The 144179-nt window shown below is 44.7% G+C and overlaps 1 protein-coding gene across 1 annotated transcript; it reads right to left on the reverse strand.

Moving 5' to 3' along the window:
• Positions 1 to 49339: 49339 nt before the first annotated feature.
• Positions 49340 to 106388, reverse strand: LOC142591108 (uncharacterized). Its single transcript, XM_075703492.1, has 9 exons — positions 106245 to 106388; positions 99118 to 99167; positions 95440 to 95478; positions 91079 to 91114; positions 87095 to 87188; positions 60867 to 61036; positions 60188 to 60235; positions 54178 to 54213; positions 49340 to 49901 (listed from the first exon to the last, which is right to left on the reverse strand). Exons 1-9 carry the CDS (start codon positions 106309 to 106311, stop codon positions 49725 to 49727), a joined length of 717 nt encoding a protein of 238 aa, XP_075559607.1. The 5' UTR covers positions 106312 to 106388; the 3' UTR covers positions 49340 to 49724.
• Between the last annotated feature and the right edge of the window lie 37791 nt (positions 106389 to 144179).

The following is a 144179-nucleotide window of genomic DNA, read 5'->3' on the forward strand; positions in this document are numbered from 1 at the left end:
TGAGCGCTACGATAACCTGTTGCCGCAGCGCTTGACCCCTCCGCCTTGCGCCTCCGTGCGTGACGAGTGAACCCTTCTTGGTTTGTCGAAGGCGCTATACCCGCGGCAAACTTTCTGTGGCTATCAAGGGAAAGCTACAGAGGCAAAGTGCGCACAAGTGAGAGCGTCCTTGAAAAGAGTCGCGTGTTTTACTTTACGTTCGCTTAGGCTGGCGAAGAAAAAATATAAACACTTTATTAGCAACAGGCAAATAAGACGAAACGCACCGATGAATGTAAAAGTTACCTTTTTTTTTTCGGCTAATGTTGCTCATTGGGCTTGTTGGTATATCATGATGCACCAAGCGTATGTGCTGTCTGTGTTCTTCTTCTGTGCTCTTTATGTTGCGCTATGCCTTTTGCCTCCATTATTTTTCGGCTTTTCCCTTACGCGTCTGGACAAACGCCAAGCCATCGCACGTGGAAGCTGCGTCGATTGAGCGTCGGTTCCAAACAACCAAAAGCTCTGTAAAATGCTGGCGGACTACTTGGCGCGGTCACACATGTGCAGAAGCTCCGCCCACGTACCTTTCCCTTCATAGCCATAGAAAGTTGTCGGCGAGTATAATTAGCATTGAGTTCGTCGGTACTGTAGGCCACCCTGTTTCCGGCCCACCAAGCTAGCACTGAATGCACTCTGATGTGGCAGCTCCGGGATTACGTTGTGAGATAGGACAACTCTTTCCGCGCCAGACACGTGAAAGCGCACCGGATTCTGCCAGCCTCGCTAACTGTGCCACTTTATGCCGGCGTAGCTTAACTGCACCCTACGGGGAGCGCGTCTACCTAAAGCAACTTTTAATGTCACACCTGCTTCGTTAATCTTTAGGTGTTAAATTCATGATTTATTCAGGTCGCAGCGAATTTCGTTTTACCGTGGCGGCTCAACAACATTCCTTCTATAAGCTTTAGGTTTTAAGACATTCGTTTGAGCTCCAGGATATTACACTTCAGGCTTCATGTTTGAGTCAGTAATTCTCTTATGTTTTACAACAAAACTTGACGTCGACAATGGTTTGACGAGATTTCAGAGCAGAGTTTCTTTAACATCTCTTAGTACATAAAGCAGAGCCTGCGAAGCATTGAGGTGATGATTTGCAAAAACGCCTACACATTCATGCCTATGTCTTATAGGCAGTGTCACAGTGTTTCATGCCACTGAAATCGTTGCTGGCTTTGAGCCTGTGTTGTCATTTTCCTTATTTGATCTACTTGAATCTGTAACATGACCTGCAGTGTGAAATAAATAAAATAGGAGATTTTAGTTCTATGTTTAAAAAAACACAAATTGAATCGTACTCACGTCTAACGGTATGTTGTTCACGCAAATGACACGACTTGAATTCAAGCACTGTGAAAGGAAGACAACGCAAAACGCTATTATTAAGCTCGCAATGGTCCTTCAACTTCTTAACAGTCTCTGGGGATTATTATCTTTGGAAACTTGTGCTGCTGGGATAACAAAGCAATACACATAACTTCAGGTTCGCCTAAAGAGGAAAGGGTTTCGTGGGCGACGTGATTCTCAAGGCGTGTAGCATACAGTCGATAATGTTACATATTATTTTGGTTATCCTATAGTAGTAGTCAGTTTTCAGTTAACTAGAGGTTACTTAAGGTCGCCTAAAGACAACCCTTTGTGGGTGGAATGGGGTTCATGCGTCATATTTTTTTGTCTAGCCTAGATTTGTGTGCCCAGCAATTACAAGCCCATTTTTGGTCTGCAACCTTGAGCCTGGTATGCCTCGTACTAGCATCCACTATCCCAGTAAACGTAGCCAATATGTTCTTGCTGTAAAGACGTAGCACCATTGTTTTTTGCAAAGCGTTATCTGCTCTGAAATTGCGGCGGCAACAGTGTTTAAAGGCACATCTCTCTCCAGTGAAGGATATCAACTTAGACTCACGTAGAAAGACGGTACTTAGCTGAATTCATCGTAATGCTTCCCATTGCACGGCGTGAGGAAGAAAAACTCTCACCGTTGCGATAAAGGTGGTGGTTGGCAGGCTGATGGCGATTGGATCACTGCACACGGCATCTACATCGAATTGGAGCTCATCACAGGACAGGTTTACGATTCCACCAGTAAGTAGGCCAACGAGGCTGTTGATGCCTTTGCAGGCACCCGTAAGTAATGGTAACAAAACATCTGTTGGAATGCAGGAAAGTGTATTCGTTAGCCTTCTCACCTTGGAGTCACACGTAGGCTTGATCGAGATAACCAGAAGGATGCCTGGTGCAAAATAGAGTGCCCGGTATAAAAGAACCAATATCACCTAGTTTTGGTTCTTACCATGTTCAGTCGAATTATATGGCACTTACGCAGCGTCGCAAATATGACATCGATTAAATGAAAAAAGTAAAAGGAAAATCAACGACTCTTTGTATGGAAGTGGAGGAGGCTAGAGAATGTTTCTGAGGAAGAGGGTATAGGTGCAATTGTTCTGTAGCAGAATGTGGAGCCGGTGCTGTAGTAGCCAATAACTGTTTTTTCACATATGTATCAAATAGGGATGCTCTTTCTTTTTTTTTCCGGAAATCCCCGGCCTAGTGCAGCAGTATTTGGCAAATTGTCGGGGATAATAGAAAATGCTTCGTTATACTTGTACAACTTGTTCAAGATGAAGTAAGTACTCCTGTTTTAAACTTTCTAGAGTGACGAAAATATGTTGGGTTTGCCCGATAACTGCCACCCGCTCAGGAAATAGGAGCTCACATTTTTTTTTTACTATTGACGACGGGTGACAGCGCCAACCTGTAAGTATCGACATGCCTCCGGACAGAGCCGACAGAACGCGTTAGCGATGTCTCAGACTAAGTTTTAATTTGCTGGAAACGTGCCCCTGTTGGCATGTGCCGAGAGCTCGCAAACCCTGCCTCTGGTGATAATTACAGCGCATGGTATTTTAATAAGTGCTGCTGCCACTACAGAGCGGTCCCGCCCCCCCCCCCCCACACCGGACCTCCCTTTCTGTCGGATTTTCCTAGAGAGAAGGAAACTTTTGGGCAATACCACTTTTTGAACTTTTGCAAACTGCAATCTTTCAATTATAGTCTCGCATTAATCCTCAATAAATACAATAATATAGAGAATCCCACGCAAGCATTACTAAGTCAGCTCTTTTGTTAAAATCATACCTGCGACTATTGTCGTGCTGTTACATATATTAACAATTCCTATTTTGTCTACTTGTATTTCGCGTTGTAGTGTTTTCATTGAAAAATCTTTTCCCTGTGTATTATAAGTGTATGGGAGTTTGCATTTGTGAATTCATATATGGATGTATATATAAACATATGTTATTATCCACCTTTTTTCATTGTTTTTAATTTTTCTGTATATATACAATTTTTTCGACAGGTCAAGCCCTGCCGCGAATATGGTGTCCGGGCCTCTGTCAAGCTGCAGACCGCAACTTTTAGCCATGTCAACCACAAAACTTGTTTTGTAAATAAACAATTTGAATTTGAATTTGAATCCGACGAGCGATGCAGATTCCACGTGATGCGGGCTGTCTTGTGGACAACACGCATTGTTGTTATGGAGGAAAGCAGTGGAGTGCCGTAGCAGACTGGTGAAGTCGACGGCAAAGTTTCCCGAATGTCGGAGAGCTTGATACGTTCGAGTGCAGTTTTGTCATGTCGCCCGTTGACGCTCACGACGAAAGTAGTTGGGCGGCGATCGGGAACAGGATATGGGCTGGAGTTTTGTGGTTGCAGCGGCTTCCGCACAGCATATTTGTCCAAGAGGACATGGGTGGCAGCGCTGAGTGCTGGACAAAGGTGTGAAGCTATTTTGTTTTGCGAATGTGTAATCACCGGGTGAAGCTGTTTCAAGAAAGGCTCGTAGGTCCGAAACGATATGAACCGCTTATAGCATAGGAGATTTATTGCCGTTTGCGAAGAATTGCATGGAAGTCGAGCTGGATGCCATAAACTAAATCAGCAAGGGAGCAACCCGGTTTGCTCTTGGGTGCCGGTCTGCCGCCAAGAACAATGAGAGGAAGTTGGAACACTCACTTTTCAGTTGATCCCTACGTCATCAGCGAGGACTTGAGATGGTTGTAAAAACGCTCAAAAAGGTAATAAAAGGGCCAAATGCGTTCCGTAGCAATCCTTGAAGCGCAGCCGAACCGGTCAATCCGAGTGCACAACAAGGCAGGTGCGACTGTGGGTGCCGAGATGTCGAAGACAAGTGTAGCCTCTGGCCATCGCGTGTGGTGGTCAATGCACGTGAGTATGTAAGAGCAGCACTTCAAAAATGAAACAGGGCCAATGAAGTCAAAGTAATGAGTGTCTGACCGTTCACCTGGTAGAAGAAAATATGCGAATTACACGCACTGTTAGAATCAATGTAAGCGAAGCGTTCTATCCTGTTTGCTTTGATTGACGATAATTAGCGGTGATAATGGCGGCGAATGTGCAATTTCTTCGGCATTTATTCCAATACGAGAGTAGTGAGTTGATGCTAAACGTTACCTTGCGTGCACCACTGCTGTTCCGCGTAGTCCACATAGCACAAACGGAGACGTGTTTCCTTGAGGTGTTGTTGTGCTTCATAGTTCATGATCTCTGAGAGGGTTAAGCCTTATCACTGCCTGAAGTGGAACATCGCATCGTGGCAGAAGTGTTAAACTTTTATTGAATTATGGTGCTGTACGTAAACCAACTATTCATTGTAATTTTATGTATATATTGTGAATATAAATTCGCTGTCTGCGCCATGTTTTACTGAGTAGGGAAGACGCTCCTGTTTCTTGCGATGCTTCTGTCAGCCTGCTTGTCGTCGACGCTGATTGCACGCTCTAGAGCCTTTTTTCTGGCACGTGTTATCGTGCACCTTCTTCACACATGGCCCGCACGATGTTGAGACGCCAGCTCCAAGCGCTCTTTTCAGGCTATGGACGATTGTAACGTTTACACTATGAAATCCCACCACAGCACGTTTTATACGCACAAACTCTTAAGTTCTGCTGCGGCAGCACCAAGCCGAGGTGTGCGGAGGCTAGCGCCATCTTGTAGCATTGCAAGAAACCCAGCGTCGCGCGTGAGGTAGTCCACAGCAGCGATCGGAAAGTTGGGGAGAAGACGCGAAGAAAGATTCGTTTCTAAAGGGTTGGGAAGAGGTACGGCGCCCTGCGGAGTCTTGGAGCTTTGAACAGGCAAGCATCAGTGAAGCCAGTCCCGAACTTGCGTGTTTCGACAGGACCAAACAAAGTGACTGGAAAGGGGATTCTGCGTTGCATGGACATCCTTGGACCGCATTCCATGGACAGTCTTTTACAGGCACCGGCGTAGCGATTTACAGGCATCGGCGTTGCGATGCCGTAATTATTGGTCAGGGTGCACCGGTAGAAATGTCCTGTAGTCAAAACGACTGCCTCTAATGCGAGGGATGTTAACGAGCTTCGGAACGTACGAATGTTCGCGTTGTCTGCTGGTAACTGACAAGTAGGTCGACTACCATAAGAGAAAACTAGTCCCGTGGGTTGTAAGCTGCACCGACGTGATTAAGGGTATCGGCTGTGAGGTTTTTCGTGCCCTTAGTGGGACGGAATGTGGTTGCGAATTCCTAAATGTACAAAACGGGGCTGCCCTCAAGTGGTGCGTAACTGGACGCGGAGCTGCTCAAACCCTGCCTAAGGGGCTTGTGGTCTGTAATGACAGCAGATGGGCAGCCCCCCTCAATTGACAAAAGTAGTGACGCAGAGTGAGATAAACAACGAGTTACTCGTGGCCAAACACGCTGTAGTACGTCTGCGCAGTCCTCATCTTCTTGGAACACCAGTGGTGAACTGTTGCAGAACGGCACCGACAGCGATGTCGGAGGCGTCAGTCATGATTACAGTAGGTTCGTAAGGTTGTGAGTCTTTGGGCAGCGTGGTGGCGACGAGGGCGGATTGGACACGTGTGAAAGCTTGAGCAGCCTCATCTGTCTACTGAATCCCTTACTTACGCTTTGAGCGCGGCAGAGCATCTAGATGAACTACTATTCGGGCACAATAGGGACAAAAACGTCGGTAGATATTCATGAAACAGAAAAATCACCGAAGCTTGGTCACCGTAGTTGGCCGTGGAAAGTCCTCCATGAGGCGCAACCAGTATGGTAATGGATGAATGTCATTGACGTCGACCAGATGTCCAAGAAATTTGAAGTCCAGAGGACCAAATTGCCTCATAGCGGCGTTGATAACAACTCGTCGGCTAGGAAGACCGGAAAACAACAGCTGCAAGTGTTCGAGATGTTCTTAAACCGAATAACTTGTAATGCGGAAGTCCCCAATGTATGTCAAGCGAAAGGCACGCCACGGGTGACGGAATAAATGCATAGCTGGAATGATCGGCCAGCGTTCAGTAGCCCAAATGGCATCCGGATAAATTCAAAAAGAAGAAATGGTATGATGACGGCATCTTGGGGATGTGCTTCTCAGCGGGAGGTAGCTGACCACAGGCGCGAACAATATCACTCCTAGAAAATACCGTCGCGCCAAACAGCACTCCAGTGAAGTCTTGAAGGTCCGGGAGTCTTTAGGTATTGCGAACTGCAATGTTATGGCTATGCCCTATTATCACGAAGTGGGCACCAGCCCCCAATTTTTTAGGCACCATGTGTAGTGGTGATGTGCCACTACTAGAGGAAGGGTGGGTGATGCTGAGTGCCAGCATGTTGTCCAGGTCCGTGCGATCAACCTTCAGTTTTTCTTGGAACGAGCGACTGGGACAGAGATGGACCGGAGTGCCGGGGGTGACGATGTGGTTGCAGAGGTCATGTTGTACTCTCTGTGTCAAATCCGATAGTCACTTCAACCTGGGAGCCGCTCAGCAAACCGCGCTTCCACCATGGCAGAAGCGGGCGCGAGCAGTGATGCCATAGATGCGGGGAACGTTCAGCTGAATAAAAGAGTCGAGACGGCGGTTACTTAGATTGACAAGGAGGCCACAGTTGGGCAGGGAGTCTGCTTCAATAAATGTGCGTCGGACATCTGCAACCACGAGTATTCCACGGAACACTCGTCCAAGGCCAAGGCTCAGCGTCATGGAGCGTGACGGGAACACTGGAATTCTGGTATCGATGGCGCATTGTCAAAACTACACAGGTGCCGCTTTGAGGTCGGGGAGTCGAGCAGGAATTGCGCTTACATTTGGTCAGGTGTCGACGAGAAACCGCTGTCGCGTGGCTACGCCCATTACGTAGAAAGACGGCTAGAAGCTTGAGTTGTACTACTCTTCACCGCTAGATGTCGGCCGGTCTGTTTCCCGGCCACACAAAGGGGTGGAAACAGTGGCAAACGTCATTCTCCAAATGGCAGTGATAGAAGCAAACGCCAGACGTTGTTGGTGAGGTTGAACGGATCCTGTCTGGGTGTGGGTATCTGCAGGAACTACGGCTGCTTGGACGAAGAAATGATCTACGACGGCGTTTCACTACCCAGAGGATGTGCTCAGGGTGGCCACACAGGTAATCAAGAGGAGATTGTGCTGGCAAATGGACAGTATTACGGTAGTATGATAGAGAGGAAATGTGGGTGTTCAAAATGTACACTGCGTGGTGAAATTTTCACCTGAAGACAATGTGAAAATTGCGATGATTTAAGTGGCTACTTTTATGACTCTGCCTAGCAACGTGGCGAGCCCGGTCAAATATGCAATGGACGCTGTGGCCAGGACCATCCGCTCGTTAGCTGGCAGCCATTAAAAGTATTATTCGCGTAAGAGGGCGTCGTCAATGGATTTCCTGTGGCCTTCAAGCAGCTGTCTCATGCAGCGAAGAAGACGAGCGGCATTCCCCGAGTGCTGCAGCTGACAAAAGCTGCTCAATGAAAGAAAGCTGGGAAGCTGATGTGTGGTGCAAGAAGGTTGGCTTGAGGTCAACATAGGCGGTGGCAGGCTGAGGGAAGTTGGCAGCGTCGATGGCTGCGAATGAGACGACTTAATCAGCGAAGTGAAACTTTTTGGCGGGAGAACAGGTGCCAAGAACCTCAAATTGTTATACAATCTGTAGGAACCACGCTGAGGGTTTCTGGTACCAGTACTGCTGGAGCAGCATGGCGACGGTCGAACAGGCGTGCTCACAGCCTTGTTCCGGAGGGTTCTGGAAGACATCATGGTTTCCCCAAACGGTGACGCCAATCTGGACAGGTCAACAGCCTGGACAGGCTTCCGAAGAAAGCAGACAGGACACGTCCGCGATGTCTCAGACAAGATTTTAATCTTCCCAATTACAGCTGGTGCTAGCGCGAGCCGAGCACAGCACCCGACACTCATGAGAATGCGAGCGCCTTCTTTTTTTATTCATTGGCGTCTCGTGAATGCTACGCCTATGCTGGTGCCGCTACAGACGTTTTAGTAGTTCTGTTCAAATTCATGTAAATTCATGTCTGTTCATTCATGTAAAATAACATAATGACCCGCTACAGTGACATACTATGCTTTGAGTACAAGGGAAATCACAATAAAAGCACCGCACAGAGTGCATTTACTGGTGGTGGCTAATAAACCAGGAGATAAGTTGGTATTGAAAGAAACATTACTACACAATCAAAAAGGCAAATATAATGAAAAATCTAGAAACTATAGTGTCATAGGCAATATCCGCGGGTATATACTGAAATATTTCAGGCGGGATAAGGGCAAATGTGACACTCAGTGCAGGTGCATAAAACAGCCAGCGCTTTCTCTTTTAGCGTGCATGAAAGGAGTAATACTTGCTCTACAAGCTACTGTGTGTCGATCATCTCGAACGTATAACCACTTGTTTTATCCACTGCCTCAGCTGCATTTTGTAAAATTCATCTACTGCATGCGTGCAAGACACTTACTTTGATATAGAAAACATAATCTTATGCGCTGGCAGTATAATAAAGCACATTAAATCGATGAAGAACGAGTACTGCCCATTTCTGAATGCTTCATATTTCGATACACCATTAACGAAATATGCACTGCGCCTTTCTGTTTTCCATTCTCTGCACAAGTCAGGTCATTCACTTGCTGTGACCTCAATTTGAATCCTCTGCAGAAAGGTTCCAGAACGATATCGCTAGCACACGCGCGTTTCCTCCAGTGATCCGCCCTATCAGTTATTTAAAATTGTAGTGTCTTTAATGTTCATGCAACCAGTCATCAGTGTGGTTTCCAGAAATGAGTCTACTGCCAGAAAATAAGACGTATGCAAAGCGTTTTTACGAAATTATAAGTAATCGTGCTCACTACAATAAAAGTGCACATGAGTATGCAATATAACTAGTATGGAACTTACCGAAGTCATTCCTGTCCAGCAGATACTTCAGGAACTCACTTATCAGGTAAATTTGTGATGGTAAATTGAAATTCCCGAGACCTTGAAATGTGCACTGCAAAGGTCGACAGTAAAACGTTTGATTTTGGTCATACGCACCGCTCTGGCTAAGCGACTATGGTGTTGCGCAGCTAAGCACGAGGTCGGGGGATCAAATCCCGGTCCACGGCGGCCACATTTTGACAGGGGAGAAATGCAAAAGCGCCCTTGTTCAGCGTATTAGGGGCATGGTAAATATACCCTAGTGGTAAAAATTTATCCGGAGTCCTCCACTAGAGGGCGCCTCGTAATCAAATCATGGCTTTCTACCTAACGCCAGAGAATCCACATTCATTCAATTTTGCCCCAACAACGTATGCCTAAAATGAACACATCCAGGTAGTTAAACTCTGCTTACAGGAGAATGAAAACAGCAGCAACAACTTAATTCCAACTACCGTATTCTGACTCTCGCGCACCTGAGGCGCTTGCTCTTTTAGAAGAAACGGTTATCATGGCTGTGCCTGAAAATTGCAATTTATTCTTTGTATGCACACGTTAAAGATTCTGACGCAGTCGTTGTTCGAGAGTGCCTTCTTGAACGATGGCAGACGTGCTATTATCAGACGCTTTTTTTTAGCCAGCAGATGCCCAATCCGGCCGTTATTTTTATATATACTATCATACTGTAGCTCCGCTTCAACCAGTGGTAACTGTACTTTGTATAAATCATTGCTGTTAAAAAGGTGCATTTCAAACTAAGTGTGTTGTGATTTTCGGAATATTTCACAAAGTGCGGGAACATTTTACCAAGGCAAAGTGTGAGCGAGTTTTTACAGGGTGTCCGTGTTTCACTGCAGCAAAAAAAAAATGTGCTTACATTTGAGAGACAGAGAGACGCGGTCGGAACACTTACAACCGAACAATTACTAGGAAAGCGGGACCCGAAATAAAACCAAGAGACTCTTATCCTTTTTGCCAACGGTCATTTTTGATTATAGCTAAATATGGTCACCATTTGCTAGTGCAGCAATTTCCGCACCCTTGCAAACTGAAACACCTCACTTTAAGCAGTAATGCCAGCACAACGGCTTTATTTTCTGTTTTATACTGCCGCTCTTCAGCCATACACTGCAACCCTAGTCCTATCTATAGGGCACATGTTCAATCGCATCTACATCTTTTGTGTTGAAACTGCGTCATCATGCCTCAGACTACTTTAACGAAATACTTTATGTGCATTTTCAACACTGAAAAAAGAACAGTCGGTAAATGCATTTGATAATTAAAAATATGTTCAAAGTAGTTGCGGAATCAGAGCGCATAAGATTCATGCGAATGAGGTCGATCAAGGAATGTCACTGGAAAAAACAGAATGGTTGCAGCGACATTCACCGATCGACCGCATTTATTCACTTCAAGCCCTCAGCTTCCAGAAACATCGCTGCTGTTTGGACGTGCAAGTGAGAGCATGCGCAAAAGGGTTCTTTATCTGCTTATCTGAAGCAAGAAAGCTACAAAACAACTGGCGGCTGTATAAGCACAATAAGGAGTTTTACATGTGGAAATTTAACAGGCCAGGCCGAAAGAACACAATGTTACGCCACAAATATGCCCATGAGCCATTTCGCATACCTCTCTGTGGCTTTTGTGCTGCATACGTTGTCTTTACATAGATTTCTTTTGCTAGTGTGTCGTAGAAGCAATCAGATGTATTACTGTTTCCTATTTGTAGTGTTTTATCACCGGCATGCAGTTTGCCTTTGTCGCCTATTCGAAGCTTTCATCTACATCGGTGAGATATTTGTTGTACTGGATGCACATCTTTAGTGCAATGTCTTGAATTGTTGGTACGGTGCGTTAGGCATAATAGACAGCGCTTACTATGAACGATGTATTGAAAAAAGACTACGAAATTTCTAAAAGGTATCACACACGTTATAAGGACTGCGCTGCCGTCAGCCAGTCGGTGCTCTGTGATAGGGAGGTTACCTGCATTTTGAAATTGCGATACTTTAACGTGTAATGCAGCATTGTAGCTTGAGGATAATAGAGCACTGAGCTCCGTGTTTCAAGAGCGCGGCATTCTCCCCCCCCCCCCCTACAAGAGATCACCTGAAGTAAGTTTGCGCTGTCACTTGTGCCAAGTCGCGACTACGGCAATAAATGCATTGAACTTGTGATTGATATTTTCAGCAATCGTATAATATCTGTTTCGCAACACTAGTGAAATCACAACACTTTAGTAACACTAGTAAAATCTACAGCAGTGCGCAACTGCAACAATTTTACTTAAAAAAGATTGCACAGCGCTAGCGTTTTGCATATTTATACCTTTACAAATGTAGCATCAAAGGCATGTCAGAGATGTAACTATGTCATGAACCATTAAAAAAATTATAATGACCGTTCTGAATGACATCGCACTTTATGATGGGGAATAAAAGCGAATTACCTGCAGATAAGACAATAACGTCGCTGAGGTACCCTGAAAGGACGTGTTCCAAAGAACAATTTTCATACGCTGCAGGAGCTGCAGATAACCATTACCCAGCACATTTCGCGGACGACTCCAGGAATGCTTAGTGATTTCCAGCATGAACATCACTAAGACATGGTTTTATGCCGATTGCGGACATTTTCAGCGTCTGCCATCGTCATCACTCCTCTGTCGTAAGTGAAGCTTCACATTTTAGGACTACCGTCTGCACTGTGCAGTGTCTTTTTTGACACCTTGTATAAGGCTGTGTTCTTGTTGACTGCCTAACAGAGATGGCGTGGAGAAATAGAACTAGAATACTTAACTGCACTGGGCTAAGCCAGAATGCGTCCTTAGTGCAGAAAGATGTAAGTGCAATAAATGACTTACCCTAAGAAAACTGCCGAGGAAGTCTCCAATGCCTTTCTGGATGCAATATGTAAGGAAAGTAAAAAGATATATTTTAGTTTGCGGTATCTTGTCCCCAAGGCAACGTCAAGGCAGAAGGTTTGGCAGGGAAATAAGAGCCTCGTCTGTTACAACGACAGGAGCGGCGATCACGTAGATAATTGCAAGCGCTCCTAAGTAACCGAATCTGCATGGGTCAGCCAAAAACCGAAGATTGAGATGAAGGTGACCAGCTGTACCTAATACTTTGGGATGATAGTCTTTTAAGAAATACATGCCGTTGTTCCGTTGGCGTTTGTGGTTCCGTGGACATTTACTGCAACGTCACACTGCGAATCTGGAAAAAACATGGAGTTTCACATGTATAGACGATTTTATTTTAACCAATACTGCATCAACATTGTAAGGGAGTTGAAAATACACTACATATGGCAGCAACTGAATGCTTTTAATACGCACACTGAGTTTTACCGATGACAAGTGAGTGTACGAAGTGGCGGACAACATAGGAGCAGGCACCACCCTGAAAATGGATGTGTGATTCATACATATCGTACTGTGTTTGCTTCTGTTAGAGCGATAGCATCGTGTATTTTGGGCAGGCCATCGTGTACTCATATATCGTGTGTTCCATGCCAGCAGTAGTTTTTGCGCGAAAGTGCAGCGAAGCCTACAACATGAAATGCAGACTGAACGAGGAAGCTTTTAAGGAAGAAAAGTGCGAGGCAGTGCAAATACTTATGGGAGTTTCAGCTGGATACATTTATAAAACTCAGCTCGAAAAAGATGCTCAGAGTGGATGCAAGAAAAGCAATCGAAATAGCATGTTGCGTGCTTTGCGTGCTTGCATTGAGTGATAATATTTTAGTAGCATGTACCATATCTTAAACAGGTGTTCGGTATTTTTAGTACGCCGCTTTAGTAGCTTCGGAAATGGAAGGATGCGTAAACGAGATATGCCTGCATTTTTTCCCCTTTAGCTGCAGTGCCGAACAAAATGGATGTTTCAATTCCTTCCTAAACAATACAAATATTTAGCGCTGAAATCATTGGATTTAGACTCGGAACAACGTAGGACTTTAGAGATGAGGGAAATGCAGTGTTGGAGAATTGTACAAATGCTTGAATGACGATTGAGAATTACTCTACCGACATAAAGCCTTTTGATCACCTATGTGTACACGACCAACTATACGAATACATTATAAAGGATATCGGTTGTCGCCAAAATTTCATTTAAAAGAGTATGTTTCATGGATGCGCTTTATGATCAGCATTATTCACCTTTATTATTCGGTACACAAAACATAAAACTAGTTCATACTATCTAAATACGACGGCGACAGTGTCCACGACTGTACTGAATCCCTCAATGACAGGAACCTTGCTTGTTACTCGATTGTTTGCAAAAGATGCTGCGTAAAATGCTCCCTCTTTCTCAAGAGTGCCACTTATCAACATGTAAATTTGAAATATTTGAAATAATACACTGATAATGTCTTCATTCTTTCATTTTGGCTCAAAACCGATGTCATTGACATTTGTTAAGACAATACAATGGGCGCGAAACTAATGCGGGGTATAGCCATCTCCGCTGGTTTTACTTTGGCCCATACGATTTATCAAGAATTGCGACGTCTGTGGCATTACCTAACGACAAAATCAATCACGTTGAAAGACCATAGAGATGCTCTCTATTATTGTCTCTAATAATGTTTCGCAGTGTTGTCTTTCTTCTCAGACCGAATGTCTTGGCACCGGCATCACGCAAGCACCTTATTCAAACAGCTCTGTAGCTAAGGGATGGCACAAAATGTGCGCGCCGGCAATAAACCTCCGCTTCCCTCTCTCCCCCCCCCCCCTATTGCGGCAGAAATCCGGTGATGCTGCACCTATATCTTTTCGCAGTACACAACATAGCATAGCTCATCAATCATTTAACGCGTCAAGAAGCTGCTTCATTTAGCACGTGATAGTGTTTTAGGAGAACTCAAATTTTGCTTCGTAAGTATTATGAATACGAAACAGGCGGGAGCATTACACCGACCCTTGTGAAAATTTGTATATCCATGATTCCATCTAAAGGTGACGTCCGCATACATTTTGTGCAAGATGACGCCGAACGAAAAGAAGCATTTCGTTTCAGTTCGATGCCATTAGCTTCCCTCGAATCGTGAACATGTTTTCAGGCCACGCCTAGTTTGCCTGAGTGTCATACCACGTCACAAAACCGTAGAAACTCAGCACGTCGAAGTCACGCATACACAAGAAAGATACACCATTATGCCGAAAAAAAAAGCTTTGAGCTTTTTAATATTTTAAGTTGCCGGAGACTGGCCCTGTTCTTAAAGGAATATGACATGGCTGCCCAATCATCGCTCCGGCGAAGGCTCCTTGGAGGTGCGGGAGAGCTGATTTCTTTGCGTACAATAAAGATTTTTCTTGGCAGCATAACATTGCCGAGATCTTTCTGGAAGTATACGACATTGCTCCTCTAAATCTTTTTCACTGAGCATTTGTTTTCACGGCATCTTTAAATCCGCGTCACATGCCTCCGCAATTGTCGCTAAAATACTGCAAGTTAAGCCAGGAAAAGTGCATCAATCGCCGACACTGTACCACTCTCTTTGCCCAATGATCTATTTCACTGAACCCTTATCATTATTCGTTCATTACGGTCCATAAGTGTAAGGGACCGTAGGCAATGGGAATGGTTTTGAAACGAAAGAAAAGTCACCTCCTGAGCAGGATTACAGCGCTTGATTGGGTTTTTTGAAAGAATCTTGCGGGTCACTGCCGCGCTTGCGTCGGCGATTACGCAAGGTTGACCTCAGGAGATTATAATAAAGCCAAAATGTGATAACTTTATATTATAACACCCTCATAAAGCAAAGTAACAAAGCAACAGGGAAGTGTTGATAAAATATGCACGTTTCGATGTCGTACTTTTGTTTTGCCTTTTACCCTGATTGGCAAGAAAGAATAGGGCAGATTTGCGGCCATTAGGTTTGTGGTAATGAGTTACAAGATAATTTACGAAGTAGCACATCGTATTACAAGATATATTCAGGAACATTATTAATAGTGCAATGGTTTTGCAAAATGTGCACCTCTATCTATAGTTTAGTGCAGAATATCGCTGTGTAACATGCCTTTTGAATCGTTTCTTCTGAACTGCGTGATCTTAATGTTTACGCTATTTAACACTTCACACATAGCAACATAACAGAAATACTGTAGAAAAACTGATTCCGTCGAATGGCTTACAGTGTCAGCGCCGCATAGGTCCCCAGATCCGCATAGACACTAGAAAAAGATGTTGGAGAAAGAAGATATAAAAATAAATTTTAAACAATATGTGGGTTGTATGGTGAACGAGCATTTATTAAACGATCATTGTCATTTAGTAACGTATGTTCCTGTAAGATTATTTTTGACATACCTGGAAGGCGGCTTGCTCAGACTTTCGTTGTCTTCTATTTCAAAAGTATTATTTGGCAATAGTTACAAATGTAAATGTAATCAAAGGAAGGAATTGATGATCAGGTCACTCACTCCTGAAAACCGAAGTCACCTACTACTGCCAATCCTGAACGCTCTTTATTGTGGAAAAATAAAGGGCCTATCACATTTGTGCTAAAGTATGAAAAATACTCTATGCACGTAGCCCAAAAACAAGAAAGGGGCTGACAGATGGAATAGCACACTGTGGTATAAAGTTTGAAAACAGGGATAAGGTGCCTCAGAAAGGCTGGCCAACGTTTCGATAGGAGAACCTATCTTCGTCAAAGGTGGTCTCGTCATCCTCTGCATGTTAGTTTTAAAGGGTTAGTGCAGTGACGTCACGTGCGGGTGTTGTCAATGGCGGCTGGTTTTAAAGAGACACTTCAGAGGAAACGAGCGCTGTCGTCCGACGTCTGTGAGCTTTGTTCCCAAGACTGGCTGACAAGAACGGGAGAGTGGGAGCGCGGGGAGAACAGAAAGAAAGGAAGCGAACAAAAAAAGGGGGGGGGGAGCCAGGGCGACTCCAAGACAGCAAAAAAGGGGGAGACGGAAAGAACAAGAAAGAGAAAAAGAAAATTTTAAGAAAGACCGGGGCCTGAGAGCATGTTGGGGATGCGAGAGGTTAGGAAGCATTCAGGGGTGTCGCTGGCGGCATGCTCCCATGGCACTAGAAGAGCCGGCCAGGCCGTCAGTGCGCGAGTAACACAAAAGAAAAAAAATAATAAATAAATAAAAAATATGAGTCGAAAGGGTGACTTGAGCATAGCCGCAATGTGTGGAGTAATTTTGAAACTGGATGGCGACCACGAGCCTGCGGTGTAATGTATGGGGTGACTTAAAGGCAGCGGCATGGTCTTTCAAGCGGCGTTGCCAAAGTCGCTCAACGTAGGTGTCGTTACGGCGGCATCCAGAAATGGCGATACTCTGGGTTGAGGCGCCAAAAAAGGCATATTGACTTCGGAGTGTGTTGGTGAAGGGGTTTCAAAAATTATATAATAAAAAAAGAAGGGAAAAGAGAAGGGGGGCCCGAAACCGGTATAACAAACAGGAGGGTGACGTGCGCAGAAGTGGGAGGGGGCAAGTGTACATGGGAGAAGGGGATCGCACAGTTGATATAGGCGTAAAAACCTGGAAGAGTATATTAAATTGAGTAGTAGCCAGGAAAAGAAATTTGTTGGAATGGAAGAGTAGGTGAGGTTAAGAATTAAGGTTAGCTGGTGGCATAATGTGTTTTGTGTCTTGGTTGATGATATGAGAATTTCAGATTTAAGTTACCCCTTTTAAAGATTTTAATTTGCCGCGTGCCAAACTAATTCCCGTCGGGTGTAGGCAATTAAACTTGTGCATAAGGTATGATTCCGTATACTTCCTTTCGCGAGGGGAAAGGAAATTTGTTTGTAGTATCTAGAGCCTTGCTTTGTCAAATATATGACCATGTTCATTAAAGTGGCTGGCTACTGCTTAGGGTAAATTGTGTTTTGTGTCTGCGCGGTGACCATTGAGTCTTGTATGAATTTGTTGTCTAGTCTCACCTATGTATTGTTTGCTACAAGCGGCGCAATCTAGACAGTAGACTACGTTGCTTGATGTGCAGCTGAATGCCGTAGTTACCTTGTTTGCGTAATTCGACGCTGTACTTCTTACTGTAGTAGTAGATTGAATATGTTTGCATGTAGAGCACCTGGGGCGGCCACAGGTATTGGTTCCCAACTTCCTATTTTCTTTAGTTTGGCGTGCACAAGAACCTCTTTAAAATTAGGGTTGCTTCTGTAGGCTATTCTGATAGGGTCGGGAAAAATCTTATTAAGTTTCTGGTTGCTGGTGAGAATCGGGTAGTATTTACTGAAGTTGTTATTCACGTTTGGGAGTGCGTTTGAGAATTTAGTAGTAAGAAGAGGCGTTGTTGTCCTTGTGATCCTCGGGCGGGGCTTGAGGCCCTCGGCTCGATCAAGTTTGGTTGCAGCGGTGTAGGCTTTTTGAAGGTCACTGTTTGGGTGGTTTCTGTTTGATAGGATTTCTTTAAGGTGATCGAGTCTTGGTTTTCAACGCAAATGCGACGTAGTGATGTGGCTTGGCCTTTAAAGATGCCGTGTTTGCAATGTCTGCGATGGTGGCTGGTATATTCTAGGTACTGTTGTTTGTCGGAAGGTTTCCTACACAGCGTTGCCTTTAGCTCCCCATTGTCAATGTATATTGTTGTGTCCAGAAAGTTTATGCGTTCAGTTGAGTATTCTGATGTGAATTTTACTCTTGGGTGAACAGAGTTTAGAAAAGCTACATATTTATCTAGACTGTCTAGACCATGTCCCCATATTATGACTATGTCGTCTCTGTATCGTAGGTATGTGTGGGGCTTGGCAGTGCAGCGCGATACGAAATCTGCTTCTAGAATCCCCATAAATATGTTCGCGTAGGTTGGTTCAAAAGGCGTACCCATGCTTGTACCGTGTCTCTGTAGGTAGTAACTCTCCTCAAATTCTAAGTAGTTATGTGTTAGAACTAATTCAAGGAGAGACAAGTAGACTTCAGTAGAGTGTTGTGCATTGTGTTTAGACAGCGTTTGTTTTATCGAAGATAAACCATCAGGGATGGGAATGTTGGTGTACAGCGCCGTGACGTCTAGTGCTGCGAGAATTGTGTTGTGGGGCCGTGTGCCTTTAGTATTAATGTCCTCCATAATTTTGAGCAGGTGGGGCGTATCTTGTACAAATGACGGGAGTGCATTTGGCAAGTCACCAAGGCAGTGGTCAAGGAATGTGGAGATGCTCTCTCTCTGGGCGTTGTTGTTTGATACTGTCGGACGGCCTGGGATAATAGCAGTGTATAGTTCAGCGGATGGAATTTTATGAATTTTTGGAAGGAGGTAAAAACGCGCGGCAGTTTTGTTGCTTGGTTTAAGAAATTGGTATTCTGACGGTGTTATCAATTCATCAGCCAAAAGTGATTTCAGCCTGTTGGTAATTTTCACTGTGAAGGACAATGACGGATCGTTATCTAGCTTGCGGTAATGTTCTGGTTTGTTTAGTTGTCTGTAAGCCTCGTGCTTGTATTTTTTTTTCTGGCCAAATAACTATACTTCCACCCTTATCTGCTTCCTTAATAACAATGTCATTCCGGCAACTAAGATTTGAAATATCACTATCCGGTGCATTTATATTTTGAGGTCGCTTAGATGTCTTTCTCTTTCTTGTTCTTTCTGTACCCCCCCCCCTTTTTTTCTGTCTTGGTGTCGCCCTGGCTTCCCCCCCTTTCTTTTTTGTTCGCTGCCTTTCTTTCTTTTTTCTCCCCGCGCTCCCACTCTCCCGTTGTTGTCACCCCGTCTTGGGAACAAAGCTCAGAGACGTCGGACGACAGCGCTCGTTTCCTCTGAAGTCTCTCTTTAAAACCAGCCGCCAGCGACAAAAACCGCACGTGACGTCACTGCACTAATCCTTTAAAACCAACATGCCGAGGATGACGAGGCCGCCTTTGACGAAGATAGGTCCTCCTATCGAAACGTTGGCCAGCCTTTATGAGGCACCTTATCCCTGTTTTGAAACTTTATACCACAGTATGCACGTAGCAGGTACTTTAATTCGTATATTTTGGGTACTGATAAGTTGGTGTGCTGGCTGCCTCAACAATGATAATTAAGTGTGTTTCCGAGTACCCTCCATAGTTAGTGCAGATATCCCAGAGGAAATCCGTCATTTACACATTGTCTTCAGTTGAGGGACATAGCGTGTAAGAAATATCAGCGTCTTGAATTTGGAAATTCATTTTCTTATTTATACATCGTACAGATGACAGTGGCACAGACAAAACGCCACAAAATTGGCTTGTTTGGTAACATGTAACAACGCATGCATATGTACAATACTTGAACACATGCAATGTGTGCAGAAAGTTCGACAAGCTATACAAAGTTAGAATTGCACAGCATCAAAACGCCAACGTGAGTGCAGAAATCGTACATGTCATACAAGTTACAGAAACAACAGAAAAACAGCGAAATGAAGACAACATAAATCCCTTTTCATTAAAGGGAATATTCACAGAGTTGCAAAATTATGTAGTCACGGTGCAGTTGCAGCTTAGAGTGCATGCTGCTTGAAAGAAAGAACGCGCAAAAAAATCACTAAAGCATGCATGCGAATAACAGTATGTATGGCAAAATGCTTAGCACCTAATGGAGCTTGTACTAAGTACGCTGACTAATGAAAAGAGTTCAGTATAGATGGCAGCGCAACCCTCCCTGTAGTTAGTTCTTCAATGCGGTATACGCCAAGTTTCTCAATGACGTGTATTGGAACTATGTGTGCCTAATGTTAGTCTTTACAGCACTCCAAAAAATTAGTGCTGCTTTTTCTTTCTGATAAAAAAACATTTGAGTAAGATTGTGCTCAGAAATGATAATATTGGCATTATATCTAACTGACTAAAAAGAGGATCAGTATGTCCGTCGAATGAAGAGTTTTAAATTGCACGGATGGCTTACTTTCGCAATAAATATAGAATGTTCATGTTATCGCTACTCGTGTTGCCCCATACGAGGTGATGATAGGTAATGTGAAAAAAAAGAGAATTATACAATAGCAGCCGCACTCTCAATGGTAAAAGGAAGCGTAATTTTATTAGTAATACAACTCGTGCAACGTTGTTCGCAATATTGTTAACATGGTCAGTACATAGCATACTGTGATGAAAAATCACGCCTAAGCTTTTAAATCGTCAGAGTGTGTCGATCCTAATAGCATCTGTTTTTATATGTCCATCAATGCTCCACTTTTTGTCCTTTGTCTTAAATATCACGTGTTTTTGTTCGCTAGTATTAATAGTAATGAGTTTGATAAGATACACGTGTTTATGTGTGCTAATGTATCATTAGCAACACTTAGCTATAAATAAACTCACGTCGTAGGCGTATAAAACAAATTGTGGCTTGGTATCAATCTTAGTTATGTCATTAATGTACAGGTTAAGCAATAGTGGTCCTAGTATGCTTTCTTCAGGAACCCGAGTGAATATAGGCAAATTTTTTGAATACCGGTTACCTATAACGACGGTCTGACAACTATACTGCAAATACCTTCTAAATAAGTTCAAGAAATTTCCGAAAACCCATAAATTTCAGCTTTTGTTAGTAGGGTATTGTGAATATTAGCGTCAGAAGCCTTTGAAAAATCAATAAAGAGGCCTAGACGCGCTACACTGCCTTCTAAGCCTCGCAAAATTATTGTTTTGCAACAGCAAAGCTGTTCACATTGAACGACTTTTCGCAAAGCCAAGCTGGTATTCTGTAATTACATGTTTTGTACAAAAAGAGGTTATTCATGTATTATTCAGTTTCCCAAGACATTTAGAAAAACAGGCCGGATCTATATTGTCTGGTCATTTGTGCGGCCAGATTTGAAAAGTGGTGTTACTTTCGCGATTTGCGAGCACCGAGGAAATATTCAATGCGCCAACAAAAGATTGCACACGTGCTCCAAGACAAGACAGATTAGGTCTAGCACATGCTTTGCTGGGCCAATCTGCCCATCATCGATATCGCAAGTTTTGCTATCTAGAATGATAAGAAACGTGTTGTAGGTTTTACAAGTGTTAGTGACGCTTAGGAATGCACTTTCGACGACTTTTGATTTTACGTATTCTGTGCAACCAGGATCGTAGGAACTGTTATACTGAACGAGCGATCCTTGCTAAAAGCCAAATAGTGACGTAATTTCAGAAGTGTATTGGTCTTAAGAGTTTGAGATTTTCTCTTGTTTTTAATATTACACGAAAGTTCTCTAGGAACAGTAAGATATATATATGAATAAATTGTAATTCTGAATGGAAATAAATGTCGTCGAACTGTTTCTATTTATTATTGGATGGCGTCTTCCTCACGTCGTCAATAATTATGTCGTGAATTCTATGTTACTATTTATTAGTGTCGTTTCTGCACAGTTTATTGCTGTTCAGTTTTCCCATTTCATTTATCAGGTGGTTACAACCAGAGAATTCATAGGTGAGCTGAAATTTCGATTGGTTTTAAAATAAGAATCCCTCAATTATAAAAGCAACAACGGATTTGCTAGGTGAGTTATGACAACTGTCAATACTTTGCTGGGTTTTCAAGTTGTAATATGCACCGAATAAATAAAGAAACATAGACCATAGACCTCCTTACTTAACATGAGCAGTTCGCCATACTTGTAGCTTGGCGATGCGTGCAGAAATATTGAAGGTACGATGAATATGCCAACAATACTTCTTATTTATTAATAATTAATTTATATTATTTATTCATCCAATAGCCACAGCACCTTTAGAGACGTTACAGTTGGGGGAAATACAGAACATCAAGCGTATCCATGCAATACGACATAGAAATGAACACTACAGTACGAATGGTAAGCATAATTGTCAAAGAACTATAGACACCCGACGCATACAAAAAAAAACATAAGTAAAGTCGCATCAATCCAACAGGGAATAATATGCATCATTCAATATCACATCAACCTGTCATGATGGTAGTCGATTCCACTCCGGCGTTGTTCTAGGGAAGTAAAGACATCCTAAATAGTTCTGTGTGGCAAAACATTTGTCATGCTTTATGCGCGTGGTCACCTTGAGCAGGATGCATAATAAGGCTCATGTATGTACTGTTTCCTGTCAATATCAATGGCTGTATGACATATACTATGAAAAAGTTTTAAACGATGTTTTTCCTGCGATTTTCAAAAGACTCAAATTGTAAATTATTCTTTGCTTGTGCAGCGCCTAAAGGCAAAACCTTAATTCCCAGTAACAAACACTGAAGCTAAATTTTGTGCACTTTCAAGGCATTCCTTCTCAGCAACAATTGGTGGGTCCCATACCTCGCATACATGTTGGAACACAGACCTCACGAACGTCTTGAACAGTTGCTCTTTAGTATCCATACTGAAAATTTAGCACCCCACCGCAGAAACTAATGACTTGCCTGCACTCGCTATTTCACGATCAAGGTGATGATGCGATTTATAATCAGTGGTAAAATGAACTCCTAGGTATTCATATGCAGACCTCCGTGACAATGCAGTATTATCTACAGTATATTGAAACAGACGCGTTTTTTTCTGAAATAACATGAAAACTGGCTTAGCTGGATTCAAACTCCTGTGCCAATTACAACAGCACTGAACAAAGCCGCTGAGTCCACACTGTAAAATGAGGCAATCGTCTTCAGAACAAATAAGCTTGTACGGCAATTTAGAAGATGCGCTGGTTGCCGACGTGTTAAATCAACTCTTGGGCATAAAAGAAGTAAATCTTAAAACTGCGTAGTTTGTAGCCAAATGTAATCGCTTCATGACTGTCCGAGTATAGCTGAAACCTAATTTCGTCCACGACATAATAGAGCAAGGATAATTGAAAATTTTTACCGCGGATAATAGGACATTCAATATAGGCTTAAGCAGGTACATGTTCCTTAACTAAACATGGTGCCATTGTAGTGCCGTATTATTGACAACAGTGAGTTTCAATATGGTGGACACAAGGTACAGTGGCAGCCGAGCTTAGGTAAGGGTAAGCAGTAAGGAGCATGCTATGAAAGCGTAGATCCACTATTAAAACAATATAGCTCTCACTAATTGCGTAGAACTGCGATAAGCATAGAACTTTGAGCTGCTTCATGTCAAGACTGCGAATAATGTTTGAGATACATACCTCGCCTATGCCCAAAAAGTTTGGAAAGCTGACGTTGGTACATTGTGAGTCTGTAAGACGAAAAAAGGTAACAGTTTTTCTGAATATTACAGCATGGAACTACATAATATTGATATTATTGTGAGAAAGGTGCTGGCATACTCAATGTAGGTTATCTAACACGGTTCTCACTTGTTGAGTGAAGCGAGAGAGAGAAAATGTGGGGTGTAACAGCTTGGTTAGCCAAGCTGTTCAAATAAAAAGAAAATATGTGATAAAGGATACGAATTTCACACCTATGATTTTTTGTCGCCAGAAGCTTGGCGACTGAAGACAAAAGGTATAAAAATCCTATCTTGTGATTTGCTTTTCAATGTGTATGTAACAGTTTAACTAACGATAGCTCTGACACATGGTATAGTGGTCAATCATTCTGTTTCAAGTGCTGTGTCGCTCCTCCCTATGCTATGCACAGCACATTACTGAGTAGAGCGTGAACTGCTCAACACCATGGGATTTCCGGTGCTGCGAATGAATAACACTTTGTAGGCTGAGTGTGCGAAAGCTGGAAGGGACTATCCCTACATGCTATCGTTCTTTGTACACAGAGGCGTGTATGGTGAGTGTCGCTGAATAAATTACGTTTAACTTAGTTGTTTACAGTAGTTATAGTTCACAGCTGCCAGCTGCACCATTTCACTACAACAAAGGCCACCAGTTCTTCGACAGGAAGGGCATGTAGAAGGATAATTCGAGAGCGTTACAATAACCCAATTATTATTATTCTCGCTGATGTCGGAGCCTTTCTGGTAGAAGGGCATTAGTATAACCCACGGATCTTACTTTAGCAGCTGTAGGAAAAAGATAGCGGTCAGAATGACATTTAAGCGTGCCCCTGATCCTAGGTGTGCCATGCGCAGTGAACATGTGAATAAAATTAACAGAATATATGCATTTCACTGCAACAGCGGTAATGAACTCGATGGTGGATATGGCGTTTTCCACAAGAGAAAAATGCAGCAGCAACCACGTAGCGATGACTGTCCAAGTTAAGACGCTTAGCAATCAAGCAAAGTAGCGACACGCCGTATTGCCACAGCAGATACGCGTCTTATGTGAAGCGTACATGCATCCGGGCTTCTGACTCCTGCTCCGCTCTGGACACGCTGGGTCATTCAGCGGCAGCCCCAGTAAGTCCGCGCATGGCGCTCGTATGACTTGACATTCAGGGACGTTTGTCTAAATGTATGCATAAGACGCGGATCTGATATCGTCCTGCCAGCGAAGAAATCCTAAATGACTTTTTTTGTCATCGAAGAAATGCCCATAACTTGTGGCACACAGTAACCGAAGTTCACTTCAAAGAGCGACATTGAAGGGCGACACGTACACAGTGGCACATGCCCAGGAGCACATACTTAGTGACCCAGTGCCTTGGTCAAAGAGGTTCACGAGCGACGCATACCGAGTGGCCCATAAATAGTGACGCAAGTTGGTGCCAAGCAGGTTCGCTGATCAGCGGCACATAAACAGGGCCACTTACCTAGTCAAATAAGTTGGCGTCAAATGGTTTAACTGATGAGCAGCACACATTCAGTGCCACATACCCAGTGACTTAAGATGGTACGGCGGTAGGCCTTGAAGGTGGTTTTCCCAGAACGACGGTCCAATACTTTACCCATAATACCACGGAGTTCCCAGTGACTGCGCGCGTCCCATACATTGGCGATAGCGAAGTCCACGGATTTGTTTTGAAGGCGATGACAGGGAATGAGTTTAGGTCGGTGAGTCGGTACTTGATAGAGTAGCTGTTTCTAGCGCGCCTTTGAGCACATCAGTCGTTTCCCCCATCCCCCAGCATTCACCTCTCAATCGCATCTCTTCGCCATATACTTTAACTGTAGAACTTTTACCATGTCTGCATCACCGCTGCAGTAATACCATCGCATGGTGCAACAAATATTGAAATAAATATTCCTGCTGTAGATATTTGTGTCTCCGTTTGGTTATCTGTATTTGCACTGCATATTCAATACTTACTATTCTGTTCGTACAAAAAAGTTGATGTTCACTCATCTCTATCGCCTAAGTATTTCTGTCACGCTTATACGACAGTTAGGTTTCATTCGGCATCGCATAAAAGTTAGATTAGTTTACAAAGAATGCGAAAGTTAAATGCTGAAACATGAATGCAAAGTTGAACGTAAAATTTGGCGTGAGTCTTACCGTCTGCGCCCGAAACGACAGCGGGAAAGAAAAGGATTCCTGTCAGGAGCAAGACGGAAGAAATCATCTCGACTTTGTTGCTGCCTTTCAACAATGGTGTAACTACAGCTGTGCTGGGCACACCTCGCTCCGGCGTTTTATGTGTTACCGATGCACGCATGTGTATTCATAGCAAGTACGCGAGTACTTTTGCACTTCCCTGATGTGCCACGTGTCGAACGTGAAGCATATAAAACATCGAAAAACAATGCAAGGACCAGAACTGAATGAAAGCATTTCCCGACAATTGTGGTCCACTTCCGTCAAAACAATCACGTCCTGAACATGAAAGTAGTGCTAATATTATTTTCAAGTCCGTCTCCACAGACCGATTTTCTGATACGCATTCAAGATATAACAACACGGATGCTTGTTTGCGTTTCCTATTTCTTTTGTCTATTGGTGTGCGTACATTTTAGGACATACGAAATAACCTTCATCGATATCCTCCAAAACGCTTCATTGATGTAGCTATATATGTGCAACTTTCCATCGCCTGCGTGCATACAAGTAAAATGTTTTTGCAGCGTCGTTTCGGATGAGCTTGTTGAAAAATTTTTCCGGAAGGAACGATGCCACATGGCTTACATTATTCTCTTGTTTTTTTATTCTAATTGGCTCAGTTCACCTACGACCTTGATGAAATGGTTTTTTTATTCTCTTCGTATGGATTGCCACGGGGCCTAATGAGGAAGTAAAATTGTAAATAAGCCTGCGGCGTGTTTCGTGGAGACACTGCAGCAGTTACTTGTAAAATGCATTGCCCATGAGCTATCGCTCATGCGAGAGCTCGTTCTATTCTAAACTTAATTTCATTGAGGTTATGTTCATAAAACTTCTTTGTAATAGGAAACATCAGAAGTATATGAAGGGCATATTGCTCAGACTCAGAACGGCAGATCTTTGGAGATAGAACGTGGTATCTCGAGGGGAAATGCCAAGTGCATGTAAGGTCTCGTGTAAGAGCTGTTCCGGCCAGAAGTCTCCGTCGACATACTTCCTATACGCCAGAATGATTGTGGGGAAGAGACCAGGCACGCTGAGGGGTAAGGCAACGTGTTTCCCAGCGGATGACATTTTCACGCAATGAGAACAAAGCGGGGATCACAGGGGAATAAATTATGGATGGTTGCAAGTTTTTCCTGTAACATGCATTGCTTGTGGTTATGGGCAACACGAGAGCAATAAAATAGGAGAGCCAAGCCTTTGGTGCAGCGATCAACGACTGATTAGGTTTCCCAGGGCACCACGTCACTGGCGCCTTTTAACCTCAACGTCACTCACCCACACTTGTATGGCGGCTTACAGCTGCAACATAAATATGGAAATATAGCAGTCCAGAAATACTGCTTGGGGAACAATGCCCGAAATAATAAAGACGCACATTGGACACATCTTTCTTCTTTCAAACTCTAACTGAAAGCAAAAAAGCTGGCAATATGGCCGAAACTAGACTGATGCAATGCAATTGTCGTCACAAGCAAGGGCTATCCAGTGTAAGGTACACCTGACGAAATCTCACCTTAGGCCTACAAGCTTTTGCATCGAGATCTGATCTCTGAAAATGGGGCGACTTATCGCTCGATTTTTGCCCTTTCCGTGATTCGATAAAACGCGATAGCACACGTGATCATGTCTTTCTCACGACCGTTCCGCGTAACTCAGAAATCTGGTCAGGTCTGGTGCTAGGTGAAAGCTGCCGCTTTGACAAGTGCCGCCCAGTGTGCAATCATATACTTAGAGGTATCCACGCTACATATGAAAAATTAGGGCTAGGGGCGATTGCTAACGCAGATCCAGGGAAGCAGCCTGCGTAAAGCGCACGACGCTATTTCCTAACGATTCTAAAGAAACTGGCAGGACATTCGCAGCGCTAGGGGAGACCCACCCTCCACCGAGCTCGCAGGCCATCAGCCACTACTGCCCTCGCACATACGTCACCACTGCTAGGTGGCTGAAGTGCATGGTCGGTTCGGCAGGGCCTTATTTCTGGGGCTCTGAAACACTCTGTTTTAACCCTGGTAGTCATAGGACATTGCAGCGCGGCTACAATTCTTTAGAGTACTGTAATGTATATAAGTGATTTCCAAGTGACCGTTGCAAGCGGTCATTTCGAATAAGGGTAGGTCGCAGGAACCTTCTATTGTGCTAGTCCGATGTATAGCGTTTCAGAAAACGAGATTTCTAAATTAGTTCGTTCGAAGAAAAGTACGCTTTCATGTGCAGAAATTGGAATAAGTGAGGTACAGGAAGTCTCGCAACGTGAGCAGGCCTTAACACGAAGGCTCGCGAGTTAGCTCAGTTCGCTACTTGTCAGCAAGGCAACGAACAGCGCGGAAGCATTGCTGGCTGATTCTCAGGATCGATATAAATAAGGGGATCCGAGGAGTTCGAACTTCGTTTATTTCCAGCATATAAACTAAATCGGCAATGAAGCGAAAAATTTCATAGGGAGAACTTATTGTTGGCATTGAAATAAAATAGGGGAATCATAAGAAAAACGGAAAAGAAAGTGGACAAAAAGACAACTCGTCGTGGTTGAGAGGAGAATCAAGATCGTTTTGCATCATTCTTGCGGTGGTTTACCGTTAAGCTACCGCTGTGGCTCTCCTCGCATGTACTTTCTTCGGCATTGCTTTTATCTGTACAGCAATAACCTGGAGCGTCAGCCAGCTTCATTCACTAACACGGCCAGGCTGTGTAACATCTTTGCGGCCGCGGCCATCACGTCGAATATAAGTGTGTCACCTAGCACAAATCAATTTAGATGTGTTTTCGACGTCTATGTGTATCTCTCATCACCATCTTTATATAAGCATCACACGCTGCCTTCGTCCTCGTTGCATCAATGCGTAGGCATCGCCCACTTTGTATCGTTCTCAATTGGTGTTTCCATCTCGGCTTCGCGTGTCAACGCTGTAGGGAAAGTGCATGCATGATATTAAAATTTAGGCTATGTGGCGCATGAGCATAGAAATGTGTAGATTAAGTGGGAAATTGTCAGGGATTGATTGTCAGAGATTCATCGCAGACAATGCAGACAACCGAGCACACACTTAATCGCAATTACAACTTTCCTTGCGTGTACGCAATTTGCTTACGTCACGTCTTAAAGCAAGCATAACCGGACCATTTCCGCCTTCATCTTCATTGTGCACAAGGTTCCCCTGCGGTAGTCGAAACGTCTTACTTTATGAACTTTCGCGGTCGGTGTCCGTTTTTAAATGTTGTCCATCTCGTGAATATGCAAGTATCAAGTGATCCTTTTACATTTTCGACAAAAATGTTCCGTCCACCTGACGACTTATGTTATTACTACGCGATAAGGTACCGGAGACAAGGGAAGAAATTCGCAACACATGTGCAGACTTGCAACGGCTTTATTCTGATAGCTGGTGTAGATAAATTGATGGCCAAGGTACACGTATCATCATATCTAAGGCGAAACTAATTGGCAAACAGGAATTTCTATAGTTCACAAACCAATATTTCTGTTGTGCCGGTATTCAATATACCGCGCTTCACAGACACGAAAACACCTGATGTGTGAGGGTATTGAATTTGGCTTACGACATATTTTACTTCTGAAATCTAATATGCTTCCGAAATGTCACTGTTCACTTTTCTTTTACTTTTGAGGGTCTGTGCTCTCGAAAATGTAGGGGGGCATCGGCACTCTTTGCAAATGTAGGGCCGGGAAAGAGGCGCGTTTTTAAGGCACAGTTAATGTTCTTGCTGGCGTGATGTGACAGTTTATCTACTTTGCTCTACGAAAGATTTTTGGCGCGACAAGGGTATTAGGTGAACGATGCCTGCATTGCCAGGGGACGTCGGAACAGTTTCCATCCCTTGGCGTGCTCATTGACGAGCGGAAGAGAGAGTTTTGCTCTTTCTTACGGGTGCAGACTTTTGAAAGATTTTCCAGGATCTGGAATACAGTTTCCATTCTATACTGCCAGGCCATATTCTTAATGATAGGTGCCCATTAGAAATGAGAACGAGCTTTTTCTTGCTTGTTTCGATGGTTGGCGCCGCTCATTACCCTTCACAACTGCTGTTAGTCTGCAACGTGCGCTGATAATCACTGGCTAGGGAAGTTCTCTGAGAATATTATCAGGCTGAGGATAAACAACTTTTCAGGTGAGCACCCATTGTCGCTAGATCTAAGGAATGTAGCTTAGGGGGTGCGGAAGGTAAATTCTAATCTCGGTCGCAGAAAAACACTTTCATAAGTCTACACCTCAATAGAAAAAAGAAGCACGACTGCTGCTTCCGCGCGTGAAGGCGTATGCTAAATCAAGCGCACTTGTTCATTCGTTTTTTTTTGTAATGCAAGCATCGCTTACTATGTACATTTGACGTGCCAAAAATCTTACGCAGGTCAAAGTGAAAGGTGCGTAAGGACATGCCTTCGTGAACATGAACTGTCCCTGAAAAACAAAGCTCTGTCCCACCTGACTGTGCATTGCCAAAAGTGGAGATGCAGCGCAACGTTTTCCAGCGCACGTTCCCTCATAAAGCAACAGAACAAATTATCTGCTGATAACGGGAACGTTTTATAATATGTAACACAAAAGAAGAATGAATAGGCTAACAGTCAATATCCCTCACACATCGGTTATTCTATCTTTGTAGCAAGGTACAATAAGCGCCGATGTATAGAAAATATTCTGTCGTGGCGCATAGATACGTTTTGTTGCCCGTTCTTTCCACCTTAATTAATTATCATAGAACACTTAAGTAACACAACTAATTATTTGTGGCACCGTTCATATGGTATTTGCCTTTCAGCGCCTACTCGCCGGACTTCCAGTCTTTCTAATGCACTTGACTACATTTTGGGACTGAGCTACAATGAGTGTAGACACTAGAAGACTAGTGCTAGTGGCGCGCGGTCTCAATATGTAGTTCGCCAAGAAATAATGTTTTCTTGTTACCATGACTTTAGGTGTCTGTTTTCTGTTGTAATGGTGTTAATATTGTTGCGTATACTTTTATTACCCTCAATAGATTTTCGTGCAATTGTGATGTTTGTAGTTATATCAGGCGGCAAAATACCTTCTTCAAAATATTTTGTGTGAACGATCTCTATGTATATAGAAGAATCAGACACAACTAGAACTTTTCTTGAAGAAGAGAAAGGACGGAAGGGTGCAACTTTTGTTAATTACAACCAAATGGAGGCAGGAAATAATGGCGAAACAGAGCATACGAGAATTTATTTGTAGCTTTTGATTGGATGTGTATGATTGTATAGATGAAGGTAAATCAAATTGGACGAAAAACACAAGTAGGCCCGCCGTTGGGATTAGAAACCACAACTTCCGCCTTACCTGTGCATTGTTCTACTAATTATTCTATAGCGGCTGCTTTTCCTACGTCCACATTCAGGGGTAGTCTTGTATGTGTAAAGAATTTAGCCATTAAAGTACTAGCTAATACCACTGAGGACAATGGTGGTTGATGTAGAGCGCCATTTTGGCCGATGGCTGCACGTGAAACGAGAATATTTTGAGCAGACAATGGACAAATGAACCCTCGTACGCTACCTGAAGGCAGAAAATACGCCGGAGTCGCGACACTCGCTATGCAATCAACGAGAATTCTTGTAAAATGATGACGCGGCAACAGCCACCACCATAGTGGCAGTGATAATAAATCTCACGCTTAAGGCGGAAGTCTGTTCGGATTCCACCAGCAGGAAGTTGCTGTCACGTCCACTTTTATTTCCTTGTAGCTAATGATCTGCTGTGATTTCAGAACAACGCAAAACGACGGGAGACCGGACGTAGGAAGGCACGAACACAGCCCTCATTGGCAACATTTTCGTTGCAAGAAATACAAAAAAAAATTCCCTATTGTTTCTTTGGCTTCAGTTTGTTTTAAGTGGTTAGATAGTTACTTGTACGTGAAGAAACACAAATTATTTTCCTTTTATTCTCAGAGTAGGAGGGCAGTGCCTGGACCTCGTTTGTGTTTCTTTAAAATTTGTCTATTCGTCAAAAGTTCAGTTACTTTAAAGGATCCATCAATAAGTGAGAAGCTGTTTTTAAAAGTTTGTAATTCATTTTGTCTAGAAAGGTAACCTTCAAAATGTCTGCCTTCGTGTTTTGATGCTTATATATTTTTTTTTGTTTCTGATGCTTTAAGATAACCTCTGTTGTTGCCACTGATGACCGGAGATCTACTAGCACGGACAAATTCTATTGAAGAACAATCAAACGTCTTGCTCACTGTTAAACCTTTCAAGTGTTCTGTGAAAACATGGGTGGGTTTTTTTACTTGGCTGTAGCTAACCACTCCTATTACGATACGTTTCTGGTATTATGATTATTTTGGAGCCTTTTTACCTTGTTACACGTTACCCGCTGTGGTTTGCGGAGTGGATATAGTGTTGGACCGCGGAGAAGGAAGTAGTGTGATCCAATCCCGACTACGGCGGCCGCATTTCTAATTACATTGTAATTCTAATTATATTTCTAATTAGATTTCTAATTACATTGATGTGCATGTTAAAAGAAACGCAGGTAGTCGGAGTTTCCCTTAACGTCGTGCCTCATAATCAGCAATTGAATTTGCCCCCCCCAATATTTATTTTTTATTCTCATACATTTCCGTTCAGCTGTTGTCATGAACGGCTCTGCTTACTTTTACATTGTCGTTGGTAGAACATTTTTTATACTTGCTTGCCGCAAGTGTTGTAACCTTCAAATAAAATCATTTGTCAGCGGTGTCTGTTTGCGAAAGCATTTATTGCGATGCACGAGCTTCATTTCGCACGTGTTATGGGAGCGGTTAGCGAAGTGACGGGCGACCGGGGCACCGAAATTGCGATACCTGACGCTGTTGTGTAAGCGTATGCAAACAGGGAGAGTGCTTCACTCTTTCTCATGTTTGTTACGTGACGACGTGTGCATTTATCGGCAGCGGTGGCCGCACGATTATGGATCACTATCACGATCTGCGAAGCTAAGCTTCGTACGTTGACCAGCTGCCAAACCAAATACCTACATTCAAACCACGACTGGTAGATTGCACTACCCTCGAGTGGTATAATCGGAGGTGTCAGGCTTGTTGCAGGGCATGACGAGTCGCAGTGTGAAGAAAACATAATGCGCGGTGGTCGTCCTCTTCAACACACGCGAGCACCTAATGATCTACCTAAAGGTTGTTTCGTTGTTCCTTTCGCTCTTTTCCTTTCCGTCTTTTCACCACGGGCACTACGTCGAAGCTCATATTTCACTTGTCTGTATACGTATGTCAGCATTGTTGTCACAAAATCGCGGTATTTTCATCCTTAAGCGTCAAAATACACAGCCAATATATATGCCGCAGAGAAACTCATCCCAATATTTAAGTACTTTTCGATCTAACGCACATGTCCGCACGGCTCCATTTGTTAAAAAGTACCTAAAATTATTCAATGTTTTTCCCCAGGCAGCTCTTTTTATTTCTGATAACATCAGGAAACTATGCCTGATGCCGCCAACGCTCAGAAACGTAATCGGGAGCGCGCACAATATTCTTGCACGCCTGGTTTGATGTACAATAGTGCTGAAGTGATCCTTCTACAATGTAGCAGTGTACATTCGCTTCATTCATGAATATAATTGCTCAATGAAAACCAGTGCAAGCATTCGTACCTCCTTTATGAGAAGCGTACTGCACCGTGGACCTCCCGGCAGTATATTTTATTGGCACAACATTTTAACAAATAAACCGACGTAAACCTTGCTGAGATTATTATCATTCGAGTGTTAGAATTGGTCGTAGGTGGCTTATGCAGATGAGTAGTTCAGAGCCATTACTGGAAATCATCAAGCTGAGCGATGCAATTTTTAATAAACATGCTTCTTTAAGAGCCATGCAAACAAATCTATGGCAAATAGGCTCTTTAAAAGCATAACTGATGGAGAAATGGAACATCTGTTTGGGCGACCTGAGTGCCACCAGCATTTTGTGATGTTCTCATCAATGATATCTCTCCGTGAGCATGTTCCGTGCGGCCAGTCCGCTTTCGGTATATATTTGTGTTCTCTTTTCGAAGGCAAGCAGTTTAGTGTTGGATACCTTATTCACACGAAGACGAAAAAAGCACTTTTACCAAAGCGGTCTTTTATCAAGTTGAAAGGCGTTTCATTGAGGAGTTGTTGGGCAGCACACGCACGGCTTGGACGACCTTTTTTTAGTGCTTCCATCTGGTCACGCTACCGAAATCGTGGCGCCAGCGTTTGCAAGAAAATCGGACAAAATAAATTGAAGCATCTTGAAATATGAAAGTGTATTGCACGGCTTTCAAAAAAATTTACGAACTCCAGATTCAGAAAATTTATTGTAAGAATTCTAATCGTAGAAGTTAAAACAGCGTTCGGCATGCCTACGATAGTACAGACTAAAATGAGCATTACTGCGTTTACTGCACCTTCTGCGCGACATGAATTTATTGTTTGGGGATGAGCCTAGGCGACAGAAATACGCATTTTCTTAAGGCTCGCTCACACTAAGCCAACTCGACACCCATTTCTGTCCGCCGACCGTCGGTACATTGTCGGCGTCGGTACAGTGTGACAGAGGCGCCGACACCAAGGAAAAAGAAAACACTGTCACCGACATTCGGGAGACCGAAATCGGTGTCGGGCCGGCCTAGTGTGAGTGAGCCTTTAGTTGAAAGAAGTAATACAGGACTAATTGGTGGTGCAGATTTGGCGCGTCGTAGCCCTCAGGAAAATGCACTGCCATCGAGCTGAGGAAGCTAACGGAGGTGAACCGCTTAACAGCTCTTCACGGGGCCGTGCCAATGGTGATGGTGTGATCGAGACAATATCCGGGGCAGCAATACTGACGTCACAGGTGCTTTTGTAACGAAGATGCACACCTCTGCCGCGCAATGCATTTGCCATGTCCATGGACAAATATATGAGCCAATCCCGGAGGTAGCGCAGTACCGCGCCGTCCCGTGGCGAAGGTAAGGCAGGCTTCAAGCACTCTACCAATAATAATAATAATAATAATAATAATAATAATAATAATAATAATAATAATAATAATAATAATAATAATAATAATAATAATAATAATAATAATAATAACGTATACAGGGCAATGAAACGGGCCGGTCCAAGCCTTAGTTGGCTTGTAGGACCGTCCCAATGAATATGATAGACAAGGCAAAAAATATACAGAAATTGATGAGACATGAAGGAAAAAAATAAAAGGAACGGCAAGAAATTGAAAACAACGAGATAACATTTGGTTATCTACATATAACCAAAGTTGAAGAAGTAAATATTGCGATGCAATAAAATGTACAAGACTTTAATTTTAGTGTAGCTGCTTTAAGAAGTGTTTGAGCGTGCGTTTTGATGCCGCGTTAAAAATTTCTTCTGGTAATTTGTTAAATATGTCAGGCGCATAAGCACAGCGTCTGCCCGCGCCATATCCTGTAGCTGAACGCAGAACTACATAACGGACATGTTTTCTAAGCTCCCTTGCAGCGGCACTTTTTTTGTTTGAAAGCGGAATTCTAGAAATGTTTAACAACTGTTTCTATAAGTAATGAATGGAAGTTCGGTAGACCAAGTTCGCGGAAGATATTTGCAGTTGTTACTATTGGGGAATTGTATGAAACATTTTTAAGAATGTTTTTTTATAATCCGGCCTACCCTGCATCTCCAACGATCAGAAGAAAAGCCAAAGACTGTAATGCCATACCTCAACATACTGTAACCTAGTGCATGTGCTATAATCTTTTTTACAGACGAGGGTGCAATACATTTGATATTAAACAACGGCCACGCTACTCACCTCAGTTTAGAACAAATAAGTGATAAGTGATGTTGCCACAATAAATTACTATCGAAATAGGTTCCGAGATATTTCACACAATCCACGCATGGAATAGGCGCACACTTACAATGAACACAGTCCCACTCATGCAAGTAGAGAGGCATGTTAATAACTGTTGTCTTAAGTGGGGAGCGAAAACAAACAAGTTTTGTTTTTTGGGCATTTACAACAATTCCATTATTAGAGAACCATAGCATCGCTCTGTACACGTAATTTTCCAATATTTCAGTGGACGTTTTATAAGAAAGGCGTCTCGCTGATAATACAGTGTCGTCAGCATACTGGAATACTGAATATTTCGAACTTGCCAAAGGGAAGTCGTTAACGAACATATTAAACAACAATGGCGACAAAATGGACCCGTGAGGAACTCCAGCTTTTGCCGACAGCTTAGAACTAAATACGCCCTTATCATCGGTAGAGACCCCCTGAAATCTGTTGCTCAAGTAATTTTCGAGAACTTTCTAAAAAGGCCCATGAAATCCGCAAAAATGCAGTTTACTTGAGAATATTTGATGATTCAGGGTGTCAAACGCTTTCACTACATCTAAAAATAGCTAAAGATTATCTAAACACTCTGATCGAATGCCGAGAACAGTTCACCTGAAAATTCCTCAAGCAGTGCCACAGTACCACGCCCTGAAATAAAGCCAAACTGTCAATTGGTCAGGATAGCAAATTTGTTAAGCAAAGAGGACATAGTGTGGAAAAGAAATTTTTCTATGACCTGAGCAATAAGCGGCATATAGAAATTCGCCGATAGTTTTCAATACTATCTTTCTTCCCTGACTTGTGTAGTGTTACAACAACTGCAGTTTTAAACATTCTGGAATTTCGTCGCCTTCCAAAAAGCCATTCAGTATACGCAGAATAATATCTGAATTGAAATTCCATCTGATGGTGTGTAATAATAATAATAATAATAATAATAATAATGATAATAATAATAATAATAGAGTAAGACTATAAAAAAATTAAACCAATACATCAAGATTCATTGTTTCAAGTCGATGGCTATGGTAGAATCATTTGTGAACAGTAGAGTCTGTCTGTCTGACTGTCTGTCTGTCAGCTTGCTGCGACAAAATGGCTGAATAAGTCTAACTGCTTAGCCCACTAGCTATGTGCTCCTTTTTTTCCCTAATGACGCCATGAAACCAAGCCTGATGGAACCAATGCTCAGAAATCTAATCGGGAGCACAGACAATGTTCCCGCCCCCCTTTTGTGATGTGCCATGACGCTGAGTTGTTTCTTGTATCATGTAAGAAAGCCCACTGTAAACAAGAGGTGTACGTTAAGGCACATGCGTTCTGTTTAACCTGTCCAAGCATTCGCACCAGCTTCATCAGAAGCATACTGCAGCATGAATATACCGGCGGTAATTTATCTGCACAAAATTTTAAGAAATCAATCAATGTAAATTTTTCTGAAATTTTTTTTTATTATTCGAGTACTCAGATGGAACCTCCGGATACGGAGCAAGTTGAGCAGTTGTGTGCGTAATTCACCACGCTATGTTAATTCCCTTTTCAATAATTGATCTTGAATTTCTAAAGCAAATGAGCAGTTTTGAACCCGTCTTCGAGATTGTTTAACTGAGCCAGTATCACAATTCCAACACATACCTAGTGGCCTAAGTTATTAGACAACTTGTTAGACCACTGGGTCAGTGTGGAATGAGCGACGATGACAGCATGGCGGCAATCAATTCTCGCAGGTATAATGACGACAACTGAACGACCACAATGGCCTCACTATAGTGAAATTTAACCCAGATGTGGGACGAAGATGGTGACTGATGACGAAGCTGAAATGACGGTGATGCAACGACCACGAAGGCATCACGACTTCGAGCCCATACCTAGTTGCCTAAGTTATTAGGCAACTTGGGCCACTGGGTAGGGATAGAAGGCGTGATGATTAGGGCATGACGAGAGTAAGACATACCGAAGCTGGAATAGCAACAACGCAGCAATTACGACGCACCACGGCCATACCTACTGTCCCAAGCATGTAGACAACTCGGGCCAATTCTTCTTTTTCGTTGCATCCTTCCTCGAGAGCAGGACGGCGGCCATAAAGTTGAAGCAATCAGTCTCAAAAAATTTTACACTCGGAATAAGGGGTACTCCCCAAGGGGCAGTTATCTCATCCCTTCTGTTTAATATAGCAATGCGCAAATTGTTGGAAAGCCTTGCAGCAATTCCATATGTAGGTCATACCTTATATACTGACGATATTACAATGTTATGTCCTGGAGGATCGGAGGCAACGGTCGAACAAGCTCTACAGAAACCTCTGGATGTTACAGAGTCTTTCTTGGAAGGTACGCGTCTGGCACTCTCGCGTGCAAAGTCGGACAACCTGCTGTACAGACAGACTAGACGAGGTGCTAGGGGACTCACCCCACTCGATCAGGTGCCCATTAGCGTTCGTACCAGAGATGGGCTCATCATCCCGAGAGTAGACTCTATCAAAATCTTACGGCTTTCAATAGACTCAAACGGCTGCAACGCTAAGGCTATAGCCCATCTCACCACGAAAACTGGTAAAATTATTAAATTAATTATGACAGTTTATACCAAGAAAAGTGGCATAGGCGAGGATATACTCCTTAGGGCTCACAATGCTTTCCTCGTGAGCCATATTATTTAAATAGTCGGGGCCCTCAATCGGACGAAAACGGAAATACATAAATTAGACACGCTTATGCGCAGAAGTGTCAAAAGGGTGATCGGCGTTCCAATTATGGATAGCACAGACAAACTCATGACGTTGGGAGTATGCAACAAAGCTTAGGAGTTAATAGAAGCACAAAGATCAGCACAAAATATTAGATTATCAAACTCCAAGGCAGGAAGAAGACTGCTGGATGCAGCAGGCCACCGTCCTAGCTTTATGCGGGGAAAGACCACGCAACTTCATATTGAAACAAGGAACTCCTTTATTGTAGACCCCTTTCCAAGAAATGTCCACTCCCAACACAATAAAGTTCGAAAGATAGCTAGGGATAGAACTTTTTGAAGAGCATATTCGGAACGGAGAACTTTGTTGACGCGACGCGACACGCCAGTGCGAACATGTTGTCCGTAGCCATAGTCAATGACAGGGGAGAACTCTTCTCGGCAGCCTCGCCGAAGACCTCCTCGGTCGATGTGGCGGAACAGGCTGCTATAGCTCTTGCATTACTGGACTCAAAACGCACTACTATGTACATGGCCTCTCGAACAGCCGTCGGAGCATTCGAATAGGGATGGATAGCCAAAGAAGCAGCCAGGATTCTGAACAGCAAACACCCCTCGGACATTGTTCACCACATAGTCTGGTTCCCCGCTCACATGGGACAAGATGTATTAACCGGTCACCTGAACCCCAATGAGATAGCCCACGACCGTGCGCAAGGTTTCGTATGCCACGACGGGATGGTGTCTCGGGAGAGTTTGGGTGAGCTCGTGCACAGTGATCCTCTAGTTACTTTTCATGAGATCGCATCTCACTACAGAGGAAATAGGCAGAGTTTTCCTTTCCCCCTTCATAAGCTCAACAGGCCACAAGCTAGCACGCTCCGCATGCTCCAGACGGGGTCCTACCCCTTTAGGGAATTTCTGAACATGCTCCACCCGGACATTGAGCCTCTCTGCCCAGATTTTGGCACTGAATTTAGCTCATTCAGTCACAAGCTCTGATACTGCCCTGTGTTACAGTATTTTAACCGAGAAGAAGACGGGACACAGACACAGACCCGAAACAAGACGTCCAGCTCCTGGCTGTCCAGAGGGCCCGTGAACGAGCAGAGAGGCATGGCTGTGTAGGCAGGCAGAGGCTGGGTAGGGACCTACCTAGCAGGTCCCCGCCTAGCTCCTCAGGACCCCAATAAAGTCGTTTAGTACTACTACTGCTACTTAATTGAACGACTTGAGTAGCGCAGCAACATTGCCTCGGGCAATTTTGGAGGGGTTAAGATGGCGACAAGGAGTCTGCGGTGCAACGCATGGTGTAGCTGGAAGGCAGCGGCTTGGTCATTCATGGGACGTTAGCCTTCGTAGCTCAACGTGGGCGTAGTCATGGCGTTATAGAGAAGTGGCGACATCTTGTATGGCTGAGGCACCGAAAACGTATCCTCTAGTCTGGGACTTTGGAATGCGTTGATGAGGGTGTTTGAAAAAATAAACAGACAAAATGCGCCAATCGAAAATCGAATAACACATAAGAGTGTGTTATGAGTAAAATCAGGATGGGGGAGGTGTATATAGGAAAAAGTGTCATACAGCTGATGTATGCCAAAAAACCTGGAAGATTATAATAAACTGGGTAGTAGGCAGGAAAAATTGCCAATAGAGGAATAGGTGAGGTTAATAAATAAGGTTTGCTGGTGACATAAGTGTGTTTTGCGTCTTGGTTGATCATATGATAATTTCACATTCAAGTTACAGCTTTTAGCGATTCTACGTGGCCACGCGCCAAATAAATTCCCTTCAGGTGTAGGTATAGAAGCTTGCGTATGAGGTATGATTCCGTATGCGTTCTCTCGCAAGGTGAACGGAAATTTTTTTCTATGATAAAGAGCTTTCATTTGTCGAACATATGACCATGTTCATTGAATCGGATGGCTATTGCTTTGGGTAAATTGTGTGATGTATCTGCACGATTACGCTGAGCCTTGTATGAATTTTTTGTCCAGTCTCACTTATCTGTTGTTTGCTACAACCAGCACATTCTAGACAGTAGACTACATTTCTTGGTGTGAAGGTTAAACTCCAGTTGCCTTGTATGAGTAATTCGTCACTTTGCTTTGCATTGTAGAAGTAGATTGAATATGTGTGCACGTAGAGCACGAGGGGCGGCGACAGGGACGGGATGCAAACTTCATCTTTGTCCTTAGTTTGGCATGTAAAAGAATATCCTTCAAATTTTTGTTGCGTCTCTGGACTATCTTGGGCTGGTTGTGCAAAATCTTAAGTTTCTGGTTGCTCGTGAGAAGTGCGTAGTATTTAGCCAGGATGTTATTCATGTTTGGAATTGCGTTTGAAAATTTAGTTGGAAGAAGAGACCTTGTTTTCATATGACCCTAGGGCGGGCTTCAGGATCTCGGCTCGAACTAGTTTAGTTGCATCGATATAGTCTTCTCGAAGGGCACGGCTTGGGTGGTTCCGTTTGATAGGGTTCTTTAGTCCATTAGCGCACAGAGTACCTTTAAAAGTGCTATACCGTCCTCATTTATAAATAATGAAAGACAAAACACACAGTGTTTCTTGGTACGCCATTCTTCTAAGAAGGCTCCTGCGAAGATGACTGCATTGTAGGCTTTTGTGAGCTGCATGGTGTCTTTGATCTATTCATGGCGAAACTCTAAATATTGCTGAACATAGCGAGTGCTGCTCTACATGCAGCTTCTTTATATTTATCAAGCATAGCATACATTTCTCAAAGCTTTATTGTTTAGGTAAGTTCTAGCACTGAAGGGCGCAAACGATGAACGCATGATATTCTTTATACAATACGTATACCGTCGCAAAAAATGAATGCGGGCGTAATTTGTGAAGTAAACTGGGCCTATGTGTATGCTCGATGGGTGTGTTTGATCTAAAAGCACACAGGATAGCTTTTTACCTGTCTTCCGTCAAAATATTTTTCTGGTTACTAGAACAGCAGAGACTGTTGCAGGAAAGAAATGTATTTAGAATTGCATCAACATTGTTATTATTACTCCTCGTTCCTTTCTTGCTAGAGTGTTAAATTTAGATTAATAGAAAAGATTTAAATATCATGTGAAGAACCTTTAAAAATATCAATGATGCATTCTTTATTGCTAATTAGGAAATGAGAAGGAGGGAGCAGAAAAGAGCGAAGTCTATGTGTATTCCTATGGCAATAGATATGGGTTATGCAATAAAAGTAGTGCAACCCAGATTGGTGATACAAACGTAGACCCCCCCTCTTGAATTGACATAAAATTCTAAAGAAAATTCATCTAGCAATCATACAACAGGACTGTAACGCAAGAACCGACGGTCATTGGAGGATTTGTCACCAGTCTCTAGAACGTTTCAATTATCACGGAACCAAAATCTGAATGCTTTAGTTTTGGAGGCCTGTACTCATCGCCAATTACAGCGTCTAAATTTACGTCAATATTTCCGTCAATATTTGCGTTGAACACGTTTCTAAAAGCAACACCGATGCTCTTCCTTATTACTTGAAGAAGTCATGTTACACACTTGGTAAGTAAAAGCACCTCCATAACCAACAATATTCTCCCCTAAATTGCAAATTTTCCTACTAGAAGGTTATGCGACTCATTGCTGCTTGCTTTTTTGTTTTAGGGAGCTGGAAGATATTGTGTATGCATTTGGTAATGTACATCAGATGTTGCTACCGTAAAAGCCCAGCATACTTTACAAACTACACTATCGCAATGTTTCAAAGAATAAAGCGCCAATCCCAAATCTATTACAAGGTATTTAAAGTGTGAAAAGATCGTCTGACACGTAACATCAAAAAACTTTGCTAGTAGATTTTTCTGGGGCCTTAATGTGTAAAGGTGATCGACCCTATCTATGTAGTCGTGGTTTTCAATGCAAATACGACGTAGTTGTGTGTTTTGGCCTTTAAAGATGCCTTGTTTGCAATGTCTGGGATGGTGGCTCGTATATTCTACGTACTGTTGTTTGTCGAAAGGTCTCCTATACAGAGTTGTCATTAGTGTCCCATTGTCAATGTGTATTGTTGTGTCCAGAAAATTTATGTTCTCCATTGAAGATCCTGATTTGAATTTTATTGTTGGGAGAGAAGAATTTAGAAATTCTACACATTTATCTAGATTGTCTTGAGCATGTTACCATATCTTGAATATGTCGTATATATATCGCAGGTATCTCTAGCGCATGATTGTGCAGCGCGATAGAAAATCTGGGTTTACAGTTGCCATAAATATGTTCGTGTAGATTTGTGCAAAAGGCGTACCCACGTATTTGTAAGTAGTAACTCTCGTCAAACTCGAAGTAGTTATGTGTTAGAACTAATTCAAGGAGGGACAAGTGGACTTTGTTAGAGTGTTGTGCATTTTGTTTAGACAACGTTTCGTTTATCGTAGATATACCATCGGGATGGGAATGTTTGGATACAGGGCCGTGACGGCTAGTGTTGCGAGAATTAGGTTTTAGGGTAGTAAATTGTAGTAGTCAATGGTTGCCTTCAGTATTATTGTCCTCATAATTCTCCTCAGGTGCGGCATATCTTGTACAAATGACGGAAGTATTTTTGGAAAGTCAATAAGGAACTGTTTAAGGAATGTGGAGGAGCTCTGTGGGGTGGTGTCCTGGGATATTAGCTGTGTATAGTCCAGTCGTAATTTTATGCATTCTTGGAATAGGGCAGACGCTCCCAGCAGATTTTTTGCTTATTCGATGAAATGTGTTTTGTGACAGTATTATCAGTCCATCAGCCGAAAGGGATTGCAGCGTGTTGGTAATTGTCAGAGTAATTGTTAGTAATATTACAACGAAAATAATGTACAGAAATACCGAATGAACTTGAGAAGAAACAAGTTTGCGGTAATGAGTTTAGAACCTACGACTCCACTCAAACGCCAAGCGTCTCACCCACTGCGCTAAACCAGCAACTGCTACATAGCAGGTATGCTTTGGCCGAATAACGTAAAACTATTCCAATATGTTTTTATTCCAATCTCCTGACGTCAAATTTCCGTAACCGCCGACGCAAGCATCGGGCGGTCACCCGCAGGCTTTTCTGAACAAACCAATCAAATGCTCCACTTCTTCATAGGAGGTCACTTTTGTTTGCTTGAAGAACGAATAACATTGCCTGCACTGAGCGGCTTGTCTTATCTAATTGGCTCACAAGAGGCGAGGAGCTCGCTCAAGTGGAGAGGGATTTGATGGAGCCGAGCCACTGCACTGAATATCGATAACCGGATGAACAGGGTGGTGCTGGCGTCTGCGATTGGTCCGCTTTCCTTTACTTAGCTTGCGGTGGCTCGTCGACAATCGCACCGGCATGCAACGGAAGCTTAAGAATGACGCTAAAATGGATCATCAGCAAAGAAGAGTGGGCAGAACGAGCTCGTAAATGTGGCAAAAGTTCTCGAAAACGTTACACGGCCACGCAAAAAATTTTATTAGACGCAAATAAACCCATGCTCTCCGGCAGGGGCAAGTAGCCAGTGCCGGAGCGATCGATGGCAGCCATCTTTTATTCCTTTCGGAACGGGGAAGCCTGTGGCAGTTCAGAAGAAATTTCAGTTTTGTTCGGCATATTAATGCATCTTTAACGCGTACACGTCACTTTGACGTAGTGAGTTCTTGCGGTTTTGTGACGTGGCGTGAGAGGCAGGTGAAGTGGATGCAGCCCGAAAACTTTTGGCCAATAGCCGAGGGCTAATGGCAAAAAGGCGTCGAATCAGAAATAACCATTTCTTTGTTCGGTCAAATTATGCATAATCAGTGTGTACACATCATATCAGATGGGGGCCTATCGCGATTTTCGTGACGTCGCGTGACAGACAGGTGAAGTGGGGGTGGTCCAAGAAAGTTTTTGACCAATCGCGGTGGGCTGATTGCAGAATTGGAATAGAAAAGTTTGGAATAGTTTTACGTTATAGCGCCCCTTGTTTATTCTGCTCTCTGACATCATGCTACTTGGACCAAAATTTTAATTGCCAAATCAGTCTTAATGAAAGTGGTCACATCAGAATCACCGCAGTAATACTCGGGAGTGTCTCTATTGGATTATACGGCAGTCGGGCAAGGTAGCATGACGTCACGGATTGAAGTGAAAACTGACTTTTGCATTCTAGGAAGCGTTGGCCAAGCGTTTCAACGTGCTTCCTTTGCCGCGAGAAGTTCATCACTCGTAGAGCCCTGAGCTTGTGCTTCGATCTGTGCTACCTCGTTGGAGTTGATTACAAGAATGCCTGGGGTCCTATGTGCTTAGAACCAGAACAATTGCTTACCGTTCTTCACTTCGTTGGCGAATTTTCCTTAATTTATTCTGATGATGTGTCACGCCTCAGAGATCCTACCCTTAGCACAACTGCTAATGGCTGCCTGAGAATCGCCAATGATGTATTGAACATTCGTGGAGACCAACGCTAGTGCAATGGCTACCGCATTTGCTTTGTCGAAATATTTGCTAATAAAACATCCGCATGTAAGAGATTTTTGACTGTGGTCTTCAACTATTGCCACGTAGCTATTTCTGTGTGGATATTACGCCGCGTCTGCGAAGGTTGCTCTGGCGTCTGACCCATAGCTTCGGATTGTTTTCTATTCTCTACTCGTTCTTCTGCCCTTGTTGTTCAGTGGCTATGGTGCTAGGCTGCTGAGCACAAGGTCGCGGGATCGAATCTCGGCCACGGCTGCCGCATTACGATGGGGGCGAAATGCGAAAACATCCGTGTACTTAGATTTAGGTGGACGTCCAAGAACCCCAGGTGGTAGAAATTTCCGGAGTCTTCCACTACGGCGTGCCTCATAATCAGAAAGTGGTTTTGGCGTGTAAACCCCCATAATTTTTTTCCTTTGTTGTAACCTGGATGCACGTTCTTGGGTATATCCGGTAACAGAAGTTTGCCACGAATTTCTCTCGTTATCGTCCTCTTTTCTCAGTATAGACGGTGGCAATTTATTCCTAGCTTGCGTAGTTGATGTCGTCTCGTTTTGGGTTTGGTTAGTCGTTCCGCCTCAAATGTTTACTGTGCTTCAATGAGTTCTTCCAGTGTGTTCTGGTGTCGTGCTCTTACTAAAGGAAATTCCTAGTGCTAGTTTGGGAGCCTTTCTTATCATGTGTTTAATTTTGGTCTTTTCAGCTGCAAACCTATTGTGGAAGGCAGCTATGTATGTGATGTGACTGATTACGAATGATTGTATCAGCCGTATGATATTTTATTCCTTCATACCATGGTGCTTCTTCTGGTGCTTCTTCTTCTACCTTTTAGTCTAACTTCTTTGTGACCTGGGATTCTCTTTAACATGATATCATTACATTCCTATTTTTTGGCAGTGGTTTGTCTTCGCACAGTCAATTTTGTTACCTTTTGCGGGTTCTTGAGTCATGATTTTAAAGTAGAAAGTGTTTTAATACAAAACGTTGTTACACAAGCGGAATTTCTTGCTAACCTAACTTGATGTGCAGGTAAGAGACAGCTGAGCCCATGCGTGCTCTCGAGCAAATGCAGAACGCACTCCTTCTGCCAGTCCTTGTGGAACCACATCAAAGCCAGTGTTCGCACTAAATGAAATTAGGAGTGAGCATATAACGTTGAAAATTCGCCACTACAAGCTACGGTACTTTTAGAAGTAGTACATAGATCTTCCTACTCTGAACAAAGTTCCTACTCTGAACTACGGCTGTACGGCTGGTTTAAATAAACCATTGTAAAACAATTTTTTTTGCTAAGTTTGACAGCTTTCACCCTGCAACAAATATATCATTTGTACTAGAGGGCGTTTCAGCAAAGTCGGCCCAAACATTGAAAGATCGTCGCGTGAATAATAAGAATGCAACCAACTTATTATTGTTCGCGGACCCCCTGTGCAACTCAGCTCTTTGACTATGAATTCGGGCAACTCATTACCAAGAATTACACATCTTTGAAATCATGGATATAAGGGCAAATTATCCAGTGTGCAGTGTCGATCGCTAATTGAGTAATATTAATTTGGTCACGTGGTAATAGTGGCTGTGGTTTAAATTTTACCTAATACATATAATGCGCGCGGTATTCCACATGTATCGCGTGACTACGCGCTTCAGCGCAGTGATGTTAGTGCCTTAAAACATGCTACCAACGAAAATCTGGCATCGAATGCGTGCCGTAAGTACGAATAGGAACGCTATAATGTAAATCTATTCCAAATTTTCTATTCCGATTCTGCAACCAGCCCTCCGCGATTGCTCCAAAACTTTTTGGACCACCCCCGCTTCATCTGTCTGTCACGCGACGTCACGAAAACCACGATAGCTCGCCATCGGATATGACGTGTGCACACCGAATATGCATAACTTGACCGAAGAGAAAAAAATAGTTATTCCTCATTCGACGCCTTTTCGCCATTAGCCCTCGCCTATTGTTCAAAAGTTCTCGGTCTGGCCCGCTTCTCCTGCATGTCACGTGACGTCACAATACCGCAAAAACTCACGACGTCAAAGTCACGCGTACGCATTAAAGATACATTATTGTGCCGAACAAAACTGAATTTCTTCTGAAGAGCCGCAGGCTACCCCGTTCCGAAAGGAATAAAAGACGGCTGCCTGCCACCAATCGCTGAGGCACTGGCTACTCGCACCTGCCGGAGAGCATGTGTTTATTTCCGTGTAATAAAACTTCTTCTGTGGCCGTGTAACCTTTTGGAGAACTTTCGGCACGTTTACGACCTCGTTCTGCCAACTCATCTCTGCTGAGGACCCGTTTTAGCGTCATTCCTAAGCTTCCATTGCATGCCGCCGTGATTTTCGACGAGCCACCGCATGCTAAGCAAGAAAAAGCGAACCATTGGCAGAGGACGGCAGCAACCTCTTCATCCGGTTATCTATGTTCAGTGCACTGGCTCAGCCCCATCGAATCCCTCTCCACTTGAGCGTGCTCCTCGCCTTTTGTGAGCCTATTATATAAGACAAGCCGATCAATGTAGCCAACGTTATTCGTTTTTCAAGCAAACAAAAGTGACCTCCTATGAAAGAGGAGCGCGTTTGATTGGTTTGTCCGGACAACTCCGCGGGTGACTGCCCGGTTGTTGCGTCGATGGTTACGCAAATTTGACGTCACGAGTTCGGAATAAAAACATATTGGAATAGTTTTACGTTGTACGGCCCTAGGTTGCAAAAAAAAACAATGCTAGGCAATGGCCCCACCTCTCGTCTCTACTGTATCGCCATCCACCGCGCAAACCTTCTAGTCCTTATCGAAACTTTAAAAAAAAATGCCAGGCGTGATTTTTCGCGTATAACGTCATCTCGACCGATATCTAGGTAAAAGTGAAAGCGAAGACTATTGTATTCGATACCTTTTCATTGCTCAAGGCATGTTCCTGTCTTCGGTCTGCGTGCCACACCGATCATTCGCTCATGGCATATTTGAGGGCAGTAATTTTGCTGCGCGTGACCGCGTATTTACGTGGAACATTTTAAACATCGTGCGCTTTTTTTCCTTACTTGAAAGATGAAAACCCCAGCAGCTATCATCATGAAAATAAATTATTTGAAGATTTCTCAAAAGGCTGTACATCTGCATTGAAGATTTTGTGCTGCATTGAAAGCTTCAAAAGCTGGTTATATAATTGTCCTTAATTCATTACCTAAACTAATAATAATAAACTGAGTTGCTCAAGAGGATGGCGGCGACCATGATTAGGTTTGTTACATTTTTGCAACAAGCACGAGCATTTTCTACAGTTTGTCTCTTGCAAGAAACACTACATTCTAGCAGGCCACCAATTTTCATTGCCGAATATGACGCGTATGAAGCCAAGGGCCGCGTAATGCGTGGAGAAGCCGATGAAAGAGTAACAATGTATTTTCCCTTTAATAGTATCACACCCTCCGTAAGTACCTTGTCGTAAATACGTCAGCCCACGTTTTCATGACTGCATGCTGAGCGCATGGCGTCGAATTTTTTTCGCCCTTGATGACGATTACTGAAAGTTGAGAGCGTGTGGGGCTCAAATCAGGCCTCGGTGTGGAAGCTTTTGAGCGGATGAGAGGTGGGTGAAGAGGGCGCCCGGTGGTACACACAAGGAAACCAGTGAGGGCTCGTCCAGGTGAAGCGTGCTCGCGCATGGTTAGACGCCGGGAGAAATAACATGCTTTGCACAAGAAAGTAGTCTGCGCGCAGCCCATGTACGTCATGCAGGCACGGGGTCGGCGGTTGCAGGAGAATGGCCAGTGACCGTGACATGAACGAGCGCCGAGGAGGAGACGCGACACTGCACCTCGAATTCCACAAACTATATCTATTGCTGAAAATTAACTAAACGTTTGCTAAAAGATTACTAAAAGTCAAAGAATGTACTAAATGTGTTTTCATGAGACATCAAGTTCGTAAAATTTCAAGTTGTACTGTAAAAAACTGACTCTTAGAAATAAAAAAAGAACTGCGCTTTCGAATCACAGTTGCTGTAATAAACCAGTATATAAAAATTAAAACCAAAAATTTAAAAGGTTCTTTTGCTCATTTTAACAGAAATATGTTACAGTTATGGCATCTGCAGTCATGATTTAGACCGCCTATTTTTTGTTCTCATCTCCCTTGTGCAAGGCGCCACGTTAAGTCATGAGGCAATCAGCTTTGCATTGCTTCCGCGTATTCAAAAATTATCATTTCGATGAAGCAGCCAAAAATTTCAGAAAGCAAAGTGCATGGCACATGACAAACAGGAACGCAAGAAACGTAAGAAAAGCATGACTTTGCTTTAGTGCCACTTTATTGAACCTATTTTCTTTCCGTATGAACAGGTAAGAGGAAGGGAAATTCATGCGCTAGTTCATAGACCTTAAAATGAGTACTTCATTGGCAGATTTCAACGTTTATTAATAATACAGTACAAAATAATCCAAAATATTTTCTTTGAGCTAGAAATTAGCTAATTTAGGTGCAAGGAATGCAGCTAACCAAGATGCTTTGGCATTGATAGCTTAATTAATTTCGCATGCGAGCTCACGTGATTCGGTATTTAGGGCTCGTATTTTCGAATCGAAAACATGTATTTGTGCTCGTTAAAAGGGAAGAACGTTTATGACATAAACGCAAATTTGCGACAAGAATTCAAGGCATCAATATTTCATGGCATCTGGGAACGTGTGAATTCAAGATTTATATCGCTAGTTTAGTAGTTCAAGAGCGAAATAACGTTGCGAACAAGTTTTACTGTACCTTAAATGTAGGCTTTACTGCATAACTAGCTGGAGAGAGGATATTCTGCATTGATTTAAAAGTCTTGCCGCGGGTTAGTGCGCTTCCCTTGGCTCGAACAAATTAACGCAGAGGCATATTCACCTAATCTGTCGCCGATCTTCAATGACACCTCGTTCGAGAGAAAATAATGTATTTAGATTTAAAGGTTTAGCGAGGAAGGGCTGGGCTTCGCTTTCCTAGAAAGTATGGACGCAAAAGCTGAATAACAAAATGTTTCAACAATCTTCAATTTATGCCATCAAGTTGTTTCGTTATATAAACTGTAGATATGCCGAGGTTCAAATTTTATGTGCATGTAAAGGGTGGAGCCTTTATTCTAACACTGGACAACAGAGCACTCGATGTTTAGTATTCTTTCCAAGGCGCAGATCAACGGTGAAACAGCCGTCACACTGCCGCTGCCGCGGATCGAGTAAACAATGCCGACCAAATCACAGCCCAGTTGCTTTACAATTTCGCTCGGTGCGGTGTCGAGAACGTACCTCACCAGGCACTGAAAGGAACATGCGGGTGCAATTACACGAGCCAAAAATGAAAACCACGCACACACAATAAGGCCAGCGAGAAAAGCAGAAATATACACAGAGCTGAAAAGTGCACTGAAATTTGTTCATCATGAAATCTTGTGTAAAGCACTGACGACCTTTAGAACGAGTGCGACGGATACTCGCCATCTGACTTAGCATCTATCACAAAAAAAAATCGCTTCATGTGTACCTCTTATTATGTGCTCAGAGACCGTTAACCAGAAAGCTAGCACCTTTCTCTAGAACCGAAAACGCGTCTTCAGAGGGTGACAACAGGCTGGAGCCAGTAGCATTAAGCGGTTTGATTCACCTCTTTTGTGCGAAAATAATTGTGTTTGAAGTGAAGTTGACGCTAATTTTACTAGTGATGCTGAAAACAAAAGCATTTCTTTTAATGCCAACCACGCTGCAACTACTTAGATCAACGTCTTGCCAGAATAGAGGGTCCATAAAGATAGCCTATGTGCTTTAAATATGTGCCATCAGATTAATATTAAAAGCAAAGCTGTGGGTCATATCTTCCTAAGAAGTTCAATCGAAATTAAGCGAACCGATGTTTATCATAAATAGTGTTGAGCAGAATAGTTGTGACGCTCTCTTTGGTTAATCACCTGAATATTTCATGAACTCTAAACTGCTATTTCCAACAGAGCTATTGCCGCAGAAATAAAAACAAGCTACGCGTTAGTGTTTGTAAGAAAACACTCTGGTCCATTGCTTTAATACAAAAATAAATTTCTTCGCAGTCAACTAATTATTTCTCTAGTCATTCTCGGCATACAGTAATATACCAGGATATTGTTTTCTTACCACAGCGCTCAGGGTTAATTCATTCCCAAATGCTTTGCTTGCTTCACTAAATGTTTCTATTTGGTTCATTATTTTCACCACACTTCTTTCAAGTGGGTTTTCAACATGTTCTCAAGCACATTCTCGCTAGAGCTAGCAGAAGATCAAAAGTTGATAGTCACTTTACATACGCTAAAGAGTATGAATTTGAAAGTCTGCCCGCTCATGCGACATTGATAACATTCTCTGACAATTGCATTGTAAGGCATTGTTGCTTCATAGTGATTTCTCCCACCAAAGGTCGTGGGTTCATGGGTTTTAACTTTACCTTAATCTCTGTACATTAATTAACTCTCTCATATTTAACACTAATGATGGTGGGCACCACTACCACCAAGAGTAGCGGGTTTGAGTGCCTCAGTTACCTCTACCTTAATTACCTGTGCTTTACCTTCACCTTAATAACCACCGAATGTTCGACTCGCGTCCTTCACGATGGCAACTGGAATCTAACCTTGAGATATTGCCGGTTTGTTCATATCTCGATGTTGGCTCATGGGTTCGAGTGCCTCGTTAAAGTTCACCCTAATTAACACAAATGGTCGTGGGTTCGACTCCCACCAAAAGTCATCGGTGTGACTCTCGATCTTCATGATATCAACTAGAATCCAGCTTTGAGATATCGATGATTTATTTATATTTCCAAGTGCGTACGACTTCCACCAGAGATCGTGGTTACAATGTTATATATTAACTCTATCTTAATTAACTTTGCCTCAATTCACTTTGTATTAACACAAAATGTAGTGCGTTCCACTGCCACTAGAGGTCAAGGGTTCCACCAGATGTTCTTGGCTCGATTCTCGACCTTCACAATGTGAACTGAGATTGAACTTTGAGATATGGCCGTTTCACCCAATTCTTCAAGTGGGCTTAACTCCGACCAAAGGTCGTGGGTTCGACTCTCGACGTTCGCGATGGACCATCATCATCATCATCATCATCATAAGCAGCAGCAGCCTGGTTACGCCCACTGCCGGGCGAAGGCCTCTCCCACACTTCTCCAACTACCCCGGTCACGTACTAATTGTGGCCATGTTGTCGCTGCAAACTTCATAATCTCATATGCCCACCTAACTTTCTGTCGCCCTCTGCTGCGCTTCCTTTCCCTTGGAATCCATTCCGTAACCCTTAATGACCATCCCTTATCTTCCCTCCTCATCACGTGTCCTGCCCATGCCCATTTCTTTTTCTTTATTTCAACTAAGATATCATTAACTCGCATTTGTTCCTTCACCCAATCTGCTCTTTTCTTATCCCTTAACGTTACACCTATCATTCTTTTTTCCATACCTCGTTGCGTCGTCCTCAATTTAAGTAGAACCCTTTTCGTAAGCCTCCATGTTTCTGCCCTGTACGTGAGTACTGGTAAGACACAGCTGTTATAAACTTTTTTCTTGAGGGATAATGGCAACCTGCTGTTCATGATGTGAGAATGCCTGCCAAACGCACCCCAGCCCATTCTTATTCTTCTGATTATTTCACCTCCTACATGAACGCGATGGACATTGGAATCCAACTTGGAGATATGGCTGCTTAGTCCATATCTCGAAGTTCGTTCGACTCCCACCAAAAGTCGTGGGTTTGAGTGCCATAATTAACTCTTCCATAATTAACTGTGCATAATTAACTTTGCCTTACGAGCACTGGTTGTGCTGATACTTCTTCTTCACCTTGGCTTGCCACTTCTTTATAAACAAATTGAAGGGCGAATACGCCTTAATTAACGCGAAATGTCGTGGATTCGACTCCCACCAAAGGTCGAGTGGTCGACCCCTTATGAATTTGGGTGACATAACGCCGTACCACGTAACGCAGGACATAGGAGTTTTTGTCCCATGAGCCGTCTAAGGCTTTCACCTTAATAGCACGCTGTTAATTGTTTCATGTTGTAATTGACATTCTGTAGTAAGAATTTATTGCCCGGACCCTTATGACAATAACCTCACGCCTAACAAAGTCGAAAATTTTCTAGCATCTGCTAACCATCTCGAGATGTCAAATGCACATAAATTTTCAAAATGGTAACTATATGGTGATTCTTCTTTTACGGAGCACATTATAACGACAACTAGAATCTCCTCATTACCTAACGGAATATGCTGTTTACAAATAATCATTACCTAAAATATTTGTACATTGCGGATACAGTGATTGTAACCAATTGCAGGAATCGGCCTTGTGGTCATTTTAACTTTCATAATTATAGCATACAACTTAGTGCTCTTACGAAAAAACTGCGTCTAAAAGAACTTACGACTGTATGTTAATGTCGGAGATAACGCTTATTTCGCTACAAATATGCATATATACATTTCGTTGCATTTACATGGAGTATCTGTCACACGTTTTCCTAAATTTACATATATGCTGTAATATTTAGTATGAAATTATTACCGTTCGATGTCAAATATAAAATCATTCTAAGCAGTTTGTAGTTTGTTCTCGCACGTTTGCGTTTCTCTTGCAGACAAATTCTCTGATGTGATGCTTTACTCACAGATCTCCGCTCCAGGTGAGCGTGAACAAAACTGCACTGGCGATTCGCAGATAATAGCCTTCGTAAAACGTCTCTCTTTTGTACGTGACGCCATTGTGGCGCCACCTAATACGCACACGGCAATTAATGACTTACGTTTCCACCGTTTAGTTTCACATAACTACAGCGCTTCTCACTGTTGTTATAGTTTGGTTGCGCTAATTACAAAACAGAGGCTTCAGCAAACAGTCGTTACAAACTATGTATAATTTCTGTGACAATTTACATTAGATCGCGAAAATAACCCTATATTTATGACTGCTCAAGTGGTCATATATTCTTTGATGCCGGATGCAATGGAACGTCCGCGGTGATGCAACTATTGAACGCTCTTTCTTGAAGTGTGAATATAGGAATCACAATCAATATTCGTGCTACAGATTTAAATTGACCCAATGCACATCAAAGATAACGTTGACTGAAATAACTTCAATGCTGTTTTACGTATTCAGATCAATGATGAATTGCAAACTCTCTTTTCGAATTGCTTTTGCAAGTATTAGACGTTGTAGGTCAATTACTTAGGCATTCGGACATGAATTAGGAAGTTAGTGCAATTTTTTGTACCTTCCTGTAGTCTGTCGCACTGTATGCGTTGCCGGTAGCCTTTGCCATCTCTGTGAATGCAGTAACTGCTGGGTTAGACAGCATTATGGAAGAAAATTTAGTAAAAAATATGTAAACATATTTAGGGTTCTGGGATCTTGGGCTCGCCATATTTGTCCTAGAATTTACTGGTGATGTGAACATTGCGAAACCTACCGATAGATACGCGAAGTCACTTCTCTCGTAATTGTTACCCAATCTGTGTGAACCAGAAGCAGAAAGAAAATCGACGTGGTAATTGTACTCACCGCCAATACTCTCAAGAATCCAAGTATTGCCGGCTCCTAAAAGGGAAAAAAGGGTAGTAGAGATGTCACTGCCTCAATCACTTCAGGATTTGAGGGATGCAAGCATTCGCATGATTTGCATTAACATGACTGAGAGCAGAACAACTATCGCGACACTTAACTATGTTAAGCTTGCTTCCGAAGATGCATTGGTGGTTTGTCAAATGGGGTGTCCTTTTAAAGCGCAGCCTTTAGGAGCACATTCATTCGGCGAACGTCGACCTCAGCGTGAGCGAGCGAACAAGCAGAGTGAAAGACAACAGGGGGATGAAATACGCGAAGAGTAAATAGCAGAGGAAGGTGCAGCGAAAGCTGGAGGCGGAAAGCGGAGGAGGGCATGGCGAAAAATGTCAGGTGAGAACCAGAGTGCCGGCACGACCAGACGTGTGGCTAGTGGAGAACCGAAGTCCTGGCGTGTGCTTCGGACCCACTACGCATGCGCTACTTCGCCTGTGGTGCCGCCGCTGCTAGAGAACGCGCTCCGCGCGAGCCACACATTCACGTGTTCATGCTTACTTTCTGATCGATGAGTGGCGCAACCCATGCGAATACTGCGTCTGCTGCTGCTGTTAAACTAGCCGCCCGAGCGAAGGCTCAGTGCCGTAGCCGAGGGAACATTGCCGTTCAGAAACAATTTTCTTGCCATATTATTTTGCGAATTCAAAACACCTTAACAGCTGCGATCAAAATTCGTATTAGGAAGCGTCGTAACCTCCAGTGAAATTTCTATGTTATCCTCGAGTAGAGCATTTCTTAGGTTAATATTGGGCGAAATGGAAAGAATCATGAACAAAGTTGTTTATTCGAAAAAACAGTTATGCAACAAAGAGATATGACGCTGTTTCTCTTTGTACTTAAAATTAAAAATATATCAAGTAAGGACAAATAGTGTGTTGTACATATTGTGTATGTATCTTGGTAATGCCTGCAAGTTGTGTGGACAGTTCTTGAGATATACAAGCCACACAGGTGCAAGGTCTAATACTCAGAGCATGAATGTAAAGTTATTTGAATGCGTACTATGGTGGAGTATAAGGTTTTTGAAAAGGTCATTGACGTTTAAATAGAACGCGTGCTAATATTCACTTATAAATGAGCGGACGCATAAAAAGTACTTATAGTAAACGAAAATAGAATTTCCTAGTCTATCAAGCTCAAATACCTTCATTTTCGAGGTTGCTCTTTGAAATCTATTAGCTTCTATGTTGATTTGAAAGAACAGTTCTAAAATGTTACTAGATTTATTCACGCAAGTTTCTCGCCACATCTCTGGTTTCTTATGCGTTTAGCTAACCATGACGACGAAGAACTTTCCGTGGGTAAGTTCAGAAAGACAACACAATGGCTGAATATAAAACAGTGATCATAACCACCCTCAGAAAAGATCTGTCTTTATTTACTCTGCAGTCGCGCATAAATGCATATTTAGAAGGACCAGGGCAGGTGCACAACACAATTGCGTAGTGACACTCCGAATATGCATTTCGCTCTTGGTATGAACGTGTTCGTCTAAAGGAGGCAAGTGCGTACGGCGCATGAGGCACATATCGGCTTCTTACAGGGCTTCAGTCACGATCAGTATTTGTAAGTGTTGGACCCTCCATTGCGGCGTGACTGGAGTTGTAGCGCTGCTATGCTCGGGAGCGCCAGATTGAATCCCGGCCGCGGCGTCCGCACATCGATTGGGGTGAATTGCAAGAAGGCCACCGTGCACCGGTGCTCAATAAAGTCCAGGTTATTGAAATAATTCCGGAGTCGCCCAGTGTGGCCCGCCTCATAATCATATCGCGGTTGTGGCACGTAAAACCCTAACATTCCTTTTATATGTATGGCTTGTGAACGTTGGCTTTCTCATCAAAGCCTGTTCATTTTAAATGCTGCTTTCTTTTGGGATGACCTTAGCGGGGTCATAGGATACGTCTGATATTAAAGGTGCTGAGTTAGACCGCGTCACACGTGGGATGCGTGCCACGCTAGCCGTAGTTATGCTATGCCACGGAGAATTGGATGCTTTGTAGTGAAGCATCCAATGGAGTCAGCGTGACCGGCGGCGTTCACCTGTTTTGGCGATAGAAGATCTACTTTCTCACGCGAGAGCCGTTAGACCATGGAGATTGCATCGCACACTGGCGTGACACGATGGCGCAAAAAACCTTTTAGCCTTTACCAAACTGCATACTGGCCTAGAGTTCGGTTTCACTGAACCGAGCGTTTTCAGTTTGAGCCTACGACAAACAAAAAATTGGTACATTCGCCCGAGCGATGAAGCACTAATGGCTTGAATTTCTCAGACGGTGTTATAACCATACGGGGACGCGAGATACAGGGGTGCGACAAGTTTTCTGGCCCCCTTAAAAGCTTCAACGCTCCCTGTAAGGCCGGTAATTACATCACAGTAGTGCTACTACGCTGCCGTTAAAGTAGCAGTGTCAGCAAAATTGTGTAACATCGTTTTCAGCACTGACATTGCTGTGCACTTTTAATATTTAATAGCCTGCTTGCTTAGTTCTTAGTAATAATTTAGTCAGGAACGTCAATGCCGACGAGGACGTTCCCCATCTCCTCCTTAAATGCTCCAGACAGACGACGCAATGACGGTGGCTAGAACAAGGGTTACACACCATTGATCCTTACCGAATATTCTCACTCGAAAAATCGCAGGGCCCATGACCATCGAAAATAACCCAGTGGAAACCATTGAATGCACTCGAACATTTTTAAAAAGATTGAGACATTCTTAACAAGTGTTAGATTTTGTGCCGAATAGACGACGACGACGGCACGAAATCGCCAGGAGTGTCCATATAATTTGCATCGCACTAAATATTCGCTTGCTCCAGATCATCGCCGTGCTGCTGCGGGCCACATTCAACGGACCACACTACATGTGGGACCAACATTTGGCTCTCCTGGCTTCGGCAGCGTAATGTATCCTACTTCGCCAGCCGCTGCGTAGCACGCTGGGAACACCGGACTACATCTGTGCCTTGAAGACATCGTAAATAAATATGCTCAACGTGCGCAGAATGTCGCGACGTTCAGCTTTGGTGAACATAGCAATGCTAACTGACACACGGTAGGAAAAAGAAAAAAAGTCGCAGTTTTGTCCGAAAGATGAAGCTTCGTTTGCGATAGCACGTTAGTAGACAGCTATACAAACTAAGACCACTAATTTTATCAGCCATATAAAGTTTAAAATGTTCACTTACTAACTGAACTGACACGCATGGAGTCAGCGCGCACCGGCAAATATAAACACATCACAAGAGATGACCGCGGGCACTCGCTGTCAAAACGCTGGCATGAGGAAACGCAGCAGCAGCAGCGAACGAAGTGGCCTTTGTGCTGTCTATTGTTTCAACCCAAACTGAGTGGCGAGGAGACAGCACGCACGAAGGCACGAGCCGTCTGCAGATCGCATTAAAAATACAGCGCGCGCAACCGTGCGCGGCCCCCTAAGATATGCAGTTGCTACCCAAGTAGAAGACGCCCCCGTCCTTCCCGGGCTGCCTTCACACTGTACTCCCTTTCGCATGCAAGACTGAGCCGCAATGGTCACTTCCCTTGGTGCCCAATAGCGAAATACGCAGTTGCTGCCGGAACACAACGCCGCACCCCCTCCCTCCCATCCCCTACGGCCTTTTGCGTGACGGAAGACTGCTCTGCGCTTTCTTCCATCGCTCACGCCAGATTGAGCTGCCATTACCAGCTTCCCTATTGTGCTTTAGCTCATACCTACACCATACCGCGCGTCGCAACGGTGTTATCGCACTTCTACTTTATACAGAGCATTACGGCGACGATGACGGCAACAATAAAACGTGCCTTGAGTGCCCATATAACAGCTATCGCAATAAAAATAAGAAACACTGCTGCGCTTTTCGCCGAGCTTTTCCTCCGTAAAGACGCAGCCAGGTCTTGCGCGCGACTTCATTAGAGAGAAGGCATAAGCGAAGGCGAGGATATAGACTGGCGTTTCAAGCGTGCCAGGCTGTGGGCAACGAAGTTCAGCTACGTAACGCCGGCGATGCCAGGCTCGGCGAAAATATGACCGCTGCATAATTCGGCGCATTGAACGTAGCCCATACGAGCGTTACCATAACTTCCTGCCGCAACAATGCACCCCCTCCCTCCTCCGTGCGCCGAGAGTGAGCCTTTTTTTTTCGTTTGGCGAAGGCGCTATATTCACGGACAACTTTTTGTGCAGTAAAGCTTTGATTTGGGCGAATTGTTTCACGGCTATTCAAAAGGCGCAACGCGACTGGGATAGAAGCAAAGAAACACAAACCACATCACAAGTTCTTACGAACAACTGGTTTTATTTGCACCGAAACCGGCCTATTTATACGCATTGGGCTTGTGCTGTAACACCGCACTTAACACAGATATGGTCAAAAATGATCAACCGAATACAATATACCGCAAACGTCTAAGAACACATTGCTAAATCCTTAAAAACAGTAAGATATGTTCATCGAACATAGTTTACTGTTGCCACATATCTCAATGCTTAGGGCTAAGGCGAAGTCACTATGTAGAAAAAAATTATCATTAAAAGAAAGAACATCCGCATTATCATTGACGTTTTGTCCTCCCCATGTTGTTGAAGAGGAAACACAGACACCTTATCAGCAACAGTTAAATAAGACAAAACACACCACTGAATGTAAAAGATAACGTATTTTTCTGCTTTTCCCTTACGCGTCTGGGTAAACGCGAAACCGTCACACGTGCAAGTTGTGTCGATTCAGCGTCCGTTCCGAGTAGCCAATAGGTCCTTCAAACGCTGGCGGACTACTTGGCAAGGTAAGCCATGTACAGAAGCTCCGCCCCCATAGCTTTCCCTTCAGAGCCACAGGAAGTTGTCCGCGAGTATAATTCTGCAGGCACTCTCCACTTCATCAGTACTGTAGACCACCCTGTTGCCAGCCAGCCAAGCTAGGGCTGAATGCACTCTTATCTAGCGGCTGCGGAGTTCCCTTGTGAGATGGGACACATATTCCCGCGCCAGCCACGGGAAAGCGCACCGTATACTGCAGGCGTCGCTAACTGTGTCGTGAAGATGAACCGCAGGCTCCACTTTTTTTCCGGCATAGCTTAACTGCACCGTGCGTGGTGCGCGTTAGATTAAAATGCTCTCTTCTTGTCGATGAACGAGAGAACAGCGTCAATGTGATGAGATGCGGCTGCATGTTCACAGAATGGAGAAAGTGTGGTGCATTATAAGCCGCAATTGCTTTGTTGAAACTCCTATTCAAATGGCCTCACGTGGAGGGCAATGACAGGCGTACAATGGGGAGCTTGAGTGTTTTCCTTTACTGGTTGGTTCACGAGAGACGTAGATAGGGCAGCACTGCTATGAGTTGGTGACAAGAAGTATGTAGAAGGATGCGGTAAGAAATAGTGAGTGACAGTGAAGACGGTAGCGAAAGAGCCAGAAAGTGCGGCGGCTGCGTTGTCATTCATGAACCTACTTAACCTTGCTATTCCGGCTTTATTTGTAAACATTCTACAGGAAGTAAATTGGTTTTAGACTCGTAATTATGCTACTCCATAAGGAAGTTTTAAAGTCCGAGTTGTTAAGGCAGAAAATTCCTTATATATTCTAGTCGCCGCGAGGATCGCTTTTCCACGGCGGCTCATCAACATTGCTTACATAAGCTCTTAATTTTATGGCATTCGTTTGAGCTCCAGGGTATTACACATCACGCTTTACGTATGAGTCAGTAATATTGTCACATTTTACAACAAAACTAGACATCGACAAAGGTTTGGAGTGACCTCAGAGTTGAGTTTCTTTAACCTCTCTTTGAACATGAGGCAGAGGCTACGAAGCCTTGAGGTGATGATTTGCACACACGCCTAGACATCTATGCCTAGGTCATACAGGCAATGCCACAGTGTTTCCAGCCAAGGATAAATAAGATGATATTTCTGTGCTAAAGAAAACACGAAAGTAAATGGTACTCACGTCTACCGGTGTGTTGTTGACGCAAGTGAGACCAGTCGAATTCAAGCACTGTGAGAAGAAGACAACGCAAAACACTATTATTAAGCTCGCAATGTCGTTTATCTTCGGAACAGTCTCTGGAGATTAGTATCTTTGGAAACTAGTGCTGCTCGGATAAAAAAAAAACATAATTTCGGGTTCGCCTAAAGAGGAAAGGGTTTCGAGGGCGGTGCGATTATCAAGGTGCGTAGCATATGGTAGACAATCTTACATCTTATTCTTGTTATCCTACTGTAGCGATCAGTTTTCAATAAACTCGAGGTTATTTACAGTAATCTAAATGTAACCCTTCGTCTCTATAAATGGTGTTCATGCAACATTTTCTTTTTTTTCCAGCTTAAAGTTGTTCGCAACCAACCGCAAGCGCATTTACGATCGGCAACCTGCGGCCTAGTATGCCTCGTAGTAGCATCCACTATCCTATTACACGTCACCAATAAATTTCTATTGTACATAGGAGAACTTCGACGATAGGTTTCGCGGCATGGTGCTTTGCAAAGCGTTACCTCTGTCGTAACCTTTGCAAGGCGGATCTTTGTCCAATCAAGGACAGCAATTTATAATACTGTAGAAAGGAGGTACTTAGGTGAATTGATCGTACCACCTCCCATTGCACTGCTTGAGGAAGCAAACTTCTCACCTTTCTGAAAGACGTGGTGGTTGGCAAACTCATGGTGATGGGTTCACTGCACACAGCATCTATATCGAATTGGAGCTCATCACAGGAGAGGCTAACGATTCCACCAGTAAGAAGGCCAAGGAAGCTAGTGATTCCTTCGCAGACACCCGTCAGCAATGGCAGCAAAACATCTGTTGGAATGCAGGAATGTATGTTAGTTACTCTTGTCACTTTGTTGGCACACTCTAGCCCAGACAGACAAAACCGGAACGGTGTATGGTGCAAGATAGAGTGGGTGGCATAAAAGGAGCAATACTAATTAGTTTGGGCTCTTAACATTGTTCAGTGGAATTATGTGACACTTGTGTAGCGTCGTAAATATGCCTTCGATTAAACGAAAAAAAGGAGAAAATAATTTTTGGTATGGAAGGGGAGGAAGCTAGGGAATGTTTCCGAGCTAGAGAGCATAGGCGCAATTGTTCTGAAGTACAATATTGTCACGTGGTGGTGACGTTAAGAACACAGTAACAATACTGTGAAAGGCAAAACTAGATTTTTATTGGGCGAACCTGTGCCCACAAAACAAGCTACACTTATAGCACAACGAAAGCGGCGAACACAGTCGGCGATCGTCGAAAATCTGATCTGCGGGTCAAGCGCGTCGGCTTTTATAGAGCAGTCGTCGAATGTTCCAGACTAATCATTCGGACCCGCGTGCCTTCCACAAAGTTCTACACCATTCGCGTCAGTTGATGAAATCAGATAACATAAGTCTCGGCGACAACAGACAGCGGATAGAAGCATCGATAACTTTCCAGAACCTTCGGATACATGCAGGCGCGTCCCATGGTGTGCGATTACATTTGTTAGGCGGCGAAACGTGGTTGCCCCATAAAGATAAGTACAGGTGTCAATACCCCCCTCTTAAAAAGCATCGTCCCGATGCTACAAATAAACAAAAGGACACTTATTAAACATAAGTAACAACAAAAAGAAACAAAGTCCAAAGGTCAGTTACGCGAAGCCCGAAAGTTCATTAACGCTGGTAGTAGGGCTTTAGTCGCACAACGTGGACTATTTCAGGTCGTGAGCGGCGCCGCTGTGATAGCGAAATACCGTCTGGCACGACCTCATAGTCCAGTGCGCCAATACGTCGGATGATCTTGTACGGTCCGAAATAGCGACGCAAAAGCTTCTCGCTCAGTCCTCGTCGGCGTATAGGGGTCAAAACCCAAACACGGTCACCGGGCTGGTACTCCACGAAGCGTCGTCGGAGGTTGTAGTGTCGGCTGTCGGTCCTCTGCTGGTTCTTGATCCGCAGGCGGGCGAGCTGTCGGGCTTCTTCGGCGCGCTCGAGGTAGGTACGGACGTCAAGGTTCTCCTCGTCAGTTCGACGAACAGCAGAAGAACAGAAGAGGCTGCGCACGGTTGCACTGCACATGTGTTCCGCCTTTACATCGCTAAACCCTGGATAATTGACGTCAGCGCCGCCACAACCAGCCTCACTCGACTCCTTACGTCGAGAGGAACACGTGGACACCCAAAGCAATACTGTGAGTCGCTTGCTTCACGAATTACCGGACTCTGAACTTCGCAAGAGGCGCCCGCCCAGCTAAGCCTTACGACGGGTACGGTCTAGCCGACGACCTTGGCCCAGTTCGGCGCGCCAATGGCCACCAATGATGGCACCGAGATGAATCTCGAGCACGCACAAATCCCACTTCCTGATAAACCTGCCGGCGGAGACTGGCTCACGGTTAAGTACGGTCGGAAGAAAACATCGACTCCCACCAATCCACCTCTCCAACCCCGACACCCATCGGTTCCCCAACAAGCCCGACTCCCACCGCTACCCCGAAATGACCTCAAGGTAATCATCCGCCCCCGAGAAGGACTCAGCCTTGCCACCTGGACCACGCCACAGGTTGCTGAAGGCATCAAGCTGGCATGTCAGCACCCCACTACTGAGCACGTACGGACCCTTACTGTAAGAATTGACCCAGTACAAAACATCGCTATTGCTAGCACACCAAACGAAGAGCTAGCTATGAGCATCCGTCGCATCACTACAATTCACCTGGGCGGTCGAGAATTCGCAGTCACGGCATACGTGGCGGCCCCCGACAGCTCCGTCAAAGGGGTCATTCACGGCATTCCCACAGGAACTCCCACAGAAGTCCTCCTTAACGGACTCTATGCACCTGGCCGAGAAATCTTACATGCCCGTATGCTGGGACAAACCGCTACGGTAGTGATCACATTCACTGGCAAGGCTGTACCCTTCTACGTGCGATACTACAGCGGTGAAGTGCGATGCAAACCATACCGACCAACCACGCATTTCTGCCGCATCTGCCACCAAGTCGGCCACCGGACCGATGTATGCCCAACTCCAGAAGCAAACGTATGCCCCCAGTGTGGTACACGAAACCCAACTCAGGACCACCCCTGTCACCCCCGGTGCGCCTTATGCCAGGGGCCTCATCCTACGGCTTCCAAGGAGTGCCCTGATCGACTGAAGAAGGCATCTTCAGCATCCCAAAGGACCAGCCGCCGGGACTACTCACGGTCGAAGTCTCAGTCACGTACAGACCAGCAACGGCGGCGTTCCCGCTCCAGGTCTCGCTCCTGCTCGCGGAACCAACAAGGAGGGACCCGGAACCTCAACGGACCTGCTGTACCGGGATCACAAGCGGTGAGCTGGTCAGCACGTCTTTTCCCCTCTCACACAACCCACCAAGACAACACCCTGTCATCGCGTCTACACACAGCACCCACCCTACACAATTCTTCACCCATAAACAATACTGACGTTCAACGGCAAATTCTAGCTGAGCTAAAGGCCATCAGAGAAGAAAACAAACGCCTTCATGAAGAAAACAACAAACTTCGCACGCAGATTGCAGAACTATACGCCACTCGTACTGCCACTCAGCATTCCACACTAATGACCGCACCCTCAATGCCATCATCTTCGGAACGTTCTGAACCGATGATTCTCGCGGAATCAGCAAAACCGACAGAAATCACACAAGTCGAGGAGAAAGTTGATGTACTGCAACGGCAGCTCCTAGCAATGCAACAAAGCATCCAGCAACTGGCAAGTGTTATTGAAGAAACACGGCTCACAAAAGATCAGCGACGCAAGAAAGTTAGAACACTAGTACAACAGGAAGTAGAGCAGGGACACCTTGCCGATCCACCCGTCAGCCAGGACGGATAGCAAAACCAAGCACAGGAACGAAAACCCACTCATAATCTGGCAATGGAATTGTCGCAGCTACAAACGCAAGCAAGGGTCACTGAGACAGTACATAAGTAACGCCAAAACGAGACCAAGCGTAATCGCACTACAGGAAACAGGCACACACCCAACTCAAACTGGCTACAACACACATACCACCACGCCTGACAGCCGCGTGGCCACACTTACAGCTAAAACGCTCACAACCACACAACACACTATAGACGGCAGTGATGTCGATCATAACCTAATTGAGATCCTGCCGCTCCAACGAGGCCGAAAGAGCCTTTTCATACTGAATATATACAGCCCACCCAAGCAGAAGCAGGCCAAGTTCGACTACTTGATGACTAAAGCGATTGGCATGGCCAAAAATAATAGTCTGCTGATTGTAGGCCACTTCAACGCGGCTCACCAGGCATGGGGCTACACGACAGCCACATCAAAAGGCACTGCACTCCAGTACACGATACAACAGCACCGTCTCACCATCCTCACAGACCCCGCATACCCCACACGTCTAGGAAACAGCGTCACCCGAGATGCATGCCCTGACCTCACCCTCACTAAAGGGATACAGCAAGCTTCCTGGCACAACACGGAGGAAACTCTGGGCAGTGACCACTGCATACTTGCCACCACATTGAACGTTACGCATGCACGACACCCGATTAAAAAGACAACACTCACAGATTGGACAGCTTTTCGCAAAGAGCGAGCGGATGACTCCTCAACCAGTATTACGGATCTCGAGCAGTGGGTACGAGAGCTCCAACAAGACTTAGCCAGACATTCAAAACAGATCACACTCACCATAGACATACCGGCCGTAGACCCGCACCTTCTTCATCTCTGGGAAGCACGTCGAGGCCTTGTTAGGAGATGGAAGCACCAAAAACATAATCGTAAATTGAAACTACGTATAGCGAAACTCACGGCAACCGCGGAATGTTATGCTGAGGAGCTCACCCGTCACAACTGGCGACAACTATGCAACAAGTTGCAGGGCAATCTTAGCACGGCCAAAACATGGTCGCTGCTACGCCATCTTCTTGACCCCACACAAAGCAAGGCAATTAGCCAGCAAACAATTCAACGTATCCTGCACAACCATCCGGGTTCTGATGACGAAATCCTGGAGGAGTTGCGGGCGCGGTACATAGGCGATTTCGAACCCGCACAAGGACAACCTCCAACCTACAGCGGGAGCGATAATTACGACCTCGACAAGCCGATCACCATCACTGAGGTGCAACAAGCACTCCATGCACTCACACGAAACACCACCCCAGGCAAGGGCAAAATAAATAACAAGCTCCTGCGCAATCTGGATGATGGCACCATTCAATCTCTTACTGACCTCTTTAATCATCACTGGGCAGCGGGTACGCTACCAGCAGACTGGAAGTACGCGGACATCATACTCATTCCGAAGCCAGGCAAACTCTCCAGCTTAGAAAATATGAGACCAATCTCACTGACCTCATGCCTAGGCAAGCTTCTGGAACATGACATTCTGAACCGGCTTCAACCATACCTAGAATCCAGCGACCTCTTTCCCGAAACAATGTTCGGGTTCCGGCCCCACCTTTCTACCCACGACATCCTTCTTCAGCTGAAGGAACACGTCCTTGAACACATCTCACCGCACAACACCGGAGCGATTTTAGCACTCGATCTCAAAGGCGCTTTTGACAATGTGGCTCACCATACCATCCTTACAAACCTAAGCCTCACGAACTGTGGTCGTAATACTTACAATTATATACGCGCCTTTCTAAGCAACCGCATGGCCACAATAGGCATTGGCTCACTCAGAACCCCGACGTTACCTACTCGCAACAAAGGAACCCCACAAGGTGCCGTTCTATCACCCACCCTTTTCAATATTGCTATGATGAAATTACCTGAGAAACTCAACGCAATACCAGGAATCAGGCATGCAATATACGCCGATGACATCACTATCTGGACCACCACTGGTTCCGAAGGAGAGAAACAAGACGCCCTTCAACAAGCGACCGACGCCGTCCAGCAATATGCAAAAACAAGTGGTCTCCGGTGCTCCCCCGAGAAGTCAGAACTATTAGTCGTTCGACAGAAATCATGAAGAAAACTCACTGAACTACCCCAAATCACACTCACCCTCGACGACAAAGAAATACCCACAGTAAACCGCGTCCGCATTCTCGGACTCCACATACAACAGGACGGCGGAGGCGCATACACCATCCAACGTCTCAAGCAGACCACCTTCCAAATCATGCGAATGGTCAGCCGTATCACCACCAAACAATGCGGACTGAAAGAAGACGACATGATACAGCTCGTCCGGGCCCTGATAATCAGCCGCATTGCCTACGCTGCCCCGTACTTGCCCCTCACTCCCAAGGAACTTGATCAATTAGGCGTACTTCTTCGGAAAGCCTACAAGCAAGCGCTCGGCCTACCACCAGGAACAGCGACACTCAAGCTTGAAGCCCTAGGAGTCCATAATACTATAAGAGAAATTATAGACGCCCACCTCACAAGCCAACGAGAACGACTAGCCCTCACACCAACAGGAAGGACAGTCCTAGCGCGCCTAGGCTACCCCACACACGGCAAAGGCCACGAACAAGCAATTCATCTGGCCCCCAACTTCCGGGAACACATCAAGGTAGCCCCTATCCCCAGAAGCATGCACCCGGAACATCATGCCGATCGTCGCCAAGCTCGCGCAAAAACTCTACAGACAAAATATGGCAGTCTTCCCACCACACTATACACAGATGCCGCGCAGTACCCCCAAAAGGCAGCCATGACGGCCAGCGTTGTCGACTGTAACCTACAAGAGGTGGTCTCGATGACGGTCCGCACTGCCAGCGCCCTCGTAGCGGAGGAGACAGCCATCGCCTTGGCCATCACCTCTAGTCCGACCAACGAGTACGTCACAATCATTACTGACTCCCAGGCAGCTTGCCGTAGCTACGCGAGCGGCAGAATATCTTCAATCGCCCACCGACTCCTCAAACAAGCCTCCCAATTCCCGGACGTTGAAATAGTGTGGACTCCAGGACACGAGTCCCTCCGTGGAAATCAGCGTGCGCATGCAGTAGCCCAGCTCATGCCTCCCGGGCGCCACAAGAGAGGGATACGGCCGCCTCCATGGAGCCCGTACCTTTACAATGCAGCGCCATACTACAACACCACAGATTGAACAGACGACAATACCCGCCTCCACACAAGACCCTCTCACGTGAAGACGCCGTAACATGGCGACAACTACAAACCAACACATACACCCATCTAATCAGACTACACGCAATACACCCTACACTATATTCATACAAATGTTCCCTTTGTAATGATTACGCCTCCCTATATCACACCACATGGGCGTGCCCCAACGTGAAGGCGGCCCCGCAAATACCCAACCCCACACCCGAGCAGTGGGAGGCCGTGCTGACTAGTTCGGACCCTCGTAACCAGCAGCAACTGGTGCGGCGGGCCCGGGAGACAGCAAGAGCCGCAGGAGCCCTGGACTAAGGGCGCCTCCCGCACAAGCAGAAAGACACCTGCTTGTCCTTTCTTTTTAATAAATGTTTCTCCTCCTCCTCCATCGGTTGCTGCTTTTAGTTTTCCAGATATGGGCTCGCAGAGCGGCCCCGGGCTGGGCCGGTGTATGGTCGGCGCTGCGGCGACAGGTAGCGGCCTGGTGACGGCGAACGGGACGGTCGTCGAGGGTTCCACTGTGTGGCGGCGAGGTAGTCGGCGATATCGCGAGGTCGTTCGCCAATCTGTGGTCGCGGCGCGTTAACGGCGAACCCTCGGAGTCCCATCTCCCGGTATGGGCATCGGCGGTAGATGTGCCCGGCTTCTCCGCAGTGATAGCAAAGCGGGCGGTGGTCGGGGGTCCGCCAAACGTCAGTCTTCCTCGCGTAGGTGCGCTGGGCAACGGGTGGGCGTGCTGGCGGCGGCGGCGGTGGACGACGGAATTGCGGCGTTACAGGGCCCTGGCGTTGTCGCGGAGGGGGACCTTGACGGCGGGCGACGGCGGCGTATGTCATCGCTTGCGGCTGAGGCTGCGGCGATTCAGGGGCTACTCCGAGTTGTTCTTGGAGCTCTTCACGTACGACGTCGGCAATCGAAGCCACTTGAGGTTGTGATGACGGGAACAGCTTCTGTAGCTCCTCCCGCACGACCACTCGGATAGTCTCGCGCAGGTCGTCGGTGGCCAGTGACTGAACTCCGGCGTAGCTTGTTGAATTCGTGCGGCGGTCGAATTGCCGGTTCCGCATTTGCAGTGTCTTCTCGATGCTGGTGGCCTCGCGAAGAAACTCGTCGACAGTCTTCGGTGGGCTTCGTACCATACCGGCGAAAAGTTCCTCCTTTACACAACGCATCAGTAGCCGGACTTTCTTTTCCTCTGACATTTCCGGGTCGGCGTGGCGGAATAGGCGGCTCATTTCTTCTGTAAAAATTGCGGTCGTCTCATTAGGCAGCTGCACTCGGGTTTCTAGTAGTGCTTGTGCTCGTTCTCGGCGTACGACGCTTGTGAAGGTCTGCAGGAAGCCGCTTCGGAAAAGGTCCCACGTCGTCAAGGTGGCTTCTCGATTCTCGAACCACGTCCTGGCGGCGTCCTCAAAGGCGAAATAGACATGACGCAGTTTGTCATCGCTGTTCCAGCTGTTAAATGCGGCGACCCTCTCATACGTCTCGAGCCAGGTTTCCGGGTCCTCGAATGTTGAACCGCAGAGCGTTGGAGGCTCCCTGGGTGGCTGCAGCACGATGGGGGACGCTGGGGCTGCCATTTGGGTTTCCTTGGCCACAATCTTCTTGGTCTTCTCAGATAGGAGTCCGTGCTCCGGGGGCAGCTGTTGAAGACGGCGGCTTGCTCGAGGTTCCGGGACGGCGCTGGTGTTGTCTTTGCGGTCCGGGCTTGGATTACGGCTTGTCGCGGGCGTCCGGTACATGGACGTAAAGCACCTCCACCAGATGTCACGTGGTGGTGACGTTAAGAACACAGTAACAATACTGTGAAAGGCAAAACTAGATTTTTATTGGGCGAACCTGTGCCCACAAAACAAGCTACACTTATAGCACAACGAAAGCGGCGAACACAGTCGGCGATCGTCGAAAATCTGATCTGCGGGTCAAGCGCGTCGGCTTTTATAGAGCAGTCGTCGAATGTTCCAGACTAATCGTTCGGACCCGCGTGCCTTCCACAAAGTTCTACACCATTCGCGTCAGGTGATGAAATCAGATAACATAAGTCTCGGCGACAACAGACAGCGGATAGAAGCATCGATAACTTTCCAGAACCTTCGGATACATGCAGGCGCGTCCCATGCTGTGCGATTACATTTGTTAGACGGCGAAACGTGGTTGCCCCATAAAGATAAGTACACGTGTCAATATGTAGCCGGGGCGGTAGTAGCCAATAAGTGTTTTTTTTTAAATATTGGTACAGAAGGGTGAACGAAGAGAGGAAGAAAAAGATCGCGAGGCGCTGGCTGCTGCGTGTTTTGTGCTCAGCTATTTTACCTCCTCGGACTCATCTTGCACATATTTTGTAAATATAACCTTCTACACAACGAAAATCCCCGTAACATATTGGTGGAGGTGTGGGGTACCACGGGAGGAAACTGAGCTTCGCTGTCGACGTCGTGTCACCATCCGCACCATGAATGACGGTCAGCACTCGGGATCAACGTCGTTGCCTCATCCTACGTCGGTGTCACCTTCGGCTGTCGTTGTGCAACCCGAGGATCCTACAACGTCCTGCGGCAAGGATGGCGCCGACGTTGAAGAGTGGGCAGCAATGAACGAACCCGTGAGTGGAATCAACAGATGGGACCCTACGCTTATGCTAGCTATCCTGTTGTTCTACATAAGGCGCACGGCAATGGTGCGGCACGAAAACCACGAAGAGGAGCTAACCACCTGGGCAGAATGGAAAAAAATATTGACAGAGTTTTTTGGCAAACCAGCCGGCCGTAAAATTTCTGCAAAGCAGGAACTGGCTTCCCATGCCCACTCCCCCACGTATTCCCATGTCTAGTACATCCAGGCCGTGCTGGCACTTTGTCATAAGGCCGATCACTATATGACAGAAGCTGAGAAGGTGAGGAACGTGCTAACTGGCATTGCTGACGACGCGTTTATTCTGCTCATGTTCAAAAGCTGCTCTAAAGTCAATGCAATCACTTAAGAATGGCGACAATTCGAGCAGGCCAAAAACCGACGCGTCTTGAAACCATTCGCCAGACTTCCCAATACTGCCGCAACGTCCACGTGGGAAGACCAACCCGCACAGCAGCATGCATCGCCATCAGAAGGCGTGGTGCGAATGGTTATACGTGAACTGGATGCTATGGCGCCCGCACTTTCTCTTCTCCTAGCCCTGATGCTAACGCATTTTCAGTTCCTCTCATGCAAGCCGTCATCTGCCTGGAACTTGAAAACATTGGTTTACATTCTGTGTGGGCTGTCGCCCATCCCAGAGCTAACAAACGCCCTTCTACTATTTTCACGCGGCCCCGAGGCTTCTCTCCGCGTTATCGCAACCCGACTGAGTGGAAAACTGCGGACGACCAGCCTACATGTTTCACCTGTCCACCCATTGGTCATGTTGCCCAATACTGTCGAAATTCGTGGCCCTCAACCCCTCGCACGCCGACCAACCTGAGCCGCTTTGATGGAAATACCAACAATGTTTCGCCCACCGTCGAGTCTAACAGCGCCGACAACTGTGCTAGCAACACTGGTACAGCCGCTCACCATCGCCGCGCGGACACCAATCTCGTTCATCGCAAACATGTCGCCCATCTTCCTGTTCGCCGCAGCCACGTCGCCTTTCGTATCCTGTGGTTTTTGGTCACACCCTTCCTGAAAACTAAAGAATACAGCGCTCGGACGTGGTGCTGCATTGCCTAATACCACCGCAAATCCTCTGTCTGTGCCCACAAGGAGAAGTGTAATAGACGTTAAAATAGACGGCGTTCCTGTCCAAGCACTCCTCGACACTGAAGACCACGTATCTGTGATGAGTGCTAGCCTACGTTGACGTTTAAAAAAGGTCCTCGCCCCAGCAGTTGCCCGAGTGCTTCGTGTGGCCGTAGGCGGCATGCTGGTTGTTCTTGAAATGTGTACTTCGCGCTTAATTATAGCCGGCCGCCCTACTCCTGTTCTCTTTCCTGTAATCGACAACGGCCCTCCCGAGGTTATTTTTGGGTTGGACGTTTTATCCACTCATTTTACTATCGACTGCGCGACCGGCGTTCTTCTGTTGAAGCTGCCTCAACTCACCGATGTTCCGAGCACAACCCCTCCGCACTTGTGTTCGCTTCACAATGTGCGTCCGTCACCCGAGGCAATTACTTACGTCACTTTGACCGCCAAGCCACAGGCTTCTGACGGTGAATATGTGATTCGCCCCATCATCGACGTGTTTTCGAACTGGAACATTGCTGTTCCACATACGTTGGTCCCGGTTACTAACAACGACGTCTTTCTACCGCTTCTGAATTTCAGCCTGTGTTCTCAAGTGATTCCGGCCGGTATGTTCTTGGCCAGCGTTTCTAGTGATTCCGATTTTGAGATTGAGAGTCGGAATGCCTAGAGTGGCTTATTAGTGATAATTGCAGCTCACAGCTCTGGTTCCCTAACGGATGACATGCTGAAAATGATTGCACCTGCCCTCACCTCTGCACAGGCCACGAACAAAGGTCACCTGCTTGCAACGTACAGCGACATCTTCGATTTCAGCGACAGGCCTTTAGGACAAGCATCTATCGTTTACCACCGTATAGACACTGGAGACACGAATCCTATTCGTCGGCGTCCCTATTGGGTATCGCATACTGAACGTCAAGTCATCCAATTAGAAGTGGACCAACTGCTCCACAAAGGGGTCATCGAGCCAACAGCCAGCCCTTGGCCTTCGCCTGTCGTCCTTGTGAAAAAGAAAGATGGCTCATGGTGTTTTTTCGTCGATAATCGCTACTTAAACAAGATCGCGCAAAAATGGGTCTACCCACTGCCACGCATCGATGGCGCATTGGACTGATTTCACGGAGCTAAATACTTCTCATCCATCGACCTTCGATCCGGCTACTGGCAGATTTCAGGTGATAAAATGGACCGCGAGAATACGGCCTTCATCACGGTGAAAGACTTATATCAATTCAAAGTCACGCCCTTTGGCCTATGCAATGTTCCTGCGAGATTTGAACGTATGATAGACTCTCTTCTGCAAGGCTACAAATGAACCATCTGTCTGTGTTACCTTCACGACATTGTTGTTTTTTCTCCCACGTTCGCCAGCCACCTTACCCCACTCACTGCGATTCTTGCAGTCTTCGGACTGCAGGAATTCAACTACACTGAACTACACTTCAACTGAACTACACGAAGTGTCAGTTCGGGCGCCGTCAGATTACCGTGTTGGGACACCTCGTTGACGCCTCCGGTGTCCAACCAAATCCAGAAAAAGTTCGCGCTGTAAGCAGTTTCCCTGTACCACGTTCTGCTTCTGACGTGCGCTGCTTCGTCGGCCTGTGTTCTTACTTTCGCCGTTACTTTCGCCGAAAAACTTCGCCGACGTTGCTCGGCCGTTGACACATCTTTTAAAGAAGAACGCACTAGTCTCATGGGGCCCGAAGCAGGCTCACACGTTCGCCGCTCTTATCGGGTTTCTGACCACCACACCCAATTTCGCCCACCTTTATCCTTCTGTACCGACCGAAGTCCACACTGACGCAAGCGGCCACGGCATCGGCGCTGTTCTCACCCCACAGCAGAATGGTACCGAGTGCGTGAGAGCTTACGCCAGCCGCTTGCTGTCAGCTGCTGAGAGAAATAACTCCGTCACCAAGCGGGAGTGCTCGCCTTTAGTTTGGGCTATCGCCAAGTTCCGGCCATATTTGTACGGCCGCACGTTTTCCGTTGTTACAGATCACCACGCCCTCTGCTGGCTGTCTTTCCTCCGGGACGCGACAGGACGGCCTGGTCGCTGGGCTTTGCAGCTCCAGGAATTTTAATTTGTTGTCAATTATAAGTTTGGACGTCTGCACAAGTAGCAGACTCCCTCTCGCGTGCCCCCGTGGATCCCCCTGATCCTGTTGCGCATGATCCGGTGACCTGCGTAATGGCTTTCTCTGATATGACCGACATGCTCGCCGAACAACAACGCGACGCATCCTTACAGTCCATCATCGCCGCAGTGGAATCTGGTAGCACTGAGGGTACGTGCCGCATGTTCGTGCTGCATGACGGCATCCTCTACAGCTGCAATATCAACCCTGACGGCCCCGACTTGCTCCTTATCCTTACTTGTCCCCGTAACAATTTGCATAAAATAGGGCTTTCATAAAATATGCTTTCAGTTACGTTTTGGATCACACAGCCTAGTGCGGCAGGGGTACGATAACGTAAAACTAATTAAACTTTTCTATTCCAATTCAGCAATCAAGCCACGGCGATTGGTCAAAAACTTTTTTGAACCACCCCCACTTCACCTGTCCGTCAAGCGACGTCACGAAAACCGCGATAGCTTCCCATGTGATATGACGTGTGCACACAGATTATGCATAATTTGACTGAACAAAACAAAACTTGTTATTTCTGATTTAACGCCTTTTCGCCGTTAGCCCTCGGCTACTGGTCAAAAGTTTTCGGGCTGCATCCACTTCACCTGCCTCTCATACGACGTCACAAAACCGCAAAAACTTACCGCGTCAAAGTGACGTGTACGCATTGAAGATGCCTTATTATGCCGAACAAAAGGGAATTTTCTTCTGAGTACCCACAGGCTGCCCCTTTCCGAAAGGAATAAAAGACTGCTGTCGCCGATCGCTCCGACACTGGCTACTCGCCCCTTCCGGAGAGCATGGGTTTCTTTGCGTGTAATAAAACTTTCTGTGTGACTGTGTAGTGTTTTCGAGAACTTTCGACACGTTTACGACCTCGTTCTGCCAAATATTCTTTGCTGAGGATCCGTTTTAGCGTCATTCTTAAGCTTCCGTTGCATGCCGCCGCGATTGTCGATGAGCCACCGCAAGCGAAGTAAGAGAAAGCGGACCAATCACAGACGCCGGCACCACCGTCTTCATCCGGTTATCAATATTCACTGCAGTGGCTCGGCCCCATTGAATCCCTCTCCACTTGAGCAGGATCCTCGCCTCTTGTGAGCCAATTAGATAAGACAAGCCGCTCAGTGCAGGCGATATTATTTGTTTTCCGAGCAAACAAAAGTGACCTCCTATGAACGAGTGGAGCATTTGATTGGTTTGTTGCTTGCGTCGGCGGTTACGCAAATTTGACGTCACCAGATTGGAATAAAAACACATTGGAATAGTTTTACGTTATACGGCCCCTAATTAAGCTTTTCTATTCCAAATCTGGAATCAGACCTACGCGATTAATTAGAAACTTTTTGGACCAACCCCGCTTTGCCTGGCTGTCACGGGACGTCTCGAAAACCGCGATAGCTCCCCATCTGATATGAGATGTCCACACTGAATATGGATAATTTAACCGAACAAAAACCAAATGGTTATTTCTGATTCGACGCCTTTTCGCCAATAGTTTTCGGCTATTGGTCAAAGGCTTTCGGGCTGCACCCACTTCACCTGCCTGTCACGCGACGTCACAAAACCACAAAAACTCAACGCGTGAAAGTGACGTGTACGCGTTAAAGATAGCTTAATATGCCGAAGAAAACTGAGTTTGCTTCTTAAAAGCCGCCGGCTACCTCGTTCCGAAAGGAATGAAAGATGGCTGCCACCGATGGCGCAGGCGCTGGCTACTCGCACCGACCGGTAAACATGGGTTTGTTAGCATATAATAAAGCAGTTTACGTTGCCGCATAATGTTTTCGAGCACTATTGGCACGTTTACCAGCTCGTTCTGGCAACTCTTCTTTGGTGAGGATCCATTTTAGCGTTATTCTTATGCTTCCGTTGCACGCCGCAGCAATTTTCGACTAGTGACCGCGAGTTAAATAAGATAAACCGGACCGATCGCAGACGCCGCCACCACCCTCTTCGTCCGGTTATCGATTTTCAGTGCAGTGACTCGGCCCCATCAAACCCTTTCCACTTGAGCGTGCTCCTCACATCTTGTCAGCCAATTAGATAAGACAAGCGGCTCAGCGTAGGCAATGTTATTTGTTTTTGAAGCAAACAAAAGTGACCTCCTATGAACGAGGAGAGCGTTTGATTGGTCTGTTCAGACAACCCCGTGGGTGACCGTCCGACGCTTGCGTCGGCGGTTACGCAAATTTGACGTCAGGATATTAGAATAAAAACATTTTGGAATAATATTACGTTATATATTTAGGGTCCCAGTAGTAGGAAAATGGTCGGGATAAAAAATACTTCGCTTTACTTGTAAAATATTTGTAAGGTGGAGTAAGTACTCCTTTCCTAAACAATTCTAGTGTAAGACAGAAGTATAACTGCCACCTGCTCAGGAAATTGGTACACAATTTTTTGACGTGTGACGACGGGTGACAGTGCGAACCTTTACGTCTCTAAAGGCTTCCGAAGAGAGCAGTTAGAGCTCGTCAGCGATGTCCCGGACTAGGTTTAATTCTGCTGAACATTTGGCGGTGCTGGCTCGTGCCGAGCGCTCGCGCCACCTGACGCTCGTGAGACTGCAAGCGCCTGCTAGTTTATGAAATGCTGCTGCCGGTATAGAGCCCGCCCCCCTACACCCCCCCCCCCCCACGGGCATTTCCCTTGGTCGGAATTTTCTAGAAAGGAGGAGAATTTGACGAGCGACGCCGATTCCACGTGACACGGGTTGTCTTGTGGACAGCACGGGTTCGTGTTCTGGAGGAAGGCAGTCGAGTGACGCCTCACACTAGTAAAGTCGACGGCAAGCTTTCCCCAATGTAGGTGGGCTTGAGACGTTCGAGCGCAGTTTTGTTAAGTCACCCGTTCATGCTCACGACGAAGGTAGTTGGGTGGCGCTAGAGAACGGGATATAGGCTGGAGTGTGTGGTTTCAGCGGCTTCCGCACAACATTTTTGTGCACAAGGACATGAGTGGCATGGCTGAGTGCTGGAAAACGGTACGGAACTCTTTTGTTTTGCGAACGTGCGGGTACGGGGGAACCTGGTTCAAGAAATGCTTGTAGGTTAGCATAAATATGGACCGCTTATGGCATAGAAACTTTTCTGGCGATTGCGAAGAAATTGCATGGGAGTCGTAGCTGGGTGCCATAGACTAAGTCAGCAAAGAAGAAACCCAGTTTACTCTTAGGCGCGGTTTTGACGCCAAGCAAAACGAGAGGGAGCTTTTGCATCCCTTCTCAGTTGATTCATGTGCCATCAGCGAGGATTTGAGGTGGCGGTAAAAACGGGCAATCAGTTCATTGAACTGCGGATCGTAAGCCGTCATGCGGAGACGCATAGTTCCGGGAAGCTTTAGCAGCCCTTAGAAAACGGCAAAATCAAACTGCCTAAAGCGCTCCGTAGCAATCCTTGATGCGCAGCCGAACCAGTCAATGTTAGTGGACAGCGAGGCTGGTACAACTGTGGGCGCTGAGATGCCGAAAACGGGTATAGCCTCCGGCCATCGCGTGTGGTGGTCGATGCTTGTGAGTATGTCAAAGCGCCCTTTCAACAATGAAAGAGGGCTGAAGAAGTCTAAGTGCGCAATGCCTGACCGGGCCCATGGTAGAAGAAAACATGCAGATCCCACGCACTGTGGGAATCAGTGTGAGCGAAGCTTTCTACGTTGTTTTCTTCGATTGGCTATAATTAGCCGTGATGGTGGCGCCGAATGCACAATTTCTGCAGAGTTTAGTCCAATACAAGAATAGTGAGTTAATGTTAAACGTTACCTTGCGTGCACCACTGCTGTTCTTCTGCGCAGTCCACATAACACACAGGGAGACGTCTTTGGATGAGGCGTTGTTGTGCGTCATTGTTCACAATCTCTGAGAAGCTTGAGCATTATCATTCCCTGAAGTGGCACATCGCATAGTGGCAGAGGTGTTAAACTTTATTTTAAATGTGGGGCTATACGTGAACCAAATATTCATTATAATGACATTTATATAACGCGAACATTCATTTGCTGTCTGCCGCACGTTTTGCTGCGTAGCGAAGATGCTCCTGCTACGCGCGATGCTTCTTTCTGATCTGGGTGTCGCCGACGCTTAATGCACTCTTTGCAGCCATTTTTGTGGCACGTGTTTAAGTGCTCCTTCTGTATACGTGGCCAGCACGCTGTTGAGACGCCAGCTCCAAGCGTTCTCTTCACGCTATGGACGATTGTAATGTTTACACTATGAAAACCCAGCGCAACGCGTGACATACGCACAAACTGTGGAATGCTGCCGCGGCAGCACAAAGCGAAATGCGCGGATGCTAGCGCATTCTAGTGTTGTTGCAAGCAACTCTGCGGTGTGCCCGGGCGAAACAGCAGAAACGCTCAGAACGTTGGGAGAAGACGCAAAGAAAGCTTTTTTTAAGGCTTGGGAAGAGGTACGGCGCAGCATGGAATGCTGGAGCATTGAAACGGCCAGCATCAGTGAACCAATCATGAAATTGCGTGTTTAGCCGAGACCATACAAAGCGACTGGAAAGAGGATTCAGCGTTGCGCGGACATTGTTGCACTGCATATCACGAACAGTCTCGAACAGACATAGGAGTAGCGTTGCCGGAATTAGCGGTTGAGGTGCACTGATAGAAATGTTCTGGAGTCAGAAGGATGGCCTCTAATCAGATGGGCGTTGGCAAGCCCCAGAGAGTACGAACGTCCTTGTCATCTGCTGGTGGCTGGCAAGCACGTCGACTCCGATAAAAAAAAAGCACTCGTCCCGTGGATTGGAAGCTGCACTGACGTGATTAAGTCAATCACTGTGTGGTTTTCAGTGACGTTGGTGGGGCAGTATGTGGCTTTCAATTGCTAAATGTAGGAAACATGGCTGCTCTCAAGAGGTGTGTAGCAGGACGCGGAGCGGCTCAAAGCCTGCATAAGGTGCTTGCGGTCTGTAAAGAAAGCCAATGGGCAGCCCCCACTTGTTGACGAATATGGGGCAGATCAAGATAAACAGCGAGTAACTCGCAGCCAAACACGCTGTAGTTCGTCTGCGCAGTCTTCATCTTTTTCGAGCAGCAGTGATTAACTGCTGCATAAAGCGCTGACAGCGATGGCGGAGGCGTCAGTCATGATGACAGTAGGCTTCTAAGGTTGTGGGTGTTTGAGCATCGTGGGCGCAGCGAGGGCGGATTTGACACGGGAAAGCTTGAGCAGCCTCATCAGTCTACTGAAGCAATTAGGCTTCCAGCGAAGCAGAGCATCTAGAGGAGCTACAATTCCGTCACAATTGTGACTGAAACATTGGTAGAAATTGGTGAAAGAGAAAAATTACATAAGCTTGGTCACTGTGGTCGGCCGGGGAAAGTCTTCGATGACGCGAAACCAGTACGGAAGTGCTCCAATGCCGTTTACGTCAACCAGGTGTCCAAGATATTCGAAGTTCAGAGCACCGTATTAGCTCTTGGCGGCGTTGATGACAACTCATTGACTAGGAAGACCTCAAAACAACTGCCGCAAGTGTTTCAGATGTTCTTGGACGGAAGAACTTATAATGAGGAAGTCACCAAAGTGTGTAAAAATGAAAGGCAGGCCTCGGGTGACGGAATAAATGCATCGCTGGATTGATCGACCAGCGCTCCGTAGCCCAGAGCGCATCCGGATAAATAAAAAAAAAATAGTATGGTGACGATGGCGCGAACGAGATCAATCTTAGGAAGGATTGTCGTGCCCAACAGTGCTACAGTGAAGTCTTGAAAGCTTGGGAGTGTTTAGTGATTCGCAACCGCTGTTATATATGAGGCGCAATTATTGGAGGAAGGACCGGCGATGTTGAGTGCAAGTTTGTGTTGCAAATGCGTGCGAGCGACGGGGACAGAAATGGACCGTAGTGCTGGATGTGATGGTGTGAATGCATACGTCATGTTGCACCGGCTGTGTCAAACCCGAATGTGGCGTGAAGCTGGGAATCTCACGGAGCGTCTCAGCAAATGGCACTTCCACCATGGTAGACATGGGCGCGATCGGTGATGTAGTGGATGCGGGGAACGTTCAGCTCAGTAAAAGAGTCGAGACGGCGGCTACTTACGTCGACAAGGAGGCCGCAGTTGAGCAGGAAGTAAGCTTCAATAAGGGTGCGGCGGACATCCGCAACCACGAGTATTCCGCGGAACACCCATCGAAGGCCAAAGTTCACTCATCGGAACACTCATCGAAGGCCAGCGGTACCAATTCTGGTACCGTTGGCAACTTGCAAAAACGACACAGCTGATGCCTTGCGGTCGGGGCTTTGAGCACGAATTAAGGTTACATCTGCTCATGTATCGTCGTAAATTCGCTATCCTGTGACTGTGCGCGTTACATAAAAAAGAAGACCAGTAGGTTGGGTTGAACTTATCCTGTGCGCTAGAGGTCGGCGGGCCTGGTTCACGGCCATGCACAGCGGCGAAGGCAGTGGCGAACGTCGTTTTCAAAATGGCGATGATTGAAATAAGCGCCAGATGTTGTTGGTGAAGTTATACAAATCATGCCTGGGAGTGAAGATCGGCTGGAACTACGGCTGCTTGGACGAAGAGATGGTGTGCGACGGCGTCTCGCTGCACAGAGAATGTGCTCAGGGAGGTCACACAGGACTATCGAGAGGAGATTGTGCTGGCGAAAAAGAGAGAGAGATAGCAAGGATTGGAGAGGCAAGGAGGTCAACCAGACGACCACCTGGTTTGCTACCCTACACTTGGAGTGGGAGAAAGGGGAATAGAAAGAGGAAAAGAGGGAGAGTGAGCAATCAGTGCGTAGGGGAGGATGCACAGGCACACCATTAGTGGTCTCTTAAGGCGGTACACTTCTAGTATAGTGCTAATGAACGAATGGCTTTTCGTGCCAGTGACGGGTGGGGCCATGGTCCGAGTGTCTGACTCGGAGAATAATCTTGAGTCCAATTTGTTTAAAGTTGTTCTCAGAGAGAGGCGTTGCACGTCATAGAGAGGGCAGGTACACAATAGGTGCTCGATGGTTTCCTTACACCTACAGTAGTTGCACATCGGGCTCTCGGCCATTCCGATACGATGGAAGCAGGCGTTTGTGAACGCCATTCCCAGCCACAAGCGGCACAGCTAGGTTGTTTCGCCGCGGGAAAGGCTAGGTGTCCATCGTAGCCGTAGCGTGGGGTCTAGTTTATGCAATCGACAATTCAAGGCAGTTGAACTCCAGAGATCTTGCGACTATTTGCGTGCAAGCAGGCGCAGTTCCCTGGCAACGTTCGACCTCGCCAAAGAGTTTGGATGCGTCTGGGTGTCTTCGTGGACAGAGCGGGCAGCCCTGTCAACACAGTTGTCGCCGACGATGCCACAGTGAGCGGGAATCCATTGAAAGGGAATATTGTGCCCTGCTTCCAAAGCATCGGGGTGCACTTCCCTGATGTTGGATATCATCTGCTCGTAAGGTCTGTGATGTAATGCAGATTTGATTTTGCCAAGAGCCGCCTCAGGGTCACAAAATTCAACCCATTTCTCTTTCCGCTCTTCGGTGAAGAACGTCATAGCGGCATGGAGAGCTGCAAATTCTGCTGACGTAGATGTAGGCACGTGTGAGAATTTGAATTCAACTGTAACCTGCTTAGCTGGTGTGACGAATGTGGCAGTTGAGCTGGTAGGTGAGGTCAAACTGTCAGTACATATACAGGATGTTTCACCGAACACTTTCCAAATCCTTAAATGTTGCCGGTGGCAGATATCACAATTCTATTTCATGAGCTGGTCTACTAGAAGCGGCGGACAATAGTTGCACAAACAATTGAGATACAAAGATGATGAACTAATAAAAAGTAACTCATTAAGTTTCGAAATAAAGACATTATGGCCCTTATTGCGATTTACAAATTGTAGCGTGGAATTCGCAAGGCGGATCCACTTGGAACGACTATTCAAGACCCCAGTTTTGAAATATAAGTTCCCGAACTTTGCGGAGAAATGCATGGGCGTTCCAGTTTACTTGATGAAAAAACGTCATTTTATGCACTGAAACACACAAGTAATTTGAACGCACATGCATTTTTCCGCAAAGTTCGGAAATTTATATCTCGAAACTGTTGTGGTCCTGAGAATTCGTTCTAAGTGGATCGGCCTTGCAACTGAACCGCTGGAATTTGTAAACTGCAATATTGGTCATAAGATAATTAGCTAAAATCAATCAGTGAATTCTTGTTATTCAGTCAATTTTGCATTTCAATTTTTGTGCATGTAATCCCCGCCACTTCGAGTAGACCGGCTCCTAAATAGAGTTGAGCAATCTGCCACAGGCCACCTTTAAAAAATTTTGAAAGTGACGCTGAAAGACCCTGTATCTAAGGGGTCATCACATGTCTGGAGCAGTAAAAGGAGTGTCAGTTGCTGCATAGCCGGAGATGAATGAGTCACCTTCTTTGTAATTCCAGGAATAGCAACACTTACCTGAGGTTGTCGCAGGCACCATAGGGGAGCTACGATATTAAGGCACGGCATTAAGGTAGTATGGTAGTCAGGAAAGGTACGTAATCCAAAGGTATGCTGTGCGGTTCACCTGGATACAATGTGGCAGTTGCGATGGTTTGAATAGTACTGCTATGACTTTGGCAACGCGGTGAGCCCAGTCAAATTTACAATGGAAGATCTGGCCAGGGCCATCAGCCCTATTCGTCGGCAGTCATTACAAAACTAATTCGCTGCCGTTTTGAAAGAATTGGTGCATTGCCTAAAAATGTCATTGCTGTTACTTTGCGGTGACGTTGAGACCAATCCTGGACCAAATGTGGACGAAATGCTGTCGCAACTGCTGGATGGGCAGGCCCGCATCAGCCAAGATATAGCTAGCCTATCTGAAACGGTTGCATCCTTTGATAGTCGTCTAAAAAATGTTGAGCAAATGGCGGCGACTATGTCAAACATTGCACCACGTGTAAGCGAACTGGAGCACACCGTCGGTGCGCTTCAAAAACTAGTAGACAAGCTAGATCGTCAGAACGATGACTTAGAAAATCGACTCCGAAAAAACAATTTGGTTATTCATGGCTTGCGTGAGAAGCCTTCCGAGTCGGCTGATGATCTGCTTAAATCTGTATTGGAACTTGTATCAGTTAAACTCGGTGTAAAATGTGACGACATAGAGCGTTGCCACAGGCTTGGAGTTGAAAGAAAGGATAAACCTCGGCCAGTAATCATTAAATTACTGGATTTCAGAACAAAGGTTGCTATATTGAACAACGCCCGGAAACTTAAGGGGACTAATATATACATAAACGAGGACTACTCTGCACGTGTACGGATGGCACGTAGAGCGCTGTGGCAGAATTCGCAAGATATGCGCAAGAATGCTGGTAAATATAGACTTAAACATGACACACTCACGATTGATGGTGTTCGTTACATGTGGGACACTGATAAGAATGTCATTGTTCAGGCTTCAGCGCGCTCGCCTTCAACGGTGTCAGCCTCTGTGCCTTCGGCTCCCGTGAAATCGGCTTCTGCAAAAGCGACTGGCAGGAATAGAGCTTCGGCTAATACTGCTTCGGCTCGTGTTGACTGACGCTGCGAGCAGAATATAACTGTCCTCAATGTAAATGCGAGGAGTGTACTCAACAAAGTTGAAGCTCTCAATTGTTTGGTGGAAAGCCACAGCCCATCAATTGTCTGTCTTACAGAGACTTGGTTACATGAATCTGTTATTGATATCGAAATTTCGCCTCCCGGTTATTCACTACTTCGGAAGGACAGAGAAGTTGGCCGTGGTGGTGGTGTGGCAGTTCTCATTAAAACAAGCCTTAAATTTTCTTTATTACCTGAACTTCCTGGCATTGAGGCTATTTGGTGCAAAGTATACAGCAGAGGTATTGTAATAGTTGTTGGTGTTATTTATCGCCCTCCGAACTCCGACGATATTTTTCCTGCTATCAATGAGTACCTTATTAGTAACAAGCTGTGTGGTTGCAAACTATTGTTAGCAGGGGATTTCAATCTCCCATGCATTAACTGGAGCACACTTACCCCAACTGGCCGTGATAGGGCGCTTTGTGCTTCCCTGATCGACCTGGTTATTTCATTTGGGTTAACTCAACTTGTGGATTTCGTAACGCGCGAAAACTCAATATTAGACCTTGTATTTGTAAACCAACAACTCTTATCGCATGGAGTTAAATGTGAAGTCACCGAAGGCTTATCTGACCACAAAGCAGTTGAAATTGCCTTGAACTTAGTGTGCCCTCGACTAAGACCTGCATTCACAACCGTTTTGAACTTTTCTGCAGCTGATGATACTTCCGTACTTGACACTTTAGCCTCAACTTTTGATGACTTCCAACACTGTAGTGAACTGCACAATGTAGACACGTTGCTCCTTAAATTTTGTGACATTGTACATGAATGCCTGTCAAAGTACGTGCCCCAAAGATGTATTAAACGGAACCAAAGACACCCTTGGTATAATAGGGAGATAATTCAGCTCACTCGTCGCATTAAGCGGCTGCGTAAGCGAAGCCGTTCCGAGTGTAAGAACAATGCTTCTTTCTTCAACACGTTGAAGTCTAAATTAAGAGCGAAAATGCAAGAGGCTAAGAGCTTTTACTTTAATAATACATTGGCTACATTTATGAAAAAAAACCCATCTAGGTTCTGGAGATCGATTAGTCCTGCATCGTCTCTACCTTCTTCCTTTATTGTTAATGACCAATCCTGCTCCCAATCTGAAACTATAGCCAACGCCTTCAACAACTTCTTCGAATCTGTTTTTTCTACCGATAATGGCACCAATCCTCCATTTTCCGCGTGCCGCAATCTGCCCTCTCTTCCAAATCCTGATGTAACCTCCTCTGGAGTACATAACCTCATATTAAAACTTGATGTAACGAAAAGCCCAGGCCCAGACGGCATTCCAAATATGTTCCTAAAGAGGTACTCGGAATGGTGCGCAAGCTATCTGACTATAATATTTAAAAAATCAATAGACTCTACAACAGTGCCCCGGCTGTGGAAATTGGCTAATGTCGTGCCCGTATTAAAATCGGGAAACAAACAAATAATACCGAATTATAGGCCAATATCTTTACTTTCCACCAGCTCGAAACTCTTGGAGCACATTATTCACAAGCACATTGTGGAATACCTAAATGCCAACAATATTCTTTCCCAATCGCAGCACGGTTTTCGTGCTGGCTATTCCACTGTTACGCAGTTGCTTGAATTTACGCATGACATTGCATCTTCCCTTAACAGCCGAGGACAGCTTGATGCCATATTTATTGACTATTCTAAGGCCTTCGATTTAGTTTGCCATGCTAAGCTTTTAGTTAAACTTCGTACATATTTTGGTGACAGCAAGCTGGTTGATTGGATAGCTGATTACTTACGGTCGCGCTCTCAGTTTGTTACGTATAACCACGCGAAGTCGTCTGAGGTACAGATTACATCTGGGGTGCCGCAAGGCTCGGTGCTGGGGCCGCTTTTGTTCATTATTTTCATAAATGACGTGGCAGAAATCATTGGCGATACTCAAGTTAAACTTAGAATGTATGCAGACGACTGCGTAATCTACAACACAATCTCTGATGCTCATGATCAGGTTGCGCTAAATAACGTTTTTTCATTGTTTTGTAACTGGAGTGAAACCTGGCAAATGTCTATTAACTTAAAGAAGACTGTGGCCATGACCTTTTCAAACAAGAAACAACCCCTTTCTTTTACTTATACTAACGACGGAGTCGGTCTAGTACATGTTACGGAGTTTAAGTACCTCGGTGTAACTCTAGCGTCAAATTTAAAATGGCGCAAGCATGTTGAAATGATCTGCAATAAGGCTCGTCGAAAACTTTGGTATCTCCAGCGCACGTTAAGCAACTCAACAAGAGAATGCAAATTGACTGCGTACAAAACTTTGGTCAGGCCCATACTAGAATATGCATCGGTTGTTTGGTCACCTCACCTCAAGCACGACATAGCTATGTTAGAATCTGTCCAAAAAAGAGCAATTAGGTTCATTTTTTGTCGCTATGACCGGCAATTCTCGCCTACTTCGCATGCACACGTTTTAACGCTGCAATCTCTCGAACATCGGCGTAATTCTGATCGCGTTATCCTTCTTCATAAGATAGTTCACACCGGCTTGAGTGTTCTGGTGCCGATTTCTTTTGTTGCAGCTTCAGCACGCTGTACTCGACGATCTGATCCCCTGAACATTGTGCCCTTCAGGTCGAATATTGATTCTTTTAAGTTTTCCTTCTTTCCACGGACGGTGGATTTATGGAATAAACTTGATGGGTCTCTGCGCAGACTCGGTACTGAGGATTTTGAAAAAGAATTGTGTAATTATGCATTCTGGTAATGTTTTCTAGTATTCTGGTGAATTTTGTTAAAAGTACTTGAAATTGTATTTTTTTGTTACTCTGTACTCACTCCTGCTATGTCTCAGAACTGAGACAGCAGTATTTGTAAATAAAAAAAAAAAAAAATCTCATGTGGCCTCCAAGCAGGTGCCTCATGCAGCGAAGGCGAGCGGCATTGCCCGAGTAATTCACCTCACAAAATCTCCTAGATGAAAGAACGCTGGCTAACTGATATGTGCTCCAAATGGGTTGCCTTGAGGTTGTCATAGGCGGTGGCAGGCAGAGGGGAGTTGGCAGCGTCGATGTCAGTGGATGAGAGCACTGAATAAGCATAAGGAAACTTTTTCGGTTGAGAACGGCTGCCAGCAACGTGAAGTTGGGATACAGTCTTCAGTAACAACGCTGAGGGTTGATGGTACCAGTACTGCTGGAGGAGGATGGTCACGGCCGAACAGGAGTCCTCACCACGTTGCTCAGGAGGTTTCTGGATCACCTCATGGTTTCGCCAAACTGTGGCGCAAGAGCGACAGTCTGGACAGGCTACCGAAAAGAGCAGACAGGACACGTCCTTGATGTCTCAGACTAGGTTTTAATATTCCCAAGGACAGCTGGTTCTAGCGCGTGCCACGCACAGCGTCCGAAACTCGTCAGGATGCGAGCGTTTGCTCTTTATTTATTAGCGTCTCGTGAATACGATGTCAATGCTGCTGCCGCTACACCGGTTTAAGTATTTCAGTTAAAATATTTTTAAAGTGTTGATTCATTTAAAATATCATCATAATCCGCTACAGTGACATAGTGTGCTTTAAGAAGAAGGGGAAGCACATTAAAAACATCGCACAGAGTGCATTTACTGGTGGTGGCTAGTAAATCCGAAGATAAATTGGTATGGCAAGAAACATTACTACACATTGAAAAAGAAAATATAAAGGAAAATGCAGAAACTATAGCGTCACAGGCAATAATTGCGGATATATGCTCGAATGTTTCAGACGGAACTAGGATGCGACATCAGTGCAGGTTTGAGCAAGCGCTGTGCATTGTAGTGCGCAAGAAAGCAGTAATTGTTGCTCTGCTACCTAGTTCTTGTCGATCGTCTTTAGCGTATAAGTCTTGGTTTCCCCACTGCCTGAGCTCAATTTTATAAAATTCATATACTGCATGCGTGCGTGACGCTCACTTTTATAGTAAAGACATAATCTTATGTGCTCAAAGTTTAATACAGCATAATAAATCGATGAAGAACGACTAGAGCCGATTTCGGAATGCTTAATATATTGAAACACCATAGACGAAATGTGAGCTGCGCCTTTCTCTCTGCCAACCTCTCCACAAGTCAGGTTATTTGTTTGCTGTGACTTCAATTTTAATCCTCTGCAAATGGTTACCGAGCTATATCACAAGCGCAGTCACGTTTCTTCCAATGATCCAATTTATGAGTTATTTACAATTGTTGTTGCTTATTTTTTCTGCATGCCACAAGTCACCAGCGTAGTTTTAACAAATGAATCTACGGGCTGAATGGAAGACGTATGCAAAGCGGTTTTACGAAATTATCTATAAGTTTTCCTGCTGAATTATATAAAAGTGCCCATGAGTGTGCAAAGTACGTTGTATGAAGCTTACCAAAGTCATTCCTTGCCAGCAGATACTTGAGGAACTCAATTATCAAGTAAGTCTGTGATCGTAGATTCAGAGTCCCTAGGCCTTGAAAAGTGCACTGAAAAGTTCGACAACCAAATGTTTCATTTGGACAACAGCCACCGCGGTGCCTTAGCGCCTATGGTACTGCGCTGCTAAGCACCAGGTCGCCAAATGAAATCACGGACCACGGCGCGGCATTTTGATGGGGGCGGAACGCAAAAATGCCCTTGTCTTGCACATAAGGGCTATAGTAACAATCTACTGGTGGTCAAAATTATTCCGGAGTCCTCCATCACGGTGTGCCTCATAATGAAATCCTAATTTTAGCCAGTAAGGCCACTGAATTCAAATTCATTCACTTTTACCCGCAAGAACGTATGCCTAATATGAACACATCCGATGACCCTACAACTTAACAGTATTATACAGTTTTCTATTTCAATTCTGCAACGAGCTCTCCACGATTGGTCAAAAACGCTTTTGAACCACCCCCCCCCCCCGCCTGTCTGTTACCGGATGTCACGAAATCCGCTATAGCTCCCCATCTGATGTGATGCGTACGCACTGATTATGCATTATTGGACCGAACAAAAGAAAAATTTTTATTTCTGATTCCACGCCTATTCGCCATTAGCCCTCGGCTATTGCTCAAAAGTATTCGGGCTGCATCGACTTCAACAGCCTGTCACGCGACGTCACAAAACCGTGAAAACTCAGCGCGTTAAAATTACGTGCACGCGTTAAAGATGCATTAATGTGACGAACAAAACTGAATATATTTCTGAATAGCCGCCGGCTGCCTCGTTGCGAAAGGAATAAATGATGACTGCCGCCGATCACTCAGGCACTGGTTACTCGTACCTGCCGGAGAGCATGCGTTTATTTCCATGCAATAAAGCTTTTTGCGTGCCTGTGTAAAGTAATCGAGCACTTTCGGCACCTTTATGACCTCGCTCTGCCAACTCTTCTTTGCTGAGGGTCCATTTTAGTAGCATTCTTAACCTTCGTTGGATGCCACCACGATTTTCGACCAGCCACGTCAAGCAAAGTAAGGGAAAGAGGACCAACCGCGGATGCCGGCACAACCCTTTTCATACGGTTAACGATTTTGAGTGCACTGGCTCGGCCGCATCGGATGCCTCTTCACTTGGGTGGGCTTCTAGTCTCTTGTCAGCCAATTAGATAAGACAAGCCGCTCAGTGTAGGCAATGTCATTCGTTTATAAAGCAAACAGATGTGACCTCCTATAAACGAGGGGGGCATTTGATTGGGCTGTTCAAGCAACGTTGCTGATCACTGCTTGATGCCTGCGTCGCGGTTACTGAAATTTGACGTCAGAAGATTGGAATAAAAAACAGACAGCAATAGTTTTACGTTATAGGGCACCAGCTAGCTAAACTATGCGTACTGGAGAACAAAAACATCAGCAATATAACAACCTAAGTCCAACTACCATATCCTGACTCACGCGCACCTGACACGCTAGCTTTTTTCGAGGAAATGGTTGTTGTCATGACTGTGACTGAAAACTGCAATTTATTTTCTGTATGCACATTTAACAGATTCTAACGCAGTGGTCGTTCGAGAGTGCCTACTTAAACAGTGGTGTACATGCTATTATCAGGCGCTTTTTAGCCAGCAGATGCCAAATCCGGCGGTTAGTTTTTTTTTTCATAAATACCATCATACTGTAGCTGTTCTTCGACCAGCATCAATTGTACGTTGTGTAAATCATTGCTGTTAAAAGAGCGCATTTCAAACTAAGTGCTCTGTGATTTTCGAAATATTTAGCAAAGCGTGAGAACATTTTAGCAGGAGAAGATGTCAGCGAGTTCACATAGGGTACGTGTCTGCGTTTAACTGCTGCGCAAAAAAAAAGCTCGCGTTGAAGCGACCGACACACACGGTTGGTAACACTTAGAACTGAACCTTTAATACAAAAGCGGGACCTGCAATAAAACCAAGAGACTCTTACACTTGTTTCGCATGGCCTTTTGGATTATAGTTAAATATGGTCAGCATTTCTCAGTGCCGCACGTTCCACACCCTTGGAAAGACAAAGTTCTCACTTCATGCACTAATGGCAGGACAACGACTTTAGTTTGTTTTATACTGCTGCTCTTCTGCCATAAGTTGCAACCTCATTCCTCTCTTTAGGGTGCATGTGCAATCACCTCTGCCTCTTTTGTGTTAAAAGTGCGTCATAATGCCTCAAACTATGTTAACGAAATTCAGAAAGAGGTTTTGGCACGTTAAACCCCATAATTTTTATTCTTAACGAAATACTTCATGTGCATTTTCGACACTGACATAAATACAAGTAGGCATATGCATTTGATAATTCAAAATATACTCAAAATATTTGCTGGATCAGAGTGCATAAGATTCATGCGAATGTGGTTGATCAAGGAGTGTCACCGGACAAAAACTGGTTGGCTCCAGCGACATTCGTTGATCGATCACATTTATTCACTTCAAACATCCAGCTTCCTGTAAACATCGCTCCTGTTTGGACGTGTAAGTGAGAGTTTGCGCAAAGGGGTTCTTTATCTGCTTATCTCAAGCGAGAAAGCTACAAAACAATTGACGGCTGTATAAACAGAATAAACTGTTTTACATGTTCAAATTCAATGGACCAGGCTGAATGAACACAATGTTACGCCAAAATGATGCACATGAGCTACTTCGCATAACTTTCTGTGGCTTTTGTGCTGAATATGCTGTCTTTATATACGTTTGCAGATGTATTACTCTTTCTCATTTGTAGTGTTTCATCACCGGCATGCAGTTTGCCTTTGCCGACTCTACGAAGACGTAATATAAAAGGTCGGTGAAAGATTTTTTTGTGCTCGATGCACATCTTTAGTGCAATGTCTGAAAAGGTTCGTACGGTGCGTTGTCCATAATAGACATCAGTTGCTAGGTACAATACAATGAAAGAAGCCTAGGACATTTCTAAAAGGTTTCACACACGTTATAGAGAGTGCGCTGCCGTCAGCGAATCGGTGCTCTGTGACAGCGAGGTTACCTGCATTTTCAAATGGCGGAACTTCAACGTGTAATGCAGCATCGTAGCTTGAGGATAATAGAGCCCTGAGTTTAGTGCTTCAAGAGCCTGGCATTTTCCACAACGGATGAGCTGGAGTAAGTTTGTGCTGTCACTTCTGCTAGGTCTCGGCCACGCCACTAAATGCGTTGAATTTGTGAGTGATTCTCTAAGCTTAAGCGTAAAATATCTGTTTCTCCCCTTTCACAGCACTAGAAAAACCTATATCAATGGCCATTAGCAACAATTATAGGTAAAGAACCATGTACAACGCTAGCATTTTACATATTTTTCACTCCATAACTTTAGTATCAAATGAATGCCAGAGATGTAACTATGCCTTGAATGATTAAACAAAAATATGATGACAATTGTGAATGACATCGCAGTTTCAGATGGGATATGAAAGCACAATGCCTTTAGTTAAAGCGATAACGTCTCTGACACCTAGGATGTGTTGCCAAGAGAGGACATGTTGCCAAGAACAATTCTCATATGCTGCAGGAACTGCAGATAACTTTACCCAGCACGTGCATTTCACGGATGACTCAAACAATGCTTACCGATGTCCAGCATGTTGTGGAGACATGGTTTTATGCCGGTTGTGGACATTTTAGCATCTGCTGTAGTTATCACAGTTCTGTCGTTAATGAAGCTTCACATTTTATGACCACCAATAGCACTGCGCAGTGTCTTTTTCGACACCTAGTACCTAGTACTTTTCGACGATAGTCTTTTAAGAACTACATACGGCTGTTGCCTTGGCGGTTGTTGTTCCCTGGACGTTTACTGCAACTGTGCAGTTGTTAACTGCCAAACAGAGATGGCGTTTAGAAATTGAAATAGAATATTGAACCGGACTTGGCTGAGCCAGAATCATTTTTAGTGCATCAAAGATGTAAGCGCAATAAATGTCTTACCCGTAGAAAAGTGCCGAGGAAATCTCCAATGCCTTCCTGGATGCATATGTAAGGACAGTAAAACAATTTATTTTAATGTGCCATATCTTGCCCCAAAGACAAAGTCAAGGCCGAAGGTTTGACAGTGAAATAGCAGCCCCATCAATGACAACGGCAGGAGCGGCGATGACGTAGATAATTGTACGCCCTCCCACCTAGCTGAACCAATCTGCTTGCGTCAGCCAGAAACCGGCGAGCGAGATGAAGATTACCAGCTGTACATTGTACTTTTTGATTATGAGCTTTTAAAAACTGCATGCGGTTGTTGTGCTGGCCGTTGCCTTTCCGCGGACATTTACTGCTACTTCGCACTGTTGCCCGTGTTCGAAACATGGGGTTTCAACTTTTATAGACACTTTTATTTTGACCCATACTGCATCAACACTTTAGGTGAGTTGAAAATGCACTACATATGGCCGCGCCTAAATGCTTTCATTATGTACACTGAGTTTTACCTGTGACAAGTGCGTGCACGCAGTGGCGCCGAACAAAGGAGCAGACACCATACAGGCGATGCAGGGTGTCCCATATAATTTTCGCCAAGAATTTAAACATGAGAGGCGTGTCGGAAGCGAATGGAACTGAACGCACACTATTCGCAACAGCCTATAGTAGCTGAGACATTTTGTTTGCTCCATAACACACTAATTATTTCAATTTTTTTACCTACCCTTTTAATTATTGACTTAGGACCGCAAGTATTGTACGCACATTTGTAGATCACCTTCAGAAATCACCGATGGAATTGTTTCCTTTACGATACGTCTCGCGAAGTCCTTTTTTGCGGGTTGCAAGGAAAGCCCGCGAAATAGGAAAAAAGCCACGTGAAGGAGCCTTTGCGCAGTGGTATCCTGTAGCTCTCAAGCGTGCGTTAGGTGAAGCAGGTCGGCTGCATCAAGAAAAGCGACAAGAAAGCGGCAGGGTGTTTCTTATCTCATGAGCAGCATGGATTTTCGCCATTATCTGACGGGAGCCGACCTTGGTCACCGAACGCACGCTCGAGAACAGTACCATACCACTGCGCTAACGCTCCGTCACGTGGCTTTTGTCATAATTCGCGAACTTTCTTTACAACCCGGCAAAAGAGTGCTGCTTGAGACGTATCGTAAAGGAATCAACTCGATCGGTGGGTTCCGAAGGCGCTCTACAAATCAGCGTATGGTACTTGGGGCCTTCAGCCAGTAATGAAAAAGTTGGGTAATTAAACTTAAACAATTAGTGAGATATGGGGAAAACGACAAATTGCCGGAGTTACTATAGGCTATTGCGAATAGTCTACGTTTGGTTCATTTCGCTTCCGACGCGTCTTTCATTTTTAAGTTATTCGCTCAACTCATGCGGGACACCCTATATATGTGCGTGATTCATACATATCGTACTCTGTGTGCTTGTGTTAGAGCGAAAACATCGTGTATGTTTCCCAGGCCATCGTGTACTCATATATCGAGTGTTCCATGCCAGCTGTGCATTTTGCGCAAAAGTGTAGCGATGCCTGCAACCGGAAACGCAGACCCTCAATAACGAGGATGCTTTTACAGAAACACGTGCGACGCAGACAAAATGCTGTTGGGGAGCTTGAACTAGACATAATTATAAAATCCAGCTAGAAGATATGTTCCATGCCAGCTGTGCATTTTGCGCAAAAGTGTAGCGATGCCTGCAACAGGAAACGCAGACCTTCAATTTTATATATGTTCCATGCCAGCAGTACATTTTGCGCAAAAGTGTAGCGATGCCTGCAACAGGAAACGCATACCTTCAATAACGAGGATGCTTTTACAGAAACACGTGCGACGCAGACCAAATGCTGTTGGGGAGCTTGAACTAGATAGAATTATAAAATTCAGCTAGAAATGATATCCGGTGCGAAAAGCAATATAAATAACATTTTGAGCCAGTCATCGAGGCCACAACCAGCTTTTCGCGCTTGCTTTAAGTGTTAATACTTCATTAAAATATACCTTATTTTAAACAGATTTCGGGTATTTTCAGCAAACCGCCAAAGTAGCCCCGTAAACGGAAGGAGGTGTAAACAAGATACACCTGCATTTTCTTCCCTTTAGCTGTAGTACACTGGAAAATGTCTATTTGAAATGCTTCCTAAATACAAAAATGTTTAGCGCTGGAACCACTTGCTTTAGGCTCTCAGTGACGTAGGACTCTAAAGATGAGGTCAATATGGTGCGTGAGAATTGTACAAATACTTAAAAAACGAGTGAGAATTACTCTACTGACATACGGCCTTTTGATGCCCTACGTCATCACGAGTATAAAGGACGTCGGTTGCTGCCAACTTTCCACCTACATAATTATGTTTCACAGATGCGCTATATTATCAGTATGATTGACTATCGTTATTAGGTACGCAAGCATAAAGTTAGTTCATACTATCAGATATGAAGGCGACGGAGTCTTTGACTGTATTGGATCCCTCAATGACTTGTCGTTAGCCTATTGTCTGCAAAAGAAGCTCCGTAAAATGCTTGGTCTTTCTCAAATGTCTCTCATCAACATGTCAAATTGAAATATTTGAAATAATACTGTGCGGAGGCCTTTGATCATTGTTTTTCCGGAAAACCGGTGTTTATATTTGTCAGAACAATATAACGGGCGCGAATCTAACGCCGTGTATAGCTATCGCCGTTGGCTTTACTCTTGCCCATATCATTTATGGCTGTGGTATCACAGCTGTGATATTACCTGATGACAAAATCTACCAGGTTTAAAGACAATAGAGGTGCTCTCCATGATTCCATCTTTTTATGTTTCGTACTGTTGTCTTCATTCATAGACACAATGTTTTCGTACCGGCATATCGCAAACACACAGGCCAAGGAGGTGTGTCGCTAAGCAGTGGCACTAAAATGGTGTGCCGGCATTGACGCTCCACGTCCCCCCCCCCCACGCCTCCGGCTGGAGCAGAAATCCGATGATGCTGCACCTATACCTTTTCCTAAACCAACACACAGCATTGCACAGCTTACAAATAATTCAAAGCGTCAAAAAACTTCTTCATTGGGTAAATGTTGCTGTATTAAGAGAACTCGATTTTTTTCTTCGTAAGTATAGTGAACGTAAGACAGGCGGCAGCATTACACGCACAATGAAGAAAATTTGTAGTTACCATCTTTTTATCTAAAGATGACGCGCGGACACGTATTTTATGCAAAGTGAGGCCGAACAAAAAGAATATTTTTTTTTAATTAGATGTTATTGTGAGCAAAAACATTCCGCGAATTCTTAACGTGTTTTCAGGCCACGCCTAGTTCACATGTCGGTCATACCACGTCACAAAGCCTGAGAAACTTAGCACGTGGAAGTTACATATACGCCACAGGGATGCATTATTATGCCGGAAAAAATTGAGTTTGTTATTTCAAATAGCGAGAGGCTGTCCTTGTTCCGAAAGTAATGTGACGTGGCTGCACATTGACGGCCCCAGCGAAGGCTACTTGGAGTTGCCGGGGACTGGATTTCATTGCGTATAATAATTGTATTGGCAGTATAACATTGCCGAAGCCTTCCGGGAATTATACGACATCGCTCCTCCAAATCAACTTCACTGAGAATTTGTTTTCCCTGCATTTTCAAATCTCTGTCGCATGTTGGCGCAATCGGTGACAAAGCGCTTCATGTTAAGCAAGTTAAAGTAAATCAGTCGTAGACGCTGTACCTGTCTCCTTGCGAGATAATCTATTTCATAGGGCATTTTTATTTTGCGTCTATTATGATCCAATGTTTTAAGGGACCGTAGGCAATGGAATTCGTTGTCAAACGAAAGAAAAGTCAGTTCTTACGCCGGAGGAGAGCGTTTGACTTCGATTTTTTGAAACACACATGCCGGTCACTGCCACCGATTGCGTCAGCAATTACGCAAATCTGATATCAGCAGATTAAGCTAAAGTCAGAATGCGATGCGTTTCCATTTTAGCACCCTCATAAGAGAGGCAACAAAATATAGAGAAACACTGATAAATTTTCACGTTTCCATATCTTACTCATTTTTGTCTTGTACCCTGATTGGTTAAAAGGGTATAGCGCAGATGTCCGGTAATCAGGTTTAAGGTAATAAGTTACAAGAGAATTTGCGAAGTAGCATGTCGTATTACAAAATATATTCACAACCCTTTTTTAGTGAGAGCGCAATTGCTTGCGGAATAATATACCTGTTTCTATAGTTCACTGCAAACGTTCGTTTTGCAACATGGCTTTGAAATGATTTCTTCTTTGCGGCGTGATTTTCGCTTTTGGCTATTTGACTTTCCGCGCAGAGCAACGTAACAGAAGTATGGTAGAAAAATTGATTTGATCAAATGGCTTACAGTGTCAGCGCTGCATAGGTCCGCAGATCCGCCTAGACACTAGAAAAATATATAGGACATAGAAGCTATGGATAATAATTTCTAAATAATGTGATCACTGTATTGCAAAATTTTACTACACCGTCATTGTCATTTCTGAGCGTACAATATTACAAGGCGATTTTTCAAATTATTTGAAGCCAGCTTGTTCCAATTTCCATTGCTTTGTACTTCAAAAGTAATATTTTGAAATAATTACAACTGTAAGGGTAATCCACAAAAAGAATTCATGGTCAGATCAGTCACTCCTGAAAACCAAAGTCGCATGCTACTACAAATTATGAAATTTTCTTATTGTGAAAAGGAAATAAAGTGTCGTCCGCATTTCTGCCAAAGTACGAAAAATAGACTATGCAAGTAGCAGGCATATTAATTGCTATATTTTGGCTATAATTTAGTCGTTGTGCTGGATGTCTCAACAATGAAAATTAAGCGTGTTTCCGAGTATCTGCATTAGCGAGTGCAGGTGTCTTAGAGGCGATCAGTGATTTACACAATGTCTTCATTCAGGGACACAGTGCGTGAGAAATTTTAGCGTCTTCAACTCTGAGCTTCATTGTCGTGTCTATAAATCGTACAGATCGCAGAGACATACAAAAAGCTACAAGATGGGCTTGACTAGGTATGTGCCCCTTTATTGGTTTTTAGCAACATGTAACAATGCGTGCACAAAATCCATGAACACATGTAATAACACAACAATATAAGTACAAAAAATGTGTGGGAAAAAATGAGACAATTTTTAGAAGGTTACATTTTCACAGCAGCCAAAACGCAAACGTGGATGCAGACGTTACACGTTTCATAAAGTTACAGAATAAACAGAAAAAAATACAGATAATATAAATCACTTTTCATTTGAGGGGAACATTCAAACAAATACCAAATCAGTAGTGCAGTTGCAGCTTAAACTGCATGTGCGTTTGAAGAAAAAACACACAAAGAAAAGCACTAAAGTACACACGCGAATAAGTCTTAATGGCAAGGGGTTTAGCACCTAATTGAAATGGTAATAAGTTTGCCCATTAATGACGAGAGTTAAGTAAAGATGGCAGTGCATTGCGCAGGATTTGATTCTTGTGGTTGGTTATTCAACGCATTATATGCAAAGCTTCTCTATCACGTGTATTGCAACTAGTTGTGTTTAATGTTAGTCTTGACAAGTACTCCAAACAATTAGTGCTCCTTTTTCTTTCTGTGAAAACAAAGTTTCAGTATAATTGTATTAAAGAATTATTTTATAGGCATTAAATCTAATTGACAAAACAGAGGATGCATAGATGCGTCGAATAAAAAGTTTTAAATCGCTTGGACGCCTTACTGTTGTAAAAGATAGAGAATATTCATGTTATTCCAATCGTGTAGCCCCGTGCAAGGGGATAATAGTTAATGTGAGATAGGAGAATGATAAAGTAGGAGCTTAGCTCTTAACTGGAAGAGGAAGTGTAATTTTATTAGTATTCCAACAACTCGTTCATGTTTGTTAGCTATAATGCTAACACAGTCATTCTACAGCATATTCATTTCGAAAATCACACCTAAGCTTTTAACTGATCGTAGCATGTCCATCAAGGTGGTAGCTATTTTTTGATGTACAATGACGCTCTGTTTCTTTTGTGTTCTTTGACTGGAACAGCGCGCGTTTTGTTTCCTAGCATTATTAAATTATGAGTTTGACAAGCTCCACTTGTTTATTTGTGCTAGTGTATCATTAGCAACACTTAGCAATGCGTTTAAGTCTTTAGAAGTTATAAATTAACTAGAGTCTTCGACATATGTACCAAATTGTGTCGGGGTATTGATATTAGTTATATGCTTTATATACCCGTTAACAATAGTGGTCTTACTATGCTTCCCTCACTAATCACAGCTAATAATGGCAAACTGTTTGAACAGTGGTTGCCTACAACAACAGTCTCATACTTATACTTCAAATACCTTCTAATTAAGTTCAGGAACTAAAGCCATAAATATCAAGTTTTGTTAGTAGGCTATATTGATTAGCAGTGTCAGAAGCCTTGAAAAATCAATAAAGACGCTGCGAGTAACTAAACTCCCTTCAAAACCTCGCAAAATGATCACTATTTGCATCAGTAACGCTGTATCCGTTGAATGAACTTTTCTAAATTCAAACTAGTAATTTGTAATTACACAGTGTTTTGTAGAAAAAAAGAAGTTATTCATCTAATAATCAGTTTCGCGAGACATTTAAAGAAAATGGGAAAAATCGACGATGGCCCGCAATTTGAGAGCTAGTTTCTGTCGCCATGCATGGAAAGTACCTTCGTGATTCGCGAACACTTCGCAAAGTGTTACCTTTCCGATTTTCATGCGCTGAGAAAATATACCATTCGAGAACGAAAGATTGTACACATGCTCTAAGACAGGAGCAATTAGGTCTGGAACATGGTTTGCTGAATGAGCCTGCAAATGATCGATATCTGAAGTTTTGCTATCTATAAGACTAAGAAACGTTTTGTAGATTCCATAAGTGTTAGTGGGGCTTACGACTGCACTTTCGACGGCACTTCGATTTTACATATACTGTGCAACGAGGATTGTAGGAACTCTTCAACTAAATGAGTGATCTTGGCCTTAAGCGAAATGACGACGTAATTTTATAAGTGTAGTCTTAAAGGTTTGAGCCTTTTTTTTAAATATAACGTGAGCGTTAACAGGCGTCTATAATTTATAAATTTCAATAAACGGGAATTCTCAATAGAAATAAATATTGACCAGCTGTTTCTACTTGTTATTGTATAGCGTCTTCCTCACGTCGTCAATAATAAAGTGGGGAATTTTATGTTACTATTTATCAATGGCGTCACTGCAGAGTTTATTGGTGTCCACTATTCCCACTTCATTTATCAGGTGGTGACGTCCAGGGACACGAGGGCAGGCAAGCACAAATTCACTGGTCAGCTGAAATTGCGATTGGTTTACAAATAAGAAACGGTCAATTAGAAAAGCAACAACGGTTGTGCTGGGTGCGACATGACAGCGGTTAATAGTTTGTTAGGTTTTCAAATTGTATTACACACCGAATAAACAAAAACACGGCCATAGACTTCCTGACTAACCATAAGTAGTTTCGGGATACTTGTAGCTCGGCGATGCGTGCAGGAATATTGAAGGTAAGATGAACATGCGAACAATTTTTTTCGCGGCAATTAAAAGGATGCGCTGGTTTCCGACATGGTAAATGACCTCTTGTGCAGAAACAAAAGTAAACTTTAGGGTTTGCATATGTGCGTAAATTGTAGTCAAGTGTAATTGCTTCGTGACTGTCTGAGTATTGCTGAAACGTATCTTCGTCAACTACATAATAAAGCAAGAAAACTAGAAAATTCTTACCGCGAAAAGAAAGTATCCGCCATAGGTTTAAGCAGGTACATATTTCATAACTAAACATGGTACCATTGTTGAGCAGTATTTATGACAGCAGTGGGTTTCAAAATGGTGGGCACAAAATACAGTGGCAGCCAAGCTCAGGCAAGCGTAATCAGTAAAAAACCTGCTATGCCAGCGTAGATCCAATATTACAAAAATATAGCTCTGAATCATTGCGTAGAACTGCGATAACTATAGAACTTTGAGCTGCTTCATGTTATGACTGCGAGTGATGTTTCAGATACATACCTCGCCTATGCCCAAAAAGTTTGGAAGGCTGACCTTCGCACACTGTGAGACTGTAAGACAAAAAGGCAACATTTTTTCTGAATATTACACTGTGGAACAATATATTTTTGTGAGAAAGGTCTTAGCATTACTTATATTACGGATTAGGATTACGTATATAGTGTTGTCCGTACTATCGAACACGGTTCTTCACTTGCTGTCGCGGGAAGCAAGAGAGAGAATATGTAGGGTATCGCAGTTAGGTTATCCAAGCTGTTCAAATAAAAAGAAAATGTAACAAGAACACTGCATCAATTTCATACCTACGATGTTCCGTCGTCAGAAGATTGGTGATAAAACAGAGTAGGTTTTAAAATCTTATCTTTCACTGTGCCTATTGACGTTTCTTTAAAAGTTTAAATAACGCTAGCAGGGACACATGGTATAGCGGACAACCATTTGGTCGCAAGTGCTGTTCTGCTCTTCCCTCTCCAATGCAGGGTAAATTACTGCATACAACACCATGGTGTTTTTGGTACTGCGAATGAGTAATTCTCTGTAGGCAGGGTATGCAAACGCTGGAAGGAAATATCCGTACATTCTTTCACTCTCTGTAAACTGAAGCGTGTATCATAAGTTTAGCTTATTGCGTTACGTCTAAATTAGTTGTTAACAGTAGTTATAGTTCACAGTGGCAAGCTGCACTATTTCCGTACAACAAGGCAACCAGTTGTTCGTCAGGTATGGCGTATGGAAGGAAAATTTGAGAGCGTCACTACGACCCAGTTGTGGTCCTCGCAGACATCAGCGAGTTTCTTACAGAAGCGAATTGGTATAAAACGCAGACCTTACTTTACTGGCTGTAGAAAAAAATCATCATCATAATCATCATCGTCAGCAGCAGCAGCAGCCTGGTTACGCCCACTGCAGGGCAAAGGCCTCTCCCATACTTCTCCAACAACCCCGGTCATGTACTAATTGTGGCCATGCCGTCCCTGCAAACTTCTTAATCTCATCCGCCAACCTGACTTGCTGCCGCCCCCTGCTACGCTTCCCTTCCCTTGGGATCCAGTCCGTAACCCTTAATGACCATCGGTTATCTTCCCTCCTCATTACATGTCCTGCCCATGCCCATTTCTTTTTCTTGATTTCAACTAAGATGTCACTAACTCGCGTTTGTTCCCTCACCCAATCTGCTCTTTTCTTATCCCTTAACGTTACACCTATCATTCTTCTTTCCATAGCTCGTTGTGTCGTCCTCAATTTGAGTAGAACCCTTTTCGTAAGCCTCCAGGTTTCTGCCCCGTAGGTGAGTACTGGTAAGACACAGCTATTATATACTTTTCTCTTGAGGGATAACGGCAACCTGCTGTTCATGATTTGGGAATGCCTGCCAAACGCACTCCAGCCCATTCTTATTCTTCTGATTATTTTCGTCTCATGATCCGGATCCGCCGTCACTACCTGCCCTAAGTAGATGTATTCCCTTACGACTTCCAATGCCTCGCTGCCTATTGTAAATTGCTGTTCTCTCCCGAGGCTGTTAAGCATTACTTTAGTTTTCTGCATAATAATTTTTAGACCCACTCTTCTGCTTTGCCTCTCCAGGTCAGTGAGCATGCATTGCAATTGGTCCCCTGAGTTACTAAGCAAGGCAATATGATCAGCAATAGCAAGTTACTAAGGTATTCTCCATTAACTTTTATCCCCAATTCTTCCCAATCCAGGTCTCTGAATACCTCCTGTAAACACGCTGTGAATAGCATTGGAGATATCGTATCTCCCTGCCTGACGCCTTTCTTTATTGGGATTTTGTTGCTTGCTTTATGGAGGACTACAGTGGCAGTGGAGCCGCTATACATATCTTCCAGTATTTTTACATATGGCTCATCTACACCCTGATTCCGTAATACCTCCATGACTGCTGAGGTTTCGACTGAATCAAACGCTTTCTCGTAATCAATGAAAGCTATATACAACGGTTGCTTATATTCTGCACATTTCTCTATCACTAGATTGATAGTGTGAATATGGTCTATTGTGGAGTAGCCTTTACGGAATCCTGCCTGGTCCTTTGGTTGACAGAAATCTAAGGTGTTCCTGATTCTATTTGCAATTACCTTAGTAAATACTTTGTAGGCAACGGACAGTAAGGTGATCGGTCTAATTTTTCAAGTCTTTGGCGTCCCCTTTCTTATGGATTAGGATTATGTTAGCGTTCTTCCAAGATTCCGGTACGCTCGAGGTCATGAGGCATTGCGTACACAGGGTGGCCAGTTTCTCTAGAACAATCTGTCCACCATCCTTCAACAAATCTGCTGTTACCTGATCCTCCCCAGCTGCCTTCCCCCTTTGCATATCTCCTAAGGCTTTCTTTACTTCTTCCGGCGTTACCTTCGGGATTTCGAATTCCTCTAGACTATTTTTTCTTCCATTATCGTCGTGGGTGCCACTGGTAGTGTATAAATCTCTATAGAACTCCTCAGCCACTTGAACTATCTCATCCATATTAGTAATGATATTGCCGGCTTTGTCTCTTAACGCATACATCTGATTCTTGCCAATTCCTAGTTTCTTCTTTACCTTGCTGGTGAAGCAGCGCACAAACACGGACACAGTGGAGACAAGTAGGAATAGACGACACTCGCTGCACTCGCAACTATTTTATTTCAGAACACGTACTTCAAGTTTATATACCTGCGCACCCTCAGGCGTCAACGCAAATCATGGCAAGATTAGAGGCTTTTTTATATATATATATATATCGTTTGCCCGCTCATACTCGGGCGTCAAAGGCATTGCACTTATCTATCATGGTGTGCAATCCTATCGTAATTTGTTGCAACCCTACCAACGATTTTTATTACACATTTTCTTTTCTCTTCTTTTTGGTGTACTTCCAAAAACGCAACCTCACCATGGCTTAGATGGACAGATGGCTGACTGATACAACCCTCTCCCCTCCTGTGAATATGAAAGGCTTCGATTATTTCCCTGGTTAGTTGATCCTTATGGTGTGATAAAACTGTGGCATCATTGTAAAGCGGCCAGCACCCATGTTGGGAGCAGTGCCCCTTAATATGGGAATGAATGTTTCCCCCCAGTGACCTTTTGTGCTCTAAAAGTCTCGTGTTTACACAACGACCTGTTTGGCCGATGTATACTTTCCCACACGATATGGGCAAACAGCAGACTACAGAAGACCTGCACTCGACAAGTTTTTCTTTGTGCTTGACTGTGCACTTACGTCCATTTTCTTTTACTTTTGTTGACACTCTACGATCCAGTCCGGCACATATTTTTCCGAGTTTGTTAGGCGCTGAAAAAACTACTCGTAGACCGTATCTGCCACCTACGTTTTTTAAGTTATGCGCAATTTTGTGTGCATATGGTAGTGACACAATTTTTTTGCTGTCAATCTCTAGTCTGTTGCGCTTTTTCTGATAGCCATTGCGCACATAACGGATCAACTTATACGCTGATGTACAGAGTACATGTACAGAGTACAGAGTACTCTAAAATAGTAAAAAGTGGCATAGCTTTCTCGTGCCTGAGGGCTGCATTAACTAAGTCTTGCCCGGAAAAAATAAAAGAAACATTCAGCCAACAGGTTATCAGACTAAAGAATGCAGGGTATGAAAAACATGTACTCTGTACATCAGCGTATAAGTTGATCCGTTATGTGCGCAATGGCTATCAGAAAAAGCGCAACAGACTAGAGATTGACAGCAAAAAAATTGTGTCACTACCATATGCACACAAAATTGCGCATAACTTAAAAAACGTAGGTGGCAGATACGGTCTACGAGTAGTTTTTTCAGCGCCTAACAAACTCGGAAAAATATGTGCCGGACTGGATCGTAGAGTGTCAACAAAAGTAAAAGAAAATGGACGTAATTGCACAGTCAAGCACAAAGAAAAACTTGTCGAGTGCAGGTCTTCTGTAGTCTACTGTTTGCCCATATCGTGTGGGAAAGTATACATCGGCCAAACAGGTCGTTGTGTAAACACGAGACTTTTAGAGCACAAAAGGTCACTGGGGGGAAACATTCATTCCCATATTAAGGGGCACTGCTCCCAACATGGGTGCTGGCCGCTTTACAATGATGCCACAGTTTTATCACACCATAAGGATCAACTAACCAGGGAAATAATCGAAGCCTTTCATATTCACAAGAGGGGAGAGGGTTGTATCAGTCAGCCATCTGTCCATCTAAGCCATGGTGAGGTTGCGTTTTTGGAAGTACACTAAAAAGAAGAGAAAAGAAAATGTGTAATAAAAATCGTTGGTAGGGTTGCAACAAATTACGATAGGATTGCACACCATGATAGATAAGTGCAATGCCTTTGACGCCCGAGTATGAGCGGGCAAACGATATATATATATATATAAAAAAGCCTCTAATCTTGCCATGATTTGCGTTGACGCCTGAGGGTGCGCAGGTATATAAACTTGAAGTACGTGTTCTGAAATAAAATAGTTGCGAGTGCAGCGAGTGTCGTCTATTCCTACTTGTCTCCACTGTGTCCGTGTTTGTGCGCTGCTTCACCAGCAAGGTACTATGATCACTCACCAACTAGCCCAACTTTCCACGTTACTGTTCTTCTTTACTGTTTTTACGCTTCCTCCGCTCCTGAGAGCATGTTCAATCCTATCCATATTATACTTCCTTATGTCAGCTGTCTTACGCTTGTTGATTAACTTTGAAACTTCTGCCAGTTCTATTCTAGCTGTAGGGTTAGATGCTTTCATACATTGGCGTTTCTTGATCAGATCTTTCGTCTCCTGCGATAGTTTGCTGGTATCCTGCCTAACGGAGTTACTACCGACTTCCATTGCACACTCCTTAATGGTGCCCACAAGATTGTCGGTCATTGCTTCAACACTAAGGTCCGCTTCCTGAGTTAAAGCTGAATACCTGTTCTGTAGCTTGATCTGGAATTCCTCTATTTTCCCTCTTACCGCTAACTCATTGATCGGCTTCTTATGTACCAGTTTCTTCCGTTCCCTCCTCAGGTCTAGGCTAATTCGAGTTCTTACCATCCTGTGGTCACTGCAGCGCACCTTGCCGAGCACTTCCACATCTTGTATGATGTCAGGGTTAGCGCAGAGTATGAAGTCTATTTCATTTCTAGTCTCGCCGTTCGATCTGCTCCACGTCCACTTTCGGCTATCCCGCTTGCGGAAGAAGGTATTCATTATCCTCATATTATTCTGTTCCGCAAACTCTACTAATAACTCTCCCCTGCTATTCCTAGTGCCTATGCCATATTCCCCCACTGCCTTGTCTCCAGCCTGCTTCTTGCCTACTTTGGCATTAAAGTCGCCCATTAGTATAGTGTATTTAGTTTTCACTCTCCCCACCGCCGATTCCACGTCTTCATAGAAGCTTTCGACTTCCTGGTCATCATGACTGGATGTAGGGGCGTAGACCTGTACAATCTTCATTTTGTACCTCTTATTAAGTTTCACAACAAGACCTACCACCCTCTCGTTAATGCTGTAGAATTCCTGTATGTTACCGGCTATATTCTTATTAATCAGGAATCCGACTCCTAGTTCTCTTCTATCCGCTAAGCCCCGGTAGCACAGGACGTGCCCGCTATTTAGCACTGTATATGCTTCTTTCGGCCTCCTAACTTCACTGAGCCCTATTATATCCCATTTACTGCCCTCTAATTCCTCCACTAGCACTGCTAGACTCGCCTCACTAGATAACGTTCTAGCGTTAAACGTTGCCAGGTCCATATTCCGATGGCGGCCTGTCCGGCCTGTAGAAAAAAATATGGCGCTCAAAATGACGTTTAAGCGTGCTTCCGACCCTAGGCGTTTTGCGCACATTAAACACGTGAATAAAATTAACAGAATAGATGCCATTCACAGCGACAGCGGTAAGGAACTCGATTGTGGTTATGGCGTGTTCCACAAGAGCAAAACGCAGTCGGAGCTTTATCACGAAGAATGTCCAAGTTAATACGCTTCGCAATGAAGCAAAGTAGCGACGCACCGTATTGCCACCGCAGATACGCGTCATGTATGAGCTGTATGTGCAGCCGTGCTTCTGACTCCTGCTTCGCGCTGGACACGCTGGATCATTCAGCGGCGGCGCGAAGTCCACGCATGGCACTCGCACGAATGTACATTCAGAGAGCTATGTCTAAATATATGTATAAGACGCGGACCTAATATCGCCCTTGCAACAGGGAAATCCTAAATGTCTTTTTTGACCTTGTACAGTAGCCCATGCCATGTGACACACAGCAACAGAAGTTGGCTTGAAAGAGGAACATTGAAGAGCGACACGTACACAGTCGCGCAAGCCCTTTAGCACGTGCCTAGTGACCCCGTGCCTTGATCAGAGAGGTTCATTTAAGAGCGATGCATACCGTGTGGCAAATTAAGAGTGACGCAAGTTGGCGTCAAGCAGATTCCCTTATTAGCAGCACATAAACAGTGGCACATGCATGGTAAAATGAGTTGGAGAAAAATTGTTTAACTGATGAGCCACACACATTCACTGCCACACACCGAGTGACTTAATATGGTACGGCGGTAGGTTTTAAAGGTGGTTTTATCAGAACAACGGTTTAATGCTGCGCCCATAATACGAAGGAGTTCTCAGCGAATGTGCCCGTACCATATACTGGCGATAGCGGAGTCCACGTATTTATTTTTAAGGCAACAACAGGGAGTACCTTTATGTCGGTGAGTCGGTTCTTGACGCAGTAGCCGTTTTTAGCACGCCTTCGAGCACATCAGTCGTTTTTAGCGTTGGTATCTGAATCGCATCTCTTGGACGTATATTTAAGCTGTTCAACTTTCATCGTTATGTCTGCGTCACCGCCCCAGTGCTGCCGCCGCATGGTGCTACAAATATCGATATTATTATTCCACGTGCAAACATCTGTGTCTGCGTTTGGCTATTTGTTGTTGCAGTCCTTATTCAAAACTTACTATTCTATTCGCATTACAAAAAGCTGCTATTCGTTCACCTCTATCGCAAAGGTATTTTTTTTTCACACTTATACGGAAGTTAGACTCCGTTCTGCTTGGCATAAAAGAAAATATTTAGCTTACAAAGAACGCAAAAGTTAAAAGTTGTCATGTGAATGCGAAGTTGTACCGTGAAATATGGCGCGATTCTTACCGTCTGTGGCGGAAACGACGGCGGGAAAGAGAGGGATTCCTGCCAGGAGCAAGATGTACAGAATCATCTCGTCTTCGTTGCTGCTTTTCAAAAACGTGCGATTACAACTATGCCCGGCACACCTCGCTCCGGCAATTTATGTGTTACCCGATGGTACTGGACACGCGAGTACGTCTGCGCTTCCCTGATGTACCACGTGCCCAACGTGAAATATATAAAACACCGGAAAAAATACAAGGTGCGGCACTGTGTGAATCATTTTCCGACAATTGTGGCCTACTTCCGTTAAAACATTCGTGTACTAACCATGGAAAGTAGTGCTAATAATGTTTTCTGCGCTATGCCCATAGAATGCTTTTCTGATACACATCTAAGATACAGCAACATGCATGATTGTTGTCGTTTCCTATTTGTTTTCTCTATTGGCGTACGTACACGTCCATGCACAAGAAACTAACTCCATTGATGTCCTCTAAAAAGCGTCATTGATGTAGCCATATATGTGTCACTTTCTATCGCCGGCGTGCACAAATGTAAAATATAATTGCAACGTCGTTTTTGACACGCTTTCTGAAAAATTGCTCCCGGAAGGTACAATGGCGCAGGGTATACAGTATTATCGTGTTTTTTATTTTAATTGGCTCACTTCATCTACGACCTTTATGAAAGGTCTTTTTAGTGTTTTCCTATGGCTTGCCACGGGGTATAATGCGAAACTGAAATTATAAATGAGCCGCCGACGTGTTTTCTGGAGGCACTGCAACAGTGACTTGTAAAATGCAATGTCCATGAGCTATAGTTCGTACAAGAGGTAGTTTTATTCTGAACTTAATTTCACTAAACGTATGTTCATGGAACGTCTTTGTAATAAAACAAGTCAGAATTACGAGCAGAAGTTCATTGTGCAGTGTGGTATCTCTGTGGAAACATTTTTTGTAACTTCTCTCTGTCATCCACCTACGTTTCCTGGCGAAGACAGCTTTTCATTCACAAGTCGGGAGTCTGTATTGTCTCCAGATTAGCACCCGTCCTTATAGACATCTTTCAGTCGAAAGTTGATTGGGCCATCACTGACGACCTAGGTTTCGCGTTTTTCGCTATGTGGACAACTGTCTGCTAATTGTCGACAGGGGATGGCTGGAGAAGCGAGTTCTTGACGCTCAGGAAGTATTTAAAAAATGGGAGATAGAACTGACCTTCACGGCTGAATACCCTCACGAGTACGAGCTACAGTGTTGGGATATTCACCTGCGCTTTGAAGTGACTCATACTTGCTGGCTATTTTGTCCTAGGTCCATGAAAGCACCGTTAATATTGACCTAATGACACGAAGTTTTTCTTCAGGAAATTGTAGAACAGTAAAAAAAACGGCATTGTTGTGTCCAGCATTGGTGCTGCCCTGATGAAACCATGCGGCCACACATTAGCGGAGAGTGTTGAACACCGAGTGATTAGACTAAATACAGCTGGTTATCCGAGCTCTGTGGTAACAGCGGCTTGCAAAAAATTTATAAAGAAAGTCAAGTGTAACGTCACAGCTTCAACTCAAGCCAACAACCAGGAGCTTAAGACGCCTGCTGTGATCCCTTACCAACATAAGGTGTCACGCAATTTGAGGAACGTGGCGCAGCGTTATGGGGTGAATGTAGCGCTTTCTGTTCCACTCAATATCGCCCGTTGGTGCTCACAGGTCCAGAAATATATTTAACACATTCCTAGCCATAGCTCTTTTGTTTGTCACGTAAGCCGCACGGCACAGTTTGTTCCTTGCACGTGCGGTGGGGTTTACGAATTCCCTTTCTCTTCGGCTGTGTTTATGTCGGTTAGACCAGACGCTTTATTATTATCGGTCTAAACGAAGATCTTGAGATTAAGTCATCTGACGAGCCATCCCACGTAGCAAAACATTGCGCGGATTGTCAAAATGGGACAAAGAAGGTGTGCCTTCCGCTTCTACACAAAAAAGGTTTTATGTCGTCATAGGAATCGTCGTATACGGGAGCAGTTCGAGGCATATGTTATAAAGAAGAAAGCGTGTGTATGTGGTAGCGATCCCTCCATTCTGCTTGCTGATTGTGAGGTGCAATTTCTGGGCGCAGGATTGTGACGGCAGCAATTTTGAATGGCCTATCAGTATGCTGACGTCGTTTTTATCTTTATATATATATATATATATATATATATATATATATATATATATATATATATATATATATATATATATATATATATATATATATATATATATATATATATATATGTGTGTGTGTGTGTGTGTGTGTGTGTGTGTGTGTGTGTGTGTGTGTGTGTGTGTGTGTGTGTGTGTGTGTGTGTGTGTGTGTAGCTACCGCGGTAGCTGTCCTGGTGTCATCTGTACTAGATTAACATTCGAAATGGTAGCTAGCTTCATTCACTAGCATGGCCGGGCTGTGTAACATGTTTGCAGCCACGGACGTCACGGCGCATGCAAGTGTCACGTAACAAAAATCTATTTAGGTATCTTTTGTACATCTCTGTGCAAATCTCATCGCCATTTTTCTCTACATAAGCATCACACGATGCCTTCGTCCTCGTAACATGACTGCGTAGGCGTCGCACACTTTGTATCATTCTCACTTGGTGTTGCCATCTCTGCTTAGCCTGTAAACGCGTTAGTGAAAGAACATGCATGAGATTAAAATTTTGAGCTCTTTGGCACATAAACATAGAAATTTATAAATTAAGCCAAGGGTAGACAGGAATTAATTGTCAGGGATTCACTGCTAACAATCGAGACCACCAAGCAGGCACTTAATCTTAATGACGGCAACTTTCGGCCGTGTGTACGCACGTTGCTTGCGCCAGATATTAAACACATAACCGGACCATTTCCGCCTTTATCTTCATTGTGAACACGGCTCCAAGAGGGAGCCAAAATGTCTTACTTTTATGAACTTTTGCGGTTGGTGTTCGTTTTTAAAGGTTTTCAGTCTCGCGAATATGCAAGTAGGAAGAGAAACTTTTACATTATCAATAGAAATCACATGCGTATGCTCCCAGGAAGGTCAGGTTCCGTCCACTTCAAGATTCATGTTAATACTACGCGACAGGATAACCGAGACAAGCGAAGAAACTCCTAACGTATGTGTCGACTCTCAACGGCTTTATTCTGATAGCTCGTGCAGATCAATTGTTGACCAAGGTGCAGGTGTCATCATATCAAAGGCAGAACTAATGCTTAAACAGAGCTTGCTATACGTCACAAAATAATACTTCTATATATATACCATGCTTCTATTTCTACTCAATATACCATATATACCGTATATTTCTATTCAATATACCATGCTTCACAGACACTAAAACACCGAATCTGTGAGGGGTATTCAAATTTGGCTTATGCCTTCTTTTTAGTTGTCTAATCTAAAACGCTGCCGCAATCTCGCTGTTCATTTATTCTCTTAGCCTTGCGAGGGTCCGGGCTCTCGAAAATGTTAAGGGGCATCGGCACTTATGGCAAATGTAGCGCTGGGACAGAGGTGTGTTTTTAAGGCACAGTTGATGTTCTTGATGGCGTGAGGTGGCATTTCTTCTACTTTGCTCTACGGAGGATTTTCGGCACGACAAGGGTATTAGGTAAACGACGCCTGCATTGCCTGGGAACGTTGCAAGAAGTTTCCTTCACTTGGCATATACATTGACGAGCGGAACAGACAGCTTTTTCTTTTTTGCAGGTGCACACTTTTGAAAGATTTTCTGGGACCTCCACCACAGTTTCCACTTCGTACTGCCAGGCCACATACATGCGAAATGAGAGCGAGCTTTTCGTGCGTCTTTCGATGGTTTGCGCCACTCGCTACCTTTCACAACTGCTAGTAGTCTGTAACGTGCGCTGATAATCACACGGCTAGGGAAGTTCTCTGAGAATATTATCAGCCTGAGGATAAACAACTTTCCAGGTGAGCCTCCATTGTCGCTCGGTCTAAGGAATGCAGCTTAGCGGTACGAAAGGTAAATTGTAATCCCGGTCGCAGAAAAACACTTTCATAAGTCTACACCTAAAAAGAAAAAGAAGCAAGATTGCCACTTCCGCACGTGAAGGCGTATCGAGCATCCTTGTTTCTACGTTTTTTGTACTACATGCATCGCTTACCACGTACCTTTGACGGGCAAAAAAACCTTACGCAGGGCAAAGTGAAACTTGCGTAAACACATGCCTACGTGAACATAAACTGTCCCTGAAGAACACAGCTCCGTCTCACCTAGCTGTGCCTTTCCAAGAGTGCGGATGTACCCCAGCGTTTTCCAGCGCACGTTTCCTCATAAGGGAAACGAAACAATCGAACTGCGGATAGCGCGAACGCTTTATAACACATAAGACAAAAGAAAAATGCATAGGCTAACATCCAATAGGCCGCACACATCAGGTATTCTATCTTTGTAGCAGGATACAATAAATTCCGAGGGATTGAAAACATTGTTTCGTGGCACAAAGAATTTCTTTTGTTCCCCGTTCGTTCCACCTTCGATAAATATCATGACACGCCTACGTCACTCACCAAATCATTTGTAGCAGCCTTCACAAGGCATTTGCTAATCAGCGCTGACTCGCCACAAGTCCTTCTAATCCACTTGACTATGTTTTGTGACTGTGCTACATTCACGGCACCGCACTGCAAGACTAGTGCTAGTGACACACTGCCTCAGTCTGTACTTTCCCACTAATATTGTTTTTGGTTATATGGCGCTCAGCTTTACACAGACAATATTAAGGAAGGACAGGACGTGAACAGACGTAGCGCAAACTACCAACTGTTTAATACTGTTAAAGAACGCGCTTATATACAAGGAGATATGGTGCGGGGGGGAGTATAAAAGATATGACAAGTTGACGAAATGTGATCATAGTTCTGGTCAGGCATACATCGTTCACTTGCACCCGTTCGCCCTGGCAAACTCGACCTCAGCTTTGATAAGCGCGATGGACGGAGTGCTTACGCACTCCGACTTGGCAAACTTTGGGATTCGGTTTGTCTAACAATGGTCAAGGGGTTGACTCAATGCTTTTGAAACAATCCAATGGAGACTCTGGCCAATGACCACATCATTTTAGGCATAGAAGGCTAAGTGCGAGCCATACGCACCCAAGAACGTGCAAATAAATATGGTATGCCTTTCGGTGCAACAGAACAAAGCCTCACCAGCACACCCCGCCATGTCTACACCAGTGGGCACAACAGCTACAGGTAGATTTTAGAGCTGCCACCAAGCAGCGCCCTTCAACAACCGAGACACTGGACGTGAACATACATCTGCTCCATCTCTAGGATGCTCGAAGAGGCTTGACAAAACGATCGAAGAGGCGGCGGCGCAACCGTAGGCTGAAATAATCACCCGGATCGCATTATAAGCGGAAAAATACGTCACCAACCTCACTAATACCAATTGGCATAACCTCTGCGTTCGTCTTAATGGCACACTAAGTAGTTACAAAACGTGGTACCTCCTCAGAGCCCTACTCAACAGAAAGCACACAAAAACGCACATAACCAACACCACCCGCAGGATCACCCGCAAAGGACAAGTGGATCATGGCATTCTCCTTCAAACACTGCAAGAAAGATACAGTGCTACAGGTCACTTAGCGGAGTACAAAGGCTATCCACATGAGGAAAAAACTAATTGAATGGCGATATTAGAGGGGCAGAAGCGAGGGCTGGGCTGGGCTGGGCTCAAAGAAGTGTAGTCGGCCTTCAGCCTACTGACGAGCAAGACATGACTGGATACCAGAGTATCTACAACTGTAAGGAGCAATTTCTTATGTCACTAGCGTGACCTGGAGCAGCACGCGGCAGAACCCTGAGTATTGCGAAAGGCGCTTCTTTGAAAGTCCGACGTGATGAGAGGGTGATCACAGAAGCATGAGCGTTACAGAAGAAAACTGTGCGTCACAATGGCGGGCGTTGTACAGACGTTTCTGAGTGGTTTGCAAAGCCATCAGTCGAGTGTGGGCAAGCTGATGGGCAGGGTCGGCGAGGACGAATGCGTCGCGCGCACGCTTGCTGTTGAGGTTATAGTAGGAGGAAGTGCCGCATCAAGGGGCAAGGTCGGTCCGCGACCGTACAAAAAATAAAATGGAGAAAAGCCGGCGGTGTCGTGACGATAATAATTGTACACCAACGTGTCGGAAGGAAGGGACTGTGCATGTGTTAGGGTACAGTTTAAACACTCCGTCAGTCCATTGGTTTGAGGATACTATGAAATGGTCAGCTTGCGTTGAGTGGAATAGCCGCGCACAGTGTCTCCAATAACTTTAGACTAGAAGGTATGACCACGGTCAGTAAGCAGCTCTCTCGGGGCGCCATGAAGCAATGTAATATCATGCAAGGAAATCTGCGACATCAGCGGTGCAACTGGTCTGGAGAGCCCGCGTGATGGCATATGGGGTGGCGCAGTCAGTTGCAACGACTATTCATTTGTTCGCAGAGCATGACGTGGGAAAGGCGCTGAGCCTGTCTAATCCAACACGAAGGAACGATTGCACAGGCACAGAGATCAGCTAGAGATGGTAGCACTCGAGCCGTCTTTCGACGCTGGCAGGAATCGCAGACAGCAACATTGCATCGGATGGAGTGAGCGACTTCGGCCCAAAGAAGCGGCGCCGGACGCAGTCGTACGTCTGAGTTACCACAAGGTGCCCTGCAGTGGGTGCGTCAGGGAGCTTAAAGAGCACAGTCAGTCGCGTAGATGATTGGACACGGAAAGAAGAAGATCCGGCAGGGAGCAAGCTCCTTGGAGTGCACATCGGCAATTGTAGGCGTCGGTAGGTGTAGAGTACAGACGCTCGATGAGCGCTCGTTGCGATAGCTCCCGGTACTGCTCATCGGCGATGTCCGCACAGAAAATACCGTTGGCATTACTACTGGCGGCGTCTTCAGGCTCGTCGACCGGGTACGAATACAGGTCGCCTGAATACAAATATTATTGAAGGTGTCACGCCTCGCGACCAGGTCTTTCTATAGGGTCTTTCAGTCAACACAACGGAAAAGCTCGTGATTGTCCGTGACCACAGAAAAGAGTCGGCCATTTAAAGGGACACAGGATCTTACTACGAACTCACGTTAATGTGATAAAGCAATGCTCTAGAACGTCTAAGGCGTCAATATAATCACGAACAGAGCTTTAGTGACCTAGGAATTGAGCTATGTGCAGGACACGATTTGAGACCCCGCAGCGACATCCCGGTACTAGCCAGATGACGAAGGCACTCTTCATCCTAAATTAGGTCGCTAGTACTCAACTACTCGTATTAAAAAGATCATTTCATTAGGTTATAAGACGGAAGAAAATGTTACTTGGCAACTTCTGTTCAATTCTAAGAAAAAATAACATTTTGACGTTACCCTTCAGTAGTGTGGGTGGTCGAAATGTTTTGTTTTCGCTCGACTCTGCGCCCTCGACTCTGCGCCCTCGACTTTGCGCCGCACCCACTTTGAAGTTTCAGTTGTTTCGTTATCGCGTCGTGCTGCGCTGGTTCTGGTGGTTGGCGAAACTTGCATTTGGAACAAGCAGCGAGAATGCCGCGTCTATGTGATGTCGTTGGATGCGCGAACGGTCCGCGGAGCTTGGCCAAGGGCAGTTGCAGCGGCGAATGCAACCTTACTTATCACTGTGTGCCAACGATCGAGAAAACCTCTCTGTTCGAAGTGGTTAAGTGCCGTACCTCTGCCATAGCGCATTGGCAAAGCGCCGAAAATCGAATAGTGTGCTCGCTGCACTTTCGCCCAGAGGACTGCGAATTCAACGCCGACTTACTGAAGTCGTGTGGCGTGCTTTTCAAAGCAATGCTTTCCCATAGCGCTGTTCCGTCGGTCTTGCCTGCATTCCCCGAAGCGCAAGAACAACTGCAGGTCGAAGACGGGGTTGTTAGTGCGGCATTTGGTTTTCACGAAAAAAAAGGTGCAAATGTGCGAATATGTGCAGCCATTACATACAGTTGCCGTCGTAGTAGTACGCAACGACGCTGGCAGCGCGAGCCCTCAGCCGCAGGTCACGTTCATCAGTGCTTAAATCGCTTAAGTCTAGCCGAGCATCGCGAGCCAATGTGTCGTTGTCAGGGTCGTCCATTGCAACGAGCGTCGAAGTTGGCTTTATAAAATGAAGAACCAGCTTATGGTCAGGCGCTTTCCCTTCCGCTAGCCACCATAGTTCCGCTTTCGCGCTGCTGTCGGCTCTGCCTTGGCTGTGTTGCTGGTTGCGCGTTCACGTTTGGCGCAAAAAAGCCGTAGCGCCGTGTGTGGGCGCCGTTTTACTCAGGGACGGCGCAACGTCACTATGAGACCATGACGTCACCACTCCTCGATCGTAGGGCGGGTGATCTGAACCGCGATAGAGGTACGCGGACACTTCAGAACACATTTTCTCTTTAAATAAGTTTCTTCGCATGAAACAAGCGTTTAGAGGTTTCTGTGATGGTATTTCAGCAGTCCACCTTTACTTAATATTAACCTTTAGTGTCCTTTTAAGCATGGGCAGAATTGCGCAACCGCCCAAACTAGGGCCAGACACTCACGCTCAGTGATGGAATATTTGTGCTCAGAGAATGAGAGGATCCTGTTTGTGTAAGCGATAACGCGATCGTTGCTGCGCTAGTGTTGTGCTAGTACTGCACTGATTCCTTTGCCGCTGGCATCAGTACGGATTTCAGTAGGCGCAGAATGTTCGAAATGGGCCAGAACAGGTGGCTTTCTGGCCCATTTGCATTTCCCCTCAAAGTTCGGAAATGGATATCTCGAAACTGGGGCCATCCTGAGAATTATTAGTTCCAGGTGGATCGGCCTTGCAGTCTCTACAGCTGAAATTTCTAAATTGTAAAATTGGTATATATATATATATAAATATATATATATATATATATATATATATATATATATATATATATATATATATATACACATATATATATATATATATATATATAGACCAATTTCATTAGTCAATAGTATATATAATATACTATTTCAAGTAGTTCAATATACTATATACTACAATTTCAAGTCAAGATATATATATATATATATATATATATATATATATATACAGGCTGTTTCAGCGAAAGCTTTCAAAAATTCTCACAAGTGGCCTGTGGCAGATAGCAGCTCTAGTTCGTGAGGTGGTCCACCCGAAGCAGCGGACACCCGTTTCACAAAACACTTAAACAACTAATTGGCTATTGATACAACTTCACTAATTAGGTTTTTAGCTCATTACCTTGTGACCAATTTTGCAATTTAGAAATTTCAGCTGTAGAGACTGCAAGGCCGATCCACCTGGAACTAATTCTCAGGATGGCACCAGTTTCGAGATATCCATTTCCGAACAAGCATATATATATATATATATATATATATATATATATATATATATATATTTATATATATAGCTATGTCTGTGTGTGTGTGTCAAGTGAGCTACTGAACAACCCATTGTATTGTAGTTAACGTGGCTTTAACCATGAATCCGGGACCTCAACGAGGCACGACGATATGCCTGCCGCATTTCTCTCGAAATCCCCACTAAATTTCCATTAAATTGCTCCCCCCTCTATGTGTAGGGTGGCCAACCAGGCACGTCCATTGTTAAGTCCGTACCTTAGCTCTTCAATTGTCTCTCCTTTTCTCTAGGATGTTGTGCTTTCTCTTGTTGGTAACCTCCCTTGCCTCTCCTAGCGCAAAGTTCAAAGTGAAAATAAATAAGCTGGGTTTATCGCGGGCAGCTCTTTTCGGATTCGTGATGCGTCAGATTAAAATCGACATTTCCTATCTAACCCAAAATGGCAGCAATATAGGCGAGATGAGTTACGGTAGCTCGTGGGTTCAGACTAACGCCGCTCTTCACGCCGCAATTTCGTGTGTTGCGAGGTTGTGAACCGGAATGAAAAGCAGGATGGTAACATGCCTTCCAGAAATATAAAACATTCGTAATAGACATTTCTTCGATGGTTGAACATACGTCAAGGGCCCACGCTATTATTCCACGGTCAACGCGGTATAAGCTTGCGTTGAGCAATCCAGATGAAACGTTTTCAAACAGATAGAGAGAGAGAGAGAATAGAAGCGAGAAAACGCAAGGAGATTAACCAGACGCGCGTTCGGTTTCCTACACTGCACGGTGGGAAGCGATCGGGGTGAAAAATAGAGAGAGAGGAGATAAAGAGAGCCCCGTTTCGCGTACATTCGAACGATCGCACCGACTCTGCAATGGGTCGCCAAGACCTGCCAATGTTTTCGTGGCTTTATATACCATCGATGCGTATGTTCAATGCTCAAGAATCCTTATTTCCGAACATGGTCTACATTCCAGCCGCTTGAATGCTGTCCGAAGAGCTTCACGCTGGATGTCGCACTGGCGACATAGACATAACATGTGTTCAACCATTTCTATAGTCCCACAAGAATCTCGATAGGCTACAAATTATCATTATGGTATTTTGTTAAATGATCTTCCCTGTCGTCAGCTCAAAGCTGACTAATCAGTATTTCAGTTTGCTTTAGTCTTGACACCACTTGTTTATGTCCGGGTTGCTGTCTTTTACAACTTCCTTGATTAAAAGGTCAGTTGCTAATAGTAAATGATTTCGCTAGAAGTGTTAAGGCACAAGTAACAAAAGTCCTAGTTCATTTCCCAATATTGAATCAATGAAATATTAGCACGTCCTACTGTCACGTTGTAGTGATGTGAAGAAGAAGGAAGTTCTAAAAGGGCGAGTTTAGAAATTGACTCCTTATTAGGCGAGCTTGCTTGAAAAAAAAAACATGGGAAGGGAAACGATGGCTGCCTACAAGCCCATCCTTAGTCAAAATGTGGTCTAAGGATCAGGGCATCGGGTAATCTGAATTGAATGCTTGTACGTTGCAGCGCAATTGTGGCCACTCGAATGTGCTCAAGAATGTACGCGAGATTCGCTTCACCCGCAATTCGATTAGATAACACGTTTTCGCTATTGAATCAGTAACGACAGTCACGATACTTTTAAGAGATGCAGGTGCGTCTTGAGCCGAGCGATAATTTTAGACCAGTGGGTAGACGCTAAACAAAGCTCACATAAAATGAAAAAAATGAACAGTTGTTTTAAATATTAGTTCAATCGTGATGTTAACACACCAAAACTTTAAGAGGAAGCTTTAGTCCAACTGCTTTTACCTAAATACATGTTAAAGGAGAATTCGTTTTCTTCGGCAACCACTGCACCAAATTCGACGAGGTTTGTTACATTTAAAAGAAACGCTTAACACCTAGTGACTGGTGGTTTCGAATTTTTGAGTTAGCTCGCAAACGTTTTATTAAATATCGCCAAAAATCAAACATTTTCAAAACGAAACTATCAAGTTTACAACGATGTAACTAAACAACGAAAAAGGATAATAGAATACTGTGTATTTCATCTAATAGTACATCTAAAGCAGACAAAATTGATATGTTACACATGAATATAAAAAAATTGTGTAATGCGAAATACAGCTTTCGCACAACCCTTGTAGCCAACGTAACAAATTGACGTAAGATGTAAAATGACATACCGAATTTGTCCGCTTTGAATGATCTAATGGATGCCGTTTACAGAACCGCGATATCTGTTCTTCACGCAGAGCTATGAATTTGTAGACTTCATGCTTATAATTTTTTCAAACGTTCGAATATTTGAAAATTTCTCAAACAAAATTCAGGCCCTAAATTGAAATTCCGCTTGCAACAGTCACTATAATTTATCTTTCTCCCTCAAATGGAAGAAACTTCATTAAAATCGGTCCAGGGGTTATCTCAGAAAAACGTTTTTACATGTATCAATCAGGTGATAGAGAAATGTGCGGAATATAACCAACGCTTATACATAGCTTTCATTGATTACGAGAAAGCGTTTGATTCTGTTGAAACCTCAGCAGTCATGGAGGCATTACGGAATCAGGGTGTAAACGAGCCGTATGTAAAAATACTGAAAGATATCTATAGCGGCTCCACAGCCACCGTAGTCCTCCATAAAGAAAGCAACAAAATTCCAATAAAGACAGGCGTGAGGCAGGGAGATACGATCTCTCCAATGCTATTCACAGCGTGTTTACAGGAGGTATTCAGAGACCTGGATTGAGAAGAATTGGGGATAAAAGGTACTGGAGAATACCTTAGTAACTTGTGATTCGCTGATGATATTACCTTGCTTAGTAACTCAGGGGACCAATTACAGTGCATGCTCACTGACCTGGAGAGGCAAAGTAGAAGAGTGGGTCTAAGAATTAATCTGCACAAAACTAAAGTAATGTTTAACAGTCTCGGAAGAGAACAGCAATGTACAATAGATAGCGAGGCACTGGAAGTAGTAAGGGAATACATCTACTTAGGGCAGGTAGTGACGGCGGATCCGGACCATGAGACGGAAATAATCAGAAGAATAAGAATGGGCTGGGGTGCGTTTGGCAGGCATTCTCAGATCATGAACAGCAGGTTGCCGTTATCCCTCAAGAGAAAAGTGTATAAGAATTGTGTCTTGCCATTACTCACCTACGGGGCAGAAACCTAGAGGCTTACGAAAAGGGTTCTACTCAAATGGAAAGAAGAATGATAGGTGTAACGTTAAGGGATAAGAAAAGAGCAGATTGTGTGAGGTAACAAACTCGAGTTAATGGCATTTTAGTTGAAATCAAGAAAAGCAAATGGGGGGGGGGGCATGGGCAGGACATGTAATGTGGACGGAAGATAACGGATGGTCATTAAAGGTTACGGACTGGATTCCAAGGGAAGGGAAGCGTAGCAGGGGGCGGCAGAAAGTTAGGTGGGCGGATGAGATTAAGAAGATTGCAGGGACGACACGGCCACAATTAGTACATGACTGGGGTTGTTGGAGAAGTATGGGAGAGTCCTTTGCCCTGCAGTGGCCGTAACCAGGCTGATGATGATGATGATGATGATGATGATGATAACGACGACGACGACGACGACGACGACGACGACGACGACGACGATGATGATGATGATGATGATGATGATGATGATGATGATGATGATGATGATGATGATGATGATGATGATGATGATGATGATGATGATGATGATGATGATGATGATGATGATGATGATGATGATGATGATGATGATGAATAAGCAGCGTCGGAGTTGGGCCAGAGCTAAAGCTTCCTCTCAAGCGCTAAATACTTTCCGGTTACTGGTATTTATTGGCGCTGCATGTTAAGTGTCAATGTAGCCCTGTAGTCCAGGTGCCATTTCCACCAAGGCCAGCGTATCGGAGCTCATATTTAATGTGACTGTACGTATGACAGCATTATATGTCACAAGATGGGAGTATTTATTTCGTTGGTTTTTAACAAGAGAGAGTAAGAACGTATGCCGCAAAGCACTCTTCCTGAAACTACACTACATCTGTCACAAACTACTAAAACGTTATACAGGCAGTCGGCTTTATACATACCGACGCTAGGAGACCAAGCCTGATGCCACTGCCGCCCACAAATATATTCTGAAGCGCACACAATGTTCACCTCGTGCGTTGCATAGTAGCGCTGAGGAGCTTCTTGTATAATGTGGGAAATCCCATTGCTAAAGCAAAAGGGCACGGTTGGGCACATTCGCTTAAGCTCATGAACATTATTTGCACATAAAAGCCTGTCCTAGCTTTAACATTTGCTTCAGAAGAAGCCTACTGCAGCATCAATACGCCAGATGTTTTAAATGCATTGAATCAAAATATAAAATCAAAATTATTCTTGTCGCATCATGTTCTTGCGGCATAAGGTTATCATTAGAGTATTCGGATTGGTAACCTCTTGATTCGGAGTAAGTGTAGCTGTTGTGCGGGTAAATAACCAAGCAATGTTAATTAAATCTTCAATAATTGACCATAACAAAAGGCCGCTTTATGCATTTCGCCACAAAGTTCGGGATTTAACATTTTTGCTACATAGTTCGGAAATTATTCTCTCGAATCTGGTGCCATCCAGAGAAATCGTCCGAAGTGGATCCGCCATGCCAACTCCACGGTTAGAATTTGTGAATGGCAATATGAGCCGTAACGTAATTCGTTAAAAAGGTTATTATTAAATTTTCGGTAATTAGTCGATTACGCATTTCATTTTTTTGCGGAAGTAGGGTCCGCCGCTAATAGTAGACGATGCCATGAACAATAATTGCGCCATCTGTCACAGGCAAACCTTTCAAAATTTTTCAAAATGTTCTTGGAAAGAACCTATATAATACGCACAGCTATGTACATATTTGACTATAGGTATGACTGAATGTTGTATTGACACCACGTAAATACTATTTTCATTCAAGATCATAATTGTCCATTTCTGCATGCTAAACCCAAGGTTTAGATTGGTCGTTGCATTTGCACAAATATTCGCAAGTGTCTGTGAATTCCTTTCACTGCCCGCTAGTAGTAGAACGTCACCCGCATATATCAGACTGGGGACCACCCGTAGCGCCATTTCTCTATTACGCACTAAGATAAATCGCACCCTAATTCACTGTTTGCTAGTTGCCTAGCAATATCTATCTATCTATCTATCTATCTATCTATCTATCTATCTATCTATCTATCTATCTATCTATCTATCTATCTATCTATCTGTCCATCTATCTGTCTGTCTGTCTGTCTGTCTGTCTGTCTGTCTGTCTGTCTGTCTGTCTGTCTGTCTGTCTGTCTGTCTCAAATCTTTGGGTGATACAGTGGCATTAGTATTCTACCTGCTTGGGCTACTAGGTATGTGCTCCTTTCCTTCCTAGTGACGCCAGGAAACCAAGCCTGATGCCACCAATGCTCAGAAATCTAATCGGAAGCGCAGACCTTGTTCCCACACACCTTTTTTTTTATTTACCGTGGCGCTGAGCTGTTTCTTGTATAATGTGGGAGAGTACATTGTAAATGTAGAGGTGCTCGGTTTGGCATATGTGTTGCATTGAACCTGCCCATTGGATTGGATTGGATTGGAGAAACTTTATTCATGCCTGCAGTTGGGCGCTCGCGCGCCCCGACGAGGGCCTACGTCATCCTCGAAGGTGCCGTTACTCGGCGCGGGTCTCCGCTCGCCGTTGCCGGCTCGCTGGGTCCGTGCCTTTCGAGCGCCTCGAGGACCTGCTGGACGGCCCAGAGCTGATCGTCTCGGTCGTAGCTCTTCGCGGCTGCCTCGAGCCGCGGTGGGAGTGTGCTTGAGTTAGCGTCTTCTGGATATTTAATGCAGTCCCACAAGATGTGCGTGTAGTCTGCGGTCCCCCTCCGGCAGACTCTGCACATATCTGTCGGATATGTCTCGGGGTACATGCGATTTAACAGTTTCGGGCTCGGTAGCGATCCGGTCTGGAGCTGTCTCAGTACTACCGCCTCCGCTCGACTCAGTCTCGGGTGCGGGGGTGGAAGAGTCCTGCGAGCCAAGCGGTAGGCCTTCGTGATTTCATTGTAATCCGTCATGCGGTCCTTGGTTCCGAACCATGTCGGACGGTCTGTCGCCGGGGCGCGGTTGGTTAGCGCTCGCGCCGCGGCGTGTGCCGTCTCGTTATGGTTCTCATTGCGTTCCGACGCGTCGCCCGCGTGCGCCGGGAACCACTTGAGTCGTACTTTTTGTTCGTCTAGTTTTACCGCTCGCAGTACGCGCTCAGCCTCCCTGCAGATTCGCCCTTTGGCGAAGTTTCGCACCGCCTGTCTTGAGTCACTCAGCACCGTGTGGCAGTCTGCGTCGGCGATGGCCAGGGCGATGGCTACCTCCTCCGCTTGCTCCGCTTCGGTGCCTCTCACGCTCGCTGCCGTCCTCGTGGCGCCGGTTGACGCCTCTATGACGACCGCTGCGAAGGCGTTCCGTTGGTATTCGGCCGCGTCCACGTACCGCGCGTGTTCGTCGTTGGCATGCTGGTCGATGAGAGCCTTGGCCCTCGCCGCTCTTCTTCCCTTGTTGAACTCGGAATTCATGTTCCTCGGTATGGGGTCGATTCTGGTCTGGCGTCGGACCTCTTCGGGGACGGGGAGCTTCATCTCCACCTCGTTCGAGCGTCTTATTCCCAGATCGTCCAGTATCTTCCTCCCGGCTTTGGTCATGGACAGCCGCTCCAGTTGAGAGGTCCGTTGCGCTTCGGCTATTTCTTCGAGCGTATTGTGTAGCCCGAGTTGTAACAAGCGGGCCGTGCTTGTGGATTCGAACAGGCCCAGCGCTGTCTTGTACGCTCTTCTGATGAGCACGTTGATTTTGTTTCGTTCGTGTTGCAGCCATCTGTGGTAGGCTGCAACGTACGCGACGTGGCCGATGATGAAAGATTGGACGAGCCTAATTAGGCTCTCCTCTCTCATGCCAGCCTTTCTGGAAGTGACTCGTTTGAGGAGTCGAATCGCGTTGGCTGTTTTTGCCTTGAGACGGGTGATGGTTTCGCCGTTCCTTCCGTGCTTTTCGATGACCATGCCTAGGATCCTAATTTTGCCGACCTCGGGGATTACGTTGCCGGATTTGGTCACGATTCTGATTTTTTCGTTTTCGCGTTGTCTAGTCTTGCCTCTGCTGTATTTGGTAGGTGGGAGTATGAGAAGCTCCGATTTGCTCGGCGAACATCTCAGTCCGGTGCCTTCCAGCTGGTCTTCTATTGCGTCGACGGCGGCTTGCAGCGCGCCCTCGATGTGGGCGTCGCTGCCACCGGTCACCCATATCGTGATATCGTCCGCGTAGATGGTGTGCCTGACGTCTTCGATGCACCCGAGCTTTTCGGCCACTCCGATCATTACCAGGTTGAACAGCATTGGCGAAATGACCGATCCCTGTGGTGTTCCGGTGCTCCCAAGCTTCTTCTCTTGCGTCTGTAGGTCTGCCCAAGAATTCGCACCTGCTTCATCAGAAGCGTACTGCACCATGAATATACGGGCGGGATATTTTATCAGCCCCAAATTTTAAGAAATTGATCACTTTAATTAATAGGCTGCATCCATCGTTCAAGCCACAAGTTCCATCAAAAGTTTCCCGCTCTCAGGCGACAGTATTATGCCGCCTCTGGCTCGGGGTGGCATTTACGAAGGCCGACTCGTTCCGCATTCGAATGGGGGATATGCCGATGTGCGACTGAAGTGGAACCACAGCAACGATTAAACGCATCCTATGTATGTGTCCGCAATACGAAGTCGAGCTTGAAGCTCTCCAGACAGCATGGAAGCAGCTGGACTCTAGACCTTTCTCGGCAATGAACATCCTTGGACCATGGTCGTACGCGTCGATGGCTCAGAAAACCACGAAAGCGCTGTTGAGATACCTCAAGTGTACAGGTCTTGGCAACCGTGTGTAGGCTCGGTGCCAACCTTCAACTGTGCGCGAAACTGTGCTCTCCCTCCTCTCACTCTTCATCGAGATGTCCCTTCCCCCAGTTCAGAATAGCAAACCGTATGTGCGTCCGGTTAACCTCCCTGCCTTTCTGGTCTCCTATTTCTCTCTCCCTCTCTCCTTACATACAACGCTTTCATCGAACTTTCGCAACTGATATATGGTCGTCGACTTTTGAGGCAATGAGATGTGGCAACCATTTAGGCGGGTTAGTGCAGGCAAACGCGAATTAGTACACCTCTGCCCATGGCAGTTTCTAGGTATGTACAACTGGATATGTATGGGCCACTATTTAAGGAAGTAGTGGCCCAAGCTGGTAGACAGCTTGGGCCTCTGTGTCTGCGCAATTTGCTGGACATTTAGATAGCTAGGTAGTTAGGTATAGTGTAAAGGCTAAAGAGGTTGGAATTAGGCAAACAATACTAATCATTTTAAAACGCCACATCCCGACATTCCACGAACAGCATCACAACTGGCCGTTTCAGAAATGCATGGCTTAACTGGTAATATGCCACATGTAAATAAAATGATAATTTTATTCCATAACGCACTGGAATGTTTTTTTACATGCTGCAGCAATTTAAGCCTTGCTCATCGAAGGCTCGCCGCGAAGGAGTGATATATTCTCAATGTCCGCGTTCACCTCCGTGCCAGCATTTCAAAGGCAACCCTCGGACGTCGTTGGCACGCCGCCAGACGGTGAAGAGAGGAGCACGAGGGAAGAGACCCAGCTGCCGTACGTACACGCCTCATAAAACAGGTAAACGCCTCATAAACAGCAATGCAGTGCCTTCGATCCACTATCAACGAAATAGAGAAACAATAGTGGAATAATTATAGTAATTGAATAGCTTATCAGTACTTTCCTCTGCTTTCCTGATTTGCATAAAAATCAACAACACGTCGCTGATCAGATACCTTGATTACCAAGAACGCACGCATTTAGGAATCAGTTTTTCTAAGGTTGAAGAAATATTTGAAACTTTCGAAGAAAAAATCTTATATCGTGGTATTCGACGACTGAGTCGAATAATCAGTACTCAATTTTGGTCTGCTAATCAATGGTCACTATTCGAATTCCGAATATTTCTTTTTCGAATACTTTACGACGTCGGCTGCACGCGATCAGACATAACATTGAAGCAATATGAGGCTACTTTCAACCCGTTCAATGTCTACGTAACAGTACACAGCTTGTTGCGTTTGTCAGACAGTCAGACTTCTCCGTTTCACACGATCACTCACAATAAAAACTTTGGAGGACGCTTAAGCTTCGAACGCGATAGAATTCGAAGAGCCCTGACTGATCCTCACTCTTTCAGGACACTTCGGTTTATGTAACCGTAATGTTTACCGAAAAACGTCGGCGGCGACCCCTACACACGAATGCCAGCTTTCTCGTCGATAAGCGGCCTCTAGCGCTGGCCGATCCCAGAGGTGGTGCGCAGCCGCACCAAGAAAACTGCGTCGTTTTCACCTTACTGTTTCTGTTTCGCGCCTTCAGTATTTAAGTCTGAGAATATTTAACATAAGAGGCATGCGCTGTCGATGTTTTCTTTCATAACATTAGTTTGGGAGTTGTCAATCTCAAAATTCCGACGAATAACTTTGTCAACAATGCAAGGCAAGGCCTGAGCAACTTTAGTGGTAGAACAGTGTGCCAATATAACCCGCATATACCACATAATATATAGCAAGGCTGGCCTATACATGTACGGAAATATATGTGGCAATTTTTGCTCACGGACAACTCCACCGATGCCGACACCATATTTTCCGCGTCACGAGTCCCTTAGCACTCGCGTGTTGAAATTTTGGCAAGGATCGCGCTTAGGCAGTGAGTACTGTCTAATACTATATTTTAAAGGCAGATGCTATGGTATTTCGTCGCAATGTTTAACTGCAATATACTTTACACAATGGTACCACCATATGCCACTGCCACTTGAACTTTAAGGGCACTTTTTTTTTTTCACTTTGCCGGCGTAGGAGACCGCACGGAATTCTGATTTTTTCGAGTAACTATATACGTATGCTAGCTGAACAATAAGGGTGCCTTTATAAAATTTATACAATGCATGAACACGTATGCTATACAGAGGATGAGTTGTGTGTTATTAGGAACAACACATAGTGTTGTTCGTAATAATTGTTCCTAACGCTTTGTTTGTGGCTTTATTAATGTGTTCGTTGTAATCTACAATGTAATGACAAACTTTTTTAGAGTTTTGGATACCAGGATGTGAATATTATTTACTAACATCGCTCAGAAATGCTGTAGATAATTTGCAAGCTATGCGAAAAATATTTGACAATTGATTCAATTCACTTCTGGCACTATTCGACTTGTAATAGATTCGGTGCTAAAAAATTGCCATTCGCACAGCCATACTTCTTGCGGAAACGCTCAGTTAGTCACTCAACATGGAATATATTTTTTTTTCAGGCAGGCATGCCTATGAACCTCTTAGTACCAGTACAAGCACTTGATTTAAACTATATGATCTATAGAGTTGATACACATTGTATTGCCTCGTTCTCTCTTAAGCGGTAATGTTTAGAAATACAATATCTCGTTGCGCGTGAATGAGAACCGGCAGATCAGGAGCAAGGAAGGTTGCAAAACTAGATCATTGTTGCACGCATTTATTTTTATGCCGAAAACTTGTTAGCTCTGTTCTGAGATTATGTCGTCGGCCGGTGTAGAAAGATGCGTTACGTTATCGTGATCAAGAGGGTAGCAAACTCCATGCCAGCATAATCCCAACAATCGGTCCTTATCTTCACCGTCATCGTCCGCCTGCAACACAAAATAATTGCTTAACTATGAAGGATGCGGGAGAAGAATGCCACTGTGGAAAATGTACACCCTGGTTCACCCTTGGAGATATACGTATTTCAGTTATGGAGAGACACAGGAGTGCTTTTCCTGTTGCACATATAAACCGGTTGCGCGAAAAGTTAGGTGGCTAGGATAGTTGGCAGGTGTTATTCGGCTATTTCTGCGAAACACAATTGCGCGCATAGAACCTCAACAATAGTAATGAGGGTTGTAATGTATTAAGGGTCGTAACAATATTCACTTCACAGTCTAATTTCTGGGACAGCAAGCCAACGGTTTAGCAGCATGTGCCAGAAATGCACTGTGTAAGTGGCGCCTTTCAACGAACGCATTTTTACGGCAACGCTTTGGCAAACTGCGCGATGAATTCGCTGAGTATGGGCCGCTCTTCAAGAACTTCTCGCAAGCTTGGGGCATTGAGTATGTGCTATTGCATGAGGGGAAAGCGAGGGAACAATTAGCGTTTGCAGACACCGGCACACCACGCTTCTCATATAGGAAGCAACTCGCGTATTTTCCGGCAGTGCCACGAAATGGTGCAGCGTGTCCAGCAAGACAAGCGAGAAAAGAACCCAGTTGCCTCATGCCGCGTTTCTGAGCGTTCGCACGCACCGGTCTGCCATGCATTTCGAAGGGCACGCGTAGGCTTCGCTTTGGCGTCAAAAATGGCATCCAGTGTTCGAACGGAAGCGCAGAAGGCCCGCTGTGGCGCACGGCGCACAGATAAATCCTTTCGATCATATCATTACTTTCTATGGCTTTATTGATTCAGTGCTAAACAGATTACCGTCAACAGTCATCATAATATGGATTCTCCGAATCCTTTTTTTAACCTGGAGCATGCGCAAATTTATTGAGAGGATAGCGTTGTTACGCAACACGCATTCCTAACCTGAAGACATCCTGCTCCCTGTACTACGGGCAGACGGGCGCAATGGCAGTAGCCACTTGTATATTTTACTCCAAAATTCATCAATATTGAAATAATCAAGAACGATCAGCCAACACGATTAGCATTTTGTCCGCTGAGGAGCAACGCCAGAGAGATATGTGCCCAGTGCAAATCTTGAAGACTAAGTGCTACAGCGTGCTTCGGGTGGTGCTTGTTCACCGAAAGAACGCTTTTCTTTAACCAAACCTTTCAGACGGCTGTCGCCCGCTGGACATATCATAAATGTAAGGAAGATCGCTACGGTGTTTTAAAACAGAAATGCTTGAGCTTGTGGCGCTGCTATGGTGTCTACACCCCGCATTGTACTTTTCTTTCCATTCAGAGCACTGCGTCGTCATCAGCTGCACAAAGCGGACGCGAAGACGGTATGCCCATTGTCGCATCTGTGATATTGTTCTGAGAATCCGAATGGATTGGCACGGAATTCTAACGCACGTAAATTATCCTAGCGTCATTTTTTTTTCACTGCAGATACGCGGTGCACGCGCGACATGCACTGCGATAGGCGGTGGCAGAAAAAAAATTTGTCGGAGCACGCCCTGGTTGGTCGCGGTCTTACTATGACTACGCGTAATACGGCTGTCGATTCTGATTTTGGTAGCAGGATCTGTTTTTTCGTGCCGTGTCACCGCTTTGCACTTCATGTGTGCGCACCATAGGAAGTAAAGAATGGTTCATTTGATTTCACTATGGCTATACCTGGACTACACTGAACTCAGTTGACAAAATGTTAGTGTCGTGTTGGCCTAGTGTGAACGCACCTTTAGTTCAAGCCCGTTGGTAGCGGGTGCACGAACCCCTCGGCTGCAGGTAGGCTCTCCACGGAACAAGATGATCAATGGCTCAATAACTTTACTCCGAGGGCTGGCAAGGGCTGACGATAGTTTAAATAAACTTCGGAAGAATGTATGCATTGATTTTAACATAGATTAGGTATTGATACCGCGCAATATGAACGGGAAACGTGTTGTCGGAGAAATATTTTCACTGTGTCGCTGGTTTCGCGAAAACTCGCCGAACGACTGTCGGCAGACTTTTGTTGGCGCCGGCCGCCTAAAACATAACTACACCGACACGTAGTCACGCCAGCGATATTGTCGGCCAACTGTGATAGGGTGCCTCTCAGCGACAGGCTGCCAAGTAGTATGTCAATCGTCCCTGCCTTGTGCGCATCTTGTCAGAGGTTAGGATCACGATAGGCACAATGTTACCGGGCCCTAACGTTATTCAAGCTAGGTCGTGGATGACGATAGTGTGGCGTTGCTAGGATGATTCTGGGGCTTGATAGATCAGTGAAGTATGTGCTGAATTAATTGCACAGTATATACTGTGACCGAGACGTAGGTAAACGCAGCGGCTTTGACGAATGCGGCCGTTAGTTTGCTGGCCTTAGAATCACACTTTTTACCCTATTGTTTGCTATGTTGTATTGCATAAAGTTGCTTCTGTATTTCCAATGATAATAAAAATTAGCGTCATGCAACCTCTGGCTAGCTTTGCTCAGTGACGCATTGCGTCATGGTTAATTTATTTGCCTTCACTGTTCCAAGCTACGAACGATTTCTCCGCCCAGGACAATAGAATAAGGCGTAAAGAACTGAGGTCTAGTGACCATGCCTAGTATGACAGAACAGCTTATGATTTCATGGCTGGACTGGTTTTCGGTACGAACAACTGTGGTAGAAGTGACGCAGGCGTCATTCCGCTGCGTCTGTGGCAAATTAACTAAACAGCAACCTCGCCGAACTCACTGCAGTAGGGCGCACATTTTCGCAGTAGGATGAGGTAGTAAACAAGGAAGGGAAAGTAAGGAGGTCAACAAGGCACATGTCTGGTTTGCTACCCTACGTGGGGGGCGGAAGTTTAATGGATGAAGAAAAAAGTGGGAGGGAAGGGGGTATTCATAGTGTGAACATGAGTGGTCCTCGATGACTTCATGCCTACAGTCAGTCACTGGGGTTAATCGACTTTAAGGACTGTAGCAGTGCCCGCGTCGCTTTGTAAGCCTGTGACGCGTAGGTCCATGGTCCGAGAATTCTAGCCTGATTGTAGTCTGCTGTCTAGTTACTTTACCAGCATCTGAAGAACGTCGCGTTTGATTTCATCGAGATTACAAAACGCAACACGCGCTCTATCGTTTCCTCATAGCTGCATCAGTCACAGATCGTTGTGTTGAACATTCCAACAACATATGAGTAGTCTTTCACAAAAGCCACCCCTAACCACAGGCGGAAGATTAAAGTTGCAGCACGACACAAGAAGCTGGATATAACCGGCAGCTTCAATGTAGTATCCATTCGATGGAGAAGACCAATAGAGAAATTGGCGATGTTCTACAGTTTCTATCTTGTTTTGAGCAATTGAACGAGGACCCCAGGCAGGGTCTCTTCTTGATGAGGGTATAGGAACTGTGAAAGTTTCTTTGTGGCCTGACCGGGCGGCATCATCAGCAATGTGATTTCCGAAGATGCAACAATGCCCAAGAAGCCATTGGAAGATGATGTCATGTGCGTTTATGAGGGATTGATGGCCAACCTCCCTGGTCTCAAACACCAGCTGTTTATTTTCGAGATTTTGCCTTTTATTCACCTGAACTAGGCGAAATCAACCTGTTCTATTGCGGAGACAGGACTTGCCTAATGGGAGCTCCAATTTAACATCTTTCTTTGAATCTTCCCTGAATATTTTCAGTAACTCTGACACATTAACAGCAGTAGTACGTAGCAATATTTTGGACCAATGCTTTTATGTTCCTCGAACATATTTGCACATGCCGGTATAGTGTACTTGCACATTTCACTTTTGCCTACTTTTCCTTATTATGAATGTCTCTCACATAGTATGTCAATAATTTATCGCAAATTCTTTGATAGCCGGGCCGAAACATTGTGCATAATGTGCCAACTGTGGTGGGCACTGACAGGTGGAATGGCAAGCATTGTATCACCTCTTGTGAGCAGTTTCAAAAACGGTAGACGACAACCGCGTTCCATGGCTATAATACTTGCCCTGCGTTGAGAATTCCATATTTTCTGCACTAAAGGAGGGCGGAAGACAGTGCAGGCTATCGAAAAACTATTAGGTCTACCAAGTGGTGCACACCTTTGTTTATTGCAAGGATTCGAGTTTTTTCAGTATTTTTCGACTGGTATATCATGTAACTGTACATGGCGGCACAGTGTTACGTTACAATACCACCAGGGATGTTAACTGAAAGTTTACCACGTGTCAAACCATCGTACCTTCCAGACATCAACGCGGCGTGGACAGCGACTAAAAGCGCTCACTCCCGCCCTATTACCTGGAAACAGCAGAAAAGGATGAAAGAGAGAGAAGCACTACAACAAATTGATAGGTGCTGTTAATTATACGAGTGAAAGCACCACCGTCCCTCGGTACTTATCCAGCCGTCAAGACAGGAAAGGTCATCAGCCCGCCCTTGACCTGGCAGACTTAGCAAAGAACGAGGGGAGGGGGGGGGACGAACGATGAAAGAACTAGGTGTTCGTTACACTAATTCCAAACCAGTTTCTTCGAGCTGCAGTTACTGGGGCTTATGGTGAGCATGGGCGTGGTATCGCGATGGAGTGATTGATTTGCTACTGGACAGTTTTCAGATTCTCTACTCGACTCGCATAGGGAAGATGACGGTACAAGAAACAGATACTTTTGCAAAGTGAGGACAGAAGGTCTTGATCTGAACATTGACGTTTAACATGCCCACGCTTGGAGTGGGCTTCCGAAGGGGAGCCGTGCAACCATACTAAATAAACCTAGTTTTCTTCAACTTCTACAACCTGACGCAGTAGCCGATGGGCTTGGTGGATTCCATGCTCTGAATGCCGCCCATGCTGCAACAAGTTCGTTGGAAGCCGCGATATCAAGATGGCAGTCCTCACGATCAGGGATTGGCGGACTTGTGTACGTGACTACGGGAGGCACTAAATTCGCAAGCTCGAGGGAAAGTACGGACGGAAGAGCGACGTCTACGGATCCGGGATCAAAAGACCTCCTCTTGGTAGCTCAGGGAGGCGCAAGTGTCGCAGTAATGGCGTGGAGTCTTGGACAACTCGAGGATTCTGGAAGGAAGTGATCAAGAAGGCAGGCTTCAAGATCTAGGAGCACCAGATCTGCGAACGTGGCTCTGGGAGACACGAACTTTGAACGTCAAGAAAAACTACGACGGAAGAGCGACTTCTGCAGATGACAGATCGGCAAACTTCCTCTTCGTGACTCAGGGACACACAGCCGTCGCAGTAAGGGCGCGCAGTCGTGGACTGCTCGAAGAATTCGGAAAGAAGAGGAGCAGCATCCAATTCCACCATCTGGAATCGGCGGACCTGGAAACACGACCTTCGCAAACTCGAGTTTGAGTGTGTGCTTGAGCAACTACGCTTTGTCGGACGATAAGGACAGGGTTCAGTCGGGTAATTACCTGTAATAATTGCCACCGGGTGTGCGGCCAATACAGGGGAAGTGGTAGACAGCTCTTTAAAAGCATGAATATTACAACGTTAAAGGAATTGGAACTGTTGCTATTGGCAGCAGAGTTCGGTAGGGAAAGTAACCAGAGGTTAAGGAAGCCCGAAATTCGTACGGTTATTGACGAAGTGGGTTTCAATGAGGACGACCTCACAGAAGCCTGGGAAACACATGTCGCGAAAAGAAAGAGAAGGAGCGCGAGAGGAAAGAAAGAGGGCGAAAAGAAAGAAAATATTGATTTTCAGAGTGAACGAAGGCAGCGAGAAGTTGAGCTCACGAAAATACGACTAGAAATCGCGAGATTAAGGCGCAGGGCGCCACCACAAAGAGAAGGCGTGAAAATGACAAGTTTGCTTCAGCCGTACAAAACAGAATACTACATCGGTCTCTACCTGATTAATTTCGAACGAATATGTGAGAGGCGACCATTTCACCAGGACACATGGCCACCAACGGAAACAAAAGAAAGGTACGCAGAAGGGCGCACCAGAAACAGTGCCAAGTAAAAAAGCGTGCCAATTCAGAATTTCGGAAGAAAAGACAACGCGGCCGAGGAAATCTAGAGGCACTAAACCATGTGGGGAGCCCACCGAAAGATTTAGGAAGGCGCATTTGTCGGTTGGAATGTTTCGAGTCAGAGTGCGTCCGGATCGTCAGACGAGGTTGGCAAGAAAGAGACGTTCGGCGCGCAGGAGGACAGAAGACGAGAGGGTGATTAGATTCCACCTCCTTTAGTTCTTTTTCAAGTGTAGCCTGTCTGACAGGGGAGAACGCGGCAGTCAGAGGACGCGACGTAGTCATGCTAAGCAGTGCATTCCGAGGGCCATACCAAAAACGCAAGTGGTGAGTATGTAAGGTATCGAGGCTCTGCGGCGAGGAGAATGACATACCTGCCTTCTGTAATCTCTGGTTTACATGTTTGACAGGAGGTTCACAGACCGCGCCCACCTAAAGTGCGGTTTAAGCAGACGGCTTTCACCCGTGTAATGTTTGGAAACTTTCTTTTTGCGATATCTCCTTTTTGTGCTTAGCAGATACGATTCATTTTTTGAGATACGATTGCGCCCCAATCTAGGTTATTCGTCGGAAACCTGTAGAGCGCGCTTGAGTGGCAGTTAACCTTCCACGGGTGTTCGTGAGATAGCTTTATTTGGAAGAAAGACGCGTTATTTAGCGGAGCCGCTGTGTACCGCACGATTTTGAAAGTGGTTGTACTGTTCCTTCGAGGTGTGTCATGCTCGGACACAAAGAAGCAAAGTGTTGGTGCGTGTATCGCACGTGTATACTTCAGACAGCAGCGTTTTAAAGTGGCTTATAGCGTGCGTGGTAGAAATTAAAATTAAGCTCGAATCTTCGTGAAAATTCCAGTGCATAAGTGACGCAACATGATTTTGTTTTGCATTAGTGCGGGTCCGTTGTCGGCAAGAGAAACAAAGTGTTACTGCTTGAGTCACTCGAAAGTTGAAGATTAGCGAAGATTATTTGCAAAACGTGGATTGCTTCAGAACGAAGCTTTGTCTTCACGGCCTGTACTTGTCTCACCAGACTTCTGCAGAGAATTCATTCTCTGGTGTGTCGTCAGCAACCAGGGTGAAGGTGTCGTGTGTGCCCAAATTAACGAAAGCGGTGAAGCGCACCCTATGCGGCACCTCAGTGAAAAACTGACACCGCGAGAAGAGGCGTTTAGCAGCTCAGAGAAAGAATGTTTTTTTTTTGCGCGAAATGGGCAATTTATAAGCTAAGATACGATATTAAAGGCGCGAAATTCTGGGTCAAGATCAACCATGGCCCTCTTGCATGGCTGAAGGAAAGATCGAAAAATACGGGAGACGAATGATATGGTCGCATTTGGCGGGAATGAGAATACAAACGGGCAGGGCTGGGGCCACGAGCTCCGAGTTTCTTTTTACATGTTTTGCACGTATCGCTAGTGATGTTATTATGTTAGGCAACCTGTTTCTGTCTTGTCGAGAGTTGAACACGACTAGAAAGGAGGAAGGCAGAAGGGGAGTGAAACATTGCAAAGCGATACGAGGATCATAGCGTCCAGTAGGCGCTTCACTCGGGCAGGCCGACGAGTGTGTGTGTGTGTGAGCCTGCGTATTTCCAAGGAGGTGGGGACAACGGAGCGAGGGCCGGACCCTCGAGCTGCCGTGTGACATAAGCCATCTTAACTAGAACAATCGCCGAAGCCGCGGCCGAACATTGTACCTTCGGGAAACGTGACATCTGGTCACCCTCAGGTAGTATCTCTTGGCGGCGGGGGTGTTTGTTACGTGTCAAAACCACCAAGAGTGTTAATTGAAAGTTTACCACGTGCGAAACCACCGCACCCCCTATCCGGACGTCAACGCAGCGTGGACCACGGCTAAAAGTGTTCGCCCCACCATTACCTGGAAACCAGAGAAAAAGATTAAAAGGAGAAAGCTACGACAACACATCGATACGTGTACCTAACTAGACGAGTCAAATCACCACTTATCCCTTGGCACTTATCCAGCCATCGAGACAACGTGTAAGCCGGCTGTTGCAGAGTTCCACGAGAGGCGCTCAGCCCGCCCTTTACCTGGCAGACTGAGCGAAGACGAACGGCGGGGCAATGACGAAAGATCTAGGTGTCCGGATGATTTCTTTGCACAAATTCGCAAGCAATTTATTCGAGGCGGACTTACTACAGCTTATGAGGAGCACGGGCGTAGTATTGCGACGGAGTCGTCGATAGTAATTTGGTGCTGGACAGTCTTCAGATTCCCTAGTCGAGTCCCCTAGGAAAGACGACGTTATCAAAGCGATACCTTTAGAGAGTGAAGACAGTGGGCCATGATGTGAACTTGGACGTTTACCTTCCCCCTGAATGAAAGGGGCTTCCGTACTGGAGCCGTGTAACTAAGATAAATAAACCCCTTTTCCTTCATTTTCTACAATTAGATGCAGTAGTCGATGGGCTTGGTGGATATCATGCCCTAAAGGCCTTCCTACTAGCAATAATTGAGAACTAAAAAATTCGTGGCATTTGAGGTTGTTTTTTACCACACTACGGTGCATTGCCTGCCAAGTGTCCTTGCTCTTAGTAGACATTGCTAGTATATTTTCAAGCAGTGTGGGAATCCGAATTTAGTCTGTGATGGAGCGTGGCGAAAGTGCAACGTCACGCTTGAAGGCATAATTTCAGAAAATGAACGATTTCTTTGAAGATTTCCAGATCATGGAAACTTTGCATAAATGGATTATCATCCTGGTGTGTCTGTTTGGACTAACCGTTCGTCTGGTTAGATGCAAATCAGCACTGAACGTTAGTCTACAGAGGGGCAACCACATGGGATGACCTGTTAAACCTGGTTCTGTTAGCCCGAAAAGGCAATAAGGGTTGAACCGGTGCATTTAGTGCTGAAAGGGTTGAATCGCACACCATTTTGTCTCTGCTGTGGCATACAGTGTGAGGTATATTGCCGGTCTGTAACGAACCATTGGGACGACAATTTGGATCACTGGATATGTGCCTCTAGGTACGGGATGCTCTTGAATGACAAAAAATGCTTTACAATTTCTCTGGTTTTCTGTCCATTCGAAGCAGCGTTATACGTATTAGGGGAAACGTGTTTAAATACATATTCAGACACGCACAAAGTGTGGACGTCGTGTCGTCGTAGACAGATGATGCAACGTCTCCAGACATAAGCATGAGAGAGGGAGCGCGGTGGCAGTGCCATTGAAACGCGAATTTGTTCCGCATTAGCGCATTGCTAATGCCGAACTAATTCACGTTTCATAATGGTTTGAAACAAATAAACTTACACTAAACAAGGCAAAAGATTGCGACATGACTTTTCATTCTAGGCTTAGTCTTGTTAACAGTGCATTTCTGCAAATATGTCTTGAGAATAGCGCTCTGGAGCAGGTGAACAAAATTAAATATTTGGGCCTTACACTAGACAGTAGTTTGAACTGTATGGCGCATATTGATAACGTGTGTCCGAAACTAGTATCAACGTGCTATGGGCTCTTACAGGCGAGAGCATGCTTCAAGATTTAGACATTGAAAATAATTTACTTTTCTATCTTTCATTGCCATATCACATATTGTTGCAAATCATGGTCTTCCACATTTAAAACATATTTGGATCGAATTGCAAGCTTGCAAAAGAGAGCGGTGTGGAGAATGACGTTTTCGGATCCGTTCGAATCCAGCAGTCCTTTTTTTGCACGTTGAAAATACCTTTTACCTTATCCTGCGAAATGAAAGTCGGTATTTTAGTGAATAACATATGTCGCAATCACTCATTGTCGTTTAGTATATTTGTGATTCCTACATGAAATACTAGATATGCCAAAAACATAAATTTCAATTTACCAGTTACCCTTAACACGTACATCCAAAGAATAATTCAACATCACGGTACAAAAATATGCAACGCCTTACCAATAGAAGCAAGGAGCGCCACAAAATTTTTGTTCTCCATGAAAAGAATATATTTATCAAATATCTGTAAAGAATGTCGCCCTGTCTTTTTGGTGATATTGTTTCTGTAACCATACAATCTTATTCCTGCAGTGATGTATATTTTTCTTCTTTTGTTTCTCATCCTGATTAATTATGTGCAACGGATGCTTGATTGTTCAACTCGGTCTTGATCGTTGTTGCACATGCGCACGTATGCACGTACGCACGTATGGGCCTACACTAGCCTCGGCTATGGGCGCAACTGTTCTTTGCTGATTATCATGTGCAATTTTACGAGGAAATAAATAATGTCTAAAATGTCTGATTCATAAGGTGTTTCGGCAGTGGGGATAGCGCATGCTAACCACATAAATGTCGACAATAATCCAGGCATTGTTCCTGCTATCGGTTTTTTACGGCAACTTCATCCTGTCAATATAGCCGGCTTTGTCAGATTACAATGTGCTTGAAAGAACGAAGAAACACACTTCTTTTGCTGGCGTCTGTTATTATCGACTGAGGAATACGAAATATTCAGGCTTCGACATTGTGTTCGATTACACACTGGTCTTTTGTCATGTCTTGTTCGCTGATGTGAAACCGTAACATGGGGTTCGACCTAATAGCTCTGCAGAAACCCGCAAGATGGAGAGAAGTAATTATTTAGGGAAAACGATACATCCACACGATTGTAGCAACTGCTACAAAGGAAACCCAAACGGTTTCCTCGAAAGAAAAGCCTCGCAGTTGACGAACAATTCGTCCTGTCCAAGACTCGTACGCGGGACCACCGCTTTTCCGGGGCAGCTGGTTTGAAGAGGCGGTGGCAACATAAGGTGTTCCTATGACAATATGCAAGGCTTTCAGACTGAAAGAGAAAGATTTCTCTAGGGGGTATTATGTGTGCTCAGAGCGTTTGATAAAGTATTAGCTCCAGAGCAACACCTTGAAATTGTTGGACAAAACATACAATGACGCAAATGGTTTTGTTCGTTCCTTACTAGGCGGATAGCGTGGCACAACGCACACTCGTTAAAGGAAAGAAACAAAAGAAGCTGTTAATAGGAATTTGCAACATTGTTCACTGAGATCAAGGTGATTTGCCTTACATGTTCTATTCACTATTGAAGAAGAGCTCACAGCCATCATATGGTGCTTGCTTGGAAAAAAAGAACATTTACGCAGACGCATGGCTGTACGGTTATGTTTTTTTCTCTAAGTTAGGGCTATGAAGCAATTCAAGGCAGGTCGCCCAGTGGGAACGTTATTGCAGTTACGTGTGAAGCTCCTATGGACAGAGCACTTAGCTATCTTAATTTGAAACCTAAAAGCAGCAGTGCCGATGAAAACGATCAGAGAATAAGAATGTCACTAGTGCTTTACCCAGCAGTATAAGCCGTCGTTATAATATCCATATAGCCAAGTATTATTTTTCTCCACATATTTGCAGTAGTAGCTGCATTCTCCGACTCCGGCTTGCTGAAAAATACGACAAAGAAAAAACAACGCTAATGTCTTCTTGGAAGCAAATACGTTGCCTAAAGCTGCAAAAATAATATACTGTAGGTATTAGTGACACGACTACGTGGATCCTTTGCTACTGCTTGCTTCCTTCGTCACATTGCATGCCGAAGGCAACAATTCCGCAAGTTTATTACGTTCGGTATCACAAATACCCAACACGGCTGCCACGCAGTCGTTTAAGAGTTTTCACAATTCTTAGAATAAAGTGTAGGGACTCAGTTTTGTAAAAAGCGAGAACAAAAGGAAAGTACACGAATGCACAAAAAAAGTGAAAGGAACGATAGCGACTTTTGTTTATGAAAGAAAGAAGTTGAACCCGCAGCATGGCTCTTAGTAAGGTAGAAAATTGGCCGTACAGTTGCATTTTACGAGTATAAGATAGTAAATTATGAGCTTAAAAAAGAGGTAAAGAACGAAATCCTAATATTCTTCTGCAAACAGGCAAATACTATTATATTTCGTGGGTCAGATTTGTTTGTTTAGTAATTTCTTCTCTAACTCGACTGCCTACGTTTTCTACTCTATTTTGCAGAAAGGTAAAGTTAAATCATATTGTAATAAAAATTCCGCAGAGACGTCCCAAACGCGCAAAAGAACGCAATCAAGTGCGCCTAATCCTTGCGGCTTAGGAACTACAGACTTTCATCACAATGTGACCTTCTTTTCGAAGCATGACTAGTAAGCAGGTTTATTTAAAAACTGAAAACACAAATCCTCGGGAAGAAGATTGCTCACGTGGTTGTTTGGCCGTAGCGGCTTCAATGTAAATAAATCACTGGGACGCGGGTAAGAACGCGCGAAAGGAAGGATTCTATAGTAATGCGTACCAGATTTTCCTGCAATCGTCGAACCGAAAAAAAAGAAAAGAAAAGAACGAGGAAACTTAAAACAATGTCACTTTCCAATGACTAGGTTTCAAGGTATTCACATGTCGTCAGTATTGTACGTTAGAGCGATGCTTACAGTTCCTTTCGTTGTATTACAACCAGAAAGAATAAATTCAGAATGTTTCTGGTCAAAAACTAATTTCGATGTCGAATTTCTTATGAGAAAAAATTGTGACAAATAAAGAGGTGACCACATGCGTGCGTCATTTAAGGGTTTGCTACAAGTCACTTGACTGGCAAATCCTGTTGCTCTGTCGTGCCGCCGTGTGGCGTTACTACGTGGACATGAAATAAGGAAGATTACTAGGTTTCTGGTTGGAATACAACGAAAGGAACTGTAAGCATCGCTCTAACGTACAATACTAACGACATGTGCATATCTTGAAAGCTAGTCATTGCAGAGTGACATTGTTTTAAGTTTCCTCGTTCTTTTTTTTTCGGTTCGATGATTGCCCGAAAATCTGGTACGCATTATAATAGCATCCTCCCTTTCGCGAGTTCTAACCCGCGTCTCTTGGATTTGCGCCCATGACAAGAGAAAAAAAAAATCAACATAGCCAACGGTAAATGTCATTAAAGTGGAAAGTTGGGCTAGTTTGTGAGTGATCATCATACCTTGCTGGTGAATCAGCCCACTGACACGGACACAGTTAATACAAACAGCAGCGAGTGTCGTCTTTTCCTGTTTGTCTTCACTGTGTCCGTGTCAGTGCGCTGCTTCAAGGAAGGTACGATGGTAAATGTCACATGTCATATAGTAGGCGAAGAAAATGCATTCGCCGATCTCGGCGGCTGCTTAGAGCTAAAATCATCAACACAAAGAGCTGAGTTCATAAATACCGACGTTGTATTGGAGAACAATTTCGCACTTAATGTGAGGTGAGAGTATGACAAGGCCCATTTTGCCCTGTATTTGTTGCTGATACGTGGGAGATCGTGCCGCAAAAGCGAAGTAGACAAAACCGGGTGGCGTGGGTGTCACCATGTTTTTTCGCAACCACATTAACCGGTGGAAGCTACTCTGTTGGCATACAGACGTTAGGCAAAACTTTGTGGCTGGCCAGAAACCAGTGATGCGATGAGCGATGGCGAAAGATCGCGCGTAGCTACGACTAATTTTGTCACTCAACGCTGCCCCTTGTTGCTGTCGCTTCAAAATAGCTTGCATGCGCTTGAAGCTTAGTCAACGGAGGCCTATGTGCATTCAGATGTCCTCAATAAATTACAAGGTTCGCAAGGGCCGAGAGACATACAGTTTTTTAAACTGCTTTTGTGTTTAGCAGAGACAGTGGAATGAGCGCGGGTTTGTTAGGCGCAGTATTACTTCTCTCCACAACATTTCCAATAAAATTAAAGAGTCAGGTGATTCTTTTTTCATTCATTACTTTTAATGGAGAGAGGTAGTAACTGACTTAGGCATCCGCATTTATTCTCAATGCAATTTGCTACATGATATACATGTTTTATTAGCGCTAGCGAAAACAGAGGCTGCAAGTAGATTTTCAGGAGAGGAATGCAAAAAAAGCATGAAAAAAGAGGCTGTGAAAACGTCCCATTTCATAGTACTTTCTAGCAAAGCGCTAAATAGTAACGCGGTTGTTGCAGCAGAAAAAAAGGAGTGCTTGTGGTAGTATTGTTCAAATTTTAAACCGACACATTCCACAACAAATCCCTAATAAGCTACTCTGCCGTTTGGAACCGTCAACTTCCATAATTGCAATTTTCTAGCGCGCAATTTGGTAAAGCTGTTCTGGTCATATGTGAACATTTATTTTTGCCAATTTTATTCTCTTATCATCCACCGTTGACGCCTGGCCGATCCCGGTCATAAAGTTGGCAGAGCGCCGTTCACATGACGGTGCTAGAGCGAAAAGGAGTAGCATTGGAATGTATGTATTGCATCAACCCTTTTTGTCATTTTTGGAATCATTGAAAATGCCAAGAGTCCAATTTTACCTTTTCACAAAATAAGGATAATTGCGTTGTGAGCAGCCTCCACCAGTATTTAAATAACAAACTGAAAGCCATACGAAGTAAGGGTTGAGCAAACATGATTAACGTTCAGAAAGAGACAGAGAGAAATGACGTTTATTTGCACTCGCAAAAAGTGCCCCGCGGAATCAAGCGTTTTTTTGTCTCTTCGGCTTGCTCCTCCCTTTTCATCTGGCTAATGCTTCTTGGAGCTCACCCGTGTCCAGGGCCATGCGGATGACTTCTATTTGATCACGTTCCTTCGAATTCGTAATTAAAGTCTCCCAGTATTGTCTATGCCTATCTGTTTTATTGTATCTAGGACATGTCCATATTATGTGGATCATGTCCGCCTTTGCCCGGCAGTGTTTGCCATTCATGTTCTCAGTGTTATGGTGCTATCTCTTCAGAATGTAGGGGTTGCAGATCACCCCCACTTGGAGTTGCCTCCAGGGTATCTCTTCTTGCTTACTTTGTTTCTTATGCGCCTCTGGCAGTGTTTTCCTTCCCATTCTATAATAAGTATGAATTTTGCTGTGTTTATGCCTTCTTCTTTTTGTTGGGCTTGCCTGGCTGGGGAGGCTGCATAGGTGTACCGGTAGATAGGCTCTCGGGCCAATACACGTTGCTTTCTCGTTGCCAGGCAAGCTTTCGTGGGCAGGAGACCGTAAAAGGTTTACTAATTCTTCTGAAATTGGTCCTTTCTTATATGTTCAGCGCTTCTTTGGAGATTCACCCTGCGGTATAATCCCTGATGGCTGTTTTGGAATGTGACACTGTGGTTTTGAACCCTTTTTGAGTCAAAGCTAGGACTATGGCCACCTCCTCTGCAACCACCACTCTGTTTTGCGTGGTACTGCAGATCTTTGAGTTCTCACCGTTAGACTGTGTCGTCACTGCGAGGAAACCTCGTTTGCTTTCATATTCTGCTGCATCCGTATAGAACACCCCTTGCTTTTTATCTAGCAATTTTTTCTAATAATTTAACCCTGACTTTCCTCCTATCCTGGTGGTGACTGGGATGCATATTCTTCGGGAGTGGTGGTATGCGTATCCTGTCTCTGATTTGTGACGTATTGGCTCCCGTGTTTCTTACTTTGCTGTCGTTTTTGTATCCTGGTTTCGCTAGAATTCTCAGACCACCTCTGCTTCACATTAGTCTCTGTTGCTGGGAGACTAGTGTGGCTTCGATCAACTCTTCTAGGGTGTTTCAAATGCCTATGTTTAGTATCATCTGCGTAGATGTGCATGGGGGCAGGTTTAGGGCTGTTTTAACTCCTTTCCTAATGAGGATTTCTCATTTGTTTTTCTCGGCCCTTGTTAGCTTAACGTGCATTCTTGCGTATGGAATCATCTCGAAGGACTGTATTATCCTTAATACGTTAGCCTCCCTCATGCCTGCCTCCTTGTTGGCGATTCTTCTGAGAAGTCGACATGCTTGGCTTACGCTCATTTCAAGCTTTGTAATCGCTTCCGTATTCCTTCCATTGTGCTGAATGTGCAGGCCTAGCACTCGTATAGCTTTTACGTTTGGCATCGCGTCCTCATTAACCGTGAGTTTTATCCCGTCGTTAGGGATTTTCTTTCGCATTTTCTGTGGACTGATGAAGAAGGCCTCCGACTTCGCAGCTGAACATTAAAGCCCGGCTTTTTCTAACTGCTCTTCAATTCTATTGATGGCCTTTTGCACCGTTTCTTCTATGTGGGCGTCACTGCCTCTATTTATAGATAGGGTGATGTCATCCGCGTAGATCGTATGTTCTAGACACTGTGAATCCTTAAGTTTATGCGGGAGTCCCATCATCACTATGTTAAAGATGGTGGTGAAAGCGCAGAGCCCTGCGTTGTTCCCTTATTGATGAGCTCTATACTTTTCTCCTCGTTACCCCTAGATTGATCGTTAACTTTCTGTCAGTGAGAAAGTCCTTCATATACTTGCAGGTACGTCTCCCTAAGTATAGACTATTGAATTATTCTAAGATTGTCTTGTGGTCTAGGTTGTCAACGCTTTGGCCGCGTCAAAGACAAAAATAATTCGTGTCCTTCGTTTGGTGGTCGACAATTTGCTCTTGAAGCTGTAGCATGACATCGCACGCAAATAGGTGTGCTCTGAAGCCTATCATTGTTTCAGAGTACATGTCTTGGTCTTCCAAGTACCTGTTCTTCGGCGATCCTACTCACCTCCCTCGCTTCCCCATGGGATTATTGCTACGTTTGAGCTTCTGCAGCAAGGTTTCTACCACCGAAGAGGAAATCCAGCATTTAGAAGTCGAAAGAGAAAGAGGAAATCCAGCATTTAGAAGTCGCTGGACCTGATGCCCAGAACTGGGCTCGAGCTGGTGAACACACCTCCTTCTAAACGAGACGCTAGACAGAGCGTCGCTCTAACTTTTTTCACAATATTCGAGCGGATGGAGTCGTGGGCAAAAGTTGTTTTTGCGCTCACGGAGAATAGTGCCAGTAAACTTTTTCATTGTAAAACCTGATGTTTAAACATGAAAACTGCAGCTAATTATGACTTGGAAGCTCACTCGTATCAGATAGGCCATTACCATGGAGTTTAATAAAAATCAAAAACTGTTAATTTCTTCATGGCTAGTTACGGAAAATTGTTGGTCAATCGTAATTAAAAAGCTGTCTATGCATCAGAAAACATTTAACATGTCTGTGCCCTTAATGCAGTCGACAAAATTTCTATCCATTTCAGAAAGAAAGAGAACAAATAATAAAGGTGCTACACACGAACCGATACAAATGTCCTTTTCTCTTCAAGAGCAGTTGGTTGTCAAAAAGAATAAAACTACTGCACGGATAAGCGTCCAGTAAGATTCCAATATTATCAGCAGTCGGAACAACAGCATTCTGAAACTCTGTTTCACCTCTGTCACCAATACATGTGTTTAGAACAGCAATCAATTCCCGGAGCAGTATAGACTAAAACAGGTCTTCCAAATCAATAGAAAACTAGAAGCGGACGTTGTTGTTATCACAAAAAGGAAGTTGATAGCGTACTAGTTAGTAACAGTTAAAGACTCTTTCACTTCTAGGTACTTAAGGCACATTAACAGGACCTTGCTGACCTGAAGAAGACATGTTTCACGTTCACTGACATTAGCTGTGAAAGGTACATCTGTTTTGCGCGTTTTTCTCCTAAAGCAAACCGTGAGGGAATGTTTCTTGCTTTTTTCTACACACTATGCTGAGACATTTAGGTCGTTATCTTGACAAAACCACAAATAGTATTTTTTCACGTTCGACACCCAAGTTTTTTTGGGAGGTAAATGTGTGTTTGTTGACTAACGCGCTTTTGCTTGAAGGCATCTTTCATCAGGGCGAAGAAACCGCCTTCTTTCTCGCCTTCCTACCTATCGCCTTCCTGCATTCCTTTCTTGTAGCGCCATCTTTATTTCTTTTCTGTCTGTCACTTAAAATTGTTCTTTTTCGGTTTTTGTGCTGCAAAACTATGTCGTTTATTATTCACGTTATTTTCCTGCGTA

Source organism: Dermacentor variabilis, chromosome 8 (assembly GCF_050947875.1).
Source record: "Dermacentor variabilis isolate Ectoservices chromosome 8, ASM5094787v1, whole genome shotgun sequence".
NCBI lineage: Eukaryota > Metazoa > Arthropoda > Arachnida > Ixodida > Ixodidae > Dermacentor > Dermacentor variabilis.

Bases quoted from the DNA above. Each gene is read 5' to 3' on its own strand.
- LOC142591108 (XM_075703492.1), bottom strand. From the start codon at position 106,311: ATGATTCTGTACATCTTGCTCCTGGCAGGAATCCCTCTCTTTCCCGCC. The intron at 99,168-106,244 runs GTAAGAATCGCG...TTTGTCTTACAG, and splicing joins CGTCGTTTCCGCCACAGACG to TCTCACAGTGTGCGAAGGTC. The intron at 87,189-91,078 runs GTAAGACATTTA...CGAACTTTTCAG, and splicing joins TCCTCGGCACTTTTCTACGG to TGCACTTTTCAAGGCCTAGG.